The 126459-nt window shown below is 38.8% G+C and overlaps 3 protein-coding genes across 3 annotated transcripts; 1 reads left to right on the forward strand and 2 right to left on the reverse strand.

Moving 5' to 3' along the window:
* Positions 1–1619: 1619 nt before the first annotated feature.
* On the reverse strand, positions 1620–81954 carry LOC114240324 (RNA-binding protein MEX3B). Its single transcript, XM_028170828.2, has 2 exons — positions 81424–81954; positions 1620–4019 (listed from the first exon to the last, which is right to left on the reverse strand). The coding sequence occupies exons 1-2, from the start codon at positions 81668–81670 to the stop codon at positions 3145–3147; spliced, it is 1122 nt and encodes a 373-aa protein (XP_028026629.1). The 5' UTR covers positions 81671–81954; the 3' UTR covers positions 1620–3144.
* Positions 81955–101925: 19971 nt separating this feature from the next.
* On the forward strand, positions 101926–108157 carry epsilonCOP (coatomer subunit epsilon). The gene is made up of 7 exons (XM_028170758.2): positions 101926–102068; positions 102447–102638; positions 102857–102948; positions 103429–103594; positions 105840–105951; positions 107241–107356; positions 107943–108157. The coding sequence occupies exons 1-7, from the start codon at positions 101934–101936 to the stop codon at positions 108069–108071; spliced, it is 942 nt and encodes a 313-aa protein (XP_028026559.2). The 5' UTR covers positions 101926–101933; the 3' UTR covers positions 108072–108157.
* Positions 108158–109388: 1231 nt separating this feature from the next.
* Positions 109389–125932, reverse strand: LOC114240326 (uncharacterized). The gene is made up of 9 exons (XM_028170832.2): positions 125762–125932; positions 116527–116658; positions 115079–115227; positions 114354–114499; positions 113758–113914; positions 112896–112981; positions 112607–112776; positions 111657–111796; positions 109389–109626 (listed from the first exon to the last, which is right to left on the reverse strand). The coding sequence occupies exons 1-9, from the start codon at positions 125887–125889 to the stop codon at positions 109424–109426; spliced, it is 1311 nt and encodes a 436-aa protein (XP_028026633.2). The 5' UTR covers positions 125890–125932; the 3' UTR covers positions 109389–109423.
* Positions 125933–126459: the final 527 nt, after the last annotated feature.

Consider the following 126459-nt stretch of genomic DNA (forward strand, 5'->3'; position numbering starts at 1 on the left):
GTTGTTATATCTGTGTGGTCTTATGTATGTGTGGCGGGTAATCACCATACAACGCAAGATGTTTGACAGATGTGTCATGACACACATGAAGTCGTCGTGGCCTAAAGGATAAGACGTCCGGTGCATTCATTGTTGCGATGCACCGGTGTTCGAATCCCGCAGGTGGGTACCTTTTTCGAATGAAATACGTACTTAACAAATGTTCACGATTGACTTCCACGGTGAAGGAATAACATCTTGTAATAAAAATCAAACCCGCAAAATTATAATTTGCGTAATCACTGGTAGGACCTCTTGTGAGTCCGCACGGGTACGTACCACCGCCCTGCCTATTTCTGCCGTGAAGCAGTAATGCGTTTCGGTTTGAAGGGTGGGGTAGCCGTTGTAGCTATACTGAGACCTTAGAACTTATATCTCAAGGTGGGTGGCGCATTTACGTTGTAGATGTCTATGGGCTCCAGTAACCACTTAACACCAAGTGGGCTGTGAGCTCGTCCACCCATCTAAGCAATAAAAAAAAAATGCCTGAATCTCGCTTACGACATTTTCAAGATAAGCTTGCATATAAATATACAAGTTCCGAGCAACAACATTAGTTAACCCTCAGACACAGCCCACTGAGTTTCTCGCCGGATCTTCTCAGTGGGTCGCGTTTACGATCCGGTGATAAGTTCTGCGAAGCACAGCTCTTGGTAGGATTCGTGTTAGCAACGTCGTCAGGTTTCAGCCCCGTGAGCTCACCTACTAGTTAAGGTTACGCTGAAATAGCCTCCAAAGGCTCTCAGCTTAGGTAGGAAAAAAAACATTAGGACCGTCGGTCTACCGGGCAATATCACCCGCTCGGTGGAAGATCTTTCCTTTCGTCGTTTAAGCCTCCCTACACTAGTGACCTGCGATGGAACAATTACAGCCTTCACACTCATCAGCAGAGCGCATCAAGAACTTCGGTCACCATCATTCGTGCAATCTCGCAGATAAAAAAAAAGTCATCAAAATCGTCCCACATATGTTTGTATTCGGGTTCAACATTTTATTTGATTTTTGTTTTGTTTTTCTTATTTTTGTACTAGTTTATACCATGTTCTGAGTCTGTACACACGTACCTAGCCTTCATTCCCGCAATGAACCAAAGGGAAACGGGGGTGACTGAAAATCAGCGTTGTTCGATTTGTCGAATGTGAAAAGATTTAACTTATGCCTTTTTCTTTGTTTTCTTTTTATATTTTATTTTATTTAGTGTGAAAGGCAATTAGTGATTTTATTATAATTATTATTTTATGTAACCAGTAGGGGAGATATTATTATTATTATTATACTGGTGGTAGGACTTATTGTGAGTCCGCGCGAGTAGGTACCACCGCCCTGCCTATATCTGCCGTGAAGCAGTAATGCGTTTCGGTTTGAAGGGCGGGGCAGCCGTTGTAACTATACTGATACCTTAGAACTTATATCTCAAGGTATGTGGCGCATTTACGTTATAGATGTCTATGGGCTCCGGTTACCACTTAACACCAGGTGGGCTGTGAGCTCGTCCACCCATCTAAGTAATAAAAAAAATGTAACCAAAAGGAGGAGGGAAGGGGGAATGGAGATATAGGGGATTCAATAAAAGCATTCAATTTCGAAAGTTATAGTTTATATTAGATTTATAATAAGATATGTAGTCTACAAAAATTCACAAATTTTCACAACGTTATTTGAACCTAAAGCGTCTATCCATAATTTTTATTTATTTATTTATTACGAAAATAAAATTATCGAAATCACTGGATCTAAATAATTACGACGGAGGCTGATTTTACGTAACCATTATTTTTAAAATATAATCTAATAGGCAGTTAGTTACTCGCGACCCTTAACATGAGTAAGTCAAAAACTAATTACGGTAAAAAAATAAAAAAATATCAATCCATAAAAACAGCCTCCCGTGAGTCAAACGTCTCATCATACACAAACATTATTATTTATTATATCGTTATATTTAACTAGAGTTATACAGAATAATGCTTCCTATTCAATATAATTATGCATTCTTTAAATTTATTCAATAATATAATCATAATAATAATAATAATAATACTTAATAAGTATCAATAGGTAATGGTTATAATCAATGTCGTGCTACAGACTACTATAGTTATACAATAATGAATGAATCGTATTAATTCTTTATCATTTAATTATTATTTAAATTTCTAGTCGAGATATATGATATAAGACTAAGAAAGTCGCATAGAGCAGCCTCTGGCCGCGCTCCCTGCGCAGCCGCACTATTCACAAACAAAACATCGTCAACACATAAAATAATAATCAATAATAATAATCGTACAGATAAAAATCATCCATAAAAACATTACAATAAAAATCTAAACATTAAAACACACTTAAAACAAACATTATATTAATATTATAGTAATCATAGTGTGTACGTATTGTATAATATCATTTAAGCGAATAATCGTATAGTCAAAAATAAAGTGAGCATCGCGCGCGGGGGAGCGGTGAGACGCGGTGAGGCGCGGTGAGCATTCGTGAGCACCCAACCGACGCGCCACTCGACACAACCGCATTAACTAACATTACCTACTCGCCACTCACAGAGACTCACTCCACTAACTACTCGCACTAAACATTCAACTAACCACCCGCGCGACCGCTCCCCGCGCCGCCCGTCCTCGCCTATCATATTATTATTATAATATCTTAATACTTTACGCTATTACGTTAGGTAAGCTTTATAAATTTTCGATTTCTCATTTACGCTATCAATAATCATTATACAACTTTTTTTAAATTTTATGATTTTTTTTCGAAATTCTATCGTAACGTTACATCGACTCTCTCTGAGCCGAGGAGCGCTGTGTGCGCTCCTCGATCTAATAAAAAACGTTCATAATAAGAAAATATATCGTGAACAACTCTGCCGACTTACGATAGGTACGGCGCGGCGGACGGGCCGTGCCGGCGAGGCGCCGACTTTGGCACCAGGATTTCGATTACGCATTTTTTTACATCTTTTAATATTTTATAATAACGATTCGAGTAAAAAAGATCTCCACGTCGAGAAGGTGCGAGGGGGCGAGACCCCGCGGCGGCGGGCGGCGAGCGCGGCCCGGGCCCTCGCCCTCGCGACTCGCACGCGCCTTACGAGATGATGCGGATCGCCTGGTGCGCCGGCGACGAGCACGCGGGGCACGGCGCGCCGCCCGTCGCCAGCCGCTGCGCGCACTCCATGCAGAACAGGTTGTGTCCGCACGGCACCAGCGCCGCCGCCACGCCGCGCTCCCCGCACACCCCGCACGCGCGGGCCGGAGACGTGGACGGCGAGGGCCGGGTCGGGCCCCACGCCCACACGCCCGCCGCACCGCCCGGAGACTCGAACGACGGCGACTCGCCCAGACCCTCGTCGCGCTCGGTCGAGGACCAGATCCCGAGCAAGTCACCGAGCCGTCCGGAGGAACCTCCCGACGAGCACGAGCCGGCTGACGAGAAAGCCGCTTCTTGTTCTGGCCGCAGCAGCGAGACGATCCCGGCCCGGTACAGCTGTGCGAGCGGCTCGCTCTCGTCGACCGGCGTCGCGGGCCCCGCGTTCCCGGCGCCGGTGCGCAGGGCGATGTGCGCCTCGATCTCCTTGCGCGCCGCTTCCACGCTCTCGGGCAAGCCGGTCACCTCGAACACGGGCTCGCGCTCGCGGGACGGGGTGACGATGTATGTGTGAGTGGTGTGTTGGATACGTTTGATGGTGGCACCCTTGGGTCCGACGACCAGCCCGACCACGCGGTAGGGCACGCGCACCTGCGCGGTGACGTGTCCGGGCGCGCCGGCGGGCGGCGGGGGTGCAGACCCGCACTTGCGCGACGCGCGAATCTGAGAGAAGTGCTCAGCCGCCGAGAGGATCTCACGTTTGGCGCGCGCGACGTCCTCCTTGCGGCCGGTGACCACAAACACGGGCTCCTCGCCCCTCACCGGTGTCTTGATGTAAGTGTTAGTCTTCGCTCGCAAAGCTTTAATCTTGCACCCTGAAACAATTATATACGAGTACGTTAGCATACAGAACAGACAGATATTTGCATGATGTCGGCGCCCGTCAGGGAACCCTTTAAATTCAAGGTTAGTCGCATGAAATGTATCAAAGCGGTCGTGGCATTGTACGCAAGTCAAGGCCATCAGACAGTATATTATACTACAGGTATGATGGAATGGAATGGATGTGGGCCTGGACGCCCCAACCCCTCCCCCTACCTGAATTCAATATTTAGTGAATACGTAAGCCCTGACCAACTAACCGACTCGCCGTCATTCGACGAAGAGCTATGGACCAGTGAACTGCATCGGATCACATTACATAAAATTTACAATCAAATAAGAATATTCAATAAATTTATCGACTTTATCATTCATTTCCAAGTCAGTTACGAAACTTACAATGTTAGATTACATTGTGAACGCAAAAGAAAACATGGTGATGCTCAAACCGATTACACGGCATTACATCTCGTACTGGCTCATTGTAGTCTAGATGTGGCGTCTCGTTCGCTCGACTTACCCCAATGCGACAAAGAGGTTATACTGCTGAGGCCGCAGTTTGGCTTTGCACACGAGTATTCTGATTATTAAATATTTATCATTACTGTTGTGAAAGGCACTTTCAACTTTTTACTTTGTATTGTGAATCTTAATTGACTATTGCTTGAAGTAATTTCTGCGTCCCTGTATCGTGCAATAAATAAGATAATAAGTGAACTATCTTAAATATAGCTTCAATTTAATTTGGTCGTTCCAGGATCTTTTGTGGTGATAGTTTTTCCAGACCTGCGTGAGTTACTGCTAGTACTTTCCCTAATAGTCGGTCGCTACGGACCTAATAGTTTCCTGATATTCCGCAGGGTGCCAGAAATCGTGTTGCACCAACTTCATTTAGTAGAACAAGGAACAAAACAATTCGATTACGTTTTCTGAGGAATAAAATCGATTTGAAAGAAAAAAATATTAATGTTTTTTTTCGTCAAAACACTATGACGATATAAAAGCGAGAACGGACATGAAACTCGCGTAGAAATCATATATTACGTGCGTCTGCAAATGGGAAAGGCCTACATATAATGGGGTAGTTTTGTGACTCACGGGTTGTCGACCCCGGCCGTTAACCTGCTGACCTCCACTAAGCCATTCTCTTCTTTACGACCATTCACAAACGGTTTATTTTTGGATAAGCATTTCCTTTCGGGTGGATATGGCGTATTTATTTTAGACCGTATTGCAAAGGGATAGGGTTCGACGGAAAGGAAGGTTCAAAATGTTTTTGAACTAATAACCCTGATTGGAACTGTTTGCTTTGATTGAGAATGATCACGATCATCCAATCATTCTTTATGGCGTTTTCATTGTAAACAATATGGTTCGAAGTACTATTCCCCAAAACGTTGACATGGGATTCTTAGGAATATCTATTACTTTAGTAATTCTCTGGTTGGACACTGTCCGAATCTGTAACTCTTTAAACTTTTGGTCTGGGTTTGGGATAAGTAAAATTCCGTCAAAGTATAACTAAAAACTGTATTTAACACTTAGAACAAATAAACCACTTAACAAACACTTTAAAACTCTCAATTTGCTTCTTTCGCTTCGCTTCAGGTGATCCGTTCGTTGTTTCGCTTCGAGTAGTTCCGATTACTAACTCACTGCATCTCTGCAACGCTTTTATAGCCGATACCACATCCCTAGAATTATCGAGAATATTCCACTCGTTTCGAGTATTGTGTTTCCGCTATCTGACAATAGATGGCGCTGTACTTGTCGAGCGTTCTAGGTGTAACTAGATCCTTTTATATTCGTTCGACTATTCGGCGATAAATGGGGTTACTCTTATCGGCATAACAATAGTAAAGCTTCTGTTTTTCTTTAAATTTTCAACTAATGCACCTACAGTGTTCCAATTGCATCATCTTTGGTCAACTGGTAGAAAATGCTTTCGACGTTAAGTCCACTAATACATTTCGGATCCTCCCGATCCACTAACGGTGCTTTTAGGTATCTCAAGCACCGGTCACGGTTCCCGTCGAACCCATCGCTTGCGACGAAGGGCTCGGCGAGCGAATTAACTCACAATCACAGCCCACTGAGTTTCTCGTCGGATCTTCTCAGTGAGTCGCGTTTCTGATCCGGTGGTAGATTCTGCGAAGCACTGCTCTTGCCAGAGTTAGTGTTAGCAGCGTCGTCAGGCCCCGTCACCTAGTACCCGGTGAATCTAGTATGACCCCTTGAGGTTACTAGAATTGATAGGGAAAAAAATACAATGTACAATAATGTGCATGAAGTGTAATAAATATGTATAGTGACAGTAGAAAGGGCGAAGAAGCGGGGTGGTAGTTGGCAAAGTGCCAGATCCTACGTCCTTCAGACCGAGGTCCGCCGTTAGAAATGTTTTCACTCAAATATATGTTGAATATTCTCTCGCTCGGGTTCGCAGACATCAGACATCTGCAGATAAAAAACTTAAACAAAATTTTGCGCATCGTATTATTCCGAATCGATCTTATGAGATAGACGTGGTGACGAGTGATCCTATAGCCTGACGGTATCATTTTACTGTATTATCATCGGAGCTACAGATCATCACCAAGCGTCAAGATGATCAAATAATTAGAATTGGGTGTGATAAGTTAAACGAAATATATCGTGAATTGTATTTGTATTAAAATATAATATCATTAATTGAAATTAGTCGCCATTGTCTATAAGAAGCTCTGTGTACTCGCATCAAGCGATTTAACTTCCACGATGAAAACAAAATTGGGTAATCTTTTTAATTTTTTATTCTTTGATGGTTGGACGATGGATGGTGTTAAGTGATTACCGGAGCCCATAGACATCTGCAACGTAAATGCGCCACACACCTTGAGGTATAAGTTCTAAGGTCTCAGTATAGTTACAACGGCTGCCACGCCCTTCAAACCTAAACGCATTACTGCTTCACGGCAGAAATAGGCAGGGTGGTGGTACCTATCTATGCGGACTCACAAGCGGTCCTACCAACAGTAATTACGCAAATTATAATTATGCGGGTTTGATTTTTATTACATGATGTTATTCTTTCACAGTGGAAGTCAATCGTGAACATTTGTTAAGTACATACGTATTTCATTAGAAAAAATTGTACTTGCCTGCGGCATTCGAACACCGTTTGCATCGCTCACCACGAATGCACCAGACGTCTTTATCCTTTAGGCCACGACGACTTCAAGTTGCGTAATTACTATACAATTGAGATATAGACCAAAGTACCAAGGTGTATGAATGCATTTAGATTGTAATACTTAATAAGAGATAGTCCGTGAAAGTTCACCTATGTAGAAAAATTATACATTAGAAGATGTTTCTGGAAGTAGCATGTACGAGCGGTGTGAAGTGAGTGTAACGTGCTTAGAGCAGCCGAGAAAGGGGTTCGAAGGGGGGTATGTGGGTCAGGGCGGATGTTCAATAAACAAAACTGTATCGACACGATCCTCTTATATAATGTTTCAACTGTGGAATCACTTGTCAATAAATATTGTCTGTATATATCGGACTCATATTCTTATTATTATTTATAATCGGACAAAAATTAACCCTCACGTTTTTTGTATGTTTGTTGAATTATAAGATGCAACCCTATTTTATTGTATTCAAATATTTTTTCTCACAGCATCAGAACTTGGCACTCCTTTGATGAAATTTTAGAAATATTCATATTGTATATTCACATTCGTATTGTGATACTGTGGGCTACGGTAACCGCTTAATACCAAATACGACGTAAGCTCGTTCACCTAACTGAACAATAAAAAAAAACTTGCCTACCCTATTTTTTTGTTTTCAAGTACATACGTTGAATATTAAAGTGAAACAGAAAACTGCTACGAGCTACGTGCACTGCACTCTACGCCGTAGCGGGTCGGTCACCGCACCCTCTACGCGCCGACACCTCGTAAACGGAAACTAGGTTCCGTCCGCATTACCGACTGTTTCAGAACTTTTTTTTATACGTAGTGGAGTTTTTTATTATGCAGTATATTAATTAAATGAGTATTTGTATTGTTTTACAGAGGTTCATTGAACCTTTTGTTTCGAGGTAATGAGCTAACTTTGTGTGGTTCATTGAACTGTGGTTATTATCTTTGACTACTACAGTTTGTTTGTCTGGGATGGCGTTTTATCATCACTCTACATAAATTAGCAAATTATATTATGATTAAAGTGTATTAGTTGTTCACTGAATAATCGATAATCGACCTTAACCACTGACGCCTTCACATTTAAATTCGTTTTCTGAATTACATTTACTCTCTATTTAGTTTCATAGGAATTTGACCTTTAAAGTATTACAATATTATATTACAATATTATATAACAAAATTACACAACAAAAAAAAAACTATTGTTTGTATCAATTATTTTTACTCTAATACCTGCCTCTTCGTTTTATTATCATATTGAGAAGTGAAAAGCTATTTGGTTTGTTTAGGCGACATTTTTGAAACTTTACAGGAGAGCCATTTAAAGTTTAAAATTTTGGAAAAAATATAATGAAAAAAAAAAGAACTTCTTCAGCTATTGGAACGTTGTAAACATAATTGAAGTTCGATTGAAAATATCGAATTCTTGATACTGGTACCAAATAAAACGCACCATTAATTTAATATGCAATTTCGAAAAGGGCACATCTCTGAAAATGTAAAATGTTCAGGAAATGAAAAAAAAACTGATTATTTTCTAAAGCAGTGTAAAATTTAAAATATTAACTTTTGAGATATATTTTAGTGTTAATTAGCAATTGAAAATTAATTGGAATTATTATAAAATTGGTGTAGGTAAGCCTCAAAACTACATGTATATGAAAAAACGTATTTGACAAAATATGCGACATGTGCCCTTTTCGAAATTGCATATTCAATTACAAAGACAAAAGTCGCGTATTAAATGAAACTAGAGGTCCCGCAGTAGTCGAAAATTCGACTATAATTAATTGGAATTGTATAATAAGTTTGTACACTATTATGATTGTATTTTATACTTCTATAATCACAGATTTCGCCAAGGCTACACTATAAAAAATATTAACAAAGACAAACAATATTTAATCTATTCTCAATTTGAAAACAGACGTCAAGAACAAAAGTTTGACAATAAATAGTATACTTGCGTGTGTGAGTCAAATACATGGTATGTAGTGTGTGTAATGTTTTCTTTATTGATTTAATGTATCTTTTATGCATTATTTAAAAAAAATATTAGCGTTGTGCACTTCTTCTCTATATTCTCTATAAGTGTGGAAAATTTCATGCTCCTCCGTCCACCCAATTTTCGTAAAAAGGGATACAAAGTTTTTGCTTCACATATTAATTAAACGAAATGTTGCTCAAGCCTTTCACCACTCGATATGAACATTTACATTTCATTACATTTCAAAACAGTCAGTGGCCCGCCAATATCGTTAGTTTATTTGAACCTCGTGGGGCTATTCTGGCTTAACCTTGACCACTGGGACTACTCACGGGTTCAGTCTGAAATATCAGACAAATATCTGTCCTAGCAAGAGCAGTGATTTAGTTCAGTATAACTCGTATATGTTAAATAGTTGAACAGCTTTATACTAGCGATTTAATGGCTAAAATCACATTGCCGGAAAATCGATGCCCTAGAGATGTGGTGTTAGAGACGACTGCTAAAAAATTCCGTGGATAGCGTTTCGGACCAATGTTTCCATCTTCAAAGAACTTCATATACAAAATAGACTTTCGTCGATTGCTCGGCTACGAATTCAAAGAAGTCGTCGTGGCCTAAAGGATAAGACGACCGGTGCATTCGTGATTAGCGATGCACCGGTGCTCGAATCCCGCAGGCGGGTACCAATTTTAGTAATGAAATAGGTACTTAACAAATGTTCACGATTGAATTCCACGGTGAAGGAATAGCAGCGTGTAATAGAAATCAAACCCACAAAATTATAATTTGCGTAATTATTGGTGGTAGGGACCTCTTGTGAGTCCGTACGGGTAGGTACCACCACCCTGCCTATTTCTGCCGTGAAGCAGTAATGCATTTCGGTTTGAAGGGTGGGGCAGCCGTTGTAACTATACTCAGAGTTTAGAACTCATATCTCAATATCGGTTTGAAGGGTGGCGGAATTCAGGTTGTAGATGTCTACGTCTCCAGTAACCACTTAACACCAGGTGGACTGTGAGCTCGTCCACCCATCTAAGCAATAAAAAAAAGATATGCTCAAAGAACTTGAGAATATTTTTGAGAATCTCCAGAAAGGAAGACTTGTCTTACAGGGCCGTGTTGAAAGCAGAAGACCTCGAAGTCTATTCCTCGCGCGCTGTTTTGACCTCATCACCAGCACTACGAAAGCCACCGCAGTACAATGTGCTCACAATGCTAACAGCCTGATGGAGGAGGGATTCCAATGGAGGAATCTCGCCCGATATGCGGCTGCCTTGGAAACGAGCGGCGACAACGAGACGCAAGCCTGTCCATCGCCAGCCACGACTACTCCGCCAAGAGTATCCGACTAGGAAGAATACCAGGGATAGGGGATATTGCGAGTTTCTCACTAGCAGGTACTACAATCTAGATACTTGTCGAGAAGTTACCGTACGTATTCGCTTTCTAAAGTTGGTCAAACAATACCAATAACAACTAGGTAATAATACCAATGCAGTCGAGTTCCGCCTTATCTCTCACGGCCAAAGTTGTGGTGTGGAAAGAGAGCTCGATTGCCCATGTTTGTATAAATAAATTCTGGCATTTTTTTTAATTTCAAATAAACATTTGATATTTATAAATAAAAAAAATTTATAAAATAAACTAGTCTCGTTTCATAGTAGTCGCCGATAGATGGCGTTATTAGATTTCAGTATCGACGTTATCCGTTGCATTTTTTTTTCGGTCCGTTCGCCGAACCTCCTACGAGGTCCCCGGGCCTAGGGGGCGCGCGGGGTATGTGGGACTTGACGACCTGCTGATGTTGGAAGCAGACCTCGGGCCCAAGGAGTTTTAAGGCCCTACCGCACTAAGCAACTCTCCTTCACCCGACGTCTGATCTTCGTCAGGAGTCAGAACCCGGTCAGAGTAGGGGGGTTCTCGCGGTCAACACTACAACCAGACACGCGGCGCCACCCCGAGGACGCCCGACCGACGGGTCGTCGAGGCGATAGTCGACGACCAACGACGTCGGTCTCCGCGGTACGGCGGCCCTACCAGGCCGGCAGGCCAGGCGATGCCACTGGTGTTCCGGGATACCCCGCTGGGCCAGAACCAGCCTGCCGCGAAACACCGCCGACCGGGTTGCTTTTCGACAGTATGACGTTATCCGTTGCATGCCTTAATTATTTTAAATGTATTTCAAAGTTACTACATAAATTCACACGGTGGAAGCGAACTATTATTGTATTTTATAAACTTGTTTGCAGTTTGTTCGTGATCCGCGTCTTAATTCGGTTTAGTTGAATTTTTGAAAACAGTTTTCAGCAAAAGTTTTTTTCAGAGGCGGGCGAGTGTTCGTACGGTATTTTTAACATGATTTTATAAGCTTAGTATAGGTGTATGTAACGGAATTATTTGATGTCATCTTCGCAGACTTTAAGACGACCTACAACTTGAATATTTGCGCACGCATCAAAGACTGATGTTAATACACTAATTTTATAATTTCGCTCTAATATCCTGACCGGTATGAACAGGATGTAAAGGATGATGTTAACTGTCAGTATAGTTTTCTGTTTAGGCATGTTTTACATGTAGGGCCAGTGTTAGCAACACCTCCCCTTTTGAGCCCCGAGAGCTGACCTGCACGCTAGGGTGAAGCTGAAATAGCCTCTCAACGCTATCAGCATAGGTAGGAGATAAAAAAACAATTTAATTACTCGGAGTGCGTCACGACCAAACACCCTGTCGGTAACAGCAGCGCGCGCGACATTTCCATGTTTTAGAGTCGATATTGAAACTTTATATTCACATAATGTATGATATAAAAAAACGCGAATAAAATGTTATTACATCGTAAACGTATGCGGTGTATTGGCACTCGTGTTTCCCGCATCCAATGCAGATGTTCACGATTGACTTCCACGGTGAGGGAATAACATCGTGCAATAAAAATCTAAACCCGCAAAATTATAATTTCCGTAATTACTGGTGGCAGGACCGCTTGTGAGTCCGCGCGGGTAAACCAAAAAAAAGTAAACCAAATGACCGATGTTTACAATGCTCTCTATGAAGTACGTGTAGTATCTACGCAATGTAATGAAAAAATAAGGAACGTGATTTCTGAAGAAAAAAACGCCCACTATTTATGTATCTATACTGCAAAATGAAACACAAGGTAAAACCAATTCACGAAAATGTTAGAATCGGTTCGGCTGGGTATTCACTACTTATTCATGAACGTTTGAGTCTTTTTATTACGATCAATGTACGTACGAACTTTATTAAAGTATGTTCATATGTTTACAGCGGGTACGGTTAAAAAACAGTTTTATTTTAAGATTCATAACTTATTTGTGTTTCTTCACTGGTCGAGATTCTGTTAGCGTTAGAACTAGTAGTATCCAGAATCGAGGGTGGATTAGGAGGATCGAACTGGTTCGGAAGGTCGACGCTGCTCGTCTGATACGTCCTTTATATACCTATGGGTGGGTTCGAGGTCCATCCATCCATCCGAGAACCTTTTCAGCAGGCAGCGGCTTGGCTCTGCCCCTGGCATTGCTGAAGTCCATGGGCGACGGTAACCACTCACCATCAGGTGGACCGTATGCTCGTCTGTCTACAAGGGCAATAAAAAAAAGGTAATATATAATGTTTTTTTTATGATTGCAGGATTACTGGTGGCTCGGAGGCCTTTCCAATTTCACCAGGACAGGTGGGCAAAGGCTCACCACGAGGGATGGGATTTACTAGCAGCTGCGCGAGCGCCTCCGAAGGAGACCTAACAACTCAAGAGCAACTGCTTCGCGAATGATCTACTACCGGATCGGAATCGCGACCTGCTGAGAAGATACGGCGAGAAACTCAGCGGGCTGATGCATGGGTTAGGTTGCACGTCGACCTCTTTGTCGAGTTCGACGAATACGTTACTGGGGTCCTCCTAGTGTTAGTACTCCTAGTGTTAAGAGCTGAAGGCGTCTAATGCATTGGATCTGATGGATCCGTAAGGACGTGATATAGAATGGTGCTCTGATAGCTAACCCAAGGAAACAAAAGGAAGCAAAACCGAAGAGTCTGGATGAAGTTTTATTCGGATGGGGGCGAGTGAGCGAACACTGTATTCGCATAAGTCTTAATCTGAAGTTTGGATATCTTGTAAAGTTTCTGACTTAGTGTGAAGTTAACGGGTCATGGATTCATCCAGCATGAGTCTCAACTCCCATGGCTTTTCTGACACAAGGTATAGACTACCTGAAAACGGTTATCGGTTAAGGTAATGTTTCTGCGGTGTCAGCAATTACCCAGAGTCTTAATCCAAGATCACCGTTTTCTTACCACCGATCCTCACCATACTTAATAGGAAGTATAGTTTGTTCTTAGCAGTTTAAGACATTGTCACTGTTAATGTTGTGCTTATACTATTAGTCCTACTTACTACTACTTATACTAACTAACCTTAGTCCTACTTTAGGAATCATTTATAGATTTCTTAGCCACAATATACTCAATGCTTTATTCATTGTAGCAATTACGTGATTGAGTGGAACAATTATAAAACCCTTACAGAAACATAAGTCTGTGAATGGCTATTCGGGTGGTTCCATTGAGCCCGTCACTCGTCCGTGAAAAGGTTTGCGGGAAATGGTTTCATCAGAGGAAAATATATTGAATTGAATTTTATTAAAAAATAAATGCGTCTGTAAATACTATCATAAGAGTTTTCATGTTTTGTACAGAGACATAGGTTATTAGGTTTTGGAGAGGCAAGAGGTGTCATTAAAAATGATTTTCATTTCACTAGTGGTTCGTCACCACAAAAACATTGTGAGTATATAAAATATAGAAACATTCTAGAATGAAAATGATAAAAGGAAGATTACAATGTCAAGAGTTATTTTTAACCAAATAAAACTATATTTTTAATGAATTTCGTATTTATAACTCCATATTGGTTCATTACAAATGCAATACGACTATGCAGTACTATGTCATAAATGATTTTCCTTATGTGTTTCCACATAACTTTCAGATTTGTAATCAAAGATGCTGCTTGAATATTACATTGAACCCGTATCTTATATTTGGGTCAAATAGAACACCCTATATATAACGTATAATACAAATACGCTACTAGAGGGGAGAGCTACGAAAACCGTACTCATTCCTGAATAATGAACGAGACAAAGCCTCATCGGACCTCTCCTTCACACACCGTCACATCTCTCTTTCAAACACTAGAAGTTTTTCTAATGAATTTCTTAGCAGTAATAATATCGATTTAATTCAAATATACACAAAAAGATCAAGCTTTAGGAGTATCTCGTAATTCAATATTTGATTTTTATTGGGTACGTTGAATTTCCAGTCATTAATTATAAGTTTTTTGTTATTTTATATGAAAATTACACAATAATATGTCAAGCAATGCTACCCGTATGGAAGTCATACATAGTTGGATAGATGAATATCAATACACGTTACAAGTCTGAATCATATAGTCTGATTTTGTTAAAGCGACATTCAGTCTACATCGACCGATTACGACGGAAAAAATCAAATTATGTTGTGCTTGTTGTATATCCTCTGAAACCAGTTTAACCGTATGCCAACATTTGTGAACATCGCGCACTTTTCAGAAGTCGATGTAACCCCCTGGCACGTTTTACGAGCCCCTCATGGGATGAACCAACTTTACGATCTAAATTATAATCCAAATAGGACATAAAATTTTATTGAGGTTCAGTTATTACTCGAACACGCGGATCTTTATAGATTAAGAAATCTTTCCAATAACAAGCCGCGGAGAGGCCAGTCACCAGGCTGGCATAAATCACGAGAGGTTGCCATGGCGACGGCAACGCGGGGCTGCGCGGGCCTCGACAAGCTGTTTTCCTGCGCTCTCCCTTCAAAGTTCCTATACAAAGCTGTAGGCATTCTTCCCGCCTATAATGACCGGGAAAACGGGAAAGCTTTTTCATCTATTTCGCCTCTACGATTCCCTGAATCTGAATACCTTTGTTGTTTACTTTATCGCTTTTTGTGCTGATTGCCGAGCTGTGTAAACGAACTATCCTGTTTATTCAACGTAGATTTAAAAACGTACTTTTTAACGTTAAACCAAAACCACAGATTGCGTGTCACGATTATTTCTACTATGTTGTAAATTATTGATTGGTAAAATGCCATTGGCACGATGATCGCCTTGTTAATTGTCTTGCTTTTTCATTGGGAATAGAAAAAAAATAGAGCGTCGGTCAATAGAAAGAAGTTTCGTCACAGTTTTGGCGAAGCGCCAGACATCGGCTCCGCGAGTACTGTGAACTGTATTGAACTCGAGAAGTTTTGACACTATGTACAGCAGATACATCTTCACGTGTCCGGCCACCCTGGTAATTAATTATATTGATCGAATATTCCAATTTCCTTAACTCAAAATCAACAAGATTCAAAACTCCAAACTTTCGTTGACGTAAAGCTTAATTGTGTTAGATTAATCACGTTTATGTTAATTTTGGTTACATAAGTGTTTACTGTTTATATGTATTAGGTCGTTTAGAGAATCAACAAAACTAGCCTCATCTAACTTTAAAAAGTTATCAAATTTAATATGAACCGCAAAACCGGTTCATGTTGAACTCTGCAGTCCGAAAAACTTAGTTGCGTGGTGCAATGTTGACTGGAGTGACGCATGCGGTAGTCGTGTGGGAGTCGGGGGTGCGGCGCCAGGCTGGTCGCACCCCCGATCGATACTGGTCACCGACCCCGGCAGCGGTCCCCGAGCGACACACCGCCGGCTGCCACCGCTCATCTAACCCACATTCGCGCCTGTACCGGCTAATTACCGCATCGCGATTACATTCGAATGTATCTTCTTAATATTTGGGTCGCGTTGGGGCGCGATCGGTTTTCGGTTCACGGACCTTTTGAACGTATTTTTGTTTCCGTGTCGCGTGAATCGGAGTGACGGAAACGTTTCAATCGAAGCCATCGACAATTTTTTGTGACATCATTCCGTTGAGGATTTGTGGTGGTGATGATATTCCGCGCAGCATCAAGTGCTTAAGGGGCTCGTGAAAACTCTCGTACGTGAAAGAAACACCTTTCCTATGTTCTTAAGCGGCCATTGCACTCGACTTACATAACACCAGGGGTACGGAGGTAACAAGAGGTGCGTCGACACACAGCCCGGTCGGTCACGGTAGAAAGACTTAACGGCTCTTCGGTTGCGTTTAGAAACGTACCTTAACGTTTTAACTTAAGCGTCAAATTCGTGGGACTCAAAATTTGGAGATGTACGCGAAGAAATGATTAATGATTCGTCTTACGCATCGGGTTGACAGGGGATGCGGAGTGGAGTGGGGAGGGTGTGAGGTTGATCGAACTGGAATTGGCAACGTTCATCGCAAGTTTGTTTTGGCCCAGTAATTTGTCATACTACAATGGTTTACGTTTAATCTATCATCCGCCAATGTATTTCATTACATTCCGCATCGGTAATGAAAAAAGGTTGTATACATTAATTCATATTAAAATAATTCAAATTTGCGTGTTTATTAAAAAAACATTCGAAAAGACAATTTGAAATGGAGCACACTACTTCTGTGATCGATTCCTCAATAAAATATTAATCTTAGTCGCTTTACAATTGAGATCGAACTGCCTTGTATCGAGCGAGCGCATGTAACGTTTTGACCCAGTTAAAAGCAGACGTCTGAATTCCAAATTTATTTAAGACCTTGTTTCGAACGCGGTAAAAGTTAAATTCATTCATCGGTTTACGGTGTTTGATACATTACGTACGGTGGTGACACGTGGCGTCTAGGGAATGTCGCGTTCGAGCGAAAGAGAGAGCAGTCTCTTGTCTCTGTTGTTTATAGATACACATCTTCCGACGAAAGGGAAACGGTCAGACGAGTTATTTTCGATGTTCGTCCTTTTTGTAAAGTACATACGCGCGTTTAATTTGTGTACACGACCATCAATCGAATCGTTTCAGTTTTGAATTGAATTTAGAACGTTGTACGTAATTCACAATCAAATGTTTTTCATAGTTATGCAAGAAGATTTTGTATATGGACTATCTATATATTAATACGTGAAGCAAAAACTTTGTATCCCTTTTTACGGAAATTGCGCGGACGGAGGAGTATGAAATTTTCCACACTTATAGAGAATATAGAGAAGAAGTGCACAATGCTAATTTTTTTTTTAATAATGCATAAAAGATACATTAAATCAATAAAGAAAACATTACACACACTACATACCAATCTACATACCATGTATTTGACGCACACACGCATACATACCATGTATTTGACTCACACACGCATGCATACTATTTATTGTCAAACTTTTGTTCTTGACGTCTGTTGTCAAATTGAGAATAGGTTAAATATAGTTTGTCTTTGTTAATATTTTTTATAGTGTAGTCTTGGCGAAATTTGTGATTATAGAAGTATAAAATACAATCATAATAGTGTACAAACTTACAATTCCAATTAATTATAGTCGAATTTCGACTACTGCGGGACCTCTAGTTTCATTTAACGCGTGTAAAATAAACAAATTTTTTTTTTTATAATCTATGGTAACTTCATTCATGTTAGTTATAGCGTCATCTACAAGGCACAGATATAGGATACCTGTCATGGCTCCTCGTTTTCTTTTCTTTTTTCTGTTAATATACTATCTAATATTACTTACTGGTCTCATTTTATTGAAATCTCACTGCATCAACAAAAATGTATGCCATAATAAACGGCCAGCGATTTGGTTGTGCCTCTATTGCTGATGTCCACGGGCGACAGTAACCATTTATCATCAGGTGGGCCGTACGCTCGTCTGGCTACAAAGCCGATAAAAAACCCAAGTATTCAAATAAATAAAATCGCCCGTCCGTAGATATATCATTGGCGAAAGTCGAATATGATGGGGATACGACAGGTCTAGCTCGAGGAATTGTATATCAATAACATGCTCTGAAAAGTTTGTCTAAGCTGTGTTTGTTACACAGAAAAAAGTTATTGCGTTTCTTGAATTATTCGTTCATATTGAAGTATGCCGGTAACTTTAAAGTATACTTAATGTATTCTTGTAGAAGACAGTAGAAGACTTGTTGTTTACCTGAAAAAAGAAAATCAATCATTAGTACGGATACAATTAGAAAATATCTATACTAATATTATAAAGAGGAAAGATTTGTTTGTTTGTTTGTTTCGAATAGGCTCCGAAACTACTGGACCGATTTGAAAAATTCTTTTTCCATTAGAAGCCGACATTGTCCCTGATGAACATAGGCTACTTTTTTTAATTTTTTTTGTATTTATTTTTTTGGTTTCATGTGTGTTTTAATGTTTCCGAAGCGAAGCGAGGGCGGGTCGCTAGTAATCAAATAAATCGGTCATCTAAAAACAGAATTATTTTTTTTATTTCTTTTTACTTTTCCGACGAAATAAAAGACACGTCCCTAAACAGTTAATAACATAATCTATCTGTATAACATTGACATAGTAGAAATAGTAAAAATATTTTTTTTTTTCATTCCGTACTTCCTTAAGTATCAAATAACATAATCAAAAAAATAAAATCGAAATCGTTAATTTGTAAAAACATTTTGATGCATCGATTAATCTGACCACCAAAGCGTGCGAGTCTAATGAACCGGACCGTAACATAAGGTGATGGGTGCTGGTAGCTTGGTGGGTGGGTGCCGGAGTCGCAACAAGGTCGTTCGGTTGCAAAAACTTGACACTTACGATCACACGCGCAGAGTGTGATAAGACAGTAAGTACAAGCGTTGCGAGACTGCGGGCTCCTCCAACTTTTTTTTTTTTTATTGCTTAGATGCGTGGACGAGCTCACAGCCCACCTAGTGTTAAGTGGTTACTGGAGCCCATAGACATCTACAAGGTGAATGCGCCACCCACCTTGAGACATAAGTTCTAAGGTCTCAGTATAGTTACAACGACTGCCCCGCCTTTCAAACCGAAACGCATTACTGCTTCACGGCAGAGATAGGCAGGGTGGTGGTACCTACCCGCGCGGACTCACAAGAGGTCCTACCACCATATGTGGCGGATAGCCATCATACATTCTCATCTAACCCGGCCGAAGGGCTCGGCGAGTAAATTAACCCACAGACACAGCCCGCAGAGTTTCTCGCCGGATCTTCTCAGTGGGTCGCGTTTCCGATCCGGTGGTAGATTCTGCGAAGCACTGCTCACTGCTCTTGCTAGGACCAGTGTTAGCAATACTCCGGTTTGAGCCCCGTGAGCTCACCTCCACGTTAGGGTGAAGCTGAAATAGCCTCTCAAGGCTATCAGCATAAGAAAAAAAAGTAGTTTTTTTTATAAACACCTTTATTAAATTTGTTGTTTTGTATAAATCAATACACAATTAATCAAGGATCATGGCATAGAATTAAAATCTATTGTCTATACACTGTGGCTTTATGAATGGACCTCTTTCGTATATGTAATCACTGAGTATTAAATAGAAAAAGTTGTTTAAAACCGGTCGAATAAATTTATAGCTAAATTTTAAACCGGTATAAATTATATTACAAGTCTTTAATCAAACGATTATTTGATTAAACGACTATTCCTAAAGCCCACCTCCTTATCAAAATAGTTGATACTATTTTAATTTTTGTAAGCGCACTGGCTTTTTTACACTGTGGCCCTCAAAAGATTATGTCCTCAGATTCGGTTGGAGTGTCACATCACATCACTGCGCTCGACTTATAACTTATTTATAATGCTGACAAATATATGCTTACGATAAAACAACAAAACGACTTTGAAGAACCTTGATGCATTCGAATTGTTCTACGAAATAAATGCATAGGTACATATGTACATATCAAATGGCATCAATAATTTTTTTTGTTTGTTACCACTGCACGCGGCTGTTTCTGCCGTGTAACAAGGAGAATTTTAGTTTAAGTTAGGAGTTTTTGTTTTCCGTGTGTCGCGTGTCTCGCCGTCCTCCCATTATTATACGACCAAGCCTGTGTCTAGTGTGCTTAGTGTGAGTTATTTAACGTTCTCGATAGCGTAAAAGTTAACTCAAATTTGTATGCAGTTGGAACAGCGCCCCTAGCGGCAAACATAGGTAAACGTTCCACCTCCTAACAAATTGGAGTTAACTTTTACGCTATCGAGAACGTTAAAGAACTCGCACTAAGCACACTGATGTGTTGATAATTTCCATAAAAGTTCCGTCAACTTCATCGCTACGTAGAATCGAACAGGTGACCTTGCTAGCCAACGGTCACCACTGACTGACTCGCATTTTCTCACACACGTACCCATATTTCCGGTTATATCATAATGTTTGTCATTCTTATCATAAAAACTAAGTTTTTTCTAGAAGTGACTAATTCACAAAGTGCATCGAACTTTAATACAGACATATATACCGTACAATAGGTATTTACGCGATTGCCTACGTGATAAAAACGTTTTTTATATCATTGCAAGGAAATTAACGAAACCGGTCGTTTTAGTTTCGGTGGCTACGTAGTTCATTTGAAATATCTAATTTAAATTCAAATTGGAGCAAAATTAAATATAATTTTGTAACATAAGGAAAAATATTGTTGTTGAAATTCACTTCTCTTTTTCTCCACCTTATCCCACTAGGTGGGGTCGGCACAGCTAATTTTTCTCTTCCATTCTCTTCTATCAGCCGTCATCTCAACACTCACTCCTCTCTCTCTCATATCGTCATTCACACCCCAATCCATGTCTTCTTCGGTTGCCCTCTTCCCCCTCTACCTTGCACTACCATTTCCATACATCTCCTAGTCACACGCATCTTCTCTCTACGCATCACATGTCCATACCACGCTAACTGTCCGCTCCTTAATTTGTTGTTTACCGGGGCCACTTGTGGTTGAAATTCACTATTGCCGACAAATAATTGTACATATAGTAAAAAAGTTTCAATTACAACGGTGCGTAGGATTACGCTTCGTAAGCTGCCGAGATCATAGGAAATTTACGCAAAAAGTTGAATCTGATAATAATAGTACAATACGTCGCTTCCGGAGTGTCGCGGCATAGTGTACGCGAAATCTGTCCAGCACAAACCACGGTCAAGGACGGTATTAAATATTGCACCACTATTAAATATTTGGGATAGCCCGCGATACATAAAAATAATAATTATGTTCGGAGAGCATGTTGTGTTGGGTGAATGCACCACGCGCCGTGGCCCGGTTGGCCCCTCGCCAACTCTCACGGTAAACGCACCTAATCACTGGGCACGCTTTTTAGTATGCTCCTGATGACTTATAAACGCCCGCTCAACAATATTTAATTCCCGTCCTAGCTGCTATCCTAGTATCCACACTGGTTTTTAATTCCTAAATAGCTGGATCACAGCGTCATTTATCCGATTTAAAAGTATGTGGACAAATAATTTAATAATTTATTTATTTTTTATTGCTTAGATGGGTGGACGAGCTCACAGCCTACCTGGTGTTAAGTGGTTACTGGAGCCCATAGACATTTACAACGTAAATGCGCCACCCACCTTGAGATATAAGTTCTAAGATCTCAGTATAGTTACAACAGCTGCCCTACCCTTCGAACCGAAACGCAATACTGCTTCACAGCAGAAATAGGCAGGGTGGTGGTACCTACCCGCGCGGACTCACAAGAGGTCCTACGACCAGTAATTACGCAAATTATAATTATGCATGTTTCATTTTTATTACACGATGTTATCCCTTCACCGTGGAAGTCAATCGTGAACATATGTTGAGTACGTATTTCATTAGAAAAATTGTACTCGCCTGGGATTCGAACACCGGTGCATCGTTCAACACAAATGCATCGGACGTCTTATCCTTTAGGCCACGACAACTTCTGATTTTACGTCGCAGACAGTTCAATCTAAGATATAGACGAATCACCATGATCGCTGAGCAAAAACAAAAGCCAAATCAAAATAAACAATTTTCCCATCCCAGCTCCGAAATACGACATTGGGGCAGTAAATTGTGCAATACGTACATATTTGGTATTAAACGTACTTAGATATGAGGTGATAGTGTTATCGGTCGTCCAACCCGCGCGGTGCACTGACATAGACCTTACCTTAAAGTGGGCACCGAAATATCTCGACGTAAAATTTAACATTGCATAAAAATGTAACAATGCGATTTGAACATCGGTTTTTTAATGTCTAACGTACATATTATTATACTAGCCGGTCCGGCAAACGTTGTGTTGCGATATAAATTATTTCTAGGAAAGATAAATAACCTAGATACCGACTGCAGCGCCATCTGCCGGGCTGATTTGTGAATTTAAAGTATCCAGGGTGCCACCCAAACGCATACAAAAAAAAACATTCAAATCGGTCCAGCCGTTCAGTGACAAACACACGCACAGAAGAAATATATATGTAAAGATATCGTACCTTTAGAAATAAAGTGGTTTAACAAAACATTACATAGATACATACACTAGCTTTTGCCCGCGGCTTCGACCGCGTGGAATAGTTACTTTGGCGTATATCTATTATACATACAGCGCGTAAGCTCTCAAAAGGAAAATATACCCGATTTCGAAACATTCTTTATTGGTGCTCTGCTTGGTCATATTGGTCCTATTGGTCTTAGCGTGATGTTATATAGCCTATAGACTTCCTCAATAAATGAGCTATCTGACACTAAAATAATTTTTCCAATCTGACTAGTAGTTCCTGAGATTAGCGCGTTCAAACAAACAAACTCTTCAACTTTATAATATTACTAGCGACCCGCCCTCGCTTCGCTTCGGAAACTGTAATTTATTATTAATTTCTCTACTATCTAATGGATGTTATTATACATATTAAACTTCCTCTTCAATCACTCTATCTATTAAAAAAACCGCATCAAAATCCGTTGTGTAGTTTTAAAGATTTAAGCATACATAGGGACAGACAGATATAGGGACAGAAAAAAGCGACTTTGTTTTATACTATGTAGTCTATATATTAATACGTGAAGCAAAAACTTTGTATCCCTTTTTACGAAAATTGCGCGGACGGAGGAGTATGAAATTTTCCACACTTATAGAGAATATAGAGAAGAAGTGCACAATGCTAATAGTTTTTTTAAATTATGCATAAAAGATACATTAAATCAATAAAGAAAACATTACACACACTACATACCATGATTTGACGCACACACGCATGCATACTATTTATTGTCAAACTTTTGTTCTTGACGTCTGTTGTCAAATTGAGAATAGATTAAATATTGTTTGTCTTTGTTAATATTTTTTATAGTGTAGTCATGGCGAAATTTGTGATTATAGGAGTATAAAATACAATCATAATAGTGTACAAACTTACAATTCCAATTAATTATAGTCGAATTTCGACTACTGCGGGACCTCTAGTGAAGTATAGATACGTAATCCTATTACAACATAGAACACTTCAGTTTATTGTAATATGCAAATTTCATGACCAGCCAAATAATATCAGTAGGTCTTATTCTGCGCTAGTACAAAATGCCCTGTCGAAGGTCGTCTGAATCAAAATTGAATAGTTCATAAATCTCGTATTAAAGCAGCGTAGCCAAAATTATTAGTAAAACACAATCTTTGTTGTGACTAGTACGTTTTGAGTATGTCTTTACAATGTCCGTTCTATACAATGTAACTTCTAAAATTCTACCAACGTTATGATTTTAATCTAATATATAAAATTCTCGTGTCACAATGTTCGTTCCCATACTCCTCCGAAACCGCTTGACCAATTCTCATGAAATTTTTTATGCATATTCAGTAAGCCTGAGAATCGGCTACTATCTATTTTTCATACCCTTAAGTGATAAGGGTTGTCCACCCCTAAGATTATTTTTTATTTTTTGGACAATTTTTTTTTGTTATAATGAGACATTATGTGGTTGAATGAGGTATTGTTATTTTTATATTCCTTCATCGTTCACAGCGCTACATGCCTCTTTCACGCATCTACCACATTCTTACACGCTTACAATAAGTTAGTTTTTTTTTTCTACACTAGAAATTCCCTAGAAATCTTATATATGGCAAAACAACGTTTGCCGGGTCAGCTAGTTTATCTATATATTAATGCGTGAAGCAAAAACTTTGTACCCCTTTTTACGAAATATGCAGAGACGGAGTTTCAAACTTCCCATACTTATAGAGAATATAGCGAAGGAGTGCAGAATGGTACTTTTTTTTTTAAATAATGCATTAATAATACAATTAAACAATAAATAAAAACGCTACACACACTACCATGTATTTGACACACACACATATATGAATACTCTATGTTTATTGTCAAATTGAGAATAGGTTAATATTATTTATTTGTCTATAATGTAATCTTGGCGAAATCTGTGATTATAGAAGAATAGTCTTTGACAATAGAACCTTAATAACGTTCAAACTTATAATTTCAATTAATTATAGTCGAATTTCGACTACTGCGAGACCACTAGTTTAAATAAAAACTCGGACACTAATTGAGAATAGCTTCAGTTCCCAGTGGATTTAAAATGGCGTCAAGAAAAATAAGAATAATGCTTACGATCCAATAAAACTCGGAGTCCGAGGCTATTTAAGATCGATGTTAGTTCCTCAAGTACACAGGGTACAATGTCCACGAGTCTATCACGCGTTATTCACATCACGTACATATAATTCTAGGCTTTATTGGTCCGCCGGCAGAATATCAAAGATACTGTTGAGCGGACCTACCAGGGCACCATGACTAGCTAGGAGCGTTTAGATTCTGATAACTCGGTGCCTACGACCTCCTCCATTGCCGAATTCTCGTGTTTCCGGATGGATACATATTTGCCTGCCAGAGCCGTATTTGGTTATTTTGAATAACAAAAAAAAGATCGTTATATTAGCACATAAAATTCATTAGTATTGCTATTAAAATTGTTCGGGTAACGATTGGTTGATTTTGAAAATCTTTTGGCCTGAGACAATCACTAACAAAGAGCTGTGGAGGATCACCAAGCAGGCACCAATGGAGAAGGAGATCCTTACGCGGAAGTTGCACTGGATTGGTCGCATATTGAGAAAGCCCGATACCCACCTATCCAAGAGAGCACTGACCTGGAAAGTGTCTGGCAAAAGGAAGAGAGGCCGTCCCAGAATAACTTGGCGTCAATCGGTGGAGCAGGAGCTAGGAATCTTGAGCATCACGTGGGAGAAGATAGAACAGACTGCCCAAGACAGAAGTAAATGGAAGGATTAGATTCGAGCCCTACACCCCAGCAGATAGGAAGAAAGAAGAAGACTAAAATTTCCTGCAATCGAAAACGGTGAAGAACGGGGTTGAAATCAGACAAAAAAAATATGGAACCCCGATTAGAAGGATCGACTTAGGTGATGCAGATAGAAAGAAATGGATGAATATCACTACATAGTATAAAACAAAGTCGCTTTCTCTGTCCCTATATCCCTATGTATGCTTAAATCTTTAAAACTACGCAACGGATTTTGATGCGTGTTTTTTAATAGATAGAGTGATTGAAGAGGAAGGTTTATATGTATAATAACGTCCATTGAATAGTGGAGAAATCAATAATAAATTACAGTTTCCAAAGCGAAGCGAGGGCGGGTCGCTAGTACTCCATAAACAGGGTTCAGTTGTGTTACAGCCCGTGTCCAACGGAATGTGGGCCATTAATGAAAAAAGTTTGAAGAAGAGGTTTTAAATACCGTTCGTCGGAATGAAAATTTATACCTGACTTATTGTTTTAGCGACAAGTACAAACTACATCAATTAATAACACAGCTGTAACATGCGCCACGTACCGGCGACGGAGGCTCTTTTATCAGATTGATTGTCGATCCTGGCTAGACATATTGCATGAATGAAATTGATATCATATAACAAATCAAGGTCAATTAAAGTTAAAGCAGATATTTCATTGATTCATCACGATCAGTTGTTTTAGTATAAAATATGACAAACCAACTTAAAATTTTCTCATTTTGTAGTTCTAATTTATATTCATTTTATGTCCAAGTATATTTGTATTAAACATATTATTATAGGCATTTATAAGTTTTTTATATTCTAGTTATAATTACCTACGTCCAATCCTGTGTTCGGTGAGGTCAGATCAAGCAGTTGCGTAACTATGAATTTGATATTTCTTTGTTTGTAATTATGTCGCCGAATATATTTGCAAATTTTTATTCTAAAGGTGAATGTCGAATTCTTCTCACTGAGATCATTGTATATTCAATGAACATTAGTGAAAATTACTTATGAAGCAATAAAAATATATCAATATTCCGAATCACACCCAAAATATTTTTTTAATGAAATCTTAATAAAATTTTAACTAAAATCTAGATTTGAAACCATTGACATACATGATATAAGTAAATAGTATTTTTACGCTTTTAATTTTCATTTCAATAATAAAAACCAATCCGTTTAACGAAACCGTGCTTCAGCGCGTTCATATGTCCCGGAAAATGTTGCCTGCTATCAAAAAGCGCAAGATAGAGTATCTCGGCCACGTGCTCAGGAACGATCGATACATGCTGCTACAGCTGATAATTATGGGCAAAGTGGACAGAAAGAGACGTGCTGGGCGAAGAAAAAAGTCATGGCTCCGGAATATCCGGGAGTGGACCGGTATTGCCTCCGTCGAACAGCTGTTCCGGCTGGCTGCTGACAGAAAGGAATACAGAAAGCTAACGGCCAACCTTCAGGATTGAAGAGGCACTGGAAGAAGAAGAAGAATCCGTTTAACGACCGAATAAATTAATGTACTTGAAACATACAATATAAATAGTTAATGTAAGAATACCCACCAATATCTTTGTAAAACATTGAATCAAACTTGAGTCTAGTTCAGTTCGATATAAAAAAAAAAACTAGAACGTTCCATTTCGTATCGTATTACTAACAGGTTTAAGTTTTGTTTCCCCTACTAAGTCCCCCATAGCGACACGATAACTTCCTTTCAATGCAGGTCATATTCAAATCGGTACAGACCCCTAGGTGGCCAGGTGGTACCGCCTCAGAAACTGGAGTACGTCGAACAAAGCGATACCATCTGACCTTGGACTCGCTGTTCGGTAATGACTACGAGCCAACCGTCTTTGCGATTTTATTAGACAGGTCGGTGGTACAGCGAGCTGCGATAGATACTAAGTAACAAGCTAGATCAAACATTATTAGCATTTACGAACATTACATTACTGGTGGTAGGAACTCTTGGGAGTCCGCACGGGTAGGTACCACCACCCTGCCTATTTCTGCGGTGAAGCAGTAATGCGTTTCGGTTTGAAGGGTGGGGCAGCCGTTGTAACTATACTTGAGACCTTAGAACTTAACTCGAGGTGGGTGGCGCATTTACGTTGTAGATGTCTATGGGCTCCAGTAACCACTTAACACCAGGTGGGCTGTGGCTCGTCCACCCATCTAAGCAATAAATAAAAAAAAGAACTGTGGCATGAAATGCAATAAACACATGAATTGATGTACACATTTTTCATGGACACACGATACGCGATACAGAATAATGATCGAAAATTATACACATATATTTAACACAAAACAATGGAAAATTGTCTCAAACGAAACAAGGTGTTGGAGTGTTGTGACACATCACTAAATTATTGACAAATAATGTATAAAAACCAATTGATATGCCAAGCGGTTTCCTCCAGCGGCGGATATTATTCACTAACAGTATCTATTTACAATTCACCTTACTTGTGAGCGCTTTGAGATTCAAATCGCGTTCGCTTAGCGTTTGCAGTATAATGATGTCTTTAGCACGATGTTTATATTATAAGTGCTATGAATGGCTTTGGATCGCGAATTTTAATAAAATTTAGTTTTATTACGTTTGATGTGTGCTGTGTGTCTTGAGTTTGGTTTGATCGTTCTTATACTATGTGGAGCAAATTTATGTTTTTATATGTATTCACTAATGTATTTTAGTTAGTAACTTTGGAATGTTTTAATGTATTTTTTTTTAATTATAATCGGCAGTGCTTTATTTCATTTTAAGGCATTTACGTATTGAGGGAAAATAGTCAGATGCTTCCAACTTCAAGGTTAAGGCATTCTAATCTATCAGCCCATACACGTCCACTGCGAGACATAGGCCTCCCCCAAGCCTCGCCACAAAGACCAGTCCTGCGCTGCTTGCATCCAACGGATCCTCGTGAACCTTAATAGGTCGTCAGTCTATCTTGCAGGGGGCCTATCCACGCTAGGTCTTCCGGTACGCGATCGCCACTCCAGAACTTTCCAGCCCCAACCGCCATCCGTTCTACGAGCAATGTGCCCTAAATACATACATATATACCTTAACCTGGTTATATAGGGAGGGCTATTCCAATTTATTGAAGCGGAATGGTCTTTATCACCTTTTTCTCGTAGGTCCGCGGTTTTTTTTTGTCCGCAACAATAACTCCGAGGTCGGTGACTACTTCAACATTCTGGTATAACCTTTACGAGTTTTATTAATACGAATATATAAAATTAAACTGCTCAGCCGTGATTTTTTGTATTGCATGGATGGGTGGACATAGACATCTGTAACGTAAATGCCGCCACCCACCTTGAGTTATGAGTTCTAAGGTCTCACTTTTAACAATACAACGGATGCCGTGCCCTTCAAACCGAAAAGCATTTGCTTCACGGCAAATATAGGCGAAGTGGTGGAACCTACCCGTGCGGACTCACAAAACGTCTTGCCACCAGTAAAAATGTATCCAGATCGCCAGTAAAAGTGATCGCATGATGGTAATTAATTGACGACTCCAGCACTACAGGGTTACTCTGATTCCATTCCCGTTTGGTAAATGCATTATCGTTTTTTTGGAACGAAATTCCTTACGGGACGAAGCGAAGGGGTACCCTAACCGGGAAAATCGTCCGTAACGTAAGATTTTTATCATTTATGTATAGTCTTAGTATGATGGCTATACAGTGTCTAATGTATAGTCTACGTGGTGACGGTTATAATTATACGGTTATATTTTTAATTATAATTTTAATTTTACTAACATAGTTCTAAGTATTATTCTACTTACAACATATGGACTTAAGAGGGTCTGAATTAAATGAATTTTATTTATTTTCTTTATTTATTATTATTCATATAAATAGCTGTTTCTTTGTATATTATTATTATTATATATTTTTTATAAATCATTGTGAATAAGTTGATAACTTTGTAAAGTAGTTTTTTTTTATCAATAAAAAGGTCATAATAAAAAATGTACACCCGAATAATTATTTTCTTTATACCTCGAATAGAACTTAAAATTAATATTTTTATAATAAGGAACTTCGTTCCTATTCGGTGTCCCGCGACACCACACATCTATTTTTTTTAAACATTTGCGAATAAAATCCCTGCTCCCGTTGAGTGGGGCGTGATTTTCAGTTTTTTTTTTTTTTCATATTTTAAAGTGTAACTAACGTATATTTGTATTCAAATAATGTAGTTAGATCTCAACGGATCGCTCGTCCGAGAACAGACAGCTCGTAAAGACGGGTTCACACAGTTCATCTCTTCAGAGGGCAGAGTGCAGACAAATACGACAATTAAGCTAACGTGAACTTCGTTCGATAGTTCTGTATTTACTTTTTAATTTTTTTCATTTGACGGTATCACCAATAGCCATTTCACAACGAATTACAATAACTGAGAACAAATCGCGCATGGTCTTACGGCCCCGATTTTCCCTGTGCTATGAGTCCCAGAGACTGATACACTTACATATATCATCATCATCATCATTATCCTGATTACACTGATACATAATATATCAAAACCGTCGTAAGAACTGTCATTCGTTTTCGTTTGCTAACGTCAAAAGAAGATTTCTAAATTGTTACACTACGACAACAGACGTGATTGGTGTACTCAATATTTCTCTTGGCTCGATTACCCTATTCACCTCTATGATGTCTGACGATGGTGTTAATAATTGTGGTTTCTCCGACATATGTAAATAGTTAAGCCTATCTAAGTAAGTGATGTGTGGAGTAATGAGAATGGATAGAATACAGAATGAATAAGTTAGAAGAAGTCTGAATAAAGCACCTGTGACAGAGAAGCTCAGAAGTGCGCGTTTGGGATGGTATCGACATGTGATGAGACGAAATGAAAATGAGATTAGTAAGAGAGTGTGTGTTGTTGACTATGAATGTGGAAGGATATAGAGGAAGAGGTAGACCTAAGAAGAAATAGATGGATTACGTGAAAGACGATATGGATAAGAGGGGAGTGAGCGTAGAAATGGTATATGATAGAGGAGTACGCAAAGAGAAAACATGTTGCGCCGACCCCAGGTGACTGGGAGAAGGGCAAGATAATGATGATGATACGATTCAAATTAGGAGAAGCTTTAGAAGCGTTTTGTTTTTATGGAATATAGTTTGTTTTTTGGGCAAATAAATAGAAAAAATATAAAGACGACTAAACCGGAGTCAACGGTCAACTCATTAACCGCAACACGTGATTCTACACGAAAAAAAAACAAATTAACCGTATTCGCTGAATATTAAAGACTAGAATTGCTCATCTCTGTTTTTAAATCAATACGTATATTAATATATTAATGCGATATTAATGCGACAAGGTTCCGTTGAGGCCGTATGGAGATCCCACTTATGACGTCATCGTAAAATCGAATCAGAAATTTTAACACGATCCCAAATCATCAGACGTCGAGGAGAACGCGACTAAATGCAAATATCAGAACGGAAACTGAAAACAATAGCGGTACGAGCGACGTCTGCAGCTGCGAAACTTTGATATATAGAGCTTTTCAAGATGAGTCATCTCCTGTACGTAAAGAACGTGTGTTTCGTTGCGTCCTTTGTAACAAAATAACTGAACTTCCTTTCATAGTGTTTTCTGAGATTTACGCCATACGGTCTTCCTCAAATAAGTAACCTCTTCAACCGTAGAGAGCTAAATGACTATACTCCCAAACATTGACGGTGATCACTACGTTTGCTTTCAAGACAATAAATAACAAATTATTGGATACGGTAAGAGAACATTTTAATCTAAATTAATAGAAATTACATCTTATGCTTGCACTGAATCGAAACATCTCGCTGCAGAAATAGGTGGAACAGCAATAACCACCTCACGTGAGCATGTAACATGAGCTAGTAGTAGCAACAATTTAAGACATGAAGTAAGAGATACGCTAACAATGTTACAAACAATGTTACAAGCTCCTAAACTAGATCACTGTAAATATTAACACGTAATGATTTTAAAATAAGAATCCGTTATTTCATCAGCACGAATATGCCCGCAATGAGGTGAACATGTTTGTAAAAGTTGGGGAGAAAGTGACGAAATAATTTCTTTTTTCGGTCAAACACAGGACAAACGATGAAGGTTTGGATGTGGTTGTTCGCCTTCTCGCGTCCGTAGGCGATACAAGCGGTCAGCAGTATATTACATAATTGATAGTATACATTTCAAGATGCGTAGCTTCATACGGGCATATCCATGTTTTTCGGTGAGCGCTGGCGATATGGCTGTCCGTACTCGCGGAGTATTTACGTGAATTTATAAGTTTTGGGCAGTGAGAGGCCGCGAGACCTTGAGATATGCAGTCTCCATAGCGACCGAATCATGACTTCTCTACCCTTCAACAAAAAATACTACGTTGTTATGAGTGAATACGGCATGACCAAGCAACAAGGCGTACTTTAATTACATAAAACCTTTATTACACGATGTTATTCATTGATAGTGGAAGAGCCATGTGTTTGGTAGATTTACATGGGAGTGCTTTTGATATCTGCCCCAGGATCTAACTACTAGAATTGTGTTATATTATTCATGTCATGCACCCCGGGTTGAAGAGTGGGACAACCGATGTACGAAGTAATCGAGACTTAGACTTCTCTATCAGAGCAGGTGGCGCTGTGATGCCTATAGACTCCAATAACCACTTCTCGCCAGGTGAGTCGTGTACTGGTTCATCCATTTGACATATCACACTTCGCGTGTCAAAATTAGGCAAAGTACGCTTTTAGAAATTTTAAGCTATGGTTTTTTTTATTGCTTTGGTGGATGGACGAGCTCACGGCCCACCTGATGTTAAGTGGGTACTGGAGTCCATAGACATCGACGATGTAAATGCCACCACCCACCTGGAGATATGAGTTCTAAGGTCTCAAAATGCTGATCCACCCTTTGAACCGAAATGCATTACTGCTTCACGGCAGAAATAGGCAGGGTAGTGGTACCTATCCGTGCGGACTCACAAGATGTCCTATCACTAGTAAATATTCACAGTATGATGATCACAGAATGAGAAAATATTCACAGTGGTGACCACTTAAAGCAAGTGGATGTAGAGCACGTCAGGCGATAGAAAATTAAAATTGTATCGAATTAGCGTTAATACCACCATATATGTAAATAGGTACTAGGCATAATAAGACACAATATTCACGACCTTGCAATGGGCGGCTTAGACAAAAAACATGGGTAACAAATCAAATAAAAAATTAAATGGAAAAAACTGCGTAAATATATCATTTTTGAAATAGTACTAAGTATGATATTAATATGTAGTACAACATTAGTACTTTTTCAATGTTATAGAAATAAATTTTTAACAACAAAAGTTACGATTTAAATACTATGCACAAACCTTAATCTACACTGCTTTTAATAAGCCTAAACATTTTTCTACTCCATTTCACGTACAATAACAACCTCAAATAACTTCATTTGAACATTCACAAATTGAACGAACGATAATTATTTAATAACACAGAAACATGATGCCGAACGCTACGAACCACTGAGCCAAACAATGGGAGCCCATTGTGTTTTTGTTCTTAAAGGTCAAAGTTGACAGGATAATAATGAGGCTCAAACTTTTCGATCAAAAAGCACGGGTTCGCGATCTTGTTGTTCTAAACGCACAGCCTCTTCTCAGTGGGTCGCGTTTCCGATCTGGTGGTAGATTCTGCGAAGCACTGCTCTTGCTAGGGCCAGTGTTAGCAGTACTCCGGTTTGAGCCCCGTGGGCTCACCTACACGTTAGGGTGAAGCTGAAATAGCCTCTCAAGGCTATCAGCATAGGAAGGAGAAAAAAAAACCAAATGCAATAACAGTTGTTTTCATTAGCTCATCTAAGCGGACTAGGTTTGAATGCAACCTTGGCTTAAGACGGTGTGGCGGGTAGCCATCATACAACGCAAGATATTTGACAGATGCCTGAATCTCGCTTACGACATTTTTAAGATAAACTTGCATATATAAAAGTTCCGAACAACAACATTTGGACCGTCGGTCTACCGAGCAATATCACCCGCTCAGTGGAAGATCTTCCCTTCGTCGTTACTCTCAGAAAAGGATCTATGAGGTGTTCGCTATGTATTACTGTTAACAGTATTCTCACTAGATGCAGCTTTGGTGAAGCAACGTTGGTGATAGCTTAGTAAAGCTTTGCTAGCCGAAGTTCGTGAGAAGTGCGTTCAATTCGTCTAGGTCACAAACGATAAACACGTTTTGCTAAATCACCGTGCGCCTTAGCCTCTGTTTCAAGTTTACGAAGTTGAGTAGCTTGGCGTCGTGCTTACGGCTGACTCGCGAAACCCGACCTTAATATCACCACTATCGCCGCCAGCGGTCGTAACTCGAATATTACAGCCACATAAACCATTTCAATCGAACTATAAAAGGTTTAAAATATTTTTTTATCATTAACTAGCTGACCCGGCATACTTCATAGTGCCTCAATCGATAAACAAAAGACCTATGCTTTTGTATAGAATAAACTTAATACAAACAAAAGGAATGCGTCCAACAGGGGACAAATCAAAGGAAAAACAAAATTCTTATTTTTATTTATTTGCGCTAATAATGTAAGGAGTATCCCCACTAACTTAAACTCGTCCCGACAGGATCCATCCCAGCTGTGTATTTTGAGCTGTCAAGGTTCCAGGTGGATTTCTCAATATGCCTTCTGACAAAACCTGACCATACACATCAGCGCCCAGTAGAAGATCTATATTGCTTGGTGTACCATATCCTGGATCAGCCATCTGCAATTGCAACAATACCGGCCAATCCTGAAATTGAATTTGCTGTGAAGGAAGAGTGGATGTTAGGCAGTTTAAAACATAGGCTTGAACGGGATAGCTAAAAGAGTTATATGTGGACTGTACTTTAAATTGAACCATATGTTTTACTGAAATACTAGATTTTTCTCCTCCTAAACCAGATATGGTACTTAGAACTGGCAACCTTCAAAGCTGCAAAAGTTGAACTGCGTGTTCACTAATAAACGAGGCTTGAGAGCCCTGATCCAACAATGCCCTAAGTGTGTGATACATACCCTTGTTGGATACATAAACTAATGCGCTAGCTAACATTACTTGACTACTTGATCTCATTTCACTGTTAGAAAAATGGCTGACAACACGCTCCACGTGATCCGCTGCCTGCGGTTCTTGTGCTGGCTCCCGCTGTTGATTAGTGGGCTGACTAGGACCCGCCAGGGTCGGATTGTGAGTGCCGCCTTCCTGGTGCAGCAGCGAGTGATGACGTTGGCCACAGCACCGACAAGCCGTGCGTCGTTTGCACTGTGTTACCGAATGGTTAGCTCCGAAGCAATTGAAACACAGTTTTCTCTTCTGGATGAAGTCCCGGCGATTCCCGATGGCTTCTTGTACAAATTTCTTGCATTGATCAAGCAAGTGATGTCCCGAACAGAATGGGCAGGATACAGACGTCGTCACGCTGAACACCTTCGGTTTATCCACTGCATCTTTGCCTCTAAACTCTCTTCTTTGGTTTGGTTCTAAAAACTCGAGTGCTCGATATCTTGATTCCAGGAATGATTGGAACTCGCTTAGTGTAGGCAATCGATCAGCCTGTTCGCTTAGTTTTTGTTCCCATTGTTTCTGGGATTCATTATCCAATTTTATTGTGATGAGATATATAATCAGGATGTCCCATGTCGATACAGGTATACCAAGGTTAGATAAAGCGTGCAAGCAATCATTTGTCGTATCGAGTATTTGTTTAACACCGTTGGATGACTCTGAAGATAAAGCCCTTTGGCCCACCAGCCTGGCCAGAATGCTGTTCGCGATGTAACGTTTGTTATTGTACCTTTTGTTTAATAGCTATATTCGTTATTTTCGCATCCCAATATAACATTCTGGTGATTTTCTTCAAACTAACCAGTGTTGTTCCAATAATTGCAATCTCGTTTCGATATATTCCCTTGTTATTCTAGACGCAGGTGACTTTTTGAAATTAACCTGTGCCTTAAATATCTTATTTTGAACATCGGTTTGCAATTTAATATAACTTTCCGGGCCCATTCTTCACATTCACTAGTACTTAGCAACGAAATAGTTTCGTGTTAATTACGGTTTGTAACGTTCTTTTGCACTTAAAATTGTTGTTTATCATTAGTTGTTTTCTTATCCGGCTCGTATTGGACCATGTTCGACTTTCCGAGGGATGATTATTAAAATAAACTTGGATTAGAAAAACTTGTATATTAAAAGTAAAAAATCAATAATCTAGGATACAGTGTCACTTATGACAAGGGTATCATGACAACGGATTTGCGTATTACAGCGCTCTCTAGTGACGGTTTTAGGAGTTGGAAGAAACAGGGTGAACAATTTATTTCCGAGCATTTTCATATTTATCTTTCTTTTAAATCTTCCGTGGACTTCCACGAATAATTCAAGACCAAAATTAGCCAAATCGGTCCAGCCGTTCTCGAGTTTTAGCGAGACTAACGAACAGCAATTCATTTTTATATAAAATATATAAGTATCTATACTAATATTATAAAGAGGAAAGATTTGTTTGTTTGTTTGTTTCGAATAGGCTCCGAAACTACTGGATCGATTTGAAAAATTATTTTTCCATTAGAAGCCGACATTGTCCCTGATGAACATAGGCTACTTTTTTTAAGTTTTTTTTTTTTTTTCATGTGTGTTTTAATGTTTCCAAAGCGAAGCGAGGGCGGGTCGCTAGTAGATTATAAAAATATTTTAGTCGATTTTTGTTTGGTTCATCACTAGTTATTCTGAGATCCAAGTGTAAACAAGTCAAGTGTAGCTTTGTACGATGTTAGGGATTATTTTAAAAATAGAGTAACATTGGTGATCAATTTCGATAAAGATATGTTTTATAGTCAAATTATAATGTTCCAAATTGATTACAAAGTACATATTGTAATCGTTTTCACAGTTGGCGGCTTGTTAACGATAGAACTGTTGGACTTAAGATATTCTTTTAGGAAATTTATTATTTATTCATTGTAATAATTAAAAAAACAAAAAACAAACAATAACACAAATTAGTTATATCTTAACATGTAGTTGCATACTACGGATTATTGCTAATATCGGAATAATTTCTTTTAAAAATTCTAATTTAGAAAAACATAAATGATAGTTTACGATAAATGGACAACTTGCGACAAATACGTGAAGCAAAAACTTTGCACCCATTAATTACAGTCAAATTTCGACTACCGAGGTACCACTACTTTAATCAATTATCTCAACATACTGTTAATAATTTAAGATGCTATCCGTACGTGAGTGGACAGAGAAGAGCCTTGTATTTGAGCTATAGTTGGCGACTGCTGCGGCTCTAGAAATAACAGCTCTGCTAGAAATGTCGAAGTCCGAATGCACCGCGCATGACGCACTGGCGGGCAATCCCGCCACGTGCTCGCGCTCTTCAATAGATGTACTATTAGCGTGTTCCATTTACGAAATCACTATTGTTATGCGATCGGAATTTTCAGTCAGCGATGCAAAGGGATGTCGGCGGTGGACCACATTTATTGGACTATTTATAGTGTTTTTTTTTATTTTATTTTTTTTATGGTTGGACGAGCTCCTAGCCCACCTAGTTTTAAGTGGATACTGGAGCCCATAGACATCTACAGCGTAAATGCGCCACCCATCTTGAGATATAAGTTCTAAGGTATCAGTATAGTTACAACGGCTACCCCACCCTTCAACCCGAAACGCATTACTGTTTCACCGCCGAAATAGGCGGGGTTGTGATACCTGAACGTGCGGACTCACAAGAGGTTCTACCACCAGTACTAGGTTATCACTGTACTGCCTATTTGCCTTCCGAAGCCTATCGGTTTAAAAGGTGTGACTTCACCTGAATGACGGCGTGAATTCATTCGCCTATTTACGGCAAAATAATTAAAATGTCTATGCTTATTTCGCGGCCGTAATCGGAAACAAACGTATCGATATTAAATAATCGAGGTTTGTTTTTTTCGCGACAGCATCGGAATTTCAGCGTGGTCACGGTGACGACCCATATTATAGCTGGACGGGATCAGTCGCATGCGGTCACCCGATTAATTCACGACTCGACAGCTTCAAAATTGAATCAAGAACGGCTCAGTAATAATCGATTATGATTTCGAATTGAAAATATACAAATCTACGTGTGTATTTCAAATATTGGAACAGAGATTTCGGATGTTAATTTAATTGGCTTTAAAAATATTATAAATTAACATTTTTATGATGAACCTGTTCTCTCAAATGTGATGCGATCACTAATTTGGACAGTTAATTTGCTGCGCTTTAAAGATATAATCAGAGTCTTCAGTTGAATATTAAATTAATTGTATCGAATAAAATAAAATAAAATCTCTATATCGTCTTTTCGCATTAAAAGTGCACAATTTCCAAAAATATTCGAAATTGAGTTAATATGCGTAAAATTTGGTATCAGCAGTATTTTTCTCATAAATACTGTCAAAAGAGCGTAGTTTAGTTTTTTTTTTAATTTACCTATATTTTGACTATTAACAAAATTAATACAACATAATTTTATCTAACTATAAAAGACAGATAATGTAACTGGTGAAAAATAAATGTTGCAAATATTAATTAATATTAAAAATATTAGGTACATGTTAAACATTTAAAACACTCATCTGTAGTTTTGAGATTATACAGTTTTAATGCGAGAAGACGATATATAAATAGAATGTTAAGAATAAAAACCTCATTCAATAATAAAAATATCTCATAAGCTGTATTTTGTTAGGTGTTAGTTAAGAGGACGCGCGGATGTAGGTATTAGTCGTCAGGGCATTCTAAATCCGAAGTCGATCCTAATTTAGTTTTAGTTGTGAAGTGGGTCACTGCCTAGCATTTACTAGTCATCTGCATAACACTACAAAAGAAAACTCGAGAAAGTTCGGGTCGTCCACAAATTAACAAGTATCATTCGTCGTACATTGCCGGTTTTGTATTAGCGCTCAACGTAGTCTCTATTTAAAAAAATCATTGTATTCGTACAAATTAATCGGGTTATAGATTTCTTGTGTCAATCATAGACATTGAATCTCATTGCGGGCTACGTTCGAATACTCGGTTTTTGGATGAGGCTAAAGTCGTCGTTGTATCTCGTCGTGTTTTCGATATCATTCACAGGGGTTGTTGAACGGCGATCTATTTCGGAGCGACTAAAAATGTCGACCGTTCGAGTGACATTTAGCTAGCTCGGTGCATCAACAAGTTACACAATATATTGTGGGCTGCAGTTTGATATTAAGAAAAAATATTACTGTGATCTATAATGAGGTAATCGGACCTTTTTTATTGCAGCAATGGATGATAAGCGGCCACTAGACCACATAGAAGACTACAAATTGAAACGCCACTCAGCTTGACCCGAGGTTATTACTGGTGGTAGGAAACTCGCGTGAGTCCGCGCGGGTATGTACCACCACCCTGCTCATTTCTGCCATGAAGCAGTAATGCGTTTCGGTTTGAAGGGTGGGGCAGCCGTTGTAACTATACTGAGACCTAAGAACTCATATCTCAAGGTGGGTGGCATTTACGTTGTAGATGTCTATGGGCTCCAGTAACCCCTTAAAACCAGGTGGGCTGAGAGCTCGTCCAACCATATAAGCAATAAAAAAAAAGGTCGAAGTATCCCTTTTATCTATTAACACAGCCGAAAAGGCTTTATGGTATGCAGAGATTTATATTCAAAATCGAATTTGAAGTCGAAGTCGAATTTGAAGACTTTTGAAGTCGTCGTGGCCTAAAGGATAAGACGTCCGGTGCATTCGTGTTGAAGCGATGCACCGGTGTTCGAATCCCGCAGGCGGGTACCAATTTTTCTAATGAAATACGTACTCAACAAATGTTCACGATTGACTTCCACGGTGAAGGAATAACATCGTGTAATAAAAATCAAACCCGCAAAATTATAATTTGCGTAATTACTGGTGGTAGGACCTCTTGTGAGTCCGCGCGGATATGTACCACCGCCCTGCTTATTTCTGCCGTGAAGCAGTAATGCGTTTCGGTTTGAAGGGTGGGGTAGCCGTTGTAACTATACTGAGATTTTAGAACTTGTATCTCAAGGTGGGTGGCGCGTCTACGTTGTAGATATCTATGGGCTCCAGTAACCACTTAACATCAGGTGGGCTGTGAGCTCGTCCACCCATCTACGCAATAAAAAAATAAAAAAAAAAATCTGTGAACATATTACAATAAGTCAAAATTACGTAATTAGATTATTGTTATCAATAGCGATCGAGTTCATTTTAAATAGCCGTCGATTGCCATAAGCCATAAAAAGATCAAAACCGAAATTTCCTTAGAAGACATTTCTCATATTACGTTTCTATAAGTCTAGAAGTTTACAATACTTAATGAGAAGACTCAAGAGGACTAAGCTCTTTGATAGTGATAGTGACGTAACTGAAGAATATATGAACAAATGCTATAGCCTTAATAGACACTAAGTAAGGTCAGTGGACTTTATTCTTGGAGACATTAGTCAAAATAGTAGTTTAGGTTAAATTAAAATTACTTATTAGCCTTATTGAGCTAGATTGTAATTCTATTATCGTGTCGCAGTTAAGTTTTGGTATATAACATAAATAAATAAATGAATAAAAAATGCCACAAATCAATTCGGAGTTCGTATCTTTCCTTCACAGTAATATATAAGATTGAAGGACACAAAACTCACGCTATTGATCCTTAACAAATAACCGTCGAAGGATGTTTTAACTATAAACCATAACTACGGGCATTCCGATAATTATCGTATCAAAACAATTGATTGGCGGCGAACGTATACGAACGCTTCCACTGTGTTGTTCGTATTCGCGATCGTCGATAGAGATCGATAACTAAATATTCTTAACGAAAATGTTTCAGCAGAAAACAATGCTTTTTTTTATTTTATTGCTTAGATGCGTGGACGATCTCACAGCCCACCTGGTGTTAAGTGGTCACTGGAGCCCATAAACATCTACAACGTAAATGCGCCACGCACCTTAAAATTCCCTTCGCTAGTACCCGCAAAATTTACAAATTGTGCATAGTAGAAGGCTAGGATGGAAATGGAAATGGAAGTGGGCCGCCCACATATGTCGTCGCACTGAGAATCATCAGTGGGGCACAAAAATACTGGAGACCTCGTACTGGACGTCGTTACGTGAGCTCACGGAGCTCAAACCTGACGACGTTGCTAACACTGGCCCTAGCAAGAACCGTGCTTCGCAGAATCTACCACCGGATCGGAAACGCGACCCACTGAGAAGTTCGTCGTAGGTCAGTCGCGTATGTGAGATATCGTGATCGGCGCGAACGCACGCGTGTCTTATGGCGTTAAACTGTGACCACGTTACAGAACACAAGGCACGCACGCACATATGTCTATTTTTATGATATTATCGTTACAACGAAAATACAAAATATAAATGCTCAAAAAATTCATATTAACTGAATAGGTTTGTTTTATTACGTCGCGTTGTAACAAAAGAACTAAGTGCTATTTTTTGTCCACGACATGTTAGTACGTACCGTGTGTGCGTGTGAGCATGTGTGTGTATGTTTCGATCTATGCGAATGATGATCAGATTGTATTTTTCGTATTCCAAATTTTAAACAATTTACATATTTGTGGTCATTCATTAATTACACTATACATTACATTATAGTCAGAGATGCAAGGCAGCTTTAGATACCCTTTAGTTTCGCTTTTCGTTAAATCGCATCTTAAAAACTTAACTAGATTAACTTAATATGAGTTTTAGTATTGTTATAAGTTTTCTTTTCTGAAAGTTGCTGGTTAAAATCTTGAATAGCAGAGAATTCCTCGAGAGCGTTCGTTGATCATACCTTACTTTGTGCTAATTGGTACCCGCCTGCGGGATTTGATCCCCAAAATGGTGGTATCGTATGACAAGCAATGCTAAGTGATAGGTCGGACAATACAATAATATGATGATTAGGCCAAGCTTCTCTGATGATAAACCAGATTGCTTTTGAATGGCTGCGACCAAATACAATATTTCCGGGCCATCTTCGGATGGAATTTTTGTTTTTAACTAAATTTGCCCGCGTGGTCCGTACCTAATCTACTTGTTCTATGAAAAAAAACGTTCTATTCGAAACTCGACAAATCTGAGAAGGCAATTTCAAATCAAATAATGTTTCTCAAAGTGTTGCTTTGTTCAAAACCCCGGCTCGGAGGTCACGCAATCGAATTAGAATAGAACCCTGCCCCTCTTCTGGCTATTTCGTTTCATAATTCACTTTGTAACCTCTCAGGTATCGTAAAACAGAGTATAAGATTTTCGTTACGTTTTGTCGGCGTTCAAAGCGGGTGACGCTTTGAAATTGGCATATCTATCGTATTGTGTTTGCTGATTCTTGGTGGTCGCTAACTCGCCAGCTAGACGATGGCTGGCATTGTTTTTCAATTATCATTGTAGGTTAAAGAATAGATTGCCTAAAAGACAGTAGGTGCTCATCGTCGCTCACGGACGTCAGCAATCCCAGGGGCACAGTCGAGCTGCTGCAGCACTGATGTCACGAATAACCGCTAACAGATTGTTATTGCGGGAAAAAAAACAATGCTAGAATTATTTATTTAAATTGTTTTGCCTTTTAAATAAGTATGATATTTGAATCCCGAATTCCCATCAAATAGAACAAGCAAACAATGTTAATAAATTTAAATTTAAAAGCAAAGAATCTTCGAGATCTCAGCCCTACATTCATCACCACTATAGGAACTCGATTTGAACTAATGAAAATTAAAATTGCATGAATTCGAAGTTCAACGACCTTATTTATTCAAATACTTTTGATATCCTAAAAGACCTAGTTTTATATTTCTGTTCCATTTTACGAAAACTTATTCAAACAAAAACCTTCAAATCAAACCAATAAAGAGCAGTATTTTTCGAGTTCCGCTAGTTCATTTTGGGGACCTCCGAAAGTAGTGATGCGATTTGTAAATGAATTAATGTCGGTGCTTTCATTTTTATTCGTCCTCGCATTCTATTCAGGTTTGGTCTGTCACTTTTTCTTTCGTTGCGGTAGTAGTGGCGTGGTCGCGAGTAGGATCCCGGCAGCCTTGACCTTCGGCTGCGATCGGTCGCGCGAGCGATCGTCGACCCGCGTCCGCCGCGCTCCCTCCAGCCGGCAATAGAGACGCGCCGAACTATCGAACTAATAAGCATCGAGAAATCGGAATTAACGAATTTATTCGTTAGTGATTTTTTTTAATATCGATAAATATTTTTTTGTTATTGTAATTGGTCTATATGATTTTAGTAATTCACACGATAGATGTACGATTTGTTAATGTTTAGTGGGTTTTAACAGTAATACATTTAACATCATCGATTTATTTTAAAGATCAAGTTCATAAATTATCTAACTTGAACAAGCAAGCATGAATGAGTAGGATAACAGCAAATTTAACAGTTATAAAATGATTTTAAATAGTATTTTAACTTTCAGATTGCGCTTTTATTGGAGTCCGTTATATTATCGGTCGTTACCGAAGTATGACGACGAATTTATAGCCTTCGATCAATCTCTTTGAAACGCTTTTAATAGCCAAGGATCAGGATACTGATACTTTAATTTAAAATGAAAAACGGATTCTTTTGACGAATCGCGTTACAGAAAAATAGTCGCACGCATATAAGGCACCTTCCACTCTCCTTTGAAATAAAATACGCATTATTAAACATAATAATGTTACATAAATTTACTCAACACGAGTAAGATAAAATCTGTGTGTCTGTTCAAAATTTCCGTCACGAATCGCGAGTAATTTTAAACAGCCAAAAAAAAAACGAAACTAAAAACCATACTAGATTTATTAACTTAAAGTTATGTATATTTTTTATATGTGAACATAAAGCTGTGCGTGTGTTGTGATTTATAAAAATATATCATGGTTGTCTGGTTGAGTCTAGACGAAGTAGAACAGAAAGATTGGGGGGGCGCGGGGTGTGGGGGGTGTGCTATTGTTTACATTTTCATATCTCATATTCCTGTCAGCGGTAGGGGGGGATGAAATATCCAATTTGAGGTGTGTTTTTTTATTATTTTCCACAAACTGTTCCTAATACAACTTATATTTAGTACATTTCGAATGACTTCCGGTAACATAGCAACTTCGAACTTAAAAAAAACGGTATAAGCGCTACGATAAACAAAATGCAATCAGAAATTGATAAGGTGCTTGAGAGGATAATTGTACAATTGTATAATTCAGATCAAACTAAAAATTAGGCAGCACAAACATGCTTAAATTTTTTTTTTATCGCTTGGATGGGTGGACGAGCTCACAGCCCACCTGGTGTTAAGTGGTTACTGGAGCCCATAGACATCCACAACGTAAATGCGCCACCCACCTTGAGATATAAGTTCTAAGGTCTCAAGTATAGTTACAACGGCTGCCCCACCCTTCAAACCGAAACGCATTACTGCTTCACGGCAGAAATAGGCAGGGTGGTGGTGGTACCCACCCGCGCGGACTCACAAGAGGTCCTACCACCAGTAATTATTATGTGTAAATGACTTTATAGATAGATCGATATATCGATTCCAGGTCCTACCCTACTTGAAACTCGGTTGTGTGTCGCACTCCATCTCAGAGCGATGCACTTTCGCAGCACTAAGCGTTCATCTTCCGCGAATTATGAATATTTACTGTATTTTTTTTGGTCAACAACTATGGCCTCTTTTAAATTTACTTATTGAGTTTCGCAAATCTCTTACGTTCGTTTTAAATTCGAATCAAAAGATTCTTTTAGAATAGCTTCTAGAATACTCGAATTGGATTAGCAATGTTTTGTAGGAAAAGGCTATTCACGCGAGCCGGTTCACGTGAAGAACTACTAGATGTTTCAGAGCAATTGGACGGTATTTGTTAAATCCGAAGAATTAGTGGAGAGCATAACATTTTTTATTGCTTCGATGGGTGGACGTGCTCATAGACCACCTGGTGTTATGGTGTGACTTGAGCCCATAGACATCTACAACGTAAATGCCGCCACCTACCTTGAGATATGAGTTCTAAGGTCTCAGTATAGTTACAACGGCTGCCCCACCCCTTCAAACCGAAATGCCTAACTGCTTCACGGCAGAAATAGGTGGGTAATAATAACTAAATATAATAAATTGGTTAAAATCTAGAAGTTTCTAGACTAAGCATTTAATGTTTTCAGTGAGTACTGTGGATCCTATCATCTCTTCCGACAAAGCCACTGCGGGTGTTGTTATAATTGCATCATGACGCACGTGAGCACTTAAGTCACTTTTCAATGCAATTCCTTTAGTCTAGCATTACATTACAACGTCTAGAACTTTCTGAACATTTTTTTTTCGAGACTGAATATTGATATCATTGCTATATTCTAAATGTTGCTTGTTATAGTTAAGAGACAGTAATGACGTTACAGGCGACAGCCGGATTGGGGTTTAAGGCAGGTCAAGAACATTCACGGTGTTTCTATGGGCTCTCATTTACGATTAAATTAGGGGTCCGTCCGTCGGTTCTGTCCATATTAATCGAATTATACTACCAAGAATCCAGATTTATGAATGCGGGTCGCTTACCTACATAGAGGAATCCAGGGCCTACCTTCAATTTCCAATGCATGACTACTTTGTAGCATAAATAGGCAAGACTACTCTAACTCTATTACTGGTGGTAGGACCTCTTGTGAGTCCACACGGGTAGGTACCACCACCCTCCCTATTTTAGCCGTGAAGCAGAAATGCGTTTCGGTTTGAAGAGTGGGGCAGCCGTTGCCGCGTTGTAACTATACTGAGACATTAGAGCTCATGTCTCAAGGTGGGTTGGCGGCGTTTACATTATAGATGTCTATGGTCTCCGGTAACCACTTAACACCAGGTGGGTTGTGAGATCATCTACCCATCTAAGCAATTCAAAATTCAACCCTTTGAGGTTACTAGCAATGGGTAGCCAAAATACAAGACTTATTACAAAAATTAGTAGTGATGTTGTGTAATTGTAATAAAGTTGTGTTGTGTATTATAATGATGATATACGTTGATTACGCTCTGTGTTATTATGAAGGTGCAGTAAGTAGTGAGGTGAGCATTCTCGTTGCAAGGCTCTTGCGGGGGAGCATCTGAGCCATGACGCGATACCCGCTTCCGGTCGTCACGGGACCAATACGACTTACTCCTTCCAAGTTGTTATTTGTTATTATTCCGTTGGCTACAGAGTTAAACGTTCCAAGAATTTCAATATTAGCAGCGTTTTATTTTGTGATGGTGCAACTACATTGCCTACCTGAAGAGACGAAGGCAGAATACGTATTTCTTGAATGAGCTCTTTAAACCGATTAATTAGTGGTAAAATAGAACAATCCGATACATAAGCGTTAACACGTACAAATAAGCGATCAAATGTTATTGGCCTGAAGGGAGATTCGCCAAATGTGACGTCATTTGTGGGTAATACACGAACAAGCTAAACGTAGAATACACACCGAATTCCAAACGTTAGGAATATAAATCATATGTGGAATGGTGTTTAGATCGCATGCAATAAAATTGTTTTCCGAGCTTTTGTTTGAGAATTTATCACAATTTTTCGACGTTAAGAAGACTGAAGCGATGGACAGAAACACACCCTATATATGTAATCTTGTTAGTCAAACAACACTTGAATTATCGCGCGTACACATGAATGGTGCGGGTGTACGTACGGTCATACTCGTGCATGTACGTACGCCTTTCATTCAATGTGCTCAGGCGAAACGTCGTGCGCGCCCATGTGAGACTCAAAACAGCATGCTGTACGTCGCTCGCTCGTCGTGCAGACGGATCCCGGCTATGGCTACTTCAACGGCAATCGTTGTAACGCATTCAGGGATTATCGCGACTTTGGTTTTTATCGATGTTATTGTTTACAAATGCCGAAGTTTCGTGTGAACGAAGATTTAGTGACGCCAGTTGTAGGTGAACGCGTTGTGAAACTTTACGTGCGTTTATTTCTTCTATCTCTCCAGGTTAGGACAACAAGCTTCGGGATGTTTTCGTTGTTATCAAACGAAATGGCGGCCGAAACGATTCGTTGTTAAAAACAACTAGGCAGCGCATTAGAATAGTGCGGAACAATGAGAACGTGACCAGCTGGTGCCACGTGGTCTCCGAGACCTTCAGACCAACAGCTCTTAGGTCGTTTACTCCAATTACGTAACACCCGTGTAACAACTACGACTACGTATATAATCGGCGGAATTTTTATTGACTAATTATTCGCCATTTTTTATAAGCGGTGAAGTCAGCGGATATGGCTAAATATTCATACAGTGTATCACTCGGGGCCGACAATAACGCACAAAAACTGTTCGTATCGAATTATCTCACGTCGATATCTACGGCGGAGAAACTGAGGAGTGAGGAGTGAGGAGGCGCAGGTCGCTCGGAGGCTGCAGCGAGATGCGGCCGCATTCCTTGACGATGACTCGCAATAGACCACCGTTCCCGGTCCTGACCGTTTGTCTCATTACTATCACGAAAACGTTATTAATATAACCCATCAGGTTATATTAATTGAATAGTCTTACAATAACAGCCAGCCATTCATCGCTGGAGCTCGGCGTGTCGCGAGTCCGAGTCAACGCCCAGACGGATTAAAGGGTCGATTAACGAGCGCGGCTTAATTTATAACTGGAATAAAGGATCACGGAAGGATGAGTCTGTTCCTCGATAAGCGACCTCGATAAATATAAACAATAAAATTTAGCACTCAGGATGCGGACGTCTTTGGCGGGCTAACGTTTAGAGGACTGGTTGTAGTCGTAATGTCGTCTAAATGCTAATTAGACGCGCTTTATATATTATTTTTGACTAAATTCCAGCGCGACTTTCGATTTCGCTCGGTAGTGGATCCGGAAATTGCCCCGGAGACGGGACAACAAAACCGGTCAATGTGCACGAAGGCATAATTATGTTAACGACTGCACGCCGCTGGGTTCGACCTGATCAAGCTGTTTATTAGACTATTATTAATTAAACGATAGCTAACAAAACAGTCAATGATGCTCAAACAGGGCCAGTTTATTGCGATGTGCGCACGTGTCCGACAGCTTACATCATTTCGATAACGACTAATTTTATCGAGACCGGAAAACGAAGCAAGATTTGCCGGCAAGGGGAGTGGTGGAGGAGCCGAGGTAGCGTGACTGATAAGGACGCCACACAAAGGGCTGAAGGAGCCAAGGTCGCGGCAGATGTGGGAAGCACAAGCCCGCCGTTGAAGGCTTATCTCGTCGAATGTTTACCGGGTGTAAATAAGCAGCGAGTCGACACGGCACGATCGTACCGCCCGCTCGATACGACTCACAATGTTTATGGGTGTGAACGCACTCCGCGCCGCGCCGTGAGAACTCGCCTACCACACATTAGGCATCATGATGTGTGTGATAACAAGACACGTGGTGGTCGAAGCTCAGCGAGCACAATGTGTCAGTATAACATTGCGCAACTATTTCGTAAATAAGTTTATCGATCCCAAATGTCTAGATGACGTGAAGCGAATTCGAAGTCGAAGTGGTTAATTCACTCACCGAGTATTAAACTCGGAGTTCGGTCGCGGCACCCGACCGATAAAGAGTTCACGAGATCTCGGCGGGAGGGCGAGATGACGCGCGGCTAACATTCCGAAACAGATATTATTTATTTTTGATAATGCCAATGAACGCTTAGTGCGTTTACCTTCGATTTGCATGTATCCCTTGAACCGCGCGCTTCCTGCTCGGCGTGTGATGCTTGCTCTCTGCAAGGCCTGGTGTCACTTGCTGGGTTGCACTGGGGCGTTCATTCAAGCGGACAATGTTTTAGTTGTATAGAACACTGACTAAGCAAAAACTGCAAGTCGGCGGGGAGCAGCCCTTCGGCAGTGGGTCACTGGACTCCGACGCGAGCGAATGCCTCTATCGGCATCCCGCTCGCGAAGGACACCATTCATAATAAAAATGACATCAACCTCGTGAGAACACGTAAATGTCAAGCAGAACGGCTGCCCCGACCGACGAATTTAATTACGAAACTCGCACATATATTAATCCCCGTGAATAAACGAACAACGAAAGCGTAGTGACCGGTTGTTTTGTCAGTGGAATCGAAAACCGTCAGATTAGCGTTTACAAAAAGGCAAGAAAGCAAGCAGACGATCTTGATGCGTCAACGCAGTGCACTACTGCCGTCCCTGTCTCCTAACCGACTGCACTTGTCATCGTCCGTCTCTCTCTAGCTGACACGTGGAACTGTAGGCGTCTCGTTCTCCCTCCACCAGCGCGCCCGAGGAAGTGCGCACCGAGCTTACGGGATCTCCGGTAATCGCTTTGCGTCGCATACCGCACAGATTAGAACTCGAATGTTTAAATCATTGAAGAAATCAATCCGAAGTCCGCGTCGGCGGCGCGTGTGGCCGCGACATTTCCTCCATAACAATGAGTGATAGTGTATCCGTCCCTTTCGCAGCGGACCTTGCCGTGCTGTTGCTCCGAGTCAGGTTCAATATCCCAGACCTTGGGCCGATCGAGAGTACCGCCCGGTCCAAACTAGTTACTTATACCACCACCTGCGATCATTATACACGATACTTTTTGCACGTAGTCCACACTCGACAACATACCTATGGACGTCTGAACTGCAGGACTTTTAAGTCACTAAAATCTGACGATGCATTTATCAGTGAACAAAAAAAACAGGAAGCGAACAACAAACAATCAAATTAGGTATTAAGGAATTGTCGTCCTATCGCCACGAAAACTTTAAGCGTGAACCCGAGTGAGGATTCGAATTTTTCCACGACTGTTTGTCGGCGAGTTCCACGACACCGACCGGTGTCACGTTTTGACATAAACGACTAAACATTAAATATTGAATAGTTTATGATTTCACTACCAGGAAAACTAATGAAGCGTCGGTGGTCGCCGGCGCCGCGACCTCGGACCGCACACTAAAGTTACAGCCGGCCAATTAGATGTCGGACGCATCGCGAAAATAATATAAATATTAGTAGAACCGACAAAGGATTTTAATCACCGATCGCGTTGCATTTTATTCCTTTTGCGGTCCGAAATTACAGGTTGCAAGTTCGCTCACCCCGACACGCCGCGCTTAGGGCAACTATGCCCTCGTGGATCGTGTGAAAAATTACCGCTGATTTTGCTCTTATTTCGAACCGTAAACGTTATCGATATATATAATTTTTAACGTCCGGTTATACATTAAAAATGCTTTCTGTACGCTCGCTGTTGGGCCATTGTTTTTTCGACCGGTTGTTTAGAGCATCGGCGTTGCGACGGGCAATTTCGGGTAATTGCATGTAATTTTTAACATTGACGGTGAAAATGGAAAACGAAAGCGACCGAAGCCGCGGCGCGTAGTGCTAGCGGCGCGATGTACGCCGCGCCAAGGTTACGTAGTAGGGGCGGCGACCGGCGAGACGAGCGTGACGTCACGGGCGCCGGAAACGATTGTCCGCTTCATAGTTACGGTTACATTTTTGAATTGAGAAGAAAGTGCTTTGGCCCTCGGTGTCTTAGGTCAGGTGCGATCTACAGATAACACAATCGCGTCACAAAAAAGTTTGTAAGGTGATCGGTAAGACGCCAACCATTCCTTACATTGTTCTTTTAATTCCGACAAAATAATTTATTTAAACGTTCGGAATTTACGAATATACGAAATAGAACGATCACCAGTGACGTTTTCAGAGCCATTAATTACATGGATTTTCAAAAGCCTTCGACGTAAATTTACTTGAGAATTAAAAAAGAAACACTCGTGTATTTCGTATTTACAAGTTCATAAAGTAAAGAGGTTTTGTTCTCCAGACGACAGATGCACGGGCGGACGACCTTTGGGTCTGTCGCGTGATAAACAAACTCTCCCGCGCTCATGACGTCCTGGTACTTTTAATTTAATATTGCATGTTACTCACACAATAAATCTTTTGGGTAACCTTTTGGGTTCTTGTTTATTTGTACATTTTGTTTATTTATTGTTTATTTATTTAATATTACGCAACGTTTAATAGGGATCCAATAATATTTTGCGATGGTTTTTATCGTTTTTTTTCGTCACACCGTTTTGTGTTTAGCAACAAAAAATTTAATAATAATAATAATAATATGCGCATCTCTAATCCTTTGTCTAATTAATAAATAAAATGATTAATTGTATTTATGATATCAGGCAACCAAAAATTTGGAAACTGATTTTATAAAAAATTACATTTTAAAATACAACAATAGAATCTTGAATAAATTATATACTCGTATGTATAATATTCAATCATGGATGAGTTCTCAATTGGTCTTTGGTCTCTTTGTCTATAAAAAAAAACACTCCACATCTATGGTTTTCGATTGACATATATTTTGAGTGAGGTGATCATAATTTAAATAAAATTAATACTATACTTAAACGTTACTCTTACCAGTCTGTACTATCAGTGAGCAGTTTAAAATGTTTTTCGAAAAATGCGCCGTGTTTACCTGTAAAAAGAACGAAAAATCAACTCGCTGCTTTTATTAAAACGCATGAATGTCGTTTGTGATAATCGATTTCAATTAAATCGATTTAAGGTGCAGCATAAAAACATCGAGACACTCAATACGAGCATGTGACCTTTTGTGTAGTCAAATAGCAAATCGATTAAGTTTTAATTAGTACATTTATTATGGATGATTGTGTTTATATGGCTTTAAAAACTTTCCGTTTTTAGGTTATTGACCACGGGTATACCACAGGGATCCGAGTTCAATTCCCTATTGAAGTAGGCTTGGAAGCATCTACTAACTACTTGTTTATCATACATACCTTTACTTAATAAGACAATGATTCTGTACTTTGTACGCATTTCTCCAAACCCTTTCAGTTCTGAGGCACTAAATTGATACCACAAACTTTAACAGGAGGAATGCATTTTGCATCGGACTTGCGGAACCCTAACCAAAAATATTTTGTACCACATAACATGATAACTGGAAACGAACATAAAAAAAAACAATATTGTTATAACGAGAGTCAACATGTTTATATTTAATTAGAAGTTTTATTAAATACTATAAATAAATGAAGGTTCTGTGAGCGGCGGGTGAACGCTCGGCAAGGCGACTTGCGCGGTTTTGAGTTTCGGTCGAGAAAGGGCGACACAGCAGGAGACGCGTCGCGTGTTAAAACGTTTCACTAAGCTGCAATACTTTAGTTCGTATGTCATTTATTTATAAGATAAGTGTCTTCGCACTCAACAGTGTACGGGAAACATGGATGAGACACAAGCTAGTCCAAACAAAACCTCAATGAATCTTTCACGAAGATGCACCAACCGAAAACCGAACCCGAACCCCGTAGTTCATCTACAACATGTAGGGAGATATAATGACAAAGGGAAGATCTTCCACCGAGCGGGTGATATTGCTCGGTAGACCGACAGTCCAATTGTTGTTGTTCGGAACTTGTATATATGGCATCTGTCAAATATCTTGCGTTGTATGATGGCTACCCGCCACACAACACACAGCTATAACCTAGGACAAATGTTCTCAAAGGTGACTTTAAACTAAAATAAACTTATTTTTGCCAAGATCGACGACCTCATGGGTTATGCGGCTGCGAGAGCCCATAGACATCACGCCGTGGACGTCGTCATAGTTAGAGTACGAGCGGTCGACAATACAACTGAATTTTTTAGGTAGGAAGGATTACTTTTGGCCCGAAGAGTCCTTAGCTAACGTCACCGGTCTAGGCGAGCTTCTGCAAAGTTCTCAATATCCTAGAAACTAAAACGGATGACTACTCTCAACTGCAATTCCCGAAAACTAAATAGATTCAGTTTGGAAAAACATAAATCTTTTATTATTTCGTTTCATACTTTGCTACTTAAACTATTGCAAAACAATTCTTAATAACACCATTGTAAAAAATTTAATGATTCAATTTAATATTTAATTTAAATATTAATTACGTAAATAATATTATTAACGTTGTAATCTAATTCAGTCGTTCTAAAAAAGTAGTCAGCATTAATTAGTATGTCTCACGCGTAACTTTTCCAATTTATGCGCTAACTTAACTTGGGACTCAGTTACAAACGCCTCAAGAATGCTGTAATCACAAACAGCCGATACGATCTCTGCAGAGAAAATGTAAAAAATCTCTTGTTGTGACGCTCGAAGCAAAACATAAAACAAAAATTTCCATGAATAAGGATTAACGTCAAACAAATATACGCGAAACATTCAGATTGTTTTGTGGATCAAACTAAAGAATTCCAACTAAAGCACAGTATAATTTAGCTGAAACTAATACAATTGTATAAAGCCTGACAATCGCTGACAAAACTCCCGAAACAAATGTAACATGACATAGTTTCAGTCATAAAAGTCATTTTACTGGTGGTACTTACTTACTGATAGTAGCACCTCTTGTGAGTCCGCACGGGTAGGTACCACCACCCCGCCTATTTCTGTCGTGAAGCAGTAATGCGTTTCGGTTTTAAGGACGGGGCAGTCGTTGTAACTATACTGAGACCTTAGAACTCAAGGTGGGTGGCGCATTTACGTTATAGATATCTATGGGCTCCAGTAACCATTTAACACCAGGTGGGCTGTAAGCTCGTTCACCCATCTAAGCAATAAAAAATGGGCAATTGTGCCCACTATTCAAACATGACATACCGCGTTGGGCTAATTTCGTTTTGATTATTACAAAAATGTACCGTCCGTATAAAACAGAAGTTCTTATTATAATGGCCATGTACGATCCCGCCGTTAGCGTTTCCGATAGACGCAGACGTAGCCAGAATTCAAATGAGAGGTAACTAAAGCTAGCAGCGCGTTCTTGCCAACAAGACGTTAGGCTTCAATACTCATTGAACATGTATTTTGATAGCTACATCCATACTCATCCGGACATCACCAGACTGATGACGCGAATCTTTAAACTTTGTTATTCGGTGCGAATTGTTTTAAACTTTCGCTGCTATCATTAAACACAATTTTATTTATTTATTTGGGAAACCAACAGTAAAAAATAAACATAAGATATTTAAAAAAATAGCTAAAACAATAATCAAAAAGTTTCCACCATCAAAATCAGATATAAGTAGAGAGTGAACAAAGGACTTTAGTTTATGGCGTCTCGTAAGTTCGTTTTTTGTGACTTTATAATAATAATGGCAAGACTCCGTCAAACATCAAAGATCTATTTAATTGTTTTACAGTTTCTTGTTGTAAACTAAAATATGATTAATCAAATGTCAAAGACAACAACTTTTTGGTGGAAAATTCAAGATGGCTGTCGTATGTTGTCGTATTATTTTTAAACCATCGTTTTTACCTTTATAGTTTTTACGTTAATTTACGTAACACTACGTCGAGTAATTCGAGCGTTGATATATATATTGAAACCTTTAAAAAGATACCGACAAATTTAATTACCCACGAACTAGTTTCGATCTCATTTCGGTTTATTTTTTTTTGACGAACGACAACCCGTTGTTAATGAACACAAATTATAACTCATTTTCTTCAATTATCGAGTTTATTGTCAATCAAGAGCTTTATAATGATATAGGAAAGAGCCGCGGGTTTTAATGAAATTGGCTTTGTAGGCAACTGAGATTGTGTGTGGAAGTCGGAGATTAATTGTTTCTTTTCTTCCATATTGTAGTGTTTCACAATCAGTTCTAAAAGCAAAAACTTAGAAAATTTATAGCTGAATTGAAACATCCGATCAATTACAACAAATCTGGATTTCTTGTTGTCTTTTTCTGTGTTGTTTTCTGGTACTCTCTCGTATTCAGTGTTATTGAATTGTGAAAAAGTCTTATTGATTTTTCAAATAATTGAAGCGACCACTTTTCTTAATAAGCGGTTATTGATGTGTTGCAAGTGAAAGTAGTAATTTCGAAGTACACATTCGTACAACAATGAACTCTTTCAGAGAGAACGTAATCAACAATAATTTACTTAAAAATAATCGCGTTTTGTAAACCATAAAAGAGTTCTCCGGTCACGACAACATAACCTCTTTACAGTGAATTGTTAAATTAACAAAAAAAAAAAGAAAATGGCGCGGTATCACACACGCGCGCCGTAACTTACCGGCTTCAATTTGATTTCGTGAAACGCGAACAATAAGAAATAAAATCAGATCTTTTACGATTCCCCCTGACAGGCTTCGGTCAGAGTCGGCAATAAAACAGGGAATGCAACAACTAAAAAGCCAAGAGTTAACCAAGTCTCGGAGCGTATTTAAGCCGAAATTGTCGGGACGAAATTTGATGGGAAGGTTTATGGCGTCGAAAGTAGGTCGCGGACCGTGGACCGCCACGCAGATTTGCACCCAGATTGCGGAACGAAACGCTGCCTGCGATAAAAAGGGAACAAAGGTAACAGAAATACGCGGGAGGAAGTAAAGTTTCGACAACTCAAGTCAAACACCCACCGCGCTGTTTCTGCGGTTTTCAGTCCGACTCCCGCTGCCCCTACGCGATCGCATCGAAATCCCGAAGCGAAAACGAGCGTGGGAACAGCGCGGCTTATACTTGTGGATTTCTTATTCGATCGATTCATGGCAAATCCGCATTTGGTAACAACGAAATTCGCAGTCTTTCGTCGCACAAGAATACACGCGGAATGCAAAACGGAATCCGACCGGGTCTTTGTTGCGGATTCCCAGACGGCCGACGGTCGGCCCCGGTCGCGGTAAAAAGCGGTCACATCTACCGCCTTATAAATTATTATGAACCGCTCCCAACGTTATTAGTCCTCTTAATGACAAGTTCAAGCTAAATGTCGCGCTATCGTCGGATCATTGGTCTTGTTTCGAACTCCCGACACATCTATTTCTATGATTCGCAAAGCTACCTTTTAAAAACACCATTCCATTTCCATTTCTATGTATTTTTATGTGGTTGGTACAACGAACTGTGTCGTCAGTCTTAGAGGGCTTCTTCCTCTTCAGGCTGGGCAGGTAGACGCAAGACACTCGATGAGTGAGTTCAACCTATACGCAATTAATAACGCTACTGTTATAGTTTAAGGCTAACAAAGATCATTTAGAAAGTTAAAATCCAACAAGAAATTCCGATGAATGCATTTACAGCGAACAGATTCACCGTTACAAAATCTAGACATTTAAAAAACTAAGGACGATAGGGTCACGCGGCCTGTTTCCAGTCTTTTATTTTGTTCTCGATTTAAATTCGGGTTAGCTCCAAAACAATGCCTTTCGGCGGTAAAAATAAATCGAATTTAGAACGCCGATATTATCGATTCGGACGAAATCCAAACACATTACTAATGAACTAATCGATTATATCAAAATGATTTAATGTTTGGAGCGACCGAAATATTCCACACACATAACGATCATGTATTTTTAAATTGGCAATATTCTGTTGTATAATTAGGTATTTATTGCAAATTGCATAATCATTGATAAATTCATAGCAAATGTAACTAAATTACAATAATATTGTTATCGTGTCACAAGTTGACCTCAACCGGAGAAGTAATAAGTCAACGACTCGTGTGCCCAAGAAAATCTCTATTTGATTGATGGCGATCGCACGTCAGTGTAAATGAACTTCATCCATTATATTATTTATAGGCCATTATGTAACTATGTATCTTCGTATCGTTTACCTGGATAAGCCGGACATTACCAAGGCGTTGAGGTAGTTTATAGAGCTAGTTTTGCAGAAGTAAAATATCTGTGTGAATAGACTATAACAATGTCTCTACACAATACCTAGATTAAAATTAATAAATCAATTAAATATAAATTGTTGTCAAATGAATATGATAAAGTTTGTTTATAAGAACATAAATATTAATCTGATTCATGACTGACTGGACTATAAACACTACACGATACAACATACGTAGGTCAAGAACTTTATAGCGAAATGTACCAGGACATCAGAGAACAGAAGAAACTACTCAGGCTAATACCCCACACATTTAACTCTTACATCTACTGCGTGCTAATTCGAACATTGTTTTCGCATATTCGACCTCCTGTCAAGTCGTAGCTGCCTGGTGCGGTCTATTGTGCACCAATTAATCTGCTTAACGCTTATGTTTTTATAACGTTTTGACCCATGTCAGAATAATAACCTATTAAACAAATTATGGGATTAACTTTTTCATGTTCTTTTTTTATTTCAACCAGACAATCGTGCAGAAATTTTAATTATAAGCACGTCAAGGCAAATGCAACGCATCGAATTTGGGTTCTCTTTTCTGTTCTAATTGCGTGATTTTCGCTGTAAGCTTGGTGGAAAAGATTTAGATAAATTATATTCGGGTTTGTTAAATTAAATTACTTAATGCATTACTGATTATAGGAATTAAGACTTTGGCTTTAGAATAATATATAAAAACGTTTTTTTTTATATTCTAACGTGACGTAAGTTCTTGACCCATCGAAATTCTTCCTGTGAGCGATTTAAAAAAGAAATCCAAATACATTTCTGAAGTTCTTATGATACAAAGCGGCTATAATATTTTACACGAATAATAAACGAGGTTCATTTACGTAAATCGTGGAATACAATGTACGTACGTAGGTAAAATTATAATAATAACTTTCACTCGAAGCTTAATATTAAAACATGCACCAGGGGATCATAAGCGCTGTAGAAGTGCAGAGGTTGTGAAATTGCGTGTGACCGCAAGACATCCGGCGCGGCGGACAATGGCGCTCGTCCCGCGCCGTGCAGAAAGCCCCGTCGACGCCGGATGCACGTAATGCGCAGATATTGCTCTGCTTGTACGCATGTCTATATCTGTTATGGCCACAATAACTAAACGATGACGTGTCCAATTTTTGTTGCGCGACAATTCAGTCGGGATAACAAGCAATTGCTTTGTTGAACTGTGCCCAGTTCAATCAATACACTTAACTGCGGACGCACTCTGACTCTTAAGTTAAGGCCGGATGGATACAAAACTCAACTTGTCTGCACAAGAGTTGGTCGGAGCGGTTGATTAGTAAAGGTCAGAAAATTGAATTAAAAAAACCATTTTCTATTAAAAAAAATATTTGAAACTCGATACAGACGCGGAGATGACAAGTCTGTGGTGACTAGGGGCGCATAGTCGTGAAAGTGGTTAATCTATAAGTATCGAATGAAGCGATCTATCAGGCAGGTCGTTACCGCAGGCTTTGCCAGGGAAGCCGTCCATGTGTGGGAGTTGCACACTGCACGACCGGTTTGTCTATGTTTATACTTTTGTTGTTCTCATATTGTTGTACATTTAATTTACTTTCCGCGCGCTCTCGAGAAAATTCTCCGTCCGTACACAGTTGACAATATCGTATAATAAAAATGCAACGAAAATCCAGCGTTAAGATTCAATCACGCGATGTTATTAGTGGATCTCGTATGAGTTAATTACCGGCATTTAAAATAGACTTACGTCGGTACAGGAATTGTAACACCCATTCATTATCCGCGACCTTCAACACTACAATACCGACTGATAGGTTAATTGCTTACAGATTAGCTTTTGCCAGTTTTTTTTAGCTGCTAAAACTCAAAAGCTCTTTGTTTACGATTCATAATTACCAAACGATGTAAAGGCAATCACCTAACCTGTCATTATATGTATTATACAAATAAGTAGTTATACATTCGCGGTTGTTAATTCGATACCTTAACGGTTATGCTATCCTGGTACCTTATTCGGTTATTTATTTATCGATACTTTATAAAAAAAGGGGTTATTTAATTATATCGTCATATATCATGGGTTGGTTTTCTCATGATTTGTAACACACAAAAAAAACGATAATAATAATATAACAAAATTTATGATTAATATGGTAATTTTTTGCACTTGTCTGGGTGTGTTATTAAGATCGCCTGCAATTAGGACCTCCGTCAAACGGCCTCGCGTGACTGCATTTCGTGCAATATTGAATATTTTGTACTAAACATTAATGGTATGAGCATAGTAATTTTGATTGACGTTTTTTATGCCTTCGTTGGCAGACAAGCACACGGCTCGTCTGATGGTGAGCACCATCTACGATAAGAGCTACACTGGTTAATGACTGAATCCCTCAACACCCTCAACTCCCTTAACACCAGGTGGGCTGTGAGCTCGTCCACACATCTAGGCAATAAAAAAATAAAAATAAAAAAAACCCGGTCACAATACCCAATCCAAGTTGAATTCTGTTTTTTTTAGGAACGACGCGCAGGCCTTTCTTTGTCTATGTACAGTAATATTAATATTAGTGTTTATTTATATAAATAATTATTGTTTAGCTCAAATGATTTTACTATATACTAAATAAAACTTTACGAAGATAATAAAAATCACTGAATTAATAAACGAATATGTATTAGAACTAATTCTTGAATTATTTTATTCATAGCTTTTGGAATTTGGGAATATAGTAAATTATTATTACGGTTAACTAAAAATAGGCAACATATTTAAAAAAAATGCTTACGCTAATATAAAAATCTCGCATCACCGTATGTTGCATGCAGTAATAGTATATTATAGTAATAAGATAATGACTAGCTTGCTCTAAACGGCTACAGAGAAACGTTCCGGTTTTTTGCGTGCCTCAGTGTTGCCATGTCTCGGAGCCCCGCTGCTTAAATAGTTCAAGGTTGTCTATCGTTTAATCCGTGAATGGGCCGCTTTATTTTTCGTTATAGGTCGTCTTTAGGTCACTAGAGTCACCCGGCAGCCGGAACGGACGATGCCATAAACTGGTACAAAGAATCGTGTGTTGACACTCCAATAAACGCTTAAAACATAAATATTATAATCTAGTTTTTTGTGCGAGTACAAAACGACCATTTGTTATACGTTCGCGACATTCGTAGCGCAATCAAAAAATAAATTAGCAGAACGTTACACATTTGCGACATCGAAACGAAAACAAAACGCGGCAAAGGGGATTCGTTTTTTTAAAAATTAATTAACTACTTATGATAATAAGTTTCGGACCCGGACAAATATTCACATTTAATTGTGTAGAAACAAAAAGAAACGAATGTCGGTGGCATTAAGTTATTTATTTGTGCGAGCGAGTGCAACGCACTGGGAACTGAACGCCCTAGCTTGGCAACACGGGCGACTGATTACGTGCAGTCTGCACTCGCTTCGACCTTAAACGATAATTCGACGGATCGAATTCGTGCGGACCACGTGACCGACGCGATGCGTTCCAATAAAAATTCGGAACACGTCTCGGACGATTACTTTGTTAATTTAATTACGTTTTAGGTAATAAGAATTTTATAGTGACCGATTCAAATTTATATCGTTTCGAAATTAGCCTTTGGAAAACCATTTCGGAGCAGCTGAGTTCTTAATACTGACATTTCCCTTTCCGGGTTCGATACGACAGGTGGTGGGACCACCGCGAATAACAGCGCGACCGCGACAAAGTCACTTACAAGTAACTTTGCGAATAAAAAACGGCCACCGGCGCACAGTAAGTCATCCGTGAATAATATTAAGATAATCTGTTAAATATTAAAATATCGGTCATCGAGCGGGCGGGCTTTGATGAATTGACGGAGCGGACTGCGCTCGGACGGTTCCCATAGAGAAAAACTCGGCAGAAAAACGCCAGGGTTGCGACCATCCGATGTTACTCGTCGGCGCGGATCATTCGATTACATATTCGATTTTCTTCTAAATCGATATTCCAATTAGAAGTGAATTAATGACGATTTTTTTAAAGGCTCAATAATTTTATTTTAATTTTTAGATCTCGTGTATGTCGCATTAGGTTTTAACAGTCCATTTCGCGTGCGAGCCAACGGTCGAATATTAAACATTAAATTAGTTTAATAACGTAAAGAAAAACGAGATTATTAATCAATGTTTATTTATAAATTTCTACGTCACTTTAGGTATCTGTAACGTGACAATGTTTCTCGGATCTCGTTGGACTTGCCGTTTTAAATTTGAATCTTAATAGGAAATCTATTAATTTGCGGAATGCCGGCCACATCAAATAGTTCTAGTAACTTCGATCGCATAGTAACCAAAGAGATGTTACGAGAGATATCTTAAAAACTTAGTATTGTTTTGAACAAAATTCTTCGCTGTCTAAAGGATACGAATTCTCGGTGCATTCGTGACGAGCGATGTGACTAGGTCGGTGTTCGAATCCCGGAAATTAAACAAGAAAAAAATGCGTAATTAGTGGTAGGAGAGTGCCTTGCGAGCGCACACGGGTTGGTACCACCACCCTGTCCAGAAATCAGCCGTTAAGCAGTAATGGTTTCACTTTGAAGGGTGGAGCAGCCGCGTTGTACTACAGAACTTAGAGCTCATGTCAGCCTTCGGTCAGCATATAATTCCATGATTGGTTTAGGGACAATCTGAAGCTTTACGGATTCCAGCCGACTGTCGGATTAGTGATGCGACTTCAAAAGTACAATTCGTTTTCGGCAAAAATGCCATTCGAATTTTAATGATCTTGGGGGCATACCACAAATATCGAGTCAATTATTTATTGCTTCTGTGTTAATATTATCTATTTCCAAATACAACTAGGTAGGTTTCTTAGGAATAATTAAATACGTGATTTATGAATGTCAACCGCGTCGTTTAATTAGTCGTTAAATTTGTCATTGGCATGTTCTTGTTGACTTTATTGTTGGTCAAACTTTTCTTTTTTTTTAGTATGTTAATGGCAAGCAAGACGTAACGTCAGACGTGGCGAAGTATAGAGCATCGAGTGGTCAACATTTCAAACTAGACACGGACTTCAGCATTGAAGAGACCGACTCAGAAGAAGAATAATGGTAAGCAGACTTTTTTTAACGGGTTTTATGACCGGGTAACTAAGACCTTTAGTTCAAGTCTTATTTTAATTTTTAATCTTATTTTTATGAAAAATGATAATATGAAGAGAAATGAAATGAAATGGAGATGATTAATTTGAGACATTAATCAACTGGGATGAAATGAAATGAAATGAGATGAGATTATATGGGATGGTAAGCAGACGTATGTAATGTGATTTTGTCACGGCACCGACGGATTCAGAACAGTATAGATTATTATAATTGTTTTACGCTCAATAATACATTGGTAAATGAGTTCATGGTCGGTCGCCTATTGGACAGCTGTCCGTTCCCTTAAGTTCGACGTCCGCACCCTTAATTACGAACGTGTCTACATCAAAAACATACAAATGAATTCATAAATTACCAGGAAAACGAACATAATATACTTCACTTTGAGATTGAAATCCTACCATTTTGGTAGTTTTTTTCTTTAATCTCACCGTATTTTTACTGATAAGCATTAAAATTAAATAAGCAGAAGTATTATGTTTTATTTTATTGCTTAGATGGGTGGACGAGGCCACAGCCCACCTGATGTCAAGTGGTTACTGGAGCCCATAGACGTCTACAATGTAAATGTGCCACCCACCTTGAGATATAAATTCTAAGGTCTCAGTATAGTTACAACGGCTGCCCCACCCTTCAAACCGAAGCGCATGACTGCTTCACGGCAGAAATAGGCGGGGTGGTGGTAAGTACCTACCCGTGCGGACTCACAAGAGGTCCTACCACCAACAATTATTAATAATTACAAACAAATTAACAATTAATAATATATGTCATTATTAATATCGTTATTTAAATTAGTCAGTCAAATTGAAAATTATTCTTAATTTTTATTTAAAAATTCCAAGTCGCAATATTTTTCCAATAAGAATTCATTCTAGTTACTTGTAAGATTTACCGAGATATCGTTTCCAAATATCGATTATTATAAGAAAATTCACATAGCTGTAACATTTCTAACTTATTCGTGGTATATCGATTATTTTATAAAATGTTACAACAGCAAACTAATATTTTTAAGAGCATTCTATAAAATAAATGAAATGTCCAATTGTTTTAAAAAAATATGTCTCATTTATGTTGTCGCTTATATCTTTCAAGTCGCAAGCAATCCGTACAAAGTACAAAGAGTTTTAGCGTTTCCAAGCAACGTTCCAAATATAAACGCAGTCAGTGAAATGTGGTAGAACATTCCATTTTTAAATTATTGATTTCAAATGGATTGGAAAAGCATGGAAACTTCTGGAATTTCTTGTCTTATTGGATATATATATTACTTATTCTTGAAGGTGTTATCCACTTCATATCAGACGAGCCGTGATCTAGTGCTCTCTCTCCCGTCAAGGACAGAGAAAAAAGTTGGCATGTAACAATAACAAAAGCATGTTGTTAGTTGTTACCCGATTAGTTGGGTATCGGGGTCTGATGCGAATATCGTCTGCGGGGTTATTACGTAGGAATGTTGCCGCGCGGCTCTCGCTTTCCGATCTTCGTACTGTAGTTTGTTGTTCAGAAACCGGGTTCATAACTTATATATTTTTTTATTACAAAGAAAAAAATTATATTTTATTTCTACGAATTCACCTAATAACTAATAAAGATGCCTTGTATGCTTCAATGGATGTTTTCTCAATTGGAAGCGCGAAGTTGTAAAATCTGAGATTTAATAACAATATTTGTGGCGGGTAGCATATACAACACAAGATATTTGACAGACGCCTGAATCTCGCTTACGACATTTTCAAGATAAGCTTGCATATAATATACAAGTTCAGACATCAACATTCGGACCGTCGATCTACCGAGCTATATTACTCGCTCGGTGGTATAACCTAAAAATTAGCCACCAATACGTAATACCCCGTTTTGCAATAACATTTATTTTAACCTCTTTTCGTGAACACGTACCTACTGCCGTGAATACGGCGCGCCATTGTTACGACATTCCGATGATTGGGTGCATTCGAATAATTACGCCGTTTTCGGAAGTTTTACAATAAGTTGTATTTTAAATTACAGGGCGGCCGCGTGTCGATACCGACGAGACGTAACAATAATATTGCACGACAATAAACAGTCGAATAATCACGTCTCATTAACCGTATTTTACATATAAGTACTATGGAACTTAAACTTATATTTAGACACGGGGACGACTTCGAAATGAGATGTTCAAGCGTAAATCTATACACATGCTTCTTTATTCGAAATTTACGGTCGGTTAGCGAAAGCCACCTTTCTGGGAAGGCCGACCCGGAATGTAACAGAAGGCAGCCTCGGACCCACGTCGGATTTCGTGTGGCACCGGCGCTGTGTGCGTGATATTGTAAAAACTGTGCGGCAGGTGCACCCGGCAGCTGTGTGCTGAACATTACATTCGGTAACATATTTTTCGTTTTATGGACGCCTGGTACTTAAAACTTGTTTGGTACTTTTTTTTTCTACCTATTTTGCGAGTAGTCTAAGGGGCTAATTCCAGCTACGCGATTAGGTGAGCTCACGGGCTCAACTTAAGAGAATTCGCTAACAACAGCCTGCTTCGCAGAATCTACCGCTGAATCGGAATCGCGAGCCATTGAGAAGATCCGGCGAGAAACTAAGTGAGCTGTGTCTATGGGTTAGTTCGACGAAGACTGTGACCGGTGCTTGAAGAGCCTAAAAGCACCGAAAGTGGATCCGACAAGACACTTCAGGCGACGTCTGGGTCGGATATTTTGTGTGATACTATTATAATTAACTAGATTTTACCTCGTCAAAACTGGGAAGCCTCTTAGGGTCGGTGCTATGGTAAATCGTCCACTCTAATATACGGAGAGTGATGACGCTGTTACCGAAACCTTCATTACCGAAACACCCAAACGTGTTTGGTTAAATTTACATAAAATTTAAAGCATCATTTGGAATTTAGTAACTGACATAGACAAAGAGTAAACGAGTCTATTTATTACACGAATGCTTGCCCGATGTGGGGAATCGAACCCACAACCCTCGGTCCTGTAACCAAGAGCGCTAACTTCTGCGCCGCCATGTCAGCAAATTAGATAGATACAAAACTATGTATTTATGGTATCTACTCTTACCTACAATGCGTCATTATTTATTCCATCATGCACCTAAAGATGATGACAATTTAATGGAATACAAACCAATACTTTGGAGACAATAAAAAACGGTCACCAACTTTTTTTTCTGTAGGAAGCAGGTGCGTCAAATCTTAACAAAAACGCGTACGATGCGACGCGGCGTGTGAATGTTCCTTCTATTTCCTACATCCATCATTAATGCATTTTCGATGGTTGAGTTCCTTCCCCGCGCGTTTTTGAACAAACGCTGTTAATTATCCACCTAAATCGCATATTCTCGAACTAATTAATAACGCATAACAATCCTATTGAATCCAATGAAAGATATGTAACAATTATTTTTTGTGAGCGGTAACCACAAATGCCGCAAGCTCGTTAGGTTTGTTCCGTTCGTATACTAAATGCAGACAGACGAATGGGACGCCATTGATTCGAACTGGAAAACAAAACAAAATTTCGTTTCCGGGGCGACGGGCGGCAGATGGCGCCTTTCCGCCAGCTGTAGGCTGTGGAGCGCGACGCGCCAAAGATAACTCGCCTTTGAAAACTTACGCTACCTCCCTCGAAACTGTTAATAAATATTATATGCAAGGCAAGGTGCAACAATTATTATGTTTACATGAAATTAAGTGTAAATTCAAATAATTAAAACTATTTTTACAGTTTAATCCCGCGTTTTTTTTGCCATTACATTATTTCAGATCTTTTAAATACTTTAAAAGTACTTTATCGTTACTACGAAATTGAACCGTAAAAGTATTTTTAATTATGCCTACAGCTCGCGTGAAGCCAACATACTACTGTAAATTCAAATTTAAATTCGATTATCACGTCAATTTTGAAACCTATACACTATTCGAAGATGAATATGTGCTGGTCAGTTGCGAAACTTGTAATAACAGCCGTGGTCAGGTGGCAAATACAAAATCGAAAAAAATAAATAAAAAATAAACACTGGTTCACAATAATTAACGGCGCGGAATAATGTACCGGCATGTGAGACAAAAATCCAAAGGGGGTCGACAGGCAGTCCGCGGAACTCGACACCCGCCATTGAATGCATTTTCACGAGGGAAATATCGGCTTACACGTTCAGACTTCGCCACCCACTACGTGCATTGTACTCTCCGAGCTGCAGCTCCTTAAGACTCATGGTCTCCTGGTACATTAAACGTGTTTTCTCACGAACAAACAATGTCGTAATAATTTAAAAACCCTAATAATAATATACCTTTTGTCACCCTCATACGGCAGACATTTACGATGTCAATAAAATGTCAATTTTTTTTTTATAATCAATAAAAGTTCCTCCTTAGTGCGGTAAATACAGTAAACGCAACGTCTCATTTGCACCAGCCCGGTGAGCCCACGCGATGCAGATAAAACACCCAAACGCGAGAATAATGAACTCAGAGATGGCCATAAATCGTATTGGAAACGTTTAAACACGCTTTTAATTTATCAACAATCGCAGAGGACTGATTATCGCGCAGGTAGAACCGGCCAGGTACCATCTTTCACGGGAATCCAACCGGCCCTGCATCGAACCGTATTCGCAGTCAACCTCCGTTTTACTCAACGATACATTTTAATTAATACTAGTGGTCCCCAGCTAGTCGAAATTTGACTATAAAATTGAAATTACAAGTTTGTACACTATTATGATTCTATTGTCAATATACTTCTATAATCACAGATTTCGCCAAGACTACACCTTAGACAAATATTAATAAAGACAAAGAATATTTAATCTGTTCTCAATTTGACCACAGACTATATAAGCAATAGGTACTATGACAATAAACAAAAAGTATGCATGCGTGTGTATGTTAAATACATGGTAGTGTGTGCAATGTTTTTATTTATTGATTTAATGTATTTTTTATGCATAATTAAAAAAAACATTTACATTCTGCACTAATTCTCTACATTCTCTATAAGCGTGTGAAATTTCATACTCCTTCATCCGCGCAATTTTCATAAAAAGGGGTACAAAGTTTTTGCTTCACTTATTAATATTTTAATTAATATGTACCTTGGATACAGAAACATAAAACTGGCAATGTTTACAGACACTTGTTCAAGATGCTTCACGTACAAGATAATTTCTATAAACACTAAATGTTAACTAAATAATTTGTCGTGTTTTAACAGCGCCAATGTTAATCTGGAACAAGTTTGATTTAATATCTCGAAAAATAACGACGACTCCGAGAATACCGGTCATAATTATTCTGAATGTAATAATGGGGTAGTGCGTCGCAAAAGCCCCTTTTGCCGTAACTACAAAAAGCACAGTTACGTTTGACAAGGCTTTGTTAAAAGTGTGAAATTATTTTTGGAGCTTCTCAATAATAGCTCACGAGAATTCCGGGTACTGCCGGGAGACAATGATGTCGAGGCTGTGCATCATAATACGCACTTGAATGGTGACGCTTCAGAGCTAAACGCATACATAAAGTAAAACATTTTTTTTTACTGATTCCGTCCCATTGTTGCATACAAATTGGAATAATAAGAGAAACTTACATGTATTCCGAGCTTTACAATTTTACGTTGGTTTTCATAAATTTGACTCGCATTATTTTTCGTAAGTACAAGGTAAATTATTATTGACTGCTTCGATAGTGCAGTAGGTTAATAATGGCCCTGAGTGTTGCGCCTAGGGTCGTGGGTTTGATTCATCGGGCAAACATTGTGTGATGAACAAGTTTGTTTGCTCTTTGTTTCGGTGTCTATTATCTATAAATGTATATATTTAAGCGTCTATAAGTATGTTTGTTAGTCTCTGGTACCCGTGGCACAGGGAATCCTAAATTGGAGCCGGATTACCATGCGTGATTTGTTCCCAATTATTATATATGTACTGATACGCAGTAATAGCACATTTCCAACGAAAGCAAGGTTACACAGGGCGGTTTTGAAGCAGGACCTACCCGCGCGGACTCACAAGAGGTCCTACCAGCAGTTAAAAACGAACAAATTTCAAATATTTCACTTGAAAGTGAATACTGATAATACATCATTATATAATCAAACAGAAAAATGACATAATGAAAATAGAGGGTTGCGTTTAAAAAAAAATTGGGTACATTTTAAAATTTATGATCTGCGCAATTTGAAGGTAGCCCTCTTCTTGGAAGTACTCATTTCATTTAGTTTTTGTGCAATTAACGTTAAATAAATAATAATTTATTATAATTACATAATGCGAGTAAAAAGTGCATGTTTGTTGAACAAATTATCATAAATCAGGCCAATTAACCGAACGGTTCCATATAATCCATAATTGGCAATTATCGTTCAATATTCTAATTCCGACAACACTGGAACGCAGACCTATAATTAGTGCTTAAAGGTCGGTCCGACAAAAACATACATCTCAATGACAAAAAAAAAATAAGTCAGAGGATTCTATCATAGTCTATAACACTATTTATCGGTCAATACGGGTATGCGATCCTGGTATCATCGAGCTATTTTTTTACTTCCTTACCATACTTACATGAAGGAATCCTATGTGTAGGCGGTATTTGATTTCTTTGAAGGGTAGCAATCGCATCAATGCAACTAAGAACGTGACCCCTGTCTAAAAATGGAGGCAAAATTCCATTTTATAGTCTCTATGTATTGGTTCTACACCTTTACAGTTGTGGTCTCGTCGGCGTAAAGTTTATCTATCGTCTTTGTATCTATAGTTTCATTTCTTATCGAAAGCTTAAATTTAGCCTTTGTTGTTTTCATGAAGAATAAATTTATTTGGGTAAAGAAATATCAGAAACAGTCTAGAAGTTTCTAAATGGAGTCTCATGCACAATCAAATTTTACTTTATCACATTAGTGTAGTTAGTAGACAATATAAAACTTCAAACATTATTATTTATTTAATAATAATTAATTTACATATTTGCATTAAGACGCAAATTATGATTAAATGTAATTAATTCCCAAACGAGTACCAGGCGAACATAACAACATCGGAGTTAATAAATTAATGGTTTAATCGGGAGTACGTGAAGCGAGCGCGCGACCGTTGGCGGTTGCTCACACGCCGCGCACGTTACGTCGGGAAACGGAAAGCACAGCTGTCAATGTTTGTCGGTTCATAAAGACATGCTTATTCGTTGCCCCGTTAATAAAGTTTCATTGAGTCGGTGAGACGCGAGTCCCTTGGCATTGTTCGCGCGACGCGTCTTTACAACAGCCGAAGCGACTTGCGATATGCGAGGGGATACTTAATAAGTTTATTCACTCCGCACCTTGAACTAATACTTTATTTCAATCGTACCTTAATAATGAGGCACCACATAAAAATATAGTTATGAAAATATTATAGTTGTCAACGATTGTAATGACATATTTGAAGAGGACAGACGCATGTGTACTGTGTACTACGAAATGATCACGATTTTATGATTAATTAGGTAACGCCTTCGTAATAGTGAGCGATTACATTTGTTTATTATGAGATCGGCTTGACTAAGTCCCCGGCACTGTCAATGTTCTGCAATAATAGGGATCCACAAGAACCCATATAATTTATGTTATTCTAGTCTTAAAATCAAACCATTAAGAGTATAAGTGACGTAACAAACAATTAACTTTTTAAATAAAGCTGTCTTTTATGAATCCGTTGTCATATATATCTGGATCTCTGTTGAAATTTCAACACGATTCTAAGTGGCTTCATTTAACATTCTTGTAACTTTATTTCGTTTACTTTTTATTTTAAAACGAAATGTAAGCAATGACAGCTGCTATTGTGAACGATAATAAGCCCGCGTTGTTTTTTAATGCGACACTAAAACGCAATCGACTGTCAAATATATTTTTATTACAACAAGATGTGGTTAACTTGGATCGATGTGGAACAAATGTTTTTTTTAACAAACTTCTACTATTATAACACTGCTAGCAAACTGATGAACGATTAAAGAGTTTTTATAACGTAAATATTATTTATGTGAAATTGAAAAGCGGTCATTGTTGAATATGTTATTCCGTTTGTAAAAAGAACTATAGATTATATTATATACCTACACTAATGCACAATAAAAAAAAGAAAATGGCGCGCAAAAATAATAACATTTTCTTCTAAAATTGAAAGTTGCATGAAAAACAATGTTACTGTTTCTATTTGTAAATTGTTTTTTTTTTAAACAAACCTTAGAGGTCTGGCATTTGACCAAAACATTGCACGGTTCTTGGCTGCAATAATTTTAAATTGAAACTATTTTTCATAACTTTATTTAATGAAACTTATTTAGTTTATTACAAATGTTTGTTACAACGATTTTTTCATCTCTTTTCTTTATTCATCTTCATTCGACAAAATAAGTGTACTGTTTTTTTTTTTCGAATAAGTAATTGAAGCTAAAATTTTAAAGAGTTTATCTGCTTCAGTTTGTCTTCTCGGTTATTTGACTTTAAAATTAATATCCTTTTTTTTGTACACAATTCGAGGGTTGCTTAAACGTTATGTAGCTATAAATTCCACCAGCAATTTCCTTTCTGGGTGAACATTCCTATTGCAAAGCTAATTTATGTACGTGTTCACGGTCCAATTGGTGTTAAGTGGTTACCGGAGCCCTAAAAGCACCATAACATAAATGCCGCTACCTTGAATCATGCAGTCTCAATTGTATTATGTAATCACTATTCCATACTTCGAACTAATGACCTCTTCGCGGCAGAAATAGCCAGGTTTGTGGTACCTACTCGTGTGGGCTCAAAGTACACCTACCTACCTTCAAGCCTCTCAACTCTATATTCCAAATATAGAACTAATTTGTGTGCAGTAAAAGCGAAAATATTTTGAAAACGAATTGACATAAAGTTAGCTTTTAAATTATTGTTTACCAATTAATACATTTGCATGTGAGTTCCTTACAAGCTGCAATAGTACATGTGTGCATGCCACGAAGAACATTGGCATTTAGATCGCACAGCGCCTGCGCAATTTTCTTTTTTTTTTCATTTACTAATGAAGCAGAATGCTGTACTAATACATCAAGCCGTTTGTTTGACTATGGTTTGACTTATTCTATAATGGCGGACAATTATTGACGCGCGCTTTCAAAATAATACTTCTTCGCATGAAATTATATATAAAAAAAAATTGATATACTGTTTTTTTCTGTTATTGAATCAAAATAAGAATTGTATATTTACAAAACAATGTGTTGTTTATTTTCAACTAGCTGACTGTTGTTGTGAAATGTTTCTGAAAAGTCGCTGTATTAAATTGGTCCAGACTCTGCGAATACCCAAGCAATGCTACCAACAATACATTGTATGTTTAATCTATGATATTTAATATGTGCTGTGTTATGCTGTATTTTTGGTATTTGCATATATATTTTTCAATAAAACAATATGTCTACTCTTTGATTGACTGGTAGAGAATGTCATAGGGATTAAGTCCGCTACTGTACTCTTGTGCATTATGTTAGATAAATAAAATAGTGCGAGTTGTTTAATCGTCTTTGTGCCGGTTCTCCATAGGTACATTTAAGTAACCGTTATAGAATTGTCGTTAGACAGATAAGTTAAAAGTACAATTACAAGACTATCAATAAATTTGTGAGGCGGTTGAGGCCGCGCCGGGTGCTAGGCAGGTGTGTGAAGACGGGCGTACAGTCGCGTACAAAAAAATTTATACAAACATTAATTTTAATTATTCAAACCTTGAATATTACGCGCTATGAATGGATTTTATTTTATTTACGTATAAACGAATTATATGTTTTTGGTTTTTTTTTCGTAATTTTGTCGCCGTCTGTACAAATGTGTGCGGTAGTTGGACGATGTTAGTGCATCAGAGATATGGTTAGTTATGAGCCAACACATTTATATGTGTCGGTTGATACAAACGACAATGTTTGGGAGTTGAGATACCCTAAATTTGTAGTGTAATAGTCACCGTTCGACTATAATTTTTATTACAGTAATTTGAGTTGGCGCGCTAAGTTTTGTTTACTAGCAGATAGTCCGCTTGCCTACTGCGTAGTAGAATAAAAAAATAATTATGTTTTAAAGGGTCATATGAATATGAAATTTCTGGGCGAAAGAGGAGTCTTAATTATTTATGTGTATAATTTTATATATTCTCGCGTTTTGTAGATAAATTAATATGTTTGCGACCTCTGACGCGATTTAGTTAATGTATGAATAGAACACATGGCTTGTTACTAAGATGGAACGGAACATTTTTTTTTGTTCACGAAATAAGCGATATTCGCACATCTGCTGTTCCCAGGTCTTCGACATCCAATAGTTCACGTTTTATCTTGTCATTAACTCGCTGTTTCAGGTTTACGTGTGAAGCTAGTGTGCTGCGATTAATCTCGATTTAGAACTTAGCCGATGAGCTCCCAGAAGACTGAGTAATGGAAGTCTGCCGCGACCATTACCGGCCTTTCACAGAAATAAATCGAAATGGAGTGAAGCTGATCTGCGGTGTTGGTTGACAGCGCGAGATGGATTGTTGTCAACATTAGTGCGGAGCCTAGAGTTTGCGCGCTGAAACTACATACCGAAATTACAACACTAGTTACAGGAGCGCGACTTGAACCAACCACGCTCGAATTAAGAGCACATTTCAAACAACAGCTTCTGAGTAATCTCAATTCGATCGTACCCAACGAGTACACGACGTAAAATCATGACAATCGATTCCGAACTCAGAAATAGCACGACTCAAGGTCTATAATTATATGAAGCAGTGTTCGCGCCGGATTACGGCTTATTCGTGCTGCCGCGGCAATTAGGAAGTCATTCATTAGGGTCCCTAAGTTTCGCAGACGTGGGGGTGCCGACGCACTCTGACGTCACGCTACTCTTTCGCGTTCGTTATGATGATCGAGAACGATTTGTTGTCGGCCGCGAGTTCACTAACAATAAGTAGCCTTGTACAAGAATGCAGGGCTGCTAGCATAGGGCCCTATACAAACAGTGGGTCGGGAGAGCTTCCTTCTTACTGAGGCGATGGCGCCACGCTGAGCGAAAAGGACGGGAAACGAACCTAAAATAAATCTTCAAACTGTCGTAGTAGGAACGACTGGTACGGCCGAAGATCTCATTTCGAGGCGCGATAAGGACGCAAGATGCGGTTAGCGGCGTCCCAGAATGCATCTGTCAAGTTACACAAAAAACGGAGCACTGGAATTTCGGGACGTCTCCGCGTCGACGGGACACATGCCCGTTTATTTTTTCCGAGCGGAGTAGTTTCATTCAAAAATTGTCAACGGATAGGAGATTTGTGTAATCTTGTTAAAGTAATAGCGGCCGGCCCACAGTTAACAACCAATTTAGCGATTGTTCAAAACTAATGGTCCCATTTTTGACATTTATTGATATTTTGTTTGGTCTGTGCATGGGCTTAAGGAGCATAAGTGTTTTTTAAGTAACTATCAAATATGACACGATAATTTTGTATGTATTCATTGAAAACTAAAAATGTAAAAAGGGAGTGAAGTCGTGAGAAATCACATTATTCAATAAATAGTTTCGGTTTCAGTTTCCGGTCAGTGCAATAGAGCAATGCATTGATCGTTTCGCACACGTCTACCAGGCGCGCAGCAATATGCAGGAGCCGAAGCCTTGACCCTGACTGCGGTGGCGTCGACCGGAACGTACGCCGAGCTACATTGCGAATCTGACTCGACTATTCACCGCCTGTTCGTTTCTTCGATCCTAGTACATTCTGTTCGCGCAGTATTATTTTTTTGTAGAAACGATTAACAACTACTCAAAAAACGTGTCGATGAGTATTCGGTTTAATAAAAAACGAAAACAATCTATTACTTGTCCAACATTCCCACAGTATTCCAAACAAAACGTAGCTCGATTTTTTTAACGTCCATAATAGAAGTGGAAACGGTTCGGTAACATTAAAATCGAGAGTTATTGTCCTGTGAGATTACAAGTATGAAGTGTTGAGGAGCGAGGCCGGTGGAGGGGTTGGAAGTCATTGATGCGAACCGGTCCGACTCGTCACAGAACCGGCTCTCTATGACGGGGATGAATAACTTACCCAAAGGCCCCGGGAACACTGACGCTTTGGACATTGTTAGCGCGCCGACCGTTTTTGATGTACAACTTACCAATTACAATTACCGAATTCTCGGGGCCATTAGAACCCTACCGACGAAGCACGAGTCGACATGCCCAATAAAGCGTCTATCGACAAAGTCATAGCCGCGTTATTGAAATTGGTGTAACAAATAAATTACATAACGAATTTGTTACTTTGAGGTTCACGGTCGTGGCTCGAAGTGAGCTCTCTATGAGCACGGCGGACTCGTCTTGTCTCGAATATTTATATAAAAACCAGTTACAGCTGATACAACGAACGGACGACGTGTGGGAATATAGGGCAATCAGAGGCACCCTCTATTGTAATTGCCTGTAAATGTACTTATTAATAATAAGTAAGTGACCGTTTTTAGAGTCTTATGAGTCCGCAAGGGTAGGTTCGATTACCCTGCCTACTTCTGCCGCGAAACAGTAATGCGTTTCAGGGTTAGAGCAGCCATTCTACTATAACACCGAGACAATCAGAGACACTCTCTATTGTAATTGCCTGTAAATATAATTATTAATATGTAAGTGACCGGTTTTAGAGTCTTATGAGTCCGCACGGGTAGGTTCGACCCTGTCTACTTCTGCCGCGAAACAGTAATGCGTTTCAAGGTTAGAGCAGCCATTGTGCTTTAAAACTAAGACTTATAACTCATGTTTCCAGGTAAATGGCATTTACGTCGTTGATGTCTACGGGCTCCCGTAATCACTTAGCACTGAGTGAGCCAAAGCTTTTTTATTTACAAACATAACTAGAAGACTGTACAGATTTTTGTGCAAATTCTCTCATTACCTCTATGCTCAAAAAGAATAGTGTTCGCTAACTATACGAAGCACTGATTTCTTGATGCTACTCGCGGGCCCCCTGTCTTCTGTTGATAGAATGCCAACAACGGCACTAACTTTAATCACAATCTGATGAAAGGTCCAGGAATGCAGGTAACAAACAAACATACAAACGTTTTGTTTAGAAGACAATTCCCCGGTGTGGTCGTATTTAAATATATGTACAAACATCCTCATATTCACGTTATCTACTTATAGATAATTGACGAGCATACGGGCCACCCGATGTTGAACTGTCACAGCCGCTCATGAACTTGCAATTCCTGATACACAGGCAATACACTCAGACATCGAATATCCAAAAGCAATAGCCCATACTGACCCATACCGGGAATTGAACCAGTAGTATAGTAGTCATAAGACCGAAGTGATTCTACTTCGCGATTTTATGTATTGCACAAGTCAGTGGTACAAAGGCACCGACAGGAGACGCAGATCGACTTCGGTTATCGGCAGTCGACACGAGTCTACGGCCGGACGTGACGTCACTGCACTAACGTGAACTCAAGAATTTTAAACAACCTCCTTTTGGTGTTATAGCATCTCGGGTCTGCGATGAACACAATAGACGAAGGAGTCTTCGAAGCGTGCACGCCGACATCTCTCTACTAATAATAAATACAAGCGTGAAAATTTTTATGTGCAGATATGTGTTACTTAATCACACAAGAATATCTGAGCGATTTGAGTAAAATTTCACACAGCGATAATTTTTAATCTGGATTAATACATAGAAAACTTTTATCGTTTAAAAATAATAATAATTATATTAATAAAAATATCTAAGTATATAAACGAAAATCAAATTTATCTTTTGTGTTTGTTTGTCCTCTATTCGTTTCTGAACCATTTATCCAATTGTAAAGAAACTTTGTACAGTTGTTCGCATCCAATGTTCAAGAGATCGAAGTTTATCACAAAAGTCATACCGGAGAGTAGTAAATGCAATAGTATATAAAACATATGCATATTATGTTAATTCCCGAAATTCACCATCATGACCTACTGACATATAGATAGATCGCTTTCATTAAACTACTGCTACTGTTCGTAACTCTATCCCAATTGAATAAAGCTCAAAATATAAAAACAATTTATTTGACAAGCAATATTCAAACACGTATTATTAAGCATTCAGATCATATGGAGCGCGAATAGAAAAAGGTCGTATCAGACTTCGACTGGAATCAACAATGCTATTGCTAAATATTCATCCGTGGAAATCTATTTTAGTATTCTTTTGTTTGTTAGCTAAAGGTTTACATTATAAATAAATCGTGTACAGATTCTGGGTTGCTTCGGGTGAAAACGTGCCGAATGGTCTTGCCAATTTACTAAAAACTTAGACTCGCTTCGATTCTTTTTATCCTAGTATAAGTTAAATAGAACGTTTTTAGGTACGTATCTATATATTAATACGTGAAACAAAAACTTTGTAGCTCTTTTTACGAAAACTGCGCCGACGGAGGAGTATGAAATTTCCCACACTTATAGAGAATATAGAGGAGTGCAGAATGCTCATTTTTTTTTTAATTATCCATAAAAAATACATTACACACACTACCATGTATTTGACACACACACGCATGCATACTATTTGTTTATTGTCAAACTTTTCTTATTGGTTAAAGTCTGTGATCAAATTGTGAATAGATTAATTAAAATAATATACAAACTTATAATTTCAATTAATTATAGTCGAATTTCGACTACAGGGAGACCACTAGTACATATTATTAAGAAACTGTCGTAATTTTAAACTTGTTCTTTGACGTATTGGAATCCTATACTTTTCTATTTATAGCTTTAAACAGTCACAGGTTCCGATTTCGTGGGTAGGTAGTAGGCAGCAGAGCAGATGTTTCTTGTTGGGTGGTGTCATTCACGTTACGATATCTATTGGCTCCAGAAATCTCTTAGCTCTAAGTAAACAGTTTCACTATCTACCTATCAACAGCAAAAAGTATTAATTGATCATTAAAATACAAACCGTTTTCTTTTTTTTTATGTTCGTCTCAAGGGTAAATAGCGCCATCAAAAGACAGCACGGCAAATCGCCGTTTGAATGGAACAGAATACCCAACTATGAAACGCAGATATAAAATAAACTAAAAAAACTTGAATAGAGCCTGAACTTAAAGGTAAAGCTTTTATTAAGTTCAAAATAATGGAGCTTCAAAGATGCATGGCAAAAGGGAATATTTCTCAACTGAATAAGCACGTATTGAGTTACTGGCCGGCAAAAAATTGGCGGGTTCCAATCTGGATCCACAGACGCATAAAAAAATAAATACTGGCTGTATGTCCGCAAAGGTACATTTAAAGAAAGAAAAGTTTTAAAATGAAAAAAAAAACTACTTATGACAGTTGGCCGATTCTTTTTAATGTGTACACAAATGTATAGTAAAGGATATTGAAATTAGAGAGCCTAAAAATTAAACACGAAATCTATTGTATAAGTAATATACACGTATTGTGAATTACAATGAATGACTTTCGAATAAGCCAAAATTTAGCGACCTACTTCAACGATTCATTCTTTAACAGTTACGTATTCAGTATACACGAAACAAATTTAACTTATGTAGCTTTTTTTTCCTACCTTATGCTGTTAGCCTTGAGAGGCTATTTCAGCTTCACCCTAACGTGTGTTGGTGAGCTCACGGGGCTCAAACCGGAGTGTTACTAACACTGGTCCTATTTTTTTATTTTTTTATTGCTAGATGGTTGGACGAGCTCACAGCCCACCTGGTGTTAAGTGGTTACTGGAGCCAATAGACATCCACAACGTAAGTGCGCCACCCACCTTGAGACACAAGTTCTAAGGTCTCAGTAAAGTTACAACGGCTGTCCCACCCTTCAAACCGAAACGCATTACTGCTTCACGGCAGAAATAGGCAGGGCGTTGGTACCCACCCGCGCGGACTCACAAGAGGTCCTACTACCAGTAATTACGCAAATTATAATTTTGCGGGTTTCATTTTTATTACACGATGTTATTACTTTACCGTGGAAGTCAATCGTGAACATTTGTTGAGACGTACTCAATTTTTTCATTAGAAAAATTGGTACCAGCCTGAGATTCGAACACCGGTGCATCGCTCAACACGAATGCACCGAACGTCTTATCCGTTAGACCAGGACGACTTCTCCTAGCAAGAGCAGTGCTTCGCAGAATCTACCTCCGCATCGGAAACACGATCCACTGAGAAGATCCAGTGAGAAACTCAGTGGGCTGTGTCTATGGGTTTATGTAGCTTTTATTGAACTGTATTCTGAAAATGTATTTAGTGATGCACAATGAACTTTCGCTCCATTCAGACTAATTGTATCAAACCATTATAAACAGATTGAATTAGTTATATATTGAATTAGTTTCACTTAATTAGAAATTGTTGTAAGTTAGGTATACTTTCATGATGAATTGAAAAATATAATATATTTTGTAAGACAGCAGATTCGGGGACTGTCATATAGGACCGATGTTCAAAGTTACATATGGTTAATTGAAGCATCAAAACAGATTATACTAATAAATGTTTTGCGGCAGAAATAAGAAAGAATTAATTACTAATTACCACTTGTGTGCCTACTTCTGCCGCGAAACAGTCATACTTTGCGTACGTCGAAGATAGCAAGTTAAAATCTACCTCCGAAGTACCTATAATAATAAAAAGTATTCAAAAAAAAAAACGACGCGCCAACTCTAACATCCCATTATAATACCTCAATATAGTTGAACCTTCTGTATTATTTTTATTGCGGTCTATTTTTATTTTTATTGTTTTTGATCAACACACGCTCACGGCCTCACTTTAATCAGATACCGGAGTCCGAAGAACGCTGGTTGAATATCCGCTACCCACATCAACACGAGATCGAAGTTAAATTTCATTGTTATGAATGTTCTAGAAGCCGTAACTTCATTTCACAAAACGCCCTATCACCATTACAAAAGTATTACATCATTTTAAGGGCCAATTTGAATTTTCACTCGATTTTAAGCATTCAGCATGACTACGAATAATATCACGTGGATATTGACGTCCTTATCCTTGTGTCGCTGCCTCACCGACCACCAGCAATAGCAAACTTTCAAATGTATTGAACGATTTCTTATGAGTTTTCTTACTGTATATGTATGTACGTGTAAGTTTTAATAATCTGTTCTATTACATATCTTTATCATTGTTTATATAATTCCATTTTATTATATATTTTTATTTATTTATTGCTTAGATGGGTGGGCGAGCTCGCAGCCCACCTAGTGTTAAGTGGTTACTGGAGCCCATAGACATCTACAACGTAAATGCCCCACCCACCTTGAGATATAAGTTCTAAAGTCTCAAGTATAGTTACAACGACTGCCCCACCCTTCAAAACGCATTACTGCTTCACGGTAGAAATAGGCAGGGCGGTGGTACCTACCCGCGCAGACTCACAAAAGAGGACCTACCAAACTCCTCCACAAGAGGTCCTTACTTGGTATAAATTTTAAAGTTCTAGAAAATTCATAAGATATTTTACATTAATACCTTCTATTTTCTCGTAAACATGTCAGTGCCAAAACTGTATCAAAAAGATTGAGCATTTTGTTTTGTTTTTTACCTTAGTTTTGCGGATAAACATTTCGTGAATACTAAAATGAATATGTATGAGCGTTCAAATTTTAATATTACGAGGACTAATAAGGATTAAAGAAATCGCGTTCTTATTGAGATTTTTAATTAAAATAAAGGATAATTGAGCGATAAAATGTTTGATTGGCGTCGTTTGTGACTTTATTGTGATAACTGTATCAAATTTATTTATTTATTTATAACTTCATATACTAGAAAGTATAAAGGCGGACTTAATGCCATAGGCATTCTCTAACAGTCTACCTTAGGGGAGTGCAGAGATGAAGCTTGGTAGGTGTAGTGTGAAGGTGATATTACTTAAACATATGTGTTAAGTTACATTATTTATATTACTGAACGCTTCAGTCTGTGAATCTAGTGGTTCGTTAATATGACGTTTTAGGCGATAGTTTTAAGCTCATCCGTCATTAAAACAATAAACCTTTGACCAGGAGATCCGGATCCAATTCCCGACCGGAGTCAGTCTTTTATTTAATCGACTCTGGAGACACGTAACACAGGAGAAAATTCTAGCCTGAAGTCGTTGAGTGTAACGTTTATTAGGTAATACAGTGACATTTATTCTAGCGATACAATACGTCCTACCAGAAGTAATGAGTTATGGAGTTTTTTTTTTATTACTTAGACGGATGTAGGAGCTCACAGCCCACCTGGTGTTAAGTGGTTACTGGAGCCCATAGACATCCACAACGTAAATGCGCCACCCACCTTGAGATATAAGTTCTAAGGTCTCAAATATAGTTACAACAGCTGCCCCACCCTTCAAACCGAAACGCATTACTGCTTCACGGCAGAAATAGGCAGGGTGGTGGTACCTACCCGTGCGGACTCACAAGAGGTCCTACCACCAGTAAGATACTCAATTAAAATTACTTTTACGGTTCAATCTCGCTTTTGTTATTTTCTTACTACTGACGTTTGGAATACTTTACATTTTGTGTATTGTGCTAACTACCGTCTCCATGTCTATCTTAAGTTCAGTGATCCCGTACGCACATTCCTTAATTTCCAAAACGGTCTATTTAAATACATATCATCTATTCAATACGTACAAGTCTGTATGTTTGTTTGTTGTGTTATTAACAAAGTTCGAATGAATCGTCACATAAATTTTGGTTTTACATATTATCTTACTTTCTGTTATATAGTTATATTTGAGTTTTTTGTTAGATTCCACTTGAAAGGTAATAAACAAATACTGTCTCGTTGTGATTGTTAATCCTAAATAAAATAGTAAAACATAACTAATGTATATACGTTAAAAATCCACTTCAAATACATTTATATTTATTCTTAATTTAATGTGAATATATGAGACAATATATTCTGGTTCTGTAAGAGTTTGAAAACACGATTTAAATAGTTTCTGCGGTACGCTTCACGCCTGCCCGTTACAAATATTTCGTTTCTACCTGCATTTCTTATTCGCCACGAGATCCCGAGATTTTAAACCTAAGTATCCATAATAGATCCCCGTCGCAGAACCGACACACTTTTGAGAAATTAGTCGGTGATATCTGTCTGCCGCGAAGTCGCTTTGTCGGTGTTTTTTTGCCCTTGTCCTTTAGAAAAAATCATCCCTAAGGTAAGGTTTTTTCCCCCGAGTCCCGTACCTTTTAATTAGGATGCTTTTTGAAAAGAACCTTTTGTGGCGGGAAATTAGAAATTTTGTAAAATGCGAAGGTAATCTGATTTTGATTATAGTTTCGTATGTTTTGGGAGATTTTAACGAATTTTGTTGGGTTTCGAATTGCCTTTTTTTTTAGGGATAAGAAAATAATGGGACGATAAAAATCGTTAAGGTGATTAGATGTGAATCAGAATAGGTTTTTTTGATTAATTCAAGATTTAATTATTAAAGTATTTGAGTAAAATTGTATTTTATTATTAAGAGGTAGATAATATTCGAGAATAATGCGAAATTTCGGCACGAACAAATATAATGCGATCGAAGGTGAATATAAAAAAAATTACGACTTAGTTGAGAAAACTCAATGATAAAAGGACGCCACCTACGTGTTTACTTAACAAGTTCAGATGTTTAAAACACAACATCGAGGGGTCGTGACCTGTCTACTGAATACTTGGGGCTTTAGCAAAAATATGGATTCGTGCAAAGTACAGATATTGATGTGTCTACGAGTCTACGGCGGTATCTACAGAGGTACTACGCGCCACTACGGCGGGCCACACGCCGCTGCCCGCTGAATGTCGAGGGTAAACAAACAAAAACAACGCGCGGTAGACGCGACTGCGGCCAGCATTAGTCGCCGGTTCTGGATCTGATCGAACATAACCTAAAACCGGCGTGGCACGTGCGCCCTTACATAAGGGTGGCGCTGCTAACGTCCGACCTCTCAGCTGTTCGAGGGCTCGCGTACCTTGTCGTCCGACGATCTCGGCGACGTGCTCGGAGGATGGCACCGGCACGCACTCCGTCATGTTCTGCGACTTCTTGGTCCGGTCGTCCGGAGGAGGCGCGAACCCGAGCGGGCTCCCCAGCGGGTTGCTCGCCGGCAAGTTGTCGCCCAGGCTCAGCATGCTCAGCTCCAGAGCCAGCTTGAACGCGCGCTGGTCTTCCACCAGCCCGCCTCCGCCGCCTAATTCGCCGAAGAGGCTCGTCGGCATTTCCACTTGGGAAGCTATTTTGTCGATTAAGGAGAGGTTTCCCTCTCGGTCACTGGTACTGAATAAAAAAATAATAGACGGGGTGTGTTCGATCGTTTTAAGGTGCGCGTTTGTTCATGTAGGGCGCGTGTGTTCGCGTCGCAGCGCGCTGAGGAACTGAGTCGCCGGCCGGCGGGCGCAGGCGCTGTGCGTGGTCGCGGCGCGGGGCGCGGGGCGCGGGGCGATGCACCCGGCTGGGATGCGGCCCGCAGCTTCCGCCCGCCCTGCGCCACCATCACACAACTACCACCTAATTATTTCGGGCTCACGTTTTACGGCAGAGCTCGCTCGCCGGTGATAACACTAAAAACATGATTTATTGATAAACAAACACATTCAAGTACTATAAGCTCAGATAACTAATTCACGTCTAACTCGCCACTGTTTCTCATGTACAGTACTTTACTGTCTTACACAGCATTAGATTCGCTTAGTCGTTGCTTAAATTATAATAAAATATAATCAATTAAATTGGACAATGTTAAAATTAGTAATTCTGACAATAGTAGGTATTACAAAAAAGCCGTGCCACCAACAATTATTATATTTAAAAAAAGCTTATTTTAAAATACTAACAAATCTAGCGTACGTTATAAAAGGTTACACTACACAGGCCTCACTAAAGTTTCGTGTATGTACGTTAAGGAGTTCACCATCGCTGCGTGAACCGAACGTAATCACCATTATAAAACAAAAGCCGACGTGTTACCGCGAACACAGAGTCGTGCCCCGCGTCAATCAATTATCACCTAATTAAAACAAAAAGAAAGGTTATAATTAAAGAGAGCTTCAAGTTTATTTTCATTCTAGTTTGTCGTTAAATCGAGCTTTCGAATTGATTGTATGTTTAAAAAGTTGTATTTTAAATTTACTACTATTTCCCTTTTTTTTTGGATAATAGTTATTGATGAGGGACGCTCTAGAGGGTTACCAATTAAAAAATAATGAAATATTGTATTTTTTTCTTTCTAAACGTCCGAACATCTTTGTAGTCTTTTAGTCCTCTGCTTGTTGACCGACTGTACTGTTTTATTTATTTATTAGCTTAGTTATTGAAAAACTGTAGTATTTTCATATTTTTTTATGATAAAGAGTACTTTTTTTTCAAAACGGCTTAACAAATCAAAGGGAAAATGTGTGTGACATTTAAAGGAATTGAAATCTTGAAATTCAGGGACTATGATTGAATTTCGATCAATCCGCGATCACAAGTTTATTTAAATATAAAATCGTGAAGATGATGATTTTATAGCTTAAATGGGTGACGAGCTCATAGCTCACCTGGTGTAAAGCGGTTATTGAAGCGATAGACATCTACAACGTAAATGCGCCACCCACTTTGAGATATAAGTTCTAAAGTCTCAGGTATAGTGACAACGGCTGCCCTGCCCCACCCTTCAAATCGAAACGCATTACTGCTTCACGGCAAAAATAGGCAGGGTGTTGGTACCTACTCGTGCGGACTTACAATACGCCCTACCACCAGTAAATACGCAAATTAAAATTTTTGCTAGTTTCATTTTTATTAAAATATGTTTTATTCCTTTAGGCCACGACGACTTCTTAATTGGCCAGTACTACTTTTAAAGTTTATTTTCGAATTTTTATTTTATTTCTATTACATTATATCCAACATTATTTGCTGGATGGTGGTGGGTGGCGACGTTTACATTATGGCGCTCATAGTCTCCGGTAACTACTAAACACAAGACGGGCTTTGAGTTTGTTTATCCATCTAGAGCTTTAATAATACTAGAGTTTTTTTTTTTGATAACGCCATCTTGTTGTGTCTTTAAAGCGGTTAGTTGCCTTCAATTAAGAAAAATAGTATTATTATTCGCCAATAGATGTCGGGAAGAGTTGATTATTGAAAACACGAGTAAAACAACATTTTCTGAAAATAAATCTTAGCTAGATCGATTTATCGCCCCCGAAATCCCCTGTATACTAAATTTTATGAAAATCGTTGGAGCCCTTTCCGAGATTCAGATTATATATATATATATATTAATATACAAGAATTGCTCGTTTAAAGGTATATAAAAGATATCTGGCGGGCTAGTAAACACAGCATTGTTAATCTATCCAAAACGTTATGCATTCTTTTAATGAGATAGAATTTTCTCGAAACCCGAATATCTGTCACGAAGACACCGACTTCGACTAAGAATCGAACCCGGGTCTCGTCGTCGTCTAAAAGTAAAGCGATATTAATTAATGTAATTACGCTCGGTGTAACACTTCGTTATCACAAATTCCCGCAGCCCGAGGTTATCATGAGAAGTGGCGCTTCAATTCGACGAACAACGTATTCTTTAGAAATGACCGAATCATTATAAAAGTTTCGCAATTCATTAATAAATTGTGTACACATACATATCGACGCTTGAAAGGCAAACGTGACTAAGCGACAATGCGTGAACTTTACAGTAGACTAATTTAAAGTTGAAATACCTGAAAAAAATTTATATTTTAACGAATCTAGCTGTAGGATTGAAATGATTTTAATAGACCTAGAAATATTTTTTTTTTGCGCATCGAATATTGTTATTGCCTATCATTTATGTACAAAGCAGTTATTGTCGCTTAATCACGCTTGCCTTTCAAGCGTCAATATGTATATTACCATGTATGATATTCGTCGGTCGCGTATGGCCTTATTGCTGTGAATACTGAGCCAGATCACCAAAATCATCTAAAGCCTGTTGTTTTTAATCCTTTGACTGCCGTGTAGGTCACCGGTGCCCTACGCGGCGTGCTGAAATAATTAGGACGATTTCCGTTACTAAGGCGCCTGGATCACCTAACTTTGCCTTCTTTTTAATGCGCTTTCATGATGCTTTATGGTGCTTTTTAGGATATTATCAAAGCAACCCTTCTACTCATATCTGTTTATAAAATATTTATAACTATTGATACCATGCACCCCACGCTTTTTTTACAATAAAATATTTTTTTCTTACGCTATTTTTAATTCAAATTCATTAAATTAAAATTTATTTTCTACTTTTAGTTGGATTTTCTATAAAAGATTTCTTTTAAACTATTATTTATGTTTGTAATATATGTTTTAGTCTTTTAGGTGCCTTAGAAATATATTTGAAGAGTTTAACGACGGAGAAAGGGAAGATCTTCCACCGAGCGGGTGATATTGCTCGGTAGACCGACGGTCCAAATGTTGTCGTTCGGATATATGTGCAAGTTTATCTAAAAAATGTCGTAAGCGAAATTCAGGCATCTATCAAATATCTTCCGTTGTATGATGGCTACCGCCACATATTCATTCTTAGTATCTTCGGATTCGTCTTTCCCCTTAGTCTACTAGATATTTCGGCGTCTTAGTAACAGAAACTCCCAAGAGGTCCTACCACCAGCACCACCCCGCCTATTTCTGCCGTGAAGCAGTAATGCGTTTCGGTTTGAAGGGTGGCACAGCTGTTGTAACTATACTTGAGACCTTAGATCTTAGATATCTCAAGGTGGGTGGCGCATTTACGTTGTAGATGTCTATGGGCTCCAGTAACCACTTAGTACCAGAAGGGCTGTGAGCTCTTCCACCCATCTAAGTAATAAAAAAAATAAAAGACAAAAAGTTATTTCAGTGTGCCATGTGGGCATCGATGACCTACACGAAAGCCAGAGTGCCAATAACTGTATAGTTTATACCTCAAAAATTAGCCAAAGGACACTGAACATGATCGAACGTGCTTCCTCAATACACCCTAACGTACACCGCTAGTTATACCAGTCTATAATAATCCTGACACAAAAGAATCCGTTTTCATACCCGGTCAAGGGCAACGGGACCTATACAAATTACTATTAAAGTTAGTAACTGACGGTGTTCTAAAGATTTTCTCACGGTACGCAGCTGTACTCACTGCTACACGTCAACAATTGATTGCACCCCTCTGTCTGCGTTGGGTTCCTCTTTTTTTTTCTTGTAGGTGAGCTCTCGGGGCTCAAATTGAAGGTGTTGCTAACACTGACCCTAGGAAGAGCAGTGCTTCGCAGATTCTACCACCGGATCAGAAACGCGACCCACTGAGAAGATCCGGGGAGAAACTCAGTGGGCTGTGTCTATGGATTAATTCACACGTCGAGCCCTTCATTGCAAGCGATGGGTTTGGCGAGGACGGTGACCGGTGCTTGAGGTACCTAAAAGCAACGTTAATGGATCGAGAGGATCCGTAATGACGTGTTTAGGGCGACGTTGACTGTTTACCATTTGGTTCACAAGATCGGGTATATAATTTCCGGCGGCCATGACAAGAGGGTTTTCAAGTTGCGTCGCCTTCTCAAAGTGGCGCATTGATGCTTGACTTACTGATTGAGACAAGCTCTAGATTATCATGGAGATCCACGTTCCTTAAGAACCACGGTGCTCCTACACGGCTATCCTGCAAAATCGGCATTGAATAACATGAAGTGGGTTCCTCAATCAAACTATGTTAGATGGACTGTAATTGCGAACTGGATAATGCCGCTGTCATGCCCGTCTTGACACTTGAAATATCATACTTTATTGACATCGAAGCTAGCCTTAAGTCGATGACCACCGCTAGATCAGTTTAAATTTTTTGACGACAAAAGTTCGACTTCGTGACAAAAGCTATCTCTGGAGATACCCTGTCGAAGAGCGTTTCACGTGTGTACTTTGAGATGACCTCAAGCAATTCCTCAGAGCGAATAATAACGACTGCCTCATCCTTCAAACTGGAACGCATGACTTCTTTGTGACGGCGATAGGAACGGTCGTGGTCGCCCGGGCGAACTTACAGTAAGCGCTAACGCTACTAATTGTGAAGCTTTTTTTTTTGTTTAATCATTCCTCCCTTGGGGAACCCAACGGCTTATCTGTGCCCCTTGCGTTCACGGTGATCTCTCATCATCAGGTGGGCTGTACGTATTTCCGTCTATAAAGGCATTGAAGTGATTCGGGTGCATGGGGCGAGTACATATTAATTGTTCTCAATTAGGTGAAATTCTGTTATAAATTCGTTTTCTTTTTTATTTGTCTATTGGTAAATTGAGCATCCATTCTTTCGTGGCCCCAAATCTCTTAATCAGCATCGATGTATTTCGATGTCATGATGTTATTCCGTTATCGTCCGCCGGAAGCGCGGTCAAGGACGGAGTCGCAACTTTGGCGTTCAAACAAACTTACGTGTGTTTACGTGTGTTATATCCGGCTACTTGTCTGGACGCAAACATAAAAAAATATTCATTGTGAATTTTGAAATTTATTATAAAGTAGCCCCGCCCCGGTAATTAACAAATTAAAGAGCGGACGGTTAGCGTGGTATGGACATGTGATGCGTAGAGAGGAGATGCATGTGACTAGGAGATGTATGGAAATGGTAGTGCAAGGTAGAGGGGGAAGAGGTCGACCGAAGAAGACATGGATGGAGTGTGTGAATGATGATATGAGAGAGATAGGAGTGAGTGTTGAGATGAGGGCTGATAGAATATGGAAGAGAAAAATTAGCTGCGCCGACCCTGCCTAGTGGGATAAGGCGGAGAAAAAGAAGATTGTGAATTTTGACGTAAAAAACGCACTCATCGCGAAACTTTGTAATTTATTTAATTTATCACTACAACATAAATATGTACTAATAAAATATTTCGAAATTCGATTTCGGTAAGCAGCGGCTTGGCTCTGCCCCTGGCATTGCTGAAGTTCATGGGCGACGGTAAACACTCACCATCAGGTGGGCCATATGCTCGTCTGCCTACAAGGGCAAAAAAAAAAAATCAAGATTATTTATTCTGAAGCCTCATTCTGGTGCACGATTAAAAAATTATTCAGTAAGATTTCTAGAAGAATCCGGTGAATTTGCACATATGTTTACTAATTCATTGCTATACGTGAACAATTTTTAACTCCATAGCTTAATTTAATAGCTTTCACGTCGTGATGCCCGTGGTCTCTGGTGTCTCTGGTAAATACCAAATTAAAGACAAAAATAACTAGTGATTTTACAACGTATGCAATAATTTATTTTTTATTTTTGAAGCACGTAGCCTTGTACATAAACTTATATCGGAGTTAACCTCGCAGCTTTTTACACGCCATTATTCCTTTTGTCTTCTTACGTTCCTGCGAACAATAAAGCTTAAATAAAATAATATTGATTGTAACGCGATGATTCCCAAACAAATAATAAGGGAGTTACACCATATCAATTAACGTGATTGTGAGATAGGTAAATAATATAAATCCTTCTGTTTATGTATCGGGCACGTTTCCGTCTGAAACATCGGAAACGTTCGGGAATAAATCGGCTTATCTACAAGCTAGATGTTTGCCGTGACTTTTCTCGTGGCCTTTCAGAATATATCATCAATTAATCATAATCGGCAGCTAGTCGCGTCTCGTGCATGAATATGCCATGAATTGAAATGTTTACTGTCGAAAATATATTAAAATAAAATTATAAACTGAATGTTAAGATCTCAAGATTAACATAAATTTCTTTATTGTTTTTTCTTATTGACTATATGCGTGTACGATCACACGCCCCACCTAGTTTAGTGGTAAGTGGAGCTTGGAGACATCAACAACGTGCCGCCACCCACCTCGAGAAATGAGTTCAAGATCTCAAAACAACTGGTTACAATTTCCCGGCAGAAATGGACGGAGTGATTTTACCTACCCGGACGAGGTCACAAGACGCGGTACCACCAGTAAACACGTCTCGATATAATAACCCTGAAGCCAAAAGCAAAGCTCAATGACCCCGCTTTTCATTTGGTTTTATTGTATTACACTGCGCGCCATGGAAAACGTATTCAACAATTTATTATGAAACTGTTCAGAAAAAGTGGTGAACTAGTGAAGATTTATACTGTACAGGCCAATTTGAATCCAACCTTGAGAAAATCCATTGAGTCAAAAACATATCAAAACCTTTCAGGAGAAATTTTTCGAAGATTTTTTATGTTTTTTAAAATTAGATCTTTTTAACCAGTACTGCCAGTACGCTCGGAGGACCATTCTGGTTTCACAAGGCGTGTAGGCGAAGCTCACAGACCTCAAAGAGAGAGACGTTGCTTCTTCTTTAATTTACCAGTGGATCGGAATGACGACCCACAGAAAGTATTTAGATAAAATCAGAAATTATGTAATAACCATATGTATTTCTACACATAAAAATTTTAATGATATATAAGCGATCGAAAGAATATCAGAGTTTCCCACTCAATAGCTTCCGCCTACGCGGCCGATGTGTTTATTTTGATAATTGAGGCTCTAATAGCGACCGAGCCTTATATTCTGATATAGTATTACTAGGTATTATCTGCGACTTCGTCCACGTGGTCAAGGAAAATTGTCAATTATTTTTTCTAAAGTGACACGTTATTTTTCTAAAGATAATAAAATCTATCTTCTTGTGGAAATGAGATGTTTTTTTCGAGATAAATGGTACCTTATGTCTTTTTCCTGACCTTAAGCTATTGCCTAATATATTCACTTCAATTTATTTCTTAGTTGCTTCGTTTCAACGTCAAAGAAACGAACCCACAGTCACATTTACGATAAAATTAGCAATATTTTTACTGGTAGGAGCGACGGTAAGCACCACTATCTTGCCTATTTCTGAGGCGACGTAGTCATGCCGCCAAGTTTGTTTGTTTTCAGGTCTTGGACAATATAATTGAGGCTTCGAACTCAATTGAAACATAAAAGCAAACCAAGTTTTCTTTTATTGCTACAGATATCCATCTACTCTACGACAGATATACTAAGTAATTTAAAATAAATAGAAATAACTATTTAGTGAACCCGTAACGAATGCAAAACCAGATTGAAGAAGCGCCCTGTATTGTTTTGCTTCAATAGGCCACCGAGGATCGCCGATGTTCACATAATAAATAGCAGGAGTACAGCTATGCCGTTGCTTAAATGTTTGCTCGAATCCAATCAATCATTTCTTCTTTTTTGTTTATCATGCGACTGGGAGATATTCCCGTGAGCACAATTGACGTTTTATCTAAGTATGCGATCCCAAGTCTTAGGCAAACTTTATTAAAAAAGTAACAATTACTAAGACCATGAAAAAACACAATGCTTATAATAAGTATGTATTACGTAATCCGTAACAATTTCATTATGAATATTTTTATCGAAATAATCGAAGGAATTCCCCAAGGAAACGGCCTAACTTCCTCCCTTCGATTTGGTCGTGCTAATTTCACCCCTATTGTCTTACAATAATGTTGATCTTGCTTTGTGATGTGAAAGTAGGTCGTCCGGGGTGATTGGCCGGGCCCTGTACTAAAGGGCGTCCGTCGATATTTCAAAGTTGAGCCTTTCGCTGGTTTATTTTTTTTGTTTTTTTAATTCACAAGTGCCGCGGCCATAGTATGTCACTTCTCGCCACGGTTGACTGCAAAATAAAATATTGGTTTAATTTGAATTTGATTTGAGTGCAAGTGACAATATAGAACAAAAAAAAAACTCCTCGTTACGAGCATGAGGGTCAAGCGAAGACTTTTCTTCCTTTTTAAAAAAAAAAGACACTTCTAGTTTTTGAACATATTAAGCTTTCTAGTTTCGTATTGCTTAAAATACTAATATTATTCTTGTAAAATTTACCTAAAGGTATTATAAAATAGCTTCAACAGATTCCTACGGTGGTTTAACTGAAGTAGCATGCTCCTGGTAAAAAAAAATCATTGTAAATAAAATTTGCGACATTAATCATAGCGAAACTATATATCTTATTTTTTTAATTAGACAAAGCGACCTTTCATGAAACTCGCATTGGATGTTCTAGGTATATCCACTTGGAACGGAAGTAAGCTTTGCGACTGAAACAGATTATCGCTTAATATTCATTTTTTTAGCTACCTCCGAAGGAAGACAAACGCACAGCCATCTTTGGTGGAAATCAACAATGTCATGTGTCATAGAGTAGGCTTATTCCATTTCAGAGCCGTTTGGTACGTGGCAAAAACATCGTTATGCGACAGAGTGCAGTGGCTACAAGCGTCGTCGACGTCGCCCTAAACACGTCATTACGGATCCTCCCGATCCATCAACGGTGCTTTTAACAACCACAAGCACCGGTCACCGTTCTCGTCGAACCCGTCGCTTGCGACGAAGGTCTCGAAGAGTGAATTAACCCATAGACACAGCCCACTGAGTTAGCAACACTCCCGGTTTGAGCCCCGTGAGCTCACCTACATCTCAAGGAGAACCTGATATAGCCTCTCAAGGATAGCCTTGAGAGGCTATCCTTGCCTACCTACCTAGCTACCTAGGTACCTAGCCTACCTATGCTGATAGCAGCATAGGTAGGAAAAAAAAGAAAACCTACAAGCAATAGCGGTTCGGGTGAACTTCGTTTCATGACAAATGTTACGATGGTAAGATGAAGGTGACGTTAATTATCTCAATCAACGTCGCAGAGAACTTCTTACCGTTTATACGTTAAAATTCGATGATATAGTAAACTTATAATATAATCCATCAAGTGAAGACCGGCCCGAAGGAGTAGGTACTTTAGATCGTGTATAAAAGTATATCGCATCGAACAATACCCAGAGGCAGGTAGTGATTTTTTTCACTTGGCCCTTTCGAGAGAACATCTGCACAAAACCCGAGGCAGATGCAAGACGAGATCCTTTGTGAGAACCGAGTTTTTTTTGTAAGATGCTGAGATAAAGGATGCATGCGAGGAATCGATTTTTGAGCATCGAAAATGATTTCCTTTGCGTGTATCCTGTTTTTTTTTTTTTAGTAAAGTTTATGCAACGGAAGCACTTTGCTGGTTTTATTGTAAGGAAATATCCGGATTTTTATGTAATGAGATCAGTTTTTTTACCGGTCGATTCCGAGATGATGTTCCGTTGGATCGGTTTTACAGCTTTGGAGCTAAAGTAATAGAACATAATCATATCAGGTCGTTCGTATGATTTTTTAATTAATACAAGTATTTGTAGTAGTAGACAGTAGTATTAGTGATAGTAGTAGCAGTATCAGTAGTGGTAATTATTAGCTTGTTCGGAAACGATATCTAAGAGGCAGAGACGCGAGCGTACGAAAAGATTGAAGAGGCTCAGATTGCTCATGGGAATAATTTTTTTTGGAACACGCAACGAACTTAATAAGGAGACATATTAAATGCTTCTATCTCTAATACACAATATTCATATTCCTCCATAACTGTAGCTCGGAATTAACCAGCAAAAGCATAAAGTTTGATTATCGTATTCAGAAAATAGGTTTGTAGACGGTTCCCGAATCTTCAGAATTTCTTCGGAACCGTTAAGGGTGAGTACAGGCAAAGGGTCGGGACCCTTGACGAGCCCTTGCCGCAGCTGCCCGGGTCGTTGACCTTTGCGCTAATTCCGCCCAGTTTAACGGCATGGGTATTCACGAAATTTCGCGGTTTTTCCGCTTCCGACAAACATTGTGATGTTAATGTGTCAAGAACTAGGGAAAATAGCGGAAGCTACGACTAATGGAAAGTTTCCTTCTTGTATGTCATGTTGTCCTGGTACATGATTTATTATTAATACTAATTTACATAAATCGGTAATAAATAATAATATAATTTTTGTTACTATTATTCGATTCAATAAATAAAAATAAAGTTAAATCGATCAACAAACACAATTTTATGTTAATAATAATGAATACAAGAAGAAATTTAATGTCAATAACACAGCACAAATGTACGTGAAAACTTTGCTCTCGTAACGAAATGGTTATATTAGTGATTCTCATACAAATTCACTGATAATTTTGTAGATTCTTAGTTAAAATAAGCTTATCCAGAGAATTTTCTTTGATAATAATCTAAACGAGTAATGTATACAGCTTCTTGAGGCCATTGCTACCAATTTTACCTTACCTTACTTTTGGCACGCAACTTCACTCCTTGCTCTGGTTTTTAACTAGATTATTGATCGTATTGTGCTACAATCTAAAGAGCGGAACAGTTATAATTCGGAGACAATTGAGATTATCAGTTTATATCTCAAAATGAGCATTAATTTATGGATATGGCATAGTATGGAGCTCATCTGTTCTTAAACGTAACTGCTTAAATAAAACGAATGTACCTATTAAATATTTATTGGTAAGATTATGCAGAAGTAGAATTGCTTACAGATTTTTTTTTAAAGATTTCATGGCCTAGTAATGTGACCTTTAAGCCAAGTCTTCTGTTTTCTTCTTACATTTTGTTATAATATGAAATATGAGATAGATTAATCGATTTTAATCAATTGAGACGATATTAAATGTAATGAGATGAGATAGAATAAAATATAGTCTCAGTAAAATGGTGGTTGTTTATTGAGATTTTTCAGTGGGCATTTTGGAAGAACCCGAGAAGTCTCCAGCGGTTTTATTTAGTCTTCGAATATTTTTGCACTAACATAGATGCTAATTTGTTAATAACCCAAAGCTATTACACATTTGAACCTGAAGAAACACTATATGAACAAAATAATATAATTCACACAACTTGGCTTCTCGCGTTCCCGCCAAAAGTCTAATATTTACAGATAATCTAACATATTGAGACACAGATTAATACAGCGCAACAAAAACTTGGCTATATTTGAAAAAAAAAAATGTTTTTGAGGGAATACTTACATATTTTCTGACTAGTAAACAATCCATGCAAAAAGTCCTTTCAAAGCTTTTGATACCGATTTCTTTCCCACAAAACTTTCAACCGCGCTTCGTTCCTACTAATAAAGGCAATATTCGCTTTGCAAATTTCTTTCATTCGATCGAGACTAAGGTGAGGGACTTTCTCAGGGCGCTCGGCTAGCAGCTGCCACTGCACCGGTCCCACTTGCATTCAAACGAACGTCTTTTGAACTTGAAAATTCTGACGGTTGAATTTTGAATGAGTTCATTCGGAGCGCGCGCAATGTCTTTCGTTTGAGTTCCTCGCTTTTATGTGACCCTGGTAGGTTTTTACACGACACATTTTAAGTTTTGAACTTTTGAAGTATCGAAAATCTATTTAAATAAATATATTTTAATCGAAGGTTGCTTAACTGGCAAATTACCATCATACCCAGCAAAAAAAAACTTAGAATGCCTTTAAAAAGGTTTTTATTTTCTTCTAAATTACTTATCTTCGCAAATTAAAGTTGACGGCCTTTATGAGTTCCCAAAATTGACAATAAACACAAAAACTGAATACTAGATAAAACAAACACCTTAGCTATTGTGCTAAAGTTTTTGTTAACGAAAACAAAGCTCCATTCAGGGTTTCGAAGTGTAAAAATGCAATAAGCCGTTTTCCAAAAAACAATGCGAGGGTGTAAACCGAACATTATGCTTTTACACCTAAAATTAAGATAACACATTGCAATGTTATCACCAGAGTTTGGGTTCCGCAGATTTTCTTCAAAAATGAAACGAAACAGATATTTATGAAATCAATTTCTAACTTAGTATGAAAAGTGGTTACCGGAACCTAGAGACCTTGGGACATGAAACAGAAAAGTAGATTTTATAACTCAGCTTTCAAACCGGAATGAATTACTGCTTCCCGGCAGAAATGGGCAAGGTGGTGGCACTTACCCGTGCGGGCTCACAGAACGCCCTATGAGCAATAATTACGCAAAGTACCTACAATTTTTACGGGTTTCATTATTATTACACGATGATAATCATTCAGCGTGGAACTCATTCGTGAACATATATCGTGTATTTTATCGGATTAGAAAAATTGAAACTAGCCTGGGTATTCGAACACTGACAGTCGCTTCGCTGGATACAAGAACATCAGGCGTCTTCTCCTTGAAGCCACGACGAATTTTCTTCCATCTACATATCTCCAGATTACGCGACCTGGGCTGCGTAGACTTTACATTAGACGCCTTCAGCTCTAACGCTAGGAGTAGGCTTAGGGACCCCGGTAACAGTACTCGTCGGTCTTGGCAAAGAGTTCGACGTGCAACTTAACTCATGTATCAACCAGCTGAGTTTTTCGCTGGATCTTCTCAGCGGATCGCGATTCCGATCCGGTAGTAGATTCATTTGCGAAGCAGTTGCTCTTGAGTTATTAGGTCTCCTTTTGAGGCGCTTCTGGCTGAGGCTTCGCTCGATCAACTGTCCTGATGAAACTGAAAAGGCCTCTGGGCTACAAGTAAGCCCTCATTCATAAAAAAAAAATTCGAGTTCAGTAATTACAGCAGCATCATTCGTTTCAATTTGAAGTTAGTACACGACAAGAGATGACGCATGGCTTATAATATAATAAAAAAAAAAGTGTGTGTGTCCGCTCCGACGCACGACTGGAGTTTACTGGATATAAAAAATTAAACGAAACAATACGAGAAATAGTTCTATATTACGACAACACGATACACTACAGATTATTAACAAATTAACGAGACACAAAACAAACGACTAACAAATATATGAAAATACAATAATGAGAGAAACGCGCGATCAGTACGAGGCTTTGTGGCGGACTGCCGGCGCATGTACTAGCATGTCACACGAAATGCGCATAACGCATTTCGTGTGACATGCTAGTACGATTTTGGTCCCCATAATTTTCATACCCCGGGCCTATATATGTAAATCGATTCTAAAGGAGTAAACTCCAATAATACACATTAGTACTTTCCAAGTTCATTATTATTTTAATTAGTTAGTTTAGTGACCCAAACGTTGTAGAAATTGCGTAGTAGATTGAAATTAATTTATTCATTTATTTGTCTTTATTTAGCTGTATTTTTTCGTTCAAACTAATGAGCTTACAAAAAAAATTAAAAAAGTGTGTGTGTCCGCTCCGACGCACGACTGGAGTTTACTGGATATAAAAAATTAAACGAAACAATACGAGAAATAGTTCTATATTACGACAACACGATACACTACAGATTATTAACAAATTAACGAGACACAAAACAAACGACTAACAAATATATGAAAATACAATAATGAGAGAAACGCGCGATCAGTACGAGGCTTTGTGGCGGACTGCCGGCGCATGTACTAGCATGTCACACGAAATGCGCATAACGCATTTCGTGTGACATGCTAGTACGATTTTGGTCCCCATAATTTTCATACCCCGGGCCTATATATGTAAATCGATTCTAAAGGAGTAAACTCCAAAAATACAGCTGTCTTATACATACATAAAACGTATTAAATTTAATATGTGTTACAACTTGGACAACTACTACAACTAATACAACTTGGATGAATATGGTATAATGACAATACGGTGATTAAATGAAATTCATCCTATGTATTCTTTATAGTTTCTGTCATTGTTAGCTGACTACAGCAGGGACAAAGGAAGCTTAAGATTTTAACAGTTTTTTTAACAGTAGTTTTTGTATTTGGATCGATTTTACGAATCACTGGTACAAACACTGGTGGAAACTTAATGCGTAATGTTTGTTTGGGTGTGTTTTTGTCCTTCTTTTACATCAAATCGATGTAAGAGATTAACACATTTTTTTTAAAGTGATAGTTTTAGATCAGATTGGTGGTATAGGTTAATTTTTATTTCGAAAAAACATCTCATTCTCACGGGAAACTACACCGACATTTTACGTTGACCACGCGGTAACAGCTAGCCGGTAACAGATATGTATTATTTTCAAGTTTCTACTAACTAGGTATATTAAACGCTTTTAGTTTTATGTAATTCATTTCTTGAATCTGTGGTGGTGTTTGAAGATAGATTTCAAACAAACGTTTTTTTAAAAATAATTTAATATACTTAGTCTGGCCATAAATACTGTTACAATTAAAAATAAACAAAATATTAAATTTGAATTTGGAATCTGTCATTTTTATATGATTGCTCATTGAGTTTTCTCATTTTGGCGCCAATACATTGTACAATATTTTGCGATATTAAAATGGAGTGGGGTGATAAAGAGAACCGAATCGCTGTGGTTGCATTACACAAAGTAGGTATGGAGCCAAATGCAATTTTTAAAACTCTACATACGCTTGGTATTAGTCAAATGTTTGTGTACCGGGCTATTAATAGGTGCAATGAGACCTCCTCTGTTTGTGACAGAAAAAGATCTGGCCGTCCACGTAGTGTTCGTACGAAAAAGGTGATCAAAGCAATAAGAGAAAGAATTCGAAGAAATCCTGTCCGAAAGCAAAAGATTTTATCTCGGGAGATGAAGATTGCACCTAGAACCATGCCGCGTATTTTAAAAGATGACTTAGGACTTTGCAGCGTATAAGAGACGTACTGGTTATTACTTAACCGATAATTTAAAAGAGAATAGGGTGGTAAAATCGATACAACTACTGAAGCGGTACGCCAAGAGAGGTCATAGAAAATTTTTGTTTACGGATGAGAATTTTTTTACAATTGAGCAACATTTTAACAAACAAAATGACCGTATTTATGCTCAAAGCTCTAAGGAAGCTTCCCAATTAGTCGACAGAGTGCAACGTGGGCACTATCCGACTTCAGTGATGGTTTGGTGGGGTATTAGCTATGAAGGAGTGACTGAGCCATACTTTTGTGAAAAAGGTATCAAAACATCGGCACAAGTGTTTCAAGATACCATTCTTGAGAAGGTAGTGAAGCCCCTTAACAACATCATGTTCAATAATCAAGAATGGTCCTTCCAGTAAGACTCGGTGCCAGGTCATAAAGCTCGGTCTACGCAATCTTGGTTGGAAACGAACTTTTTGGACTTCATCAGAGCTGAAGACTGGCCGTCGTCTAGTCCCGATCTTAGTCTGCTGGATTATGATTTATGGTCAGTTTTAAAGAGTACGGCTTGCTCTAAGCGCCATGATAATTTGGAGTCCCTAAAACAATCCACACAATTGGCAGTGAAAAATTTTCCCATAGAAAGAGTGCGTGCTTCTGTTAATAACTGGCCTCAACGTTTAAAGGACTGTATTGCAGCCAATGGAGACCACTTCGAATAAACTTTTTATACTTTAAATTGTTTTATATTTATGTATTAAACTAACACACTGTAAAAGTAATAAATGTTATTTGCAATAGAATTTTTTATCTTTTCCTTTGTCTCAGTATTTATGGCAAGACTAGGTATATAATATGTAGTTTTGAATAAAAAAATAGCATAGAAAGCACAATATTTGCACGGCCTTAGGGCGCCATTACCATCAAATCCGACTAGTGTAGAAGCTTCCTATTTAAAAAAATTCTCTTCCTGGCCTCATCTACTACTTCATTACTGTGGGTCGCAATACACCAAATAAGAGATGAATTTCTCTTTGATGAAGACGATGATAATTCTATTTCATGCTATTCATCTATGAATGAAATGAATCGAAGATAATAATGCGAAAAATGGAAGAATTTTTTATTTCTCTACAGACTTAAAAGATCTGGTAAGTAAATAATACATATTATATAAATATATATATTTTAAAAATTTATAACAGAGTTTAATATTAAACAAAGATTATTCATTGTACTTGCTTATACCCGATCCTGTAGACCGAATGGTAAACAGGCGACGTCGCACAAAATACGTCATTACAGATCCTCCCGATCCATTAACAGCGCTTTTAGGTACCACAAGCACCGGTCACCGTCCTCATCGAACCCGTCGCTTGCGACGAAGGGCTCAACGAGCGAATTAACCCATAGACACAGCCCACTGAGTTTCTCGCGGGATCTTCTCAGTGAGTCGCGTTTCCGATCAGATGGTAGATTCTGCGAAGCACTGCTCTTGCTAGGGCTAGTATTAGCAACACTCGAGGTTTGAGCCCCGTGAGCTCACCTACACGTCAAGGCGAATCTGAAACAGCCTTTACGAGAAGCAAGATAAATACCAGGTGTTTGGATTTATTAACTACCTGGTACTTGGGTTTTTACCTGAGGAATTGTAATCGAGGTATTGTCCATATTTTTTTGTGTGTTTGGATGGTACGTACATTGTACCTGCAACTCCTACAACAGTCACTTTGAATTAAAAACTATAGAGGAACTTGGGTCGTTTTGGCTCGACTATATAGTTTTTTCTTTCTTTCGAATATACATTAAGCTGCGCTTTCAATATATAAGTCCTATTATTGTTAGGTACGTCTCTTGTTACCCTTATTCCACAAGATGGAGTCGGCGAAACATTTCGATGTAGTGTGATATAACTTAAACAACCGACCACTGAACTAATTTTTCTTCTTCTTAATTTTTTCAGTATGGCAATCGACACCTTGCTTTTTTTCTTTCCTACCTTTTTTTGGTTGCTTAAGGGGCTATTCCAACTGCGTGCAGACGGGTAGGTGAGCTCACGGGCCCAACCGGAGAGAGTTTGTTAACACTAGAGCAGTGTTTCGCCGAGTCTACCACAGGATCGAAACCGCGAACCCACTGAGAAGATCCGGCGAGAAACTTAGTGGGCTGTGTCTATGGGAGATCTTGCCATGACGTTGTTGCCAGTGTCGAGTTAATATAGTCTTTTATTATTATTACATACCCACACATACTTTGATAAATGAAAAATGAATTCCCAAATGAATCCCGCCAAAAATTATCGAACTTCTGTCAAACAGTATCGCATTTGATGATGAAGACTGCTTAAGCCCGTGCTAATTTGCCACTTTTTTTTATAAAATTATTACTATTTTTTTATCTGTGTTTTTTTTTTGTCCTTCTTTCACGTCGACAAGAAGCAGCTGATTGACGTACTTTTTTAAAGTTATAGTTTAAGGTGGGATAGGCTACCTTTTATTCCGAAAAAAATCGCATTCCCACGGGAAACTGTTTTATTAATTGAATTATTGATTCATACTTTTTTATGACTGAAGCTGCGGGTAGCTGCTAGTGATAAATAAAGTGTAATAATGCAATTTTGTAAAAAAAATCTTAAGATATTAGAACCAAGTGTGAAAAAAATAGAAATATTTAGGCCATTAAATAGGCCATTAACAAAATACCTGTTTATGTTTGGATTTAAACCAACCGGGCGTAAATTTAAGTTTACAGTCGCCCAGCAACTGTTTTTGGAGACCGTCACATTTTAGCGCCGCAAGCTTAAGGCTGAAGGGCTTAAACCCAAATCCGCCACAACCTAGCATAGCCTTACTCCATGTCTTCCTGTAATTGCATTATGAGGGGGGCAAAGGGGTTCAACGAAAAATGTCCAGCTGCGTAATTATTAAAAAAATTTTGTAATAACATAAGACCATTGCCAATCCGTACCTACTGGTGATTTTAAGCTACATAATGGTAATTCTGTCACAAAGGTCACAAAGTATTATCCGTTTCGGTATGAAGAACCTCAACCTCATTTCTCAAGAGGAGAGGGTATAACAAACTAGGTGGATTGTGTGGAAAAATCTAAAGACAAATAACATAACTTAATAAAGTAGGTAATGAATAAAGAAAAAGATGCACTAATTTACGGCCTCAAATAATAATTTTGGTGTATAATATGGTGGCTACGATATATACAATGAACACTTTCTAATTTATTAACCAAATGGTACTTTTTCTTGTTTGATTCACTTTGAGTTTTTCTTTAGCTGGCGCCCTCTGTTTTTTGAGACAATATGATAGCACCAAGATTGCAACAAAGGTAGTTTTGAAATGCATCAATAGGTGGACATTTGAAATTTCACATTCTCAACAGTTTTTTAATGGATATTCTCACAACATATGATATAGTCACTACTCGCTCAACGTTAGCATAACTCACTAGGTTACTAGTTAGGTAGGAAAAAAATTTACTCACTCAAAAATATCAGATTTTCTATATTTTCCTGTTTGGTTCGTTTCTAAAAAATTAAATAATCAGTAATGAAGTCTGTCAGTCCAAAAATAGATGTCACTGTTTTACAAAAACCGTTGCTGCTGTACAAGAAATCATTGCTTTTAAATGCTGCTTTTTTATGTAAAATTAATATTTAAATGAATGGTAGGTGGTAGGACATCTTGTGAGTCCGCGCGGGTAGGTACCACCACCCTGCCTATTTCTGCCGTAAAGCAGTAATGCGTTTCGGTCTGAACGGTAGGGCAGCCGTTGTAACTATACTGAGATCATAAAATATGCCGGCCACTCACATGCGCGCAAATATTCGTACATTGTACGAATGTTTGCGCGCATGTGAAGGGCCGTCAGACATTTATTCGCAAACTTAGAAGCTGTGCAAATGGGTTCGCATACCTACTCAATTTGCGAAACCGTTTGCGCTTCCTCCTACACTTGTTTACGAATGTCTCACGAATTTCTCCTCCTTTTTAACTCGTCAATAGAACATTGAAGAGAAAAAGAGTTTTTAATTCTTTCCCAGACATCATTAACAGCCATGCTGTTTTTATAGGATTTCTTTTGATGAAGATACGCTACACAGTAGACGTCACGAACTATGAAAATGGCGATACGTCCGTTATCTTCGCAATCGTCGGCGCAACTGGGCAAACGCATGTGTGGGAGACCACGCGAAGGTACGTGGTTCGCGCGCTTTGATGTCTGTTAAAAAACCGACACAGCTTGGAAAACCACGAATGCAGCGAAAACTTTGCATAATCATTTGCAAATGTCGTCCTACACTTGAGGGTTTGCGTATTCGTGCGCATGTGAGTGACCGGTGTTAGAACTTATATCTCGAGGTGGGTGGCGCATTTACGTTGTGGATGTCTATGGGCTCCAGTAACCACTTAACACTAGGTGGGCTGTGAGCTCGTCCACCCATCTGAGCAATAAAAAAATAAAAAATAAAATAATTAAATATTTTTTGGAAACTTTTGTAAAGATATTCATTTATTAACCTGTAGAAAATATTTTTTACATATTATAACTTTAAACCACTAAGTAAATCCAACATTAAATTTATTTCATTTAAAAATACGCGCTATTGGAATTGCAAATGCATTGCATTTGTTAGTGCCTAGTATTGTGGTAGCATTACTTATACTTTTAGTATTAATTTGATCAAGCTGTGCGAAATGTTTTATTTTGTTAACTTTAGTAAATCTTAGGCACGATAATAGAAGGTTTTGAATTATTCATATATGTGAAAGTGTATAAGTGTCTTTCAAAAAATCAAAATTGGCGGATGTGGCTTGTCACGTTCTTTCAAATACTCCTTTGAAATCTTAGTAATTTTTTACTTACAGTTTTATTTTACCATATCTCATCTATTTCACTTTTGTTTGATTTCAAATTCAATTTAATTATTCATACAACAGATATGACTTTCATTTACGTTACAAAATAGTTTATGTATGGGCTAAGCTTCCTTTGCTTCTTCAAAGGACGTATTAAACACGAAATAATGAAGTCTGTGGTTCTTGTTGTAGTTGTCAAAATGGCACGTCATCAGCAAGATGTTGATGAACTTTTCGATGTAAAAAATGCATTTTATGTTGGAAATTATCAGCAAGCTATTAATGAGGCACAAAGCGTTAGCGTAAGTCATCCTTAGAAACCTTCTATAACCATTAAATTATTATGAAAGTGTCTAATTAAGCGTTCTTCGGTGGCGGATAAACCGACCATGTTTTTCGATGTAAATCTCTGAAAGCAATACATGTTGTGTTTGTAGATTAATATCCTACAGATCTACTTAACTTTAATCTAACTTTGGTACCGGAAGGATAACTTAACTTTCGAAATATTATTACAAGAAAATTTTCTCTCGTAGACAGAAATTACACCATAAATTAAAGAGGATATTATAGAATTTAAAATTTTTTGCATTGAAAGTATGAAATTATTGATCCTTCTGACATGCCAATAGTGAAATCATCATAGAGCTAAGTTTATTGATTTACAACACCTCTTGCAGCCGTCTACACCCCTGGTAGCACTCCAACGCGATGCATTCCTATATCGTTCCTACATTGCCCAGGGTAACTACAGGATAGTGCAACAAGAACTAAAGACTGCAGATCCTATGCTACAGCCATTGAAGAGTTTGGTAGATTACTTACTACCTGATGCCAATAAATCTGCCATTGTCGCTGATATTGATGCTCGAGTATGTAATTATAAAAAGTTACTTATAATGTGTGTCGGTGCTTGTTATTACATTGAAAAAAAATGCTCAAAACTAATAGAATTTGAGCAGGGAAATATACATGTTAGCTATGGAATTTAGACTTGTAATTAGAGTTGAAGAGTATTAAATACAGTTGTATATTTTTAATATTAACTTGGCTAAAAAACAAAATCCTAACTGTACTTATGATATTGTAGGTGGCTAAAGGTACAGAGCTGTCCAATGAAATATTCTTGATTGTTTCTGCAACAATTTACTATCATGAAGATAATTATGAAGCTGCATTAAAGTGAGTAGTGTATTACAATAATAAATATTCTTAGATGCCTGCAGCTCTAGTCTAAAAGTAGGTATAGGGACCTTGGTAACCCTGCTCATTGAACTCATTGAAGAACTTTACATAAATTGTAACCCATACATCAGCCCACTGAATTTCTTGGTTGATCTTCTCAGCTGGTCTTGACTTTTATTCAATAGAATTGTAGATGCGTTCTTGATGCAACTGAAGAAGCTGATAAGTCTCCTTTGGAGGTGCTGGAACAGCTGTTACCAAACGCTGTTACAAAGTCTCTGTGCTGAGCTTACACTTGCTCACTATCCTGGTTATACTGAAGACTTATTAAAAACAAATTCTGCTACTCATGAGAAGGGACATTAAGTGTAGGTCTATAAAAATATGTAACAAAACTGTATTGAAATATAACCTGACATATGTGTTAAAACTTGCAATTGAGTTTAAAGGAATAATAGCTGAATGTAAATTTTATAGAATCCTTCATAATGCTGAATCGTTGGAACTAAGAGCATTCACACTCCAGTGCCTACTGGCTATGAATAGACCAGACCTTGCACGCAAACAACTGAAGTTGCTGCAGGACATTGAAGATGACGGCACTTTGACGCAGCTAGCACAAGCATGGCTGAATCTAATTCAGGTAACTTGAAATTGTTTTTGGTGATATACAATTTTTAAGGGTCACTTGTAACATTTCATTCATATTCATCACAAACATTTCATTGTTGAATTCAATATTGAAATCAGTGAAAGTCCAAGTTTATCATATTGATTTTATTTTACTTGTTGTGTGACTGATTATTGTTACTATTCTCTGGTATGGTATTACGGATTATATTTTGAGGATCTTAAACATAATAAGAATATGCGACTAACATCCAGACTTGCTTCTACTTCTGTATCTTTATGTTTACAGTAGCAATAACCTCATTTACTTTTCTACCAAACACACTAATTCTTACACCCAGATCCTCCTAACTTAAGACAATACTTATGGTAGCGGAGGTAGGCCATCCTGTATGTATGTTGGATTTACAGTCAAAGTTCTTTTTTTTTTTTTTTTTTTTTTCCTACCTAAGCTGATAGCCTTGAGAGGCTATGTCAGCGTAACCCTAACTTTAGTAGGTGAGCTCACGGGGCTCAACCTGACGATGTTGCTAACACGAACCCTAGCAAGAGCCGTGCTTCGCAGAATCTACCACCGGATCGGAAACGCGACCCACTGAGAAGATCCGGCGAGAAACTCAGTGGGCTGTGTCTGAGAGTTAATTTACCCGTCGAGCCCTTCGTCGCAAGCGACGGGTTCGACGAGAACGGTGACCGGTGCTTGAAGTACCTAAAAGCACCGTTAGTGGATCGGGAGGATCCGAGATGACGTGTTTTGGGCGACGTCGACTGCTTTCCATTCTGTCCGCAGGATCGGGAATGTAGTTACCGGCGGTCACGATGAGAGGGTTCTCGTGTCGTGCCGCTTTATCGAAGTGGCGCATGGACGCCGACTGCAGATACTTACTGATGGACTCTAAGTCCAGGTCGTCATTCCTGACGAACCACGGGGCTCCGACGGCTATCCTGCAAAAACGGGATTTAATAATTTGAAATGATTTTAGGTGTAAGCGGGCCGCGTGAGCGAACACTACACTTGCATAGGTCATGACGGGGCGTATGCAAGTTTTGTAGAGTGTCACCTTATTTCTAAGGGACATTTTACTTCGCCTACATATCATCGGGTAGAGACGTCCTAGAATGAAGGCGGCACGGTCGCGTACCGTCTTAATGTGGGGGCGGAATGTCATCCTACTGTCGAGGGTGACGCCTAAGTATTTGACCTTCGGGGCCCACGGTATGGGCTGGTCGAACATCGTGATCGGGCGAACGGCGGGGGCGGGGGTATTGACGCGCCTAGTCGGGAGGGGGATGCTCAGCGTGGTGTTCGGAGGGCGACCCCTTTTGAAGAGCACCGCTGTGCTTTTCGTGGGGTTGATGTCGATGCGCCACTTCCGGAACCACTGTCCCATGGTGGTAGCTGCGGTCTGAAGTCGTCGATGAAGCAACGCCTTCTTCCTACACGAGTAGTAGATGGCGGTGTCATCGGTGAAGAGCGCCAGATGGGTCTCCGGAGACCGGGGTATATCATTGATATACAAACTAAATAGTAACGGGGAGAGGGCGGAGCCTTGCGGGACTCCGGCTGTGACGTGACGGGGCCGGGAACGCGTTCCCTCGACTCGATATCGGAACGAACGGTTCGACAAGTAGTATCGTATGATGAGCACGAGTCTGTCTGGCACTCCCATGTTATACAGTTTGTATATCAACCCGTTGTGCCAGACTTTGTCGAACGCCTTCGCTATATCGAAAAAGAGGGCTCCTGTCGGAATGGGTTTCAAAGTTCTATTGTGATGCTTGCCTAATATATCTTAAACTTTTTTTTTTCAATGATGTTGATGAGCAGTTGAATTCAAAGTGCATTTATAGGTTGGATCAATGGATCTCATAGACACGCATTAATTAATATAGTTTAAATTTTGATGTTTTTTCTAATATCTTCGTATAGTTACAACGGCTGGGAAGGATGGGACCTTTCAAATCGAAACGCATTACTGCTTCGCGCCAGAAATAGGCAGGGCGGTGGTACATACCCTTGCAGACTTACAAGAGGTCCTACCACCAGTAAAAAAGTTGTTTGCAGATTGTAGTGTATTAGTGAGTGTACTTGTTCTCCTTTTAATAAAAGGATTGCTAAGTGCGGGTTGCATAAAGACAGACACACAATGAACTGATTTGTTACCGAACACATGTGCTTAAGTTCTTTATTAAATAATAAAACATAATACAGATTAAACCAGATGTTTGCAGATTAATGTAAAGTTTCCATTGTACAGGGCGGCCCTGGTATCCAAGACGCACACTACAGCGTGATGGAGCTATCTGAACGTCTCGGTTCACTGGGACCTGGTCCGGCCTCTCTCGGTGCTGGGGCTGCAGCTGCCAGAGGTCAACACTGAAATAATTATCTCTATAATTTTAAATAACTTATACGATCACAGCTCCCAGTCCTCATTAACCCTTTGACTGCCGTGTAGGGCACCGGTGCTCTACGCGGCGCACTCAAGTAATTACGTCTATTTCTGTTACTAAGCGCCTGGTTTACCTAATTTTTCCTTCTTTTCTTTGTTAATGTATGTTTTAGACATTTAATTCTTTTAAAAAAAATAGATTCATTCTCAGTATCTGCGGATTGGTCATTCCCAAAGTCTACTAATATTCCGTCGCCGTAGTATGTAGATCGAAGAGATAAATTGTCATAATGACTTCAGTGCGCCGCGTAGGGCACCAGTGACCTATGTGGCAGTCAATGTGGTAAGAGCCAGTAGAGTGTGACAAGAATAATACACTGTCAACTCTGGTGTTTTAAGCACAAATATGGCTAACCCGCCATTGTTTAACATTTGAAATAGATACAGTAGTGGAACCAATATGTGCCGGTTAAAAAAATGATTGGTGGTGCGATGACCTCCGAACGGTGGCCGTCAAGAGGTGAATGAGGAGAGCCAAAGACCGGGCTCAGTGGTGTGGATTGGGAGAGGCCTATGTCTAGCACTAGACGACTGTGGGCTGATGATGAAGATGATGATGATGAAAAATAAATAATAGCTTAAAAAAACGTACAAAATACGCTTTTATGGAAAATGCAACTAAAAAATAGAAAATAAATCTTAATAAATTTGAATTAAAAATAGTGTAAGAAAAGATGATTTTATTGTAAAAAACCGTGGGGTGCATGGTACAAGTAGTTATAAATATTTTATGAACAGATATGAGTAGAAGGGTTATTTTGATAATATCCTGAAAAGCACCCCACGCTTTTTTACAATAAAATCATTTTTTCTTACTCTATTATGTTCACTATTTAATTCAAATTTATTAAAATTTATTTTAATTTTTTTAGTTGGATTAGTTGGTTTAGCTTTTATAGAAAAAGCGTATTTTGTTAGTTTTTTTAAACTATTATTTATTTTTCATTTTTAGTTGAGTTTAAATTTTTTCAATTATTTTTTTAATATTTAATTGTCATCGGTCCTTAATAAGTATACCAAATTTCGTGTTAATCCGACGTTTTGCAGGGGGTCAAAATGATGTTCAAAGATTCCGTTACAAACATACATACACACGTCTGAAGCTAATAAAAGCGTATTAAAAATGTCCCATATGTTACTGATGAGACAAGTGACAGGTAAAATGTGTTGTGTAAGGGTAATAGTAAGATACGTTGCAATGTGCAGGTATGTGGGAAGAGGCCGAACAGCAACTGACAGACGCAGCGTCCCGCGCCCCACAGCACGCCGACCTGCTGCTCGGCCTTGCGCTCACCGCGGCGCATCTCGGGAAACCACCGGAGGTGAGTCCACTGTTTGTTGTTGTGGAGGTATACGATAAAGGAAAGATCTTACACCGAAAATTAGACTGTGGGTCCGGTTTTTTTTTCATACCTAAGCTGATGGTTTTGAGAGACCATTTTAGCGTAACCTTAACTAGTAGGTGAGCTCACGGGACTCAAACTTGACGTCGTTTCTAACACTAGACTTAGCAAGAGCCGTGCTTCGCAGAATCTTACTGGTGGTAGGACCTCTTGAGTCCGCGCAGGTAGGTACCACCACCCTGTCTATTTCTGCCGTGAAGCAATAATGCGTTTCGGTTTGAGGGGCGGGGCAACCGTTGTAACTATACTCGAGACTTTAGAACTTATATCTCAAAGTGGATGGCGCATTTACGTTGTAGACGTCTATAGGCTCCAGTAACTACTTAACACCAGGTGGGCAGTGAGCTCGTCCACGCATCTAACCAATTAAAAAAAATCGACCACCGGATCGGAATCGCCGATCCGGTGGCCGATACCTACCGATCGTTTTGATATGCGTTTTGCTATTTGAAGACAGATGGCGTTACTTGTACCGACACAATATAATTCCCTTTCCGCTTCACAGGTGTCGGCCCGATACCTGGCCCAGTTGCTCGACAGCCACCCCCAGCATCCGTTCGTGAAGGAATACAAGGCCAAGACGGACGAGTTCCAACGTCTGGCCGCGCAGTACCAACCCTCAGTGGCTAGTTAAACGCATGGTGTATATGTAATACGAACCTATGTAAACGTATTAATTATGTGTGTTAAAACGTGTTTAATAAAGATTTATTCCATTTATTTCATTTTATTAAATAGAATTTTATTGGCTAAACGAATGCACGGCTTCTCTTTTTTTCTATATATAAATAACTAGCGACGCGCCCTCGGTTCGCTTCGGAAACTGTAATTTATTATTGATTTCTCCACTATTTAATGGATGTTATTGTACATATAAACCTTCCTCTTCAATCACTCTATCTATTTAAAAACCGCATCAAAATCCGTTGCGTAGTTTTAAGATTTAAGCATGCATAGGGACAGAGAAAGCGACTTTATTTTATACTATGTAGTGATTACATCATTGATTTTATAGAACTAAAGCGATTCAAAAGATTAAACTATATTGTCTAATTTTGCAAATGAATTGTGGAAGTTTGTTAAACTTTGTGTTTTTATTTAGAAATTGATTGAGACACCAGAGGTGTTGTGATGTCTTTACGTTATATTAAATTAACTGCATTACGGATTCGACGCACACGCCATCTATGTAAATTTTATGACACTCGCAGAACCCTACGGAATCTTACCATCAATAATTTAATAAAGCCAGTTAGAATTATCTACCGAGGTGATCGAATGTTAATAAAACACAAAACATTAATTTTAAATGTAGAACAACAGAGATATTATTCTAGAATATACAGGTAAGTAACTGCTAAACCTGAGAGAATAAAATAAAAGAATTTGCAATTTTTTGGCCTTTCCAGTGATCTGTGGAGATTATTCAATTTTGTCTAATGCGTTTTATACGACGCCCTATGTAAAATAATCTTACGAATTTATGCTAACAAGTGACAAAGGTTTCGAGAAATTTGAACGCTTCGAAATTTGATTCGCTGAAGTTATTTTTATGCTGACTCTCAATTGTCAAACATTTTAGTAGGTTTCGGATATTAAGTGTATTCTACATATGTTTCGGCATAGCGTGGCGAACTATTACTCCTAGGCTTATAATTTTTCGAATATTAATGTTGATATCGGCATACGTTATCCAAACGACATTGTTGGCTTCAGTGTGCTTAGTACGAGTTTTTTAACGTTCTCGATAGCGTAAAAGTTAGCTTATGGAATGGGATCGTTTGCTTACGTTTGCCGCTAGGGGAGCTGTTCCAACTGCATACAAAATTGGCTTAACTTTAACGCTATCGAGAACGTTAAAAAACTCGCATTAAGCACACAGGATGCTTACCTAAAGTATTTACCTCCTTTCGATTTAAATTTTCCCATTGCATTAAAGAAAACAAGGGAATATATTTTTAAATACTTATTTTATTTTATGCACCCCTAGTAGAAGCTGTAGTCGTAGTCGTTCTCAGTTTCCTCCTCATCATCAATCTTGGAGGAGTTCCCGGTCACGTGGTACTGCCGTAGCCTCTCCAGCGCCTTCATGTCGTCCATGAGGCCCAGCGGCAAGTCTTCAAGGTCATTGTCACCTTTCACCATTGACCAGTCAGTTGTTGAATCGTGGCGTATTTCTCCCGTACGACCTGCAAAAATATACATATTTTTGAAGATTTGTTACCGATTTTTTTAAAATAAGACCTGTTTACTGCTTCACAGCAGAAATAGGCGGGGTGGTGGTACCTACCCGTGCGGACTCACAAGAGGTCCTACAGTAATTATGCAAATTAAAAATTTTCGGGGTTGTTTTTTATTACACGATGTTATTCCTTCCCCATAGAAGTCAATCGTGAACATTGGTTGAGTACGTATTTCATTAGAAAAATCGGTACCCGCCTGGGATTCGAACACCGATGCATCGCAATAGCCCAAGAGCCCGCGACAGCCAGACCTTCGTTATTTTATAAAAGCTGAAAGTTTCTCTGTGTATGTCTCCAACACAGATAAGAACGACCCGCGATTATAGAGTTTCTATTGTGGTTACTTGGGCAGGTGACAGGCAGTAAAGGTATATAAAATAGTACCTTAAATTCGTTAAAGTATAAAGGTTTTTTTTTTAAATATTTACTCCAGAATATCTTTAGAAAGCACGATATCCGTTGCCGGACACTTTTTCCAGTTGTTACCCCCTGCCAGACACCCCTAAACTTTAATAAATTTTAATTATACTTTCGTTATACTATAAAAGCTAAATTTTATATATGTTACTTAGGGACTTATAAAAATATGTTACCCCAATAGCCGGACAGTTTTAATGGTTCTTACATCTTGCCAGACACATTGAGAGCCCGCTGTAGGTGCGAGCGCGAGGTAGCAACTGTTCAAGCGGGTGTGAGCGAGATAGAGTGCTTAGTCTATTGTGATCTTTTACTGCACATCAGCTGTCGTTTATAGGATTTATCCGTTCTAAGCAGTGATATCGAGGCGCTACTCGGCATGGGAAGCTCTGTCATTCTGGCGGGCGACCTAAATTGTAAACACATCAGGTGGAACTCACACACCACAACCCCTAATGGCAGGCGGCTCGACGCGTTAGTCGATGATCTCGTTCTTAATTTTTTACAGAAACTGATGAATAAGGCGATATTGATATCGCCTTATTCATCAGTTCAATATCGACGACAATGAGGAAAATTGTAAGAACGATTAAATATTTTTCTTTGACATGTAATATTTTGTTTGTACTTTATAATATTAAAATAACATTTTTTATTTTCTATAATATTGCTATGAACGTAATAAAATATATTTTTTATTGGATAATATCTTAAAAGATCACAATAGACTAAGCACTCTATCTCGCTCACACCCGCTTGAACAGTTGCTACCTCGCGCTCGCACCTACAGCGGGCTCTCAATGTGTCTGGCAAGATGTAAGAACCATTAAAACTGTCCGGCTATTGGGGTAACATATTTTTATAAGTCCCTAAGTAACATATATAAAATTTAGCTTTTATAGTATAACGAAAGTATAATTAAAATTTATAAAAGTTTAGGGGTGTCTGGCAGGGGGTAACAACTGGAAAAAGTGTCCGGCAACGGATATCGTGCTTTCTAAAGATATTCTGGAGTAAATATTTAAAAAAAAAACCTTTATACTTTAACGAATTTAAGGTACTATTTTATATACGTTTACTGCCTGTTACCTGCCCAAGTAACCACAATCGAAACTCTATAATCGCGGGTCGTTCTTACCTGTGTTGGAGACATACACAGAGAAACTTTCAGCTTTTATAAAATAACGAAGGTCTGGCTGTCGCGGGCTCTTGCTCTACAAGATACGAATGCACCGGACGTCTTCTCCTTTAGGCCACGATATGTTCATTGATAAATTACGTAATACTGTCAGAGGGCAGATTAAATGGTGATTAGTTTACTGTCTCTAAATAGTTCAAATGTTGGAACGACTCGAAATTACTGTCTAAGGTATATTTTCAAGAATGAATTACAGTATATTTTATGGAGTGAATGTTGAAAAACGGCTTGGTTGCATTAGCATAGTTTACACTAAGCAAGGGTAGATGGCGTTTTTGCGGGATAAAGGTCTTCCAAACAAGTTGTGCTCAAGTTGATAAATGCTGAGTACATAATTAGTCTGCGATTGAAAGCGACTAACCTCGAGAAGATATTTCGACGGGGCTTTCAACAGATGGCGCCGTGTACGCTTCTAGCTCCTGTTCGGTTCTGCTGTCCCGGTCAATTTTCTCCTGCTTGCGTTGGCGGCGCCAAGCCTTTTGGAGATTGAATCGTTCCGGCCTTATAAAAAAAATTGAAATAAAGCAATGAACTATTTTATGGGAATTAATTCATTTGTAACTATCATTTAAATACAGAACAAGGGGCAAGATTCAGTAATGGTTGCAAATTATTGTATTATTATTATTATTATTATTTATTCTTTATTTGTACACACTGTTAATATAATACAGTAATTGCGATAAGATATAAAAAAATGGCGAGCTTAACTCAACAATTGAGTTATCTACCAGCTAACCGTTCTCAAAGAAGGAAAGCTTTACATGAGTGGGTAGATGAGTACAATCTAATTAATTTAATTATTTATACTATAGACATTAACAATAAAAATAATAAAAATAAACACTAATACATAATATATCAAACTATATACATACACAATTACACACATAAATATATACATACACGTACATATATTATTATGCTTATTGATTTGGGTATTTTTAAGTTATTTAAAAATTATAATTAAATTATAATTATATGTAATTATATGTAATTATAATTTGTAAATTTATATTTTGCAAAATTATAATTTGCGTAATTACTGGTGGTAGGACCTCTTGTGAGTCCGCACGGGTAGGCACCACCGCCCTGCCTATTTCTGCCGTGAAGCAGTAATGCGTTTCGGTTTGAAGGGTGGGGCAGCAGTCGTAAGTATACTGAGACCTTAGAACTAATATCTCAAGGTGGGTGGCGCATTTACGTTGTAGATGTCTATGGGCTCCAGTAACCACTTAACATCAGGTGGATAGTGAGCTCGTCTACCCATCTAAGCAATAAAAAAAAGTTTTAAATAAGAATAATACATACTTTTCTCCGTCTTTGTAAACGCGCGCCTCAATGTTCTGTATGTCATGCCTTACATCCGCTAGCATAAGAAGCATCAAGTCGAGGGATCCTTTAGGACCACGTGCGCCCCGAGGTCCTCTCGCTCCATCATCACCTTTGGGTCCCTCCATGCCCGGCGGTCCTTGTGGTCCCTAATAAAATTTAAATATCACATCATCATAACATTCGTTACGTCATCTATGTCGAAACTTGTACCAGGACGACATAAACGCTAAGAGATCGAACGCTCGTGTGAAACAATTTGTATTACCCTCGGTCCTCGCTCGCATCGACAATACCCGCCTTCCAACGGAGCCGTTGCGTCAAGTACTCTATATGCGTAATTGCCTTCGCCACCTGAAAATTTACGGTATTTTTTAGTAACAAAAATGCAGAACTCATATCTTACAACAATAAAGATCATCACGACTAAAATGCACATCAACTTTTTACTCGTAGTAGAGTTGTCCATACAAATTCGTAGTTAATAGTATTTTTTTTTATTGCTTAGTAGAGTAGGTAGAAGGACTAGCTTCACTGAGGACTTTTTGGCGGGAACGCGAGGAGTGAAGTTGTGTGATTTGTTTTATATTTATCTATTTAGTGTTTCTTCAGGTTTAAATGTGTAATAACGGTGGTTTATTAACTGTTTAATATCTGTGAAAGTGCACAAATGTGGGAAAATAAAACAAAGCCTCTGTACGTAACTTCTCGAGATCCTCCAAAAAGTTCACTGAATAAATCTCAGTAAATGACCACCATTTTACTGAGATTATATTTCATCCCATATCATCTCATCTCATCTCATTTAATTTCATCCCAGTTGATTAATATCTCAAATTAATCATCTTTATTTCATTTAATTTCATTCCAGATTATCATTTTTCATAAAAATAAGAATATAAATTAAAATAAAACATGACCTAAAAGTCTTAGTTACCAGGTCATAAAATCCCTTAAAAAAACTAGCTTCACTGAACGTGGGGCTCAGCGTGGGAGCTTTGCTTCTGCCTTAACAAGAAGATAAGATATTTTCTGTTGTTTTAACGACGAAAACCGATACAAAATCTACACTTGACCTCCTTTTAAAGCAAACACAATGTACCAGGCGCACATAACTGCAAAGGGCTCACCGTCATCTTTCAGCATAGGGTGCTCCAACAACTTTTTTAAGGCGGCGTGGGTCGCGTGCAGTTGATCGTTCAGCTGTCTCACTTTCCTGGTCAACCACGTCACAGTGTCACACGGCGCGTAGCATCGAGAGGAGGCGCGCACAAGTGGAAGAGGTTCCTGAAATATTCAATAAAAAATCCTGCGACTTCACGAAAACCAACTAAAACTTTAGATGACTTTTTTCCTGCCTCTGCTTATAGCCTTGAGAGGCTATTTCTGCGTAACCTTAACTAGTAGGTGAGCTCACGGGCCTTAAGCCTGGCGAAGTTGCAAACACTGACCTAAGCAAGAGCAATGCGTCGCAGAATCTAAACGCGACCCACTGAGAAGATGTGGCGGGAAATTCAGTGGGCTGTGTCTGTGGGTTAGTTTACTCGCCGAACCCTTCGTCGCTAGCAACGGGTTCGACGAGAACGGTGACCGGTGTTTGAGGTACTTAAAAGCACCGTTAGTGGATCGGAAAGATCCGAAATGACGTGTTTTGGGCGACGTCGACTGTTTACCATTGGGTCCGCAGGATCAGGAATGGTGTAATTATGTTTGTTTACAAACGTACTGCAATAGCCAGCGATATCCGTGGGACACATTTCTTGCCATCACTAGCTAGTGAGAGCGGCGGTGAGCATTCGCAGTGGAAGCTTCCAGGATCATTGACGCAGCGTTGCTCACACCCACCATTGTTCGTCGCACACTCGTCTACATCTGCAATAAACATATAATTGATTGTAAATCTTTCATTTTATGGAACTCAAGTATACAATTAACATTATAAAGAAATAAATAAAACGCCTTAATTACACTATTTAGTGTTTTCATGAATAATATTTTATACCAAATATAGTAATAATTAAGGGGGAGAGATTGAAATATAAATAAGCCAAACATTAACTAAACAATAACAATTCACTTCCACATTATAATAATATATATTAGTTCTATCATCAGTCTCACGTCCTTTTTAATTTTACCACTTTATTTCAATGTACAGATAAACCGAACTCTTCTGTTTTACTGTACGTATTGATAACAGGATGGCGTTTATGATAAATCAAAATAATAATGATAAATTTTGTTTATTTTTCTTCTTATCTTTTTCCACCCCTTTTCTTCTATTGATTATACTAATTAAATAGTCATCCGATTCTCAATTATGTTCAGTAGGAAGTTAGTTTAAAATCAAAAAAATGTACCCAAAGTGACAGACATCACATAGCAAGCTAGTGACACGTGATAAAAAGTGAAGCAATGAATTGAGCGGATATCCGCATACGGCCTTCATACCAACACAATACGGCTGCTCTTGCTTGGAGTAGCTTTCCGCGTTGAACTGGAACCCAGGGTAGCAGGAACACCACATACTCTCTCCCTGCACTTCGCATGCTTGCTCACACAGGTTCAGACTGCACGGCTCCATTGATTTCGGAATACACCTAGACGAAAAATGGGTTTTAATTTACCTGGTAACGAAAGTATTTCGATCTCATGAATTCGCAAATCTGTCTACTATTCTTTTCCCCTACCTATTCGCTAATAGCCTTGAGAGGTTATTTCATATTCTCCTTTACGTGTAGGTGAGCTCACGGGGCTCAAACCGGGAGTGTTAGTAGCACTGGCCCTACCAAGAGCAGTGCGTCGCATCTACCACCGGATCGGAAACGCGACCCACTGAGAAGATCCGGCGTGAAACTTAGTGGGCTGTGTCTATGGGTTATTTACTCGTCGAGTCCTTCGTTGCAAGCGACGGGTTCGGCGAGGACGGTAACAGGTGCTTGAGGTACCTAAAAGAACCGTTGATGGATCGCGAGGAGAGCTATTCAAGCTACGCCCGGATGGGTAAGTAAGTGAGTTCACGGGCTCAACCTGAGAGATCTTTACTCCTCCTTGCATCGTATTCCTCATTGCTGAGGGTCGTGACCACCCTTTTGTATCACTTTCGCACGCATGATCTTTCTCCATCTATTCTTGTCTCTGGCGGTGTGGAGGGCGTTGTGAAACGTGGAATCAAGAGCGGTGCGGATCTGGTCTTTTAATAAGAAAGGTAATAATGGTTTGCTGGAAAGTTCACTGTTAGAACCACAATGTGACAGCCGTCCCACTCACTATAAGTACACGTGTTCGGTGTCTCAATAGTATTGTTCAAGGCCTATCCCGCCCTTTGAGGAGAACGCATGACTGCGTCGCGATGAAATTGTTTGTTTAATATTTACTGACCAAAATTAACACAATGTTAGAATCGGAGCGAATTCTGAAAGCATTATATTCAGGCCCACCATATAAATACACAGAGAAAACGACTCAAATACGGCACTAAGCTGAGAGAATGAAAGAAAACACTTATTAATAAAAATAAATGAATATAACGGTTTCTAAAATACGTAACACCAATATCATTCTAAAGTCTATTTAACACGTCTTAGGAGCTATTTTTGAATATGATTTGATACGTAGCTAACTTTCAGACAGTTATCAAAATTACAGGGGTTAATACTACAGGGGTGCGACCTATATTGAGTTCAGGTCTCTCGGTCACGTGGAGCAATGCTCCGATCTCTGGACGGGCTCCTAAGAACTGACTTCTTGGATTTGTCTCGATATCAAAGATCTACAAAGGAATTTTGATTCTATTTGGTATTTCTATTGTATTGAGTTAACTTTTACGCTATCGAGAACGTTAAAAAACTCGCACTAAGCACACTGTTGTGGAGAAGCTGTTGACGATGGTTGCTTACCGTCCAGCGACGTGTTGGTGTGTATCGCAGCAGTGCAGCCTCACGCATTGTACGTCGGCGTCCCCCACCCGACACGTCTGCCGCGACCGCAACACCAGGTCAGACGGGCATTGCGCTGTGCTGCTATCTATTCTGTAAACAATACAAGAGCTCTGAAAGGAAGTACGCTAGTAATTATGTTTAAGAATGACCTGTGTGCTTAGTGCGAAATTTTTCACGTTCACGATAGTGTAAAAGTTAGCCCAATTTTGTATGCAGGTGCAACAGCGCCCCTAGCGGCAAACGTAGGCAAACGATCCCATGCCATACAAATATGAGCTAACTTTTACGCTATCGAGAACGTTAAAAAACTCGCATTAAGCACTCAGATAACAAAGGGTACTGTGTCCTTCTTCAAACGAGGCTTGTGAAGAGTACTTAACCGTAGGCAGCAGTTTGGCTCTGGCCCTGGCATTGCTGACGTCCATAAGCGACGGTAACCACTCACCATCAAATAGGCCGAATGCCTGTCTGCCTATAGGGGTAATAAAAAAAGCGACCTCTGTGGTATGGCGGGTTTTTTTTTTCATCGACTTCAAAAAAGGAGGCGGCTCAAAATTCGAATATGTTTTTTATGTGTACAAAAGAACTCAGAACTATTTTGATGTGTTTTTTGGTGAATCGATTTTAATATTTTATTCGAAAGTTGAAACTTCTCGTGTGGTGGTACCATTTAAATTTCATCAAAATCTGACCAGCGGTTTTTCAGTTATCGTTAATAATGTATATATAATTGACTTCAATTAGATTGATGACATTAACATTTTGTATAATTTGTTCAAGTTGATTTTCTTTTTTGTTAGAATTTTGTATTATTGTTGGGCAATTACGATAGTTAAATTTGCTAATTGCAATCGTGTTATAAAGAAAGTTTTTCACTTTATTTACTAAGAGAATTAGCGTGATGGACATTGCCAGCGGGAGCACTCTTCGAACTCCGTACAAGAATGTTCCCGGGGTTTGGTTGAGGCTACCTCGATTTTACAGTGACAGCGAAATCCGCAAAATATGACCGATCCGACTGAAGTCTTATACCCTAGTCTTAGCAGTGTTAGTTGGTGCACCGCAAGGTCGCCGTTGCCCGAAAAATGTCTTGTTGGAAACCCCAAATCTACTCTCGGTACGTTAGGTGCAAGCACCGGTCACCGTCCTCGTCGAACTCGTCGATTACGACGAAGAATTCGACGAGTGAACTAACCCATAGACAGCCCGCTGAGTTTCTCGCCGGATCTTTTCAGTGGGTCGCGATTCCGATCCGGTGGTAGATTCAGCGTAATACTGCTCTTGGCGGTTAGTCTGTTAGTATATTCTTTCAGATTGAGCTCGTGAGCTTACCAACCAGTCCGTGTGTAGCTGGAATATCCCTTTAGGCTACCAGCCAGGAAGTACGGAAAAAAATAGCATACCGAAAGAAGGTAAGAGATTTATTGTCTAAGTTGTTGTTTCTGCTTTAAGAGATTTATTGTCTTATTATTGCTGTTTCTGATCTAAACGGAAACGCAATTTTATGTCGATATTAGTACACCGATTATCTAAACTAGCAGGCCACGGAGCTTTTAGTACTGCCAAGTTGTTTAGAAGTACATTTTCATAAAACGTAATGAATTCCATTTTCCTAAACCGATACTACAACCTTAATACATTTAAATATTTCATTGCATAGCTTATAAACCTTACAAATCATATAAGCGGGGTTCCGACATACACGCTGGAACTATAATAAACGTTATCTATGAGTAAAACTGACGATGATTCAAAGTGTATGAGGAAACGCCGCTGATCAAAGATACATCTAGCTCAAGGTCAATCATATCCATCAACATATTTTCGGTGTCGGACATTCGTATGATATCACAGCTCGTGTAAAGACGGCGATGATCTTTTTTTTTGTTTAAGATGTGTGGACGATCTCACAGCCCACCTGGTGCTAAGTGGTTACTGGAGTCCATAGACATCTACAACATAAATGCGCCACCCACCTTGAGATATAAGTTCTAAGATCTCAGTATAGTTAGACCGGCTGCCCTACCCTTCAAACCGAAACGCATTATTGCTTCGCGGCAGAAATAAGCAGGGCGGTGGTGCCTACCCGCGCGGACTCACAAGAGATCCTACCACCAGTAAATAGACTGTCTCGTCTGCCAGGCCAGATGACTCTTACGATGAACCGGCCAAATAAAGACAGGTCTAAACGGTCCCGTCAGCGAGTGCTAAAGAAGATTCGCAAGGAATGGCGACGTCTTGTGAAGCGCGCCACCACCCGAACTGATGACCACCACCACTCTGCCAAGAGTGCGAATGACTAAGAAGAATAAAGACGGCGGCTTCTAGAGTTGGTGGCCAAACGTCAAACACTACTCCCACAGTTGACATGTGCATAACATAGTCAAGAACTTGACAAAGAGCTCGACGTGCAACCTAACCCATGCATAAGCTCGCTGAGTTTCTCGCCGGATCTTCTCAGCGGGTCGCGATTTCGATCCGGTAGTAGATTCATTCGCGAAGCAGAGGCGCTCGGGCAGCTGTTAGCAAATTCCACCAATTCTGGCTGAGCCTTTGCTCGCCCACCTGTCCTGGTGAAACTGGAAAAGCCTTCGGCCCACCAGTGATCCTTCCTTCATAAAAAAATGATTTTTTCTCGCGATATATAGATATAATTAAAAGTATTTTAACGGTTTGCGATCTCCTTCTCTCTCTCGTCCGTGACCACGTAAGCTGTGAATTAATCTAAACGTAGGAAATAATTTTTAATGACAATTAAAAAAAAGCGAGATTATATCGTCAAAATAGTTTTGATTGTGTGAACAACGTAATATTTGTTTAGCGTAATTACTGGGTTTAGAGTATGATGCGTATCCCTGTGGATAGGAAGTAACTCTGCTTCGATATCTCAATATTAGCGGCAGTCACGGTGTTGAGTTGGTTGGGGCTGAGTTAAATCTTAATCTCAGGTTGTCTATGATGAAGTTAGATTATCTCCTCCCTCCTCCTCCTCCGTGCATCGTATTCCTCAGTGCTGAGGGTCGTGACCTTTACGGAGCACTTTTGTTAAAACATGTTCTTCCATCCACTCCTGTCCTCCACGCAGTGGATAGCGACATTGATGCTTTTTCCTCGCAACGTGGCTGAAAAGCTCTAAAAGCCTACGTAAGCAAATGGTGGAGAGTCTTGAGGAGACTTTCCAGAGATTGATAGATAATCTAGAGCGAAAAAAACATATTTTTCAAGTCAACAAGAAAACCGACTGAGAGATTTATAAGTTTACAAAATGACTGTCATCACTCTTATCTTATCGCCGAACGTGATTCGGTAATATACGAGTAAATCGCATTGACCCACAATTACTGTCAAGGATTGGAGATTCGATTCGCGGAAGAAACCATTCAAGGCAGCGTCGAGAAACAAACAACATTCAGTTGTATTTTTTCCATTAAGTTCTGAAGGGTGAACGAGCTCATGGCCCTCCTCGTATTAAGTGGTTATCGGAGCCCATGGGCATCAACAACCTAAATCCACCACCGCCGCCACCCTTTATTTTCGGGCAGGGGGCCGAACCACATATTATTATGAGGTGTCCGCGCCTAGAAGGCGCACGGGGAAATACCGCGGTGTGAGCTTCACAAAAGCCACAATACCAAAAAACAAGATTCAACAGCTAATGCACAGCTTACATAATAAATTTTCTTTTTAATACGCTTTTATTAGCTTCAGATGTATGTATGTTAGTATGTAACGGAATCTTTGAACAAGATTTTGACCCCCTTCAAAACGTCGGATTTACTCGAAATTTGGTTTACTTATTAAGGATCGATGACAATTCGATATTTAAAAAAAAATTGAAATTCAACTAAAAAATGAAAAATAAATAATAGTTTAAAAAAACAAACAAAATACGCTTTTGTTGGGGTGCATGGTATCAGTAGTTATAAATATTTTATGAACAGATATGAATGAGTAGAAGGGTTATTTTGATAATATCCTGAAAAGCACCCCACGCTTTTTTACAATAAAATATTTTTTTTCTTACACTATTTTTAATTCAGATTTATTAAAATTTATTTTCTATTTTTAGTTGGATTTTCTATAAAAGCGTATTTTGTTAGTTTTTTTAAACTATTATTTATTAACAAAGTATTTATTCCCATTTAGAAAGTAAAATAGGTTCTTTCCGGCGTCGCTAGCAGACAACACACATAGCCAAGTTAAATAACGCGACGGCCCTATTGCTTAGAAAGAGAGTCCTGTTCAAAACCGAATATGTTATACGATATGCAATATATATGTAATAGTTTCGCGACAGAAATACACAGGTTGCCGTAATGACCGGCGCCGCACGTCGAGCCCTACAAGCTGCTTATTAATAAACGGGTTTAATTTTAAAACATCCGCGAGAAACCAAAATTATGGCGATTTTAGTACGCGCACTCAGAGAAAACTCATAAATCCTGTTAAACCTAGTATTTCAATGGTCCTGGTAGTTCCAGTGGCACTAATGTTGGGGTGTGTAATGAGAGTGTATTATCAACATTCGAAGTCATCGTGACGTAAAAGATAAGACGTCCGGTGCATTCGTATCGATCGATGCGACTATCCCGGTGTTCGAATCCCGGCAGGCTGTTAGCTATTTTTCTAATGAATCACGTAATTAACACAAGTTCTCGAATGACTTCGACGGTGACGTTTTTTCAGCTTCGCCCTAACGTGTGTAGGTAAGCTCACGGGGCTCAAACCGGAGTGTTGATAACACTGACCCTAGCAAGAGCAGTGCTTCGCAGAATCTACCACCGGATAACTGAGAAGATCCGGCAAGAAACTCAGTGGGCGACGGTGACGGAATAACATTGTGTTATAAAAATGAAACCGCGCGAAAATTATAATTGGCTTATTTATGGGTGGTAGGGTGACTTGTGAGAACGCAATTTTAGGTATGTTTTTGCCGCAAATGGTGGGGCTGCCGTTGTGCTATACAGCTCATTGGAGCTCATGACTCATGGTCGGTGGCAGCATTCACGTTGCTGATGTCTATGGGCTCCAGTAACCATTTAACCACAGACGGGCCGGGAGCTTGGCCACCTATATAAATAAAAATAAAACTTCGAATTTATTTTTTATTACTTAGGTGGGTGGACGAGCTCACAGCCCACCTAGTGTTAAGTGGTTACTAGAGCCCATAAACATCTTCTACGTAAATGCGTCATCCACCTTGAAATATAAGTTCTAAGATCTTATACTTACAACGGCTGCCCTACCCTTCAGACCCAAACGCATTACTGCTTCACGGCAGAAATAGGCGGGGCGGTGGTACTTACCGGCGCGGACTCACAAGAGGTCCTACCACCAGTAAGCAATAGACTTGAAACCTTTACCACGTGGTTCCAGTATTCACTTAAATGAATTGTGATAGACGCTTATCAGCGCAGTGAACTAAAGTGTTACACTAAGTGCCCGCGCGAGCTTACTGCGTCTTACAATCTTAATTTATTTGTGGTTCAACAAGGAAGCGTTCGTAAATGATTTATGCGTTTATTTAATAGGTCGCGCGTCTCCCATGATTTTAGTAATTGCTAACGCGTCAGTCAGCAATTAGAGTAATTGTTGGACAGCTATAACTATTATCGTTAAGAGAAATAGAATTGTTGTTGATAAAATCGAGATGAGCACTGGGTGTCGACTGATTATATCGCATCTCGTTGATTATGTCAACGCGGTCACTTTGAGACATGTATGACCGCTCGGGAAAGGCTATTTGGTTTAAGCGACTTTTTTTTTATTTCCATTGTAGGCAGACGAGCATACCTGATGGTGAGTGGTTACCATCGCCCATGGACTTCAGCAATGCCAGGGGCAGAGCCAAGCCGCTGCCTACCGCTTAATACGTGACATTTATCTTTGTAATTAAATGTGCGTTTTATTTAGTAATTAGTATCAACAAATTCGATGTTTTTAATTTAATTTAAATTAAGTTTAGCCCCATTCAAATAGATGACGAAGGCTCTCCTGTGAAGTTGCAAAAATGTCTTTAACCAAAAAGCCTTTCACCCCTCGATACGATACGATAAGATATACCATATACACGATATGAATAAATAGTCTCCCACTCATCAGGCCACAACATGGCGTCAATTGGTTATCCGTAGACCTCAAACTTTAATCATGAAATGGGAATCTACTTAATTACAGGTGCTATAAGGTAGATAGAAAGGGACACTACAAAATATATTCAAAGTGTACAAAACGGTCTAAGATAATTTTCTTCTATACTGAAAAACGAAATACAAGTTAAAATTGAGACAGCAAAACTATGTTTTATATAAAATGATGTAAGCTTAAGAGTAATTGATGCTGCATTAATTATAATGAACAACTAAAGTGCATCAGAGCTGTAAATAATGCGATCTTTCATCTATGTTAAGTACTCGCGTTCATTTCTTGGAAGCCACTTCAAAGACTTCTCTTTAATAAGTAATGTTTGTGCGTCCTCGTTTTGAAATAAATAGCCTTTATTAATCTTTTACGTTATTAAATTACCGTGAGTTGCTGGTGGTGGAAAGACGTCTTGTGAGTCCGCACGGGTAGGTACCACCACCCTGCCTATTTCTGCAGTGAAGCAGTAATGTTTGAAGGGTGGGGTAGCCATTGTATTGTTAAAACTGAGACCTTACAACTCATGTCTCGAGATTGGTGGTGGTATTTACGTTGTAGATGTCTATGGGCTACAGTAATCACTTAACACTAAGTGTGAGCTCGTCCACCCATTTAAGCAATAAAAAAAGTGTTATTCACCCTATTTCAGGTGTCAATTTGTTTGATTATCGATTTGGTTCCGATATAAATAAATTCTCCTTAATTGAGCCATAAGATTGAATCATTCAAGTACACTTATAATTGCCTAACTCTTCAAAATGGAACACACGAGTGTTTCGCGGCAGAAATAGAATATAACTGACATGGGTACGCAGTGGTTAGTGCCACTGACGGGTAGGTAGGGGCTTCGACTCCGACTCTGAAAAAAAACACGTAACGAAAAGATTCGTTTGGGGCCAGGTGATCGTGTGTGTGTGTGTTTTTTTAATTGCTTAGATGGGTGGACGAGCTCACAGCCCACCTGGTGTTAGTGGTTACTGGAGCCCATAGACATCTACAACGTAAACGCGCTACCCACCTTGAGATATAAGTTCTAAGGTCTCAGTATAGTTACAGTTATTTGTCCGCGACATTTTGCGTCTGATTATAACATTATTATGAGACATATTATGTATTATGACATCCTACCAAAGTGTTCGTTAGGAAACTATTATTTATTGACATGTAGCATTGACCAGGACAACGTGGAACTATCTTGATGGGACACAAGTATAATTTCCCTTCAGGCAATACAATATTCATTTCGATATTCGCGATTTGTAGAGATAATCAACGCTGCTTTTGGGGTTGAGATTTTATTCTTAACTAGCTGACCCGGCAGACTTCGTGATGCCTCAATCGATAAATAAAAGACCTAAACTTTTGTATAAAATAAACTTAAAACAAACAAACGGAATCCGTCCGACGGGGGACACATCGAAGGAAAAACGAAATTGTTATAATATTTTTATTTAATTCCGAGCATTTTCATATTTATTTACCTTTTAAACCTTCTCTGGACTTCCACGAATAATTCAAAACCAAAATTAACCAAATCGGTCCAGCCGTTCTCGAGTTTTAGCGAGACTAACGAACAGCAATTCATTTTTATATATATAGATTATTTCAGACGTTTCGAACTCCTGCTGAGCCTTTTTTCTTCCGCCTGTCCTGGTGAAGCTGGAAAGTCCTTCGGGCCACCAGTAATCCTTCCCACGTAAAAAAAAGTTTCGAATAAATTCGTTAGCACAATATGCAAGTGTCGAAGAATACCACTTATTTTTCCTACCTATGCTGATAGCCTTGAGAGGCTATTTCAGCTTCGCCCTAGCATGTAGGTGAGCTCACGGGGCTTAAACCGAAGTGTTGCTAATACTGGCCTTAGCAAGAGCAGTGCTTCGCAGAATCTACCACCGGATCGGAAACGCGACCCACTGAGAAGATCCGGCGAGAAACTCAGTGGGCTGCGTCTGTGGGTGAAATACCACCTTAATCGTGCATGACCACGAAAATTGTAAAGCAGTTTTAACTATGTCCCTTCTAACATCCCATATGCCCTTTGAATTACACAACCAAAATTTTTTTAAGGCGATAATAAACGCTACTGAAAATATGTTGCGATTTTGTAATAAGAAGAAGTCAGCTATTAATGCGGTTAGCAGCGATTTGGTTTTGCCCCTGGCATGTTGACGACCGTCGGTGACAACTCACTATCAAATGGTCCTTTTGCTTGTTCGTCTGTTTATAAAGGCAATTAAAATAATTATAAGTACATTAAATTTCACATAAACTAAAGCAATGTCTTAACGTAAATTCCTGCTTCGTGTGACAGTAATTGTGAATGAAATTTTCGATAACAATATATTATAATTTCGATAACAATATATTATAATATCGATAATAATATATTATCATTTATAGTTAGATAGCGACCCGCCCTCGCTGCGCTTCGGAAACTGTAATTTATTATTGATTTCTCCACTATTTAATGGATGTTATTATACATATAATCCTTCCTCTTCAATCGCTCTATTAATTAATCTAATAAATCTATTAAAAAAAACCGCATCAAAATCCGTTGCGTAGTTTTAAAGATTTAAGCATGCATAGGGATACAGGGACAGAAAAAGCGGCTTTGTTTTATACTATGTAGTGATTATAATCACGAATGTAGATAATTTTTCTGAATGAGGTTAGTGGGTAAATGTTATGGTGCATTGTACCCCGGTGGGATGCAGTCGTTGAACTCATGCAGTTTTGTGTCCATCGTTCTCATTGTTTAAATTCAATTTACTGATAATGGGATCCTGTGGTAATGGTTTCGTTACACACAGACTATACGCTAATGTGTTTTTTTTTGTTTCATTTTCCTCGTGATATTGACGAGTTTTTTATTTAATATTATTAGGATCCTGAGTTGTATAGTTTCTTTTTAATTTGATTCACGAGGAAAGCACTAGAAAATTCACAAATAACACTCGCTTTAGAATAAAAATAATTAATTTTAAATCACTTACTGCACTGATGCCGTAATTCGGATTAGGTAATTTAATAATTACAAGGGACTACTCACACGTCAATGGTGTCAGTGAGGTGCGGTTCCTCCGCTCTGTATCCGCTGTCGTCGTGGTAGCAGAGTACCAGGGCAGCAGGATAGAGGAGAAGTAACACACAGGCCACGGGGCCCAACGGCGGGCGCATCTCGACTGCGGGTCGCGCGCCCGCGGATATGCGTTTCAACAACGCTACTCAAACTTTTCAATATAAGTTGCGCTTCTATATTCGCGTTTTATTTATCGCTTACTTCATTACGTTATAATGAAGCCGCTGTGTGTCGTGTTGATTAATTTTTACGATAAGTAGATGTCTTATTCGCAGATGGGAATGTACGAAAATTAATTTAGATCGATATTCCTGTCGATTTAATGGAAAATCGATATCGATATTCTTGTCGAATTACTTTTGTATAAAGCCTCTTTGTTTGTTCGTATTCGATGTGATCGTCGGCGTTTATCTAATCGATTCGTACTGGGCAGAAATTAGATGTTTGATTAAATGTTTACTAAAGAGAAAAAAAAGGAGTCAAACGATTCAACGTCCGACAAGATCCAACGATTTCGTAATGTATGTTTTAGTAGCGCAACCACAGATATAAGAATCACACATCATTAATAACAAATATATGGCGACGGGCACAATATCAGTACTTATGTAGTCACTGTCACCAATGAAGCGATAAAATCGTGTTATTCGAACAATCGTAGCAGTGCT

Source organism: Bombyx mandarina, chromosome 21, assembly GCF_030267445.1.
Source record: "Bombyx mandarina strain Sakado chromosome 21, ASM3026744v2".
Classification (NCBI taxonomy): Eukaryota; Metazoa; Arthropoda; class Insecta; order Lepidoptera; family Bombycidae; genus Bombyx; species Bombyx mandarina.

Bases quoted from the DNA above. Each gene is read 5' to 3' on its own strand.
- LOC114240326 (XM_028170832.2), bottom strand. From the start codon at position 125,889: ATGCGCCCGCCGTTGGGCCCCGTGGCCTGTGTGTTACTTCTCCTCTAT. The intron at 112,982-113,757 runs GTGAGCCCTTTG...GTAAATTTTCAG, and splicing joins CCCTATGCTGAAAGATGACG to GTGGCGAAGGCAATTACGCA. The intron at 109,627-111,656 runs GTTAGTCGCTTT...ATATTTTTGCAG, and splicing joins CGTCGAAATATCTTCTCGAG to GTCGTACGGGAGAAATACGC.
- epsilonCOP (XM_028170758.2), top strand. From the start codon at position 101,934: ATGAAGTCTGTGGTTCTTGTTGTAGTTGTCAAAATGGCACGTCATCAG. The intron at 102,069-102,446 runs GTAAGTCATCCT...CACCTCTTGCAG, and splicing joins ATGAGGCACAAAGCGTTAGC to CCGTCTACACCCCTGGTAGC. The intron at 102,949-103,428 runs GTGAGTAGTGTA...TAAATTTTATAG, and splicing joins AATTATGAAGCTGCATTAAA to AATCCTTCATAATGCTGAAT.
- LOC114240324 (XM_028170828.2), bottom strand. From the start codon at position 81,670: ATGCCGACGAGCCTCTTCGGCGAATTAGGCGGCGGAGGCGGGCTGGTG. The intron at 4,020-81,423 runs GTACGCGAGCCC...TAATTGTTTCAG, and splicing joins CGAGATCGTCGGACGACAAG to GGTGCAAGATTAAAGCTTTG.